The following is a 144,179-nucleotide window of genomic DNA, read 5'->3' on the forward strand; positions in this document are numbered from 1 at the left end:
GATTTCTGGTGCCAGCATGCTGCAGTTCAGCTGCCATACATGAGAATGGGAGCTGAGCTTCAGTACCCTGGCACGAGCACTAAACTGCGGATGAAACTTATGCTTCCAATTCTGTTGATTGCGTAGTTACTGGTGCCTGAAACAGCTGATCAGTGCGGGTATGGAGTGTCGGATCTCACCGTTCTGATGTTGATGACCGATCCTGATAATCTTGGACAAACCGATTAATGAGCACCTTATTATTCTGTTTAGCATAGGCAGTGGGGAGAGTTATCAAAACTGATGTAAAAGATAACTGGTTTATTTGCCGATATCGAACAATCAGATTCTACCTTTCATTTTTCACAGCTCCTTTAGAAAATGAAAGATGGAATCTAGTTGCTATGGGCAAATAAACCAGTTTCCTTTGCACCAGTTTTAAAAAATCTTCCCCATAATCTCAGAGACCATGTGACTATTAAGATGCAATGGAGGGGATTCCTGAGATGTACTGACATCCTTGAAGCTGGAGAAGAAAGTACTTATTATTAAATGAGTCTCTCCAGTGGCGGTGGCTGAGCGATATTCCACATCTCTACCCGGGATCCTTCTTTCTCCTGCCTGCTCGGACTGTATGTTCCTTGACTTGACCTCATGCCAGCTATGGCAATAAAGATACAAAGACCTGCACACACAGCAAAAAACAATGCCAGGACAGCAGAGGCCACAGCGGTAAATATTCCTGGAGGCATGAAGTCGGAGAGCTGAAAATATACAATGTTATAAATCAGTACATATCGTACACAAATAAAAGATGACGCTGGGTCATTTAGTGCAAATAATGTATGTATGTCACCAAACCAGGGAACAAGATCTTCCAAGTCTACGATAATGAATATTATGAGGTTATTTATCATGAGGGAAATATTTGCGGTCAGTTTTGCTTGAATCTGTGTTGATGTATTTTATACCACATTTATCAAATTTCTTATGTTGTTTGATAGGTTTGTCTCATTCTTAAGGGCTCATGCACACAGCCGTGTTTTGCAAATTGCAGATCTGCAAAGCATGGATCCCGTCTGAGTGCATGCCACCCTTAATTTTTCAACTTCTGTAGAAATGTCCTGCAAAACTGACAAGAATAGGACATTTATATAAAAAAAAATTGCCGGGACGCAGGACGGTCGTGCGGTTGCGAACATCACACGTCTGCACCTTTTGTGGCTCCATTGAAATCTGGAGTGAAACTCATTAGCATAGCTAATCACACCGACTTTCCAACCCATAGTTCAAAACAGGAGTGAGTGGTGTAAAAATGCAAAAAGTTGCATTTTTTAGTGCAGTAAAAGCCCCTTTTTATGACTTTTTGAAACCAGAATTCTGGAGTGAAGACGTGATAAATCAGAGGCTATGTTTTTACTATTATACTGATACGTATCTCCAGGTAGTTTTCTACGTGGTTAAATACTACTCATTCAGGCCTGATGCTTGTCAGTTGTCCTCCACTATATTTTTCATTTGGCATTACTAATGCAGCTATATGCAGGTAATATCTACAGTATATAATGAGTTCAAATTTAGTTAGAGAAATGTGTGGAATTTCTGAATTACTGTACCTCACCCTACATATCATAAATGATGACTGACTGAGTTATACTGAATCTTTTCCTATAAACGTTCAATCTGCTCAGCTCCTCCTGCTCTATAACATGCTGCGCGCAGATTGCACTGTATTTTCATGGTGACAGGTTCCCTTTAACTTTACTCCCTTTTTAAGATCTAGTTTCGGAAGTTGTCTACATAGTGTGAATACTGGATAACAGTCTACATTGTGTTGTGCAGCAGTTGTCATTTTATTTTCTACCACTGGAGGTCAGCAATGGATACATATATCTATTTTTTTACACATACGGGTGACAGATGGTACTGTGTTGGAAACAGTGGAGCCTGCAAAGCTTGACCTTGGTTTGTCAATACACTTGTTAACAAATTAGGAACCCGCACTCTATATGATTCTCACATCATGTATGGAATGTTATTTCTATAGGAGACTTGAGCAAAATTGATTCTCTGTGGCTCCCTTTAAGGGGTTTTCCGAGACTAACAAATGACCCCCCCCCCCCCCCCATATGCCGGGCTCCTCACATGAATTCAACTTACCTGGCTCCCTGCGCCACTTCTGGTCCCGCACCGCCGCAGCTGCTTCTCTGCGAGTATAAAAACATCTGATGTTGGCAGGGAGCCAGATAAGTAGATTCACTGTGAGGGGCCCGGGCATATGGGGGAGCATTTGTTAGTCTCGTATAACCTCTTTAAAGGGGTTGTCCGCTTATCCTGTATTGATGACCTATCCTCAGTATAGGCAACCGCTATTTGAAGGGAATGCAGTGCTTCTCTGTTTACCTGCTCGCCGTGGACATTACAGCGGCAATTAGGTATAATTATAGCTTCACCATTCACTTCAATGGAATGGCTGTCACCTATTGAAGTGAATGTGATGAAGGAGCTGTGATTGCACTGCTTGCCTCTCCAATATTAACAGTGAGCAGGTAAACAGAGAAGAGAACGCAGCATGTGGGTGGTCCAGTGATTGACAGCCGTATTTGTATGACCGTGCCCACAGCTTTAGCGATCAGTCACTGAGCAGGACCGCCCACTGCACTGCTAGGAGTACGGCCACACGGTCAGGTTTCTGCATGCAGTTTTATAAAACCAAAATCAGGAGTTCACCATAAAGGGAGAGAAAATGTAAAGGACAGATATGACTTCTCTTTTTTTGAATTCACTCCTGATTTTGCTTTCCAAAACGGCAACAGGAAACCTTACCTCGTGGTCATACCCTAAGCGCAGCATGACCTGAGATTTAATAAAGAGCATATGTCAGCAGGATCAACCCTATACAATCAGGCATACTGTCTGGTAAAGTGGATCTTTCCGATTAAAATGATACCTATCTTGTGAAAATTAGTTGTAGCCTTCCGGAGAATAAAGACTTTAGTTCTTTATGCAAATGAGGGTTTTCCGTGCACTGAGGGGTGAGGCTAGCCCTTCTGTGAACATCAGCTTCTCAGCTTTCCAGCGCCACGCCATTCAGTTAATTGAAGCCCTAGTTTGCATAAATAATGTCTTATTTTTTTTTCTCAGGAAGGTAACATCCAATTTTCACAAAGCAAATATTATTTTCATCAGCAGAATAAACTCTACCAGACAGTATTCCTGGCTTAATAGGGTTAATCCTGCTGACAGATGACCTTTAAGTGAATAAATCACAAGTTTTATATATCAAACTACTCAGCTCCTGCTGCTCTATAACATGCTGCCTGCAGCTCATTTTAATATTTTTTTTTATTAATCCATACTTCATCTGAGTTTGAGTCTGGGGTCTCTAAATTGCACAAATTGAGTGATAATTAGTGTTGAGCAAACTTGTGTTTTAAATTTGGTGTCTAAAGTTCGGGTTATCGAAGAATCTCGTTATGGATTCCGCTACCACGGACCATAATGGAATTTAGAATCCAAAACTCGATTCTTCGATAACCCGAACCCGAACTTTAGACGCCGAACTTAAAACACAAGTTCGCTCAAGACTAGTGATAATGCCATCCAAGCTGGAATCATTGCCCACAAAACAAGTATCCAGGCTTGAAAGCCATATGCTGTTGGGCATCCATTTTCTGACATACTTGCCAACTTTTAGAGAGGGCTTTGAGAGACTTGAGTGTGTTTTTTCAGGCATCGACATATCCCTTTTATCAGCCCACATCTTCTTATAACTCAAACCATGCCCCCAGTTGTGCAGTGTTTCGCCCCCTATCATCTCGTGACCACCCCATCAGTGCACTTGGAGTACCGGGGCTGCATCTAATTACGCAGTATCATGGTGCCACATACAATAGATATCAGAAAGTCTTCAAACCCTTTCACTTTTTTCACATTTTGTTATGTTGTGGCCTTATGTTAGAATAAAAAAAAAAAATTCAAGTTTCCCCCATCAATCTGCAGTCGATAATAATGAGAAAATGAAAAAGACCCTCAAGACTGTGCTAACTATAGATCAATCGCCTTTCTTAACGCAGACCTTAAAATTTTCACCCGTATTCTCGCTGCTTGCCTGAATGTGTGGCTCCCCAGACTAGTCCATAAGGAACAGGTGGGGTTTATCCCCTACTGACAGGGCGGTGATGACACTCGTCGGGTTGTTAATCTAATAGATGTGGCGACACTTACCTCGACCCCCACAGTTATTTTGAGTCTTGATGTAGAGAAGGCCTTTTACCGGCTCGACTGGTCTTTCCTATTCGAAACCCTCCGAACCTTTGGTATCACAGGACCCCTTCTACAAGCCATTCTCAGCCTCTACTCTGTCCCTTCGGAGCTTGTCAAGTTGCCCTTCAGCTCCTCCACCCAGTTTAATATCTCTAATGGTACGCACCAGGGCTGACCACCCGACATTCAGGGACTTAAAGTACGGGTTAAGGAATTTAAGATCTCCCTTAACGCGGACAATGTCTTCCTCATCCTGACCAAGCCCCACGTTACACTACGAAACTTACCAAAGGCCCTATCTCACTACGGCGCCCTTTCGGGATACAAGGTCAATGCTTCTAAGACAGAGGCCCTACCGGTCCTTATACCCGCCCGTGATCTAACATTGCCCTGGAGCAACTTCCCTTACCGATGGATACCACGCTGAAGTACCTGGGGGTTTATATTACCCCTAAGTATGCCTCACTGTACTTCAGTATCTTCCCTCCCCTCTTTCGTGAGCTTAAGACCCTCCTTGAAAAATGGAAACCTCTATACATATCGCTGATTGGCCACATAGCAGCGGTGAAGATGTCCCTCCTCCCAAAATTGCTTTATTACTTTGAGACCCTCTTAGTACGAATCCCTATGTCAGAACTACACCTCCTCCAACAGGCAATTCTCAACTTCATATGGCAAGGTAAACGTCACCGCATCCCCCGCAAGATCATGTTCGCGGCCATGGATAGAGGTGGCCTATCGGTCCCTAATATCATATACTATTACTGGTCTTCCCATTTGTGTGTTGTTCCTTTTTGGGCGTCCCAACAGGCATACACTATATGGGTAGAAATCGAAAAGCTCTGGATTGCACCGGTTCATTCGAACACCCTGCTATGGCAACAGACCCCCGTGGCCCCCTACACTACCCTCCTGGGGCCTATGGCCTTTACCAAACACATATGGGACACCTGCCACAGCCGATTTGCCTTAGCCTCTCAGCCCTCCTCTATAATCTCTTTTCTTTACAACCCAGCTATTCCCTCCAGCTTAACCACTCCTATGGTCCGGGTCTGGTCGTCGTTGGGTCTCTTCCACCTGGCGGACATTGTGGACGCTTCTACTCTGACGCTGAGATCCTTTGTGCAGCTTCAGGACCAATCAAAAGTAACCCGGCGATGGAGGGACTCCACTACCTCCAGGTTCGTCACTATGTGAGCACTACTTTTGGTTCGCTTAAGATGTCACTCCTTACTCCATTTGAGCGTCTGTGCCGACTAGGCACCGAGACGAGAGGCCTGATCTCTTTCATCAACCACTGTTTGGCCACATCCGCAGAGGGCGAGATCCCACATCATGCATATATGGATAAATAGGCTACCGCCCTTGGATCGCCTCTTTCTCGCAGTGCCTGGCAGACTGTATGGAATAGGGCAGCCCAGTCATCTATTTGCACCACATATAAGGAGACGCATAAAGCCGCTAATGCACTGGTACCATACCCCTGCACTCCTACATTCCATAAACCCCACTGTTCCGTCTGTCTGCTGGCGGTGCTTGAACGGTTCTTTGTACCATATATTTTGTACGTGCCCAAATATCACCCCATTTTGGGGGGAGGTGAGGGATGTGGCTCATTCCCTTTTTGGATCCACTGTACCGCTAGACCCACAGTTCTATTTACTTAACCTACCACCTCCGGGGTTGAACAAGTACTCCTCCAGACTGTTCCTCTCACTATGTACTGCAGCCAAATCCTTGAGCGGCAAATTCTGGAAACAGACTACCCCTCCCACCAAGTCCAACACTGTGGAACAATTCCCAGCGATATGGCTACCTTGGGATACATACCTGGCACCCCCTAATGGTTTCTTCCCCTCCCCTACCATCCCTGCTCTTACTTCCCCTTACCTGTCCCTTTCCCTTGGTGTTCTGTCAGTTGTCTTATCCCTTGTCCTGAGTTTTATGTGTTATATCTTTTGGCATAACTATGGGACCTGTACTGCTGTACGCAATGTTTTTTGTGCTTATTCCCATTTTGATGGTCTGCTCAATGACTCTGTTTGAGCTATGCTGTACCATTTTATGTTTTTCCTCTTTTCTTTTCTGTACTATTGAAAACCTGCACGTTCTGTGCTAATAAAAATCTACAGTTCAAAAAACGGAGAAAATTTAATGTAGATATAAGTATTTAGACCTTTTACTTTGTTTGCTCTCACAGTTGACAATGCATATCCAAGCAAAAACAAAGCCATGAGTTGGAACTGCCTGTAAAGCCCAGAGACAGGATTGTGTACAAAAAAATTCTGCTCCACTGAAAGTTCCCAAAAGCACAATGACCTCCATAATTCTTAAATAGAAGATGTTAGGAACAACCAGGACTCTTCCTAGAACTGGCCACCCCACCAAACTAACTAATCAGGGGAGAAGGGTCTTGGTAATAGAAGTGACCAAGAACCTAATGATTACTCTGGCTGAGCTCCAAAGATCATGTGTGCAGATGGAAGAATCTTCCAGAAGGTCAACCATTACTTCAGCATTCCACCAATTTTGGCTTTATGGCACAATGGCTAGAAAGAAGCTTCTCCTCAGTAAAAGACACATGAATAGTCCACCTGGAGTTTGCAGAAAATCACCTAAAGACTGTGAAAAACACGCTTTTCTGGTCTGATGAAACCAGAATGCCTCATTTTTTAAGCATCATGTCTTGAGGAAATCAGGCATTGCTCATCACTTGCCCAATACCATCCCTACAGTGAAGCATGCTGGTGGCAGAAGCATCATGCTGTAGGGTGTTTTTCAACAGCAAGGACAGGGAGTTTCACCTTCTAACAAGACAATGACCATAATCTCACAGTCAAGACAGGAAAACTCAGGAGTGGCTCACGGACAACTCTGTGAATAAGTCCTTGAGTCTGGACAGAATTTGTCACGGGTAATAAGGAGGGGATAACACACAGAAGGAATAAACCGGAGTTTAGGCCTCAAAGCTAAGGGAGAGGGATGGTGACCTCCTAGGAATCCCTAGACATCTCCCTGACTCCTGCCAGTAGTATAATTAGAACCTGAAGGTGGAAATACTCATACACCGGAACCTAAGCCCTGGAAGGCCCCAGGAGTGGTGGCAGGGAATGACACTACTGGTTCCTCCCCAGATGAAGGAACCAGCGTCTCCCTAGACAACAACACTCAAGTGAACAACAAAATGCACTTAGCTTAAAGAAGAATGGAGGAGCAGGAGATCCAAAGGAACAACACACTCAACCAACTCTAGCAGGAAATATCGACCGCATGGTAAGCAGTGTAAGTCAGAACTAAATAGAGCCTCAGTAATGACCACAAGCTGCACCTGACAAGAGGTGTGGCCATTATAAAACAACACTGCAAGGAGTAAACAGAGAGACTGTCCGATACCCTCACGTGCCGCCAGTCTCTCAGATCTTCTCACCTCTGTCATGGGAGGGTCCGTGACAGAACCCTGACTTGAACCAAATCAAAAATCATCTGAAGAGACCTGAAAATGTCTGTCCACTGACTGCCCAAATTCAATCTGACAGAGCTTTAGAAGCTTTGCAGAGAAGAATGGCAGAAAATCCAGGTGCGCAAACCTTGTGACATCATACCCAAGAAGACTGGAGGTTGTAATCACTGCCAAAGGTGCTTCAACTAAGTCTTGCGTTTAAATTTTCCGGTACTGAGATCCGGCAGAGAAAAAACGCTTCCCCTTGGTCCCCATTTATTGTCAATGGGGACAAAACGTAACTGAACGGAACAGAATGCTCGAAAATGCATTATGTTCTGTTTAGTTGTGTTCCCATACCGGAGAGCAAACCGCAGCAAGCTGCGATTTTCTGTGAGGCATTGGATGCGGAGCAAAACGGATCTGGCATGATGTTTTCTCTGACAGAATAGAAAACTGATCTGGAACCCATTGACTATAAAATGGTGTTCATGCCGGATCCATCATTGCTATTTTAAAGATAATTCAACTGGATCCGTTCATAATGGATGCAGCCGGTTGTATTATCAGAAGTGGAGGCGTTTATTGCTGATCCCTGTCGGATCAGGCAAAAACACAGGTGTGAAAGTAGCCTGAAGTCCTGAATAAAGGGTCTGAACTCTGAATACTTAAGTCAATGTAAGATTTTAGTTTTTCTGTATCACTAAATTAGCAAAGATTTTGAACATTTGGTTTTCATTCTCATTATGGGGCAATTGAGTGCAGAATGATGGAGAAAAACTAGATTTTTTTTATTTTAGCACAAGGCCGCAACATAAAAAGTGAAAGGGTCTGAAGACTTTTTAAATGCATTGCATATTCAAAGTATGTGGAGGGGCGAGAAAGCAGCCTTCTGAGCTGTGTTGTGTGGATTTACTAACTCCTCTGGGAGCCCCGAAGTTCTCTTACTTTTCCAGCAGCCTCTTGGACAATCCAAGAAAGTAGACAAGTATGTTTTCTGGCGATAACCAGCCTCATAAAAAGTGTCCAATTTTCAGTGCAATACTACCGGATTCCTTGCATCTGTGAATCTTTCTGCTCCATCTGTCTTCTTCTTCTCCAGATATTGGCACATGAAAACGCTAGGCAAATTAAACTGGCTGCTACTTGAATGTATGCAAATTTGAGTGTCTGGTGCAATATTCTGCAACCTATTATCTTGCAGTATTGATGCAAATGAAGGAATAGCAACCCCCTTGTAAGATCATAAGTCTGGAAATATGCAGTTGTCATGTCAATATATTGTCATGGACAGGATAGTGGAACAAGCATTTATACAAATGCTCATCCCCAACAGTCTGGAAGGTTGTCTTAATCCCACATAAGTCATGACAGAAAAGGCTCATTGCCAGAGTCTTACACTCATGGAATCAAAGAACATGTTTTTGGCCACAATTGTATAGTTTGGATGTACCTTGGCTTCCTACCCTGAAGTATATACTAAAAGATGGTATGTGATGCCACAAGGAACAATGTCAGTGACTGATGCAGGAAGTTGCTGCCCAGAAATGTGGAAAAAAAAATAGTGTTCATGAAAAGGAATTCCAACGCACGTCATGAATGTGAAAACAATTGAAAAAGTGCATAAACCAAGTAATAAATTATTCTGTTGCATTTAAAGAGGTTGGCTAGTGGGAGGAAAAATAGGGCAAAGGTCTCAGAGTGAGATATAAAACCAAAATAGGCGATACTACCCTGACTGATCCCCCGCTACTCCTGTTCCAGTGCTTACTGGGTGCTCACTGGTCTCCACTTCTCAGTCCCATTTCAACACAAAGGAAATGCCTGTTCAGCCGACCACTGGCTGGAGCCGGTCACCGCTCTCACCAGTTATTGAGCATCTCCTCATTTTCAGAATGGGAGCATTGGGTGATCAGGGAGGTATTGCTTTTTTATTTTTTAATCCACTTTTTAAGTCCTTTGCCTACATTTTCTCTACTCAACAACCCCTTTGAGTTAGTACAAGCATTTTGCAGGGGACATTGGTGCTGATAGTGACAGGACAACGATGATAACAGCGGATGAGGACAATGATGAGTCAGATGGAGCAGAATAGATATACACTTAGAAGCAAAAATATGAAAATACACCTTTATTATCAAAATTAATAATACAAGAAAATGTGTCAGTATGTGTTGTGTGCCTTACTAGGAATGGTTTTCAAAACAGTTTTATGTTTCTTTTCCTAATTTTCCATTAGGGAGCTCCATTTCACTTTCTACCACAGGTAATAGAAAATCTATTGGCCTTGCATTTCTCTATAAAGTCTGTGAGAGGATGACTTCCAGTAATGGCTAACCTCCAACACTCCAGCTGTGGTGAAACTACGACTCCCAGCATGCTGTATTCATTTCTATGGAGTTCTGAGAATAGCCAAGCAAGGTTAGCCATCACAAAAACCATTGTATATATTCAGCAGTTCATATTAAAGAGAGTCTGTCATCACCAAAATAGTTTTTAAAGTAAGCATACATCAAGTGGAGCTGGATCCCCCAAAAATAAACCTACCTTTCCTTTATGAACATCTGGTCCTCTGATTCATAAAAATTATTCTTTATTTGTATGCTAATGTAACACTGTGTATGGTAAAGTATATCTCACCTAGAATGCTTAGATGGTTGAGGTAAAAGCTGGCTGGTTTCAGCAAAGTGTAGTGTACTAAGGCAATTTTCAGTTTTGTGGGCCTGGAATTTTATGTGGGTAGTTTGGTAGAGGGACCTGCCATTCCCTTCCAGTACAAAACTTTCCCCTAGCCTGAGGCAAACCCAGATGAAGATGGTGGTCTCATTACTGTGGGAAGAGATACAGAGAGCGTTCAGTGTCGGAGCTTGGAGACTGCATGACTTGTGACTGTGCAAAGCCGGATCCCCTGTGTTTGATTGTGGAGTATTTAGGTGAGGTCACCTGATGTATAGTTAGCGCAAGGTGATCTATTTTGTGTATGTTTAAGGCAAGAAAAAAAGGGTCATACGGCCCAATAAATCCCATTAGGGACCCCCCTCAGTAGATGCTTAAAACTTAGCTTTTATTAATAACAGTAACATATATATCTATATAATTACTCGCAGTGTGAAATTAAAATGATCAGTCAGCCTGCAGTTTCCCACGCATTTTTGGGAGTTTATATACGGGGGTTTTTTATGTGTGAGGTATCAGACCTCACACATAAGAGAAAAAAGTTGCTACTTGAGAGACTACTTTGCAAGAATTCAGATGGCTGCACGCTGATTGTAAGCAGGCATTACACTGGTGCCTTTAAGAATAAAGTGTCACTGAAAGTGATCTTATTAGGGTACAGTAGTTCTGTACTGACAGGCCATGTTAGTAAGCATCTCAGTCGAGCATTTACAGTAGAGTGATAGCTAGTGAACGTGGTAGTCAGTCACCCCGTAAATCTACGTGGAGTTCATGCCCACATTATTATCGGTGCTGGGCGCACTCTCAGATCTGCTGGGTGCAAAAATGTAATTTACACTCAGATTAGTGGTCTAGAGATACATACTATCAGTATATTAGGTGCTGTCAGCATACCATAGCTTAGATAACCACAAAAGACTTAGTACATACCTCCCAACTAGAAAAAAAGAAGGAAGAGGGAAACAACGTTTTTTTTTTTTTTTACTGTCGGTGAATGGGCACTTTACTGGGCATATTACTGTCAGGGGGCACATATCTGGCCCTAACTACTGTGAGAGGGCACATATCTGGGCATAACTACTGTGATGGGGCACCTATCTGGGCATCGCTACTGTGAGGGGGAATCTATCTGGCCACAACTATTATGAGGGGACACATACCTGGGCATAATCTGTGAAGGGGACACAATGCTGGCATAACTACTGTGTGGTGGCATAAAGGGGGAATAATTACTATGTGGGGGCATTTAGGGGACTGGCTGGGATTAGGAGTTTAGTTTTTTTTGGTCGGAGTTAGAGGCGTGGCCTACTGCAGAAAAAATTTGGCGCGCTGCACATAGTGTCCCTCTTCCTTCTTGTCTGAAGTTGGGAGGTATGTACTAAGTCTGTTGTGGTTATCTAAGCTATGGTATGCTGACAGCACCTAATATACTGATAGTATGTATCTCTAGACCACTAATCTGAGTGCATATTACATTTTTGCACCCAGCAGATCTGAGAGTGCGCCCAGCACCGATAATAATGTAGGCATGAACTCCACGTAGCTTTACGGGTCGACCGACTACCACGTTCACCAGCTATAACTCTACTGTAACCAAACATAGGACCCAGTAGTAGATTGAGGGACAGAGTCTGTGCTTACTAACGTGGCCTATCAGTACAGAACTACTGTACCCTAATAAGATCACTTTCAGTGACACTTTTGGGGTCATTTATCAAACTAGTGTAAAGTAGAACTGTCTTAGTTGCCCATAGCAACCTATCAGATTTCACCTTTCATTTTTGACAGCTCCTTTAGAAAATGAAAGGTGAAATCTGATTGGTTGCTATGGGCAACTAAGTCAGTTCTACTTTACACCAGTTTGATAAATGATCCCATTTATTCTTAAAGGCGGCAGTGTAATGCCTGCTTACAATATTGTGTAATAGCCAATACTTGAGAGACTACTGTTGCAAAGTAGTCTTTCAAGTGGCAACTTTTTTTCTCTTGTGATACCTCACACACAAAAACCCCCTTTAGATAAACTCCCAAGAATGTGTGGGAAACTGGAGGCTGACTGATAATTTTAAAGGGGTTCTCTAAGAGTATAAAATGTCCTCTCATGTGCCGGGCACCGCCCCCACATGGAATGGTCCCCGCTTCCAGCACCGCTCCTGGTCCCCGCACGTCCACTGCTGCTTTTCCCTGGACACGGATGAAAACATCCGGTGTGGGGGGGGGGGGAGCAGCCAATAACAGACAGGGACGAGCCTCCCTAGCGTCACTGGCGATGCTAGGCAGGCTCGTCCCCATCTGCCATTGGCTGCTCCCCCCCCCCCCCCCCCCCGACACGGGATGTTTTCATTTTTCATCCATGTGCAGGAAGAAGCAGCAGCGGCAGTGCGGAGACCAGCAGCAGCGCCGGGAGCAGGGACCGGGGTAAGTATATTCCATGTGGGGTGCCCGGCACATGAGAGGACATTTTATACTCTTGGAGAACCCCTTCAACGTCACACTCTGGATAATTTTTTAAATATATATTTTACTGTAATTAATAAAAGCTGTTTTAAAGCATCTATTGAGGGGGGTCCCTAGTGGGATTTATTGGGCCTGATGACCCTTTTTTCTTGCTTTGAACTTTATGATCCCTAGGACCTCAGTCAGGGATTAATACGCTTTTATTGTATTTTATGTATGGTAAAAGCGACTAATATACTTGGATGCCACTGTCTTGTTTTGGATGGAAAATAAAATCTGTTTGGACTTTTAAACTCCAAGTCTGCCATTGCCGACTAGGGATGAGCGAACTTGTGTTTCAAGTTCGGCATACAGGTTGGGGTTATCTAAGAATTCTGTTATGGATTCCGCTACCTAGGACCATAACTTATGGTCCATTGTAGCGTAATCCATAACTAAATTCTTAGATAACCCGAACCGTTCGCTCATCCCTATTGCTGACCCTATCATAAGAACACAGACCCACGACAGAGGTTTTAGATGCACCTTGGAAGGCCCCCCCCCCCCCATTTAGTGCATCATCACTTCGGGCATACTGTCTTACTTGCCAGCATGCTCAGGCCAGGTTCACATCACTATTTCATTTTCCGTTCTTCTGATCCATCAGAAAAACAGAAAACAAAAAAATGTATCATTTATTTTGAGCATCTGTTATGCTCAGTTATGCTCATTTTGTATCTGTTTTAGCCATTTCTATCTGAGATCCTTTATTTTAGACGTACAAAAAGCCCCCCACAAAGTTTTTTTTCCGGCTAAAATAACAGATCTCAGATGGAAATGGCGGCATGGCCTGGTCAGGAATGTGAGCGGCAGCAGCGCATGTTAGCTCCTGCTGTTGTCACGAGGGTGTCAAGAACCACGCCTGACTCTGTTATACCCGGGGTGTCAGGGATCGAACCGGGAGACTCCAGCGTCCTAGGCTGTAGCCTTGCTCACTAGACCACAGAGCTTCCTGGACAGTTTCTGTTACTTTTTTGAACCACCTCCTTGACCTGAATGTTCCTGCTTTTGATTTGACCAATCAGATCTATGTACGCCCTATTTAAGGAAGACCATGTCACTTCCTCCCTTGCCAGATTATTGAGCTATCTCAGCCGTAGTCTTGCTTCAGCCTCTCAGTATTTTGTCTGCTAACCTGCTCGTGTACCGAACTCTGCCTCCATCGACTACTCTCCTGCCTCATCCTGAATCCTTGCACCTGCCATCTCGTGTACCGAACTCTGCCTCCATTGACTACTCTCCTGCCTCATCCTGAATCCTTGTACCTGCCATCCCGTGTACCAACCCAGGACTGCCTGACTACTCTCTTGCCTTCCTCGTTCTTCGGCACTCATCTACCACGTGCACCTTATCGGGTCCATTGAGCCACCGCCATTCCTGCATATCGGGATCATTCATCCATTCCGTTTCCACGCTCCTCTGTTCCTGTGTCGCTGCCATTGGACTCCTTCCCCTCTTCGAGTAACCTCTACAAGCAATTGTGCAGGTAACCTTAACAGAATAATCTGGCCTCAAAAATGGAGTCCGCAGTGACGCTCCTGAAAAAACAAGTTATAGAGCTACAAGAATTCGGAACCACTTATCAGGAAAAGTTTTCCCAGTTACAAAGTGTGGTACAAGATCAACAAGGGGAAATAATCGCCCTACAGAGACAACTCCTGGAGGGGCAGGCCCCAGCTGGAGATACTCGCATGCCGCTCCCAGCAAGGTTTAATGGAGATCGACGCCAATTCCGAGGTATTTTGAACCAATGTCGAATCTATTTTGAAATGAATCCAGCCCGGTTCACTACTGGAAAGATGAAGGTATTGTTCATCATCAATCTTTTGTCTGATGAGGCTCTCGCCTGGGCATCTCCTTACGTGGAGACCGACAGCAGCCTTCTGCGGGATCAGGAGACCTTCATCTCTGCCATAAGTCAGATGTTTGATGATCCTAATCGTTGTGCTACTGCGGAACTAAAACTACTTAATCTACGCCAAGGAAATCGTTCAGTGGCCGTTTATACAGCCGAATTCCTCCGCTGGGTGACCGACACCACCTGGAATCATGCCGCCCAAAAGAGTCAGTTCCGGCGGGGGTTGTCTGAGCAAATGAAAGATGAACTTGCTAGGACAGATATTCCAGAAGACTTTGAAGACTTCATTAAACTTTGTATCAGAGTCGATCAGAGACTTACTGAAAGGAGAAGGGAGAAAGAATGGGCGCAGGAAAACCGACCCACCTATTTTTTCAGACCATCAGCTCCCCGTAATCCTGAACCTGCACCGGAACCTATGCAAATCGATGCATTACGGAGATCCATAACTGTAGCGGAAAAGGAAAGACGCATCTCAGAAGATCTTTGTCTCTACTGCGGAAAACCGGGACATTATGCTATCGACTGCCCTAGAAGGGTCCGTAGAATAAACGCGGTCAGAGAGATAGAAGAACAATTGGAATCAGAAAATCCATACTCCATACACTCTGAAATAAACTCTATTTCCCCTATTGCTTGGAAGAAAGACCAAACTACTATCCCCGAGTCTCATTTCATGGTACCCATTCAGATCTTCACCTCTGAACTCGAAATCTCCTGCTCTGCTATGCTGGACTCTGGGGCCGGGGGCAATTTTATGGACTTAACATTTGCACAAAAAAAACATATCCCACTATTAAAGAGAACAACACCATTGGATATGGAGACTGTGGACGGCTCACCTCTTTCCTCAGGTCCAGTTACGCAAGAAACGGTAAAGCTCCAAATGCGCATCAACACGGATCACCTTGAGGACATCCATTTTTCTTTGATCTCTTCACCAAAATTTCCCATAATCTTGGGGATCCCATGGTTGGCGATTCATAATCCATCCATTGACTGGGAAAATCATGTACTACACTTCCCGTCGGAATTCTGTCAGTGTAATTGCCTGCAAGACACTCAGTCTTCAACTCCAGCGATCCCTCTGGTTCCGGAACAGTCTACAAGTGAGTTATTACCTCTGCCGTACAAGGATTTTCAGGATGTTGGCGACAAGAAAAATGCAGATAAGCTTCCTCCTCACCGTTCTTACGACTGTCCGATTGAACTATTACCGGGAGCGGAAATACAGTTTAGCTGCATTTATCCGCTTTCTGATCCTGAATTGAAGGCTTTGAAAAAATATCTAGATGAAGATCTAAAAAAGGGGTTTATCCGACCCTCCACCTCTCCAGATGGTGCTCCTTTTTTCTTTGTAGAAAAGAAAGATTCCTCTTTACGCCCCTGTATAGACTACCGGAAACTTAATAGTATCACTGTAAAAAATCGTTATCCCCTTCCTTTAATATCTGAACTTCTCGAAAGACTGCGCACTGCCAGAATATTTACGAAACTCGATCTCAGAGGAGCATATAACCTGGTCCGTATTCGTCCGGGTGACGAATGGAAGACTGCTTTCAGAACTAGGTATGGACATTTCGAATACCTTGTTATGCCTTTCGGACTGTGTAATGCGCCAGCTACATTTCAACACTTTGTTAACGATGTGTTCCGGGACATGTTGGATCAGTTCGTAATAATATACTTGGACGACATTCTAATTTTTTCTGAAAGTCTGGAGCAACATCGTATGGATGTCTGCAAGGTTCTACAGAGACTTCGAGAACACCAACTCTACATTAAACTTGAGAAATGCGAATTTGAAAAAACAACTGTTCAGTTTTTGGGATACATCATTTCTCCGAAGGGTCTAGAGATGGACCCCAGCAAGATTAGAGCTGTAACGGAGTGGCCTACTCCCAGAAATGTAAAAGACATACAAAGATTCATCGGTTTTGCCAATTTCTACAGGAGATTTATCCGGAATTTCTCCAGGGTCATCAAACCAATCACACAACTCACAAAGAAAACCGTACACTTTACCTGGACTCCCGAGGCACAAGACGCATTTAGTCAACTAAAGACTCTGTTCACAGGCACACCAATACTAATCCATCCAGATCCAGAACTACCATTCACGGTAGAAGTGGATGCATCTGATTCAGCAATGGGGGCGGTTTTGTCACAACGTACAGGAGATAAAGAGTTGCTTCACCCTTGTGCCTATTTTTCTCGCCAAATGTCCCCAGCCAAGAAAAATTACGACATCGGGAATAAGGAACTACTTGCAATCAAGGAAGTTTTCTCGGAGTGGAGACACCTTTTGGAGGGGGCCACCATTCCCGTAACCGTCTTGACTGATCACAAGAACCTTGAGTTTCTGCATAACGCCAAAAGATTATCCTCCAGACAGGCCAGATGGAGCCTGTTCTTTTCTCGTTTTAACTTTATTATTACCTACCGTCCAGGTTCTAAGAACGGCAAAGCAGACGCGCTGTCCAGAATGTTCTCTGACTCCTCCCAAGAAAATAAGAATCAGACCACGATCCTGCCTGAAAGAAACTTCTTGGGGGCCACCCATTCGGGGGATTTATGGAAACGAATTAAAGACAGATATCAGAGTGACTCTTTCCTTAGCCACCCCACTAGTGAGGTTAACCTTCACTTCCAGGATGGTTATTGGATCAAACCGGATCATCAACTATATGTTCCCGAAATAGCTCGACTTGAAGTCCTTAAACTGGCTCATGATTCCAAGTTGGCCGGTCACTTGGGCATAAAAAAAAACTCAAGAACTGTTATCTCGTTCCTTCTGGTGGCCCAATTGTAAAGGGGATGTGAAAAGGTATGTTTCTTCATGTTTGACCTGTGCGCATTACAAGACACCACGTTCTTCCCCTCTGGGATTATTACAACCACTTCCGGTTCCATCTCGCCCTTGGGGCTCAGTCTCAATGGACTTCGTGGTAGATTTACCTCCTTCTCAAGGAATGAACACTATCCTTGTTGTCATAGACCGTCTTACCAAGATGGCACACTTCATACCTTTCAAAGGAATACCATCTGCAAAACAGACAGCAGAACTCATGATCCGTGAAGTGTTCCGGCTACACGGGATTCCAGACAACGTGGTCTCTGATCGTGGGGTACAGTTCACGTCCAAATTCTGGAACAACTTCTGTTCTGCCCTTGGAATCAAAGTAAATTTTTTCATCAGCTTTTCACCCACAATCTAATGGTCAGACTGAAAGAACTAATCAAACCCTCAAACAGTATCTACACTGTTTTATTACCCATTTACAAGATGACTGGATGGAACATCTCTCCACCGCAGAATTTGCATACAATAACTCGGAACACAGTTCGACTTCTTTCAGCCCGTTCTACGCAAACACAGGCCTCCATCCAGTCTTCATTCCCCATCAGCCAATCACCACGGCCCTCCCAGCAGTAACTGAACGGTTAACTAACCTGCAGGAGGTACAGGGAAAAATCATGGAGAATTTACACAAGGCCCAAAGACGCTCCAAACAAGCTGCGGACAAACACCGTAGACCAGAACCCGTTTTTCATATTGGGGACAAAGTGTGGCTGTCTACAAAAAATATTAAGCTGAGAGTCCCCTCTCAAAAACTGGGTCAAAGATACATTGGACCGTATCAGATTTCGGCTCAAATTAATGATGTCACATTTAAACTCAAACTCCCGGATTCGCTCAAGATACATCCGGTCTTCCATTGTTCACTCTTCAAACCATTTGTCGAGAATACTTTCCCTGATCGCTTTTTGATGCCACCCCCACCAGTCAGGGTGCATGGAGAAGAGGAGTTTGTTGTAGAAAAGATCCTGGACTCTAGAATTTGTCGAAGAAAACTGCAGTATTTGATCCGTTGGAAGGGTTATGGTCCTGATGAGGACTCGTGGGAACCCAAGGAGAATGTACACGCTCCCAGACTGGTCAGTGAGTTTCATCGGCAATACCCCAGCCTATCTTGGAGATGCCCGGAGGTCATCGTGGAGGAGAGGGAGTACTGTCAGGGATCGAACCGGGAGACTCCAGCGTCCTAGGCTGTAGCCTTGCTCACTAGACCACAGAGCTTACTGGACAGTTTCTGTTACTTTTTTGAACCACCTCCTTGACCTGAATGTTCCTGCTTTTGGTTTGACCAATCAGATCTGTGTACGCCCTATTTAAGGAAGACCATGTCACTTCCTCCCTTGCCAGATTATTGAGCTATCTCAGCCGTAGTCTTGCTTCAGCCTCTCAGTATTTTGTCTGCTAACCTGCTCGTGTACCGAACTCTGCCTCCATCGACTACTCTCCTGCCTCATCCTGAATCCTTGCACCTGCCATCTCGTGTACCGAACTCTGCCTCCATTGACTACTCTCCTGCCTCATCCTGAATCCTTGTACCTGCCATCCCGTGTACCAACCCAGGACTGCCTGACTACTCTCTTGCCTTCCTCGTTCTTCGGCACTCATCTACCACGTGCACCTTATCGGGTCCATTGAGCCACCGCCATTCCTGCATATCGGGATCATTCATCCATTCCGTTTCCACGCTCCTCTGTTCCTGTGTCGCTGCCATTGGACTCCTTCCCCTCTTCGAGTAACCTCTACAAGCAATTGTGCAGGTAACCTTAACACGGGGTCAGGAAGTCGCAGCGGTTGGCTGCGCACTCTATGTAAGATAGGGCTGTTTCCTTATGGTAGCTTTCTGGGTTTGCTTTGCAACCCTTTTTGTCTCACTCAGGGATCCGTAGCTCCTTCTCCTCAGCTGTTCCTTGTCCAGCACTCCCTTCTCCTTATATTCCCCTCTCCCACTTCTCTGGTTGCCAGATATAGAGCTTCCTGCCTGGACTTCTATACTGACCCACTGGAGCTGTGTTGCTGCGTTCTCTGGTTGTTGGTCCAGAACGTATCCCTCCGGATCCCTGTTGGACCCTTGTGGTCTGCTGTGGTCGCCAACCTGGGTTTATGTGTTTGTCTGTATTGTCTGTCCTCTCCCTGGTGTTTCCCTCTTAGTGTCAGTGGTGCGGACTAGCGATCCCACCGGCCCGTTCACTATCTAGGGCTCATTTTAGGGAAAGCCAGGGTTTAGGCACGTGATCGCCGCACGGGTGAGGAACCCGTCTAGGGACGTCAGGGCAGTCAGGTGGCAGCGTCACCACCTTTCCCTCTCCCATGGGCAGGGCTTTCCCTTTTCCCTCCCTGTGCGTGACGCCGGTCATTACATTATATCTGGCCCTTATTTTGTGTAGGTAAAAAAAAAAAAAAATTTTTTTTTTTTTTTTACCTACTTAGAATCCAGTATGGATCCAATTGCTGCTCTGTCCAAACAATTTCATGGCCTGTCTTTGGAGGTGGCAGGATTGAAGGCGTCGGTCCTCCAGCAACAGCAGCAATTACAACTGACCGCAAGCCCAGCGGTTGCTACTGGTAACCAGGTTATTGCGGAACCCAAGGTCCCTCTCCCTGACAGATTTTCTGGGGGAAGGGACAAGTTTTTGATATTCCGTGAGGCCTGTAAATAATATTTTAAACTGCGCCCTTACTCCTCTGGTAATGAAGAACAGCGGGTGGGGGTTGTTATTTCCCTGCTGCAGGGGGACCCGCAGTCCTGGGCGTTCTCTTTACCCACTGATTCCCAGGCTCTTCGGTCAGTGGATGAGTTTTCCGGGGCCTTGGGTCTCACATATGACGACCCTGACCGAGTCGCACTGGCTGAATCAAGATTACGGAGACTCCTACAAGGAGAGCGGCCAGTAGAGGAGTATTGCTCTGACTTCCGTAGGTGGGCTACGGATACCCAATGGAACGACCCGGCTCTCAGGAGTCAGTTCTGCTCTGGGTTATCCGAAAGGGTTAAGGATGCGCTTGCATTATATGAGACCCCCTTTTCCCTTGATGCGGTTATGTCCCTTTCTATCCGAATAGATAGACGCCTTAGGGACAGGTTGAAAAAACCGGAGCAATTGGTAACCCCTCCCAAGCAGCAGTTAGTCTGTACGGACTTAGACGAGCCTATGCAGCTAGGAGGAACCACTCGTCAGGTCCGTCCTCCTGAGGTTCGCCGTAGTTTTTTTTGTGGGGAGAGGGGTCATTTCATTAATGTCTGTCCTTCTTTCCTCAGAAACAAAAGACCGTCGGAAAACTACTAACCCCAGGCTGTGTGGAGGATGTCAGCCGGGGGGTATATGTTTCCTCCATACGTACATCGCAATTTGTGTTGCCAGCGGTTATTGTTTTTGGTGTTAAGACCGAGACTATTTCTTTCTTTCTAGACAGTGGAGCAGGGGTAAATTTGATAGATGCCCATTTTGCCCGCACTATGGATTTGTCTCTCTGTACGCTACAGAGACCTATTCCCATATTCGCTATTGATTCTGCTCCTCTGTCTCAGAGAAACCTCACCCACATTGTTCATAATTTACACCTTCGGGTAGGGGACCACCATAACGAGATGCTTTCATGTTATGTTCTGGAGGGGCTTCCCACTCCAGTAGTGCTGGGCCTTCCCTGGTTGGTAGCGCACAATCCAGTGGTGGATTGGCAGGCCAGGGAGATATCGGAGTGGAGTGAGCATTGCAGAGAAAATTGCTTAAATAGCAATTGCTTAATCGCCTCCATAACTACCCTACCTACATTTATTTCGGATTTTGAGGACGTTTTTTCTGAAAAGGGTTGTCAGAAGTTACCACCTCACCGTCCTTATGATTGCCCGGTTAACCTTATTCCCGGCGCAAAATTACCCAAGACCAGGTTATATAATCTTTCGGGTCCAGAGAGACAAGCCATGAAAGATTATATCTCCGAGAGCTTGGCTAAGGGACACATCAGACCCTCTTCTTCACCCGTGGCTGCAGGGTTTTTCTTCGTTAAAAAGAAAGATGGGGGTCTGCGTCCTTGCCTAGATTTTCGCGAATTAAATCCGAGACCCATACCCTCTTCCTCTCATTCCTGACCTGTTTAACCAGATTGCGGGTGCTAGGTGGTTCTCCAAACTTGATCTTAGGGGGGCCTACAATCTGATTCGTATCAAGGAGGGGGATGAGTGGAAGACAGCTTTTAACAACCCTGAGGGGCATTATGAAAATCTAGTTATGCCTTTCGGTCTGACCAATACTCCTGCCGTCTTTCAACATTTCGTTAATGACATTTTAAGTCATCTAATCGGCAGGTTTGTGGTAATATACCTAGATGATATTTTAATTTATTCGTCTGATCTGAGAACACATGAGGTGCATGTCAGACAAGTACTGCAGGTCCTACGGACGAATAAATGATATGCTAAAATTGAAAAATGTGTCTTCGCCGTTCAGGAGATACAATTCCTAGGTTATTTTTTATCTGCTTCAGGTTTCCGTATGGATCCTAGGAAGGTCCAGGGCAATTTTAGATTGGGATCTTCCTGAGAACCTCAAAGCACTGCAACGGTTCTTGGGCTTCGCGAATTTCTATAGGAAATTCATTAAAAATTATTCAGTTATTGTAAAACCCCTTACTGACATGACTAGGAAGGGGACTGATTTTTCTAAATGGTCTGACGCCGCTAAAGTTGCTTTTTCCTCTCTAAAAGAGAGGTTTACCTCGGCACCTGTACTAGTCCAACCTGATGTCTCTCAGCCTTTTATTGTTGAAGTCGATGCGTCAGAGGTGGGAGTGGGGGCGGTGCTGTCTCAGGGTCCGTCTCCTGGCAAATGGCGTCCTTGTGCTTTCTTTTCTAAAAAACTATCTGCAGCAGAAAAGAACTACGATATTGGCAATAGGGAACTATAAGCTATTAAACTAGCGTTTGAAGAATGGCGTCACTTTTTAGAGGGGGCAATCCACCCCGTCACTGTGATTATGGACCACAAAAACCTTCTGTACCTCGAATCAGCTAAGCGTCTCAACCCTAGACAAGCTAGGTGGTCGCTATTTTTTACCAGGTTTAACTTTGTTATTACCTATCGTCCTGGGGCAAAAAATACCAAGGCTGATGCACTATCTCGTTGTTTCCCTGGAGGGGGTAATGTGAGTAATCCGGTACCCATTCTTCCAAGAGTAGTGGTTGTTTCTGCGGTACACTCTGCTCTGGAGGGGAAGGTGTTAGAGGCCCAGGGGGATGCCCCGGTCTCTTGCCCCTCAGAGAAATTGTTTGTACCGTTGAACCTGCGTTTCGAATTATTAAAGGAACATCATAATTCGGCACTTGCTGGGCACCCGGGTAGTAAAGCAACCTTGGAGCTATTGTCTCGTCGTTTTTGGTGGCCAAGATTGCGTCAGGATGTATTGGATTTTGTGTCTTCTTGTTCTACCTGTGCGCGCGCAAAAGTTTCGCATACACGTCCTGCAGGGTCTCTATTACCACTCGACATTCCCAATAGACCATGGACACATCTGTCAATGGATTTTATCACTGACTTACCTTTGTCTGCGGGTAAAACTGTTATTTTGGTAGTAGTGGACAGGTTTAGCAAAATGGTACACTTCATTGCGTTACCCGCACTACCTAATGCTAAGACTCTTGCTCAGGTATTCATCAGTGAAATCGTGAAGCTTCACGGGGTCCCTTCCGATGTTGTTTCGGATCGGGGTACCCAGTTTATTTCTAAATTTTGGAAAGCTTTTTGTTCCCGTTTGGGGGTACACTTGTCGTTTTCCTCAGCTTTCCATCCTCAGTCGAATGGACAGACTGAGCGTACCAACCAAAACCCTGAGACATATCTAAGATGTTTTGTGTCTGAAAACCAAGAGTTGTGGTCATCATATTTACCGTTAGCTGAGTTTGCCATAAATAATCGTCGTCAGGAATCCACTGGCAAGTCACCATTTCTTGGTGCATATGGTTTTCATCCCCAATTCTGTACTTTCAAAGAGGGGGGGTCTTCTGGGGTTCCCGAAGAGGAACGGTTTTCGTCATCTCTTTCATCGGTATGGCAGAAGGTGCAAGCTAACTTGAAAAATATGGGAGGTAAATACAAATGCATGGCTGTTAAGAGACGGTCGCCAGGTCCGGACCTAGGAGTGAATGACTATGTGTGGTTGTCTACTAGGAATATTAAATTAAAGGTTCCCTCTTGGAAACTGGGTCCTAGGTTCATTAGCCCTTACAAAATTGTAGCCATCATCAACCCCGTGGCTTTTCGTCTGGAGCTACCTCAGACTTTTAAAATCCATAACGTCTTTCATAAGTCGTTACTCTAAAAATATCCACCTCTAGAACCGTCACCGCTGCCACCCCCTCCTGTTGTTGTGGATGGTAATCTAGAGTTTCAGATATCCAAAATTGTTAATTCTCGTCGGGTCTGCCGCTCTCTTCAATATCTTCAATATTTGTTTCTGTTACTCTTTTTTTCTGGGGCTCTTCTCTACCATGTCTGTATTGATGCTCTGTATCTGTGATATCATGCCTGTCTATTGGTACGATACCGCCACTGTATCACCAGTACCTACAATGCTCCTATTACGTTATGTTATCATCTGGGTCATGTTTCTGATGTTCAAGTATGGCTAATGTATTTAATATTTTGAGCTGGAATGTGAGCGGCATGGGTGACCCGTCAAAGCGATTTGCCGTGATGGATTTTCTGCTCCTGTAATTCCCTACTATTATTTGTTTGCAAGAAAGCCATTTTACAAAGGAGGGGGCACAGGTATTTCATAGGTCATTGATGAGTCATACATTCCACTCAGCGGTCTCTAGCTATTCCCGTGGGGTTAGCGTCCTGGTCCATAAATCAATTCCCTTCCAGGTTCAGTCATCAAGTATTGGCCCTGACGGCCGCTCTATCTGCATACACTGTACCATCTTCACGGAGGAGTGCCTGCTAATATCACTATATATACCTCCACCTTATAGCAGTGTGGCGTTGAGAGGCGCTGTGACATATATTAATAGTAACCCTGATATACTAGTCATAACCATTGGAGAGGTTACGGTCCCGAGGAAAGAATGTGGGTTCCTGCGGTAAACGTGTCTGAGGTAAACGCCGACAGGCTAGTTCGGGCTTTTCATGCCTCTCATCCTGAGAGACCTGGTCCTGAGTGTCCGGAGGCCCCTCGTAGAGAAGGGGGTACTGTCACGAGGGTGTCAAGAACCACGCCTGACTCCGTTATACCCGGGGTCAGGAAGTCGCAGCGGTTGGCTGCGCGCTCTATGTAAGATAGGGCTGTTTCCTTATGGTAGCTTTCTGGGTTTGCTTTGCAACCCTTTTTGGCTCACTCAGGGATCCGTAGCTCCTTCTCCTCAGCTGTTCCTTGTCCAGCACTCCCAACCTCCTTATATTCCCCTCTCACACTTCTCTGGTTGCCAGATATAGAGCTTCCTGCCTGGACTTCTATACTGGCCCACTGGAGCTGTGTTGCTGCGTTCTCTGGTTGTTGGTCCAGAACGTTTCCCTCCGGATCCCTGTTGGACCCTTGTGGTCTGCTGTGGTCGCCCACCTGGGTTTATGTGTTTGTCTGTATTGTCTGTCCTCTCCCTGGTGTTTCCCTCTTAGTGTCAGTGGTGCGGACTAGTGATCCCACCGGCCCGTTCACTATCTAGGGCTCATTTTAGGGAAAGCCAGGGTTTAGGCACGTGATCGCCGCACGGGTGAGGAACCTGTCTAGGGACGTCAGGGCAGTCAGGTGCCAGCCACAAGGTGAGTCAGGGGTCACCACCTTTCCCTCTCCCTTGGGCAGGGCTTTCCCTTTTCCCTCCCTGTGCGTCACGCTGGTCATTACAGCTGTCTACAGCAAATAGCCTGCGCGTGTTAGCTCTTGCTGTCTACAGCAAATAGCCTGCGCGTGTTAGCTCCTGCTGTCTACAGCAAATAGCCTGCTCCGTGGGCTTACCTGAGCCTCCCAGAGACCGGCAGCACTCTCTTCCTGTTGGCTGTTAATGCCCGGTTTCCTTCTGGAAGGGTCCCATGGTCAGAGGAACTGCCATGAAAAGCAAGGAGATGGCGGGAAGTGCCGAGCGCGGTGCGCAAGATGGTGCTGGCACGCTCTCCACGGTAAAGAAGCAGGGCAGAGCGGGAAGTGTGCCGGGGGCTGTGAGGGCTGCAGCGAGCTTCAGGGCACCACTGAAGATGCCAGAGCTGCATGGATCCTACGTGGAAGAGGATCTGGAGGTGGAGGAGACAACCCAGACTACTGCAGGAGGAACCCATGAGGACACTATGGAGGTTAGCGAGGCAGCTAGGATAGAGGAGGAGAGGGCCATGTCTCCCCAGAGTGCAGAGCCGACACTAAAAGATGTCTTCAGGGCAGTTACTCGGTGTGGAGTGACCCTGACAGCATTACAGCAGCAAATAGGGTCCCTAAAGCAAGAGTTCACCTTTATTCGCCATGATCTGCAGAAAGTTAAATAATGGTGGAGGTGGAGGGTTGTGTCAGTGAGGTGGAAGATAAGCTTCCCCCTCTAACCAGGGCATCCCGCACCCATGAACAACAGATTTCAGCATTGATAGCCAAGACGGATGATCTGGAGAACCGTCTTAGACGCAACAATGTACTTCTTCTGGGGATTCCTGAAAAGTTGAGGGACAAGACCCTACGTCTTACTTTGAAACATGGCTTAAAGACGTCTTTGGCACTGGGGTGCTTTCCCCATTATATGTGGTGGAACGGGCGCACCGAGTCCCCACCAGACCTCTGCCGCCGGGAGCACCCCCACGACCTGTTCTGATTAAATTACTTCACTACAGGGACAGGTATGCCATTTTGAGGGCTGCCAGAAACCACCCTGACATCACCATCAACAGGCAAACAATTGCATTTTTTAAGGACTTTTCTTCCGAAGTCCAAAAGAAGCGGAGCCAGTTCCTGGATGTCAAGCGGCGACTTCGTTTCCTGCTAGTGTCCTATTCTATGATGTACCCGGCACGTCTGCGGGTGGCTGCTCTGGGATCTGTTCATTTCTTCAATGCACTGAAAGATACGGCCACATGGATCGACCAGCATGAACGTCGGCTGCGACAGGAGGAGAGATTATGGCCGTCCGTCTATCTCAAGTTTGTACCCTTGGTTGCTAATGAGCGACCTATTGGAAAGATATCCCTCTACTGTTCTACTACTGAACTGCCCATGGAGCGCAATTATCCTTTTATGGTAGGGGACAATCTCGCTCAGCAGAAGTAGAGAGTTTGAAACGTTACTTAGATGTCCGGTTTCATGGAGAACTTGTGCCTCGGCCTGTTAGATGATGCAATGCAGGCACGATTTTTTGGTTCTGGTTTTTGTTTCTGTTACTCTTTTTTTCTGGGGATCTTCTCTACCATGTCTGTATTGATGCTCTGTATCTGTGATATCATGTCTGTCTATTGGTACGATACCGCCACTGTATCACCAGTACCTACAATGCTCCTATTACATTATGTTATCATCTGGGTCATGTTTCTGATGTTCAAGTATGGCTAATGTATTTAATATTTTGAGCTGGAATGTGAGCGGCATGGGTGACCCGTCAAAGCGATTTGCCGTGATGGATTTTCTGCTCCTGTAATTCCCTACTATTATTTGTTTGCAAGAAAGCCATTTTACAAAGGAGGGGGCACAGGTATTTCATAGGTCATTGAGTCATACATTCCACTCAGCGGTCTCTAGCTATTCCCGTGGGGTTAGCGTCCTGGTCCATAAATCAATTCCCTTCCAGGTTCAGTCATCAAGTATTGGCCCTGACGGCCGCTCTATCTGCATACACTGTACCATCTTCACGGAGGAGTACCTGCTAATATCACTATATATACCTCCACCTTATAGTAGTGTGGTGTTGAGAGGCGCTGTGACATATATTAATAGTAACCCTGATATACTAGTCATCATGGTGGGAGATTTCAATAATACTATTCATCCCTACTGGGATAGATATGGTGGGGCACAGGCGGATGCTGATTGCCTGTATCAGCCTTTGGCAAATTGTTGGAGGAGCTGGCCCTGATAGATTTGTGGCGTATCCGACATCCCAATGTGCGTCAGTTTTTTTTGCTATACCAGATTGCGCGAGGCCTTATCACGTATTGATCTGGCACTGGGATCTGAGTTGGTGTGCAGACAGGTGGTGGAGGTGAAGTACTTGACTAGGGCTTTGTCTGACCATTCCCCTTTGTTTTTGCGTCTGTCCGCACACCCGTGGTTCCCGTCTCTCAGCCGCTGTGGACGTTTAACTCTTTTTGGTTACAGGAAATCGACTGTTCCTACATTAGTTCTACTATACAAGAGTATTTTACCCTAAATGTAGGCTCAACCACAAGCGGGGTGGTATGGGATGCCATAAAGGCTTGCTTAAAGGGAGTGCTTATTCAGGGGATTAGTAGAGCCAAACTTAAAAGACGACAAATTGGAGAATTTGAGGGACCGAGTTGGGGTGACGGAGGCAAACTTTGTGGAGAAGGGCGATCAGTTGTCTTTGACTGGAAGGAGGCTCAGGATGCATATAACTCGCATGTTGTGGAACTTGCCCGCACAAAGCAATCCTTCCAGCGACAGAAGTATTATGATGAGGAGGAGAAGGTGGGCCATCTACTAGCCCTTGTGGCTAGGGCACAGTCCACGTCGGCATATGTTACCGCTTTACAGGGGGTGGATGGGACGGAAATTGTGGATAGCCAGGCCATAGTGTCTGTATTTAGCTCCTTTTATGCTGATTTGTATGTCAGTCACGTCTAGGTTGTAATGGGGAAGATATATCATCATATCTACATGCGGTATCCTTGCCTAGGCTGTCAGATTCAGATAGAGCGTACCTAGATGGTCCGTTACAGTTGCTGGAAATTGAGGAGGCGATGTCTTCCATGGCAAATAATAAATCACTGGGTACTGATGGGCTGCCAGTAGAAATTTATAAAAAGTTTGGAGATATCTTACTGCCCCAGTTGTTGAAGGTTTTCCAGGAGTTCTCAGAAACGGGGACGCTTCCGGGATCCATGCAGGAGGCTATTATAGTTGTTCTCCCTAAGCCGGGTAAAAATCCTCTCCTCCCGGATTCATACCGACCCATATCATTGTTACCCACAGACATAAAGATACTGGCTAAGGTGCTGGCTATGCGCCTCTCGAAAGTTGTCTCTTCACTGGATCAGTCTGGATTCTTGCCAGATAGGTCCACGGCGATTAACATCAGAAGCCTATATCTAAATATGCAAATTCCGGTGGACAACCCAGGGAATAGAGTAATCTCTTCCCTAGATACCGCTAAGGCATTTGATAGTATTGAGTGGAACTATCTATGGGAGGTACTGGAGAGGTTTGGTTTGGGGAATAGTTTCATAGCATGGTTGCAGCTCTTATATGGTAGGCCTACAGCGCGGGTACGGGTGAACGGATATCTGTCAGAGGGATACCGGCTCTACAGGGGAACCAGGCAGGGATGCCCTTTGTCTCTGTTACTGTTTGCCCTCGCCATCGTGCCATTGGCGGCTATTGTTAGGAGGCATGATGGGATTGTCGGGTTTAACCGAGGCAGGTCACAGGAGAAAATTACATTATATGCAGATGATGCCTTGCTGTTCTTGTCCGAGGCTAGGGAGTCCCTACCAGAGATTATGGATGTGATCAGTGTTTTGGGGCGCTGCTCTGGTTTGGTTGTTAATTGGAGCAAATCGTCCCTCCTTCCTATAGATAATGGAGATAACTCTGTGATCTATGCTCAGTCAGGACTGCAGGTGGTGAGTGAATTTAAGTATTTGGGGGTGGTGGTGTCTAGGAAACTCACGGAATATGAGAAGCTGAATTTATCCCCCCTCATAGGCAGATTCAAACAGAAAATGCATGTATGGTCAAAGCTGCCGCTGTCAGTGGTAGGACGGATTCATCTTATTAAGATGATCTGGATGACACAGCTACTTTATCTACTACATAATTCACCCATATGGTTTCCTCTCAGGGAGCTCATATGGAAGGGGAGCTCGGCAGGGTTGCGGCTGGAGACACTGCAAAGATTTAAAAGTGAGGGGGGTTGGCTATTCTGAATCCATGGGTGTATTTCTTAGCCGGCCAACTTCAACATATGAAGGACTTGGAAAGGGAGATAACCTACTTTGGGTATCTTAAGGATTCTTGGCGGTACCAAACTTATACGAAGCGTTAGAGGCAGATAAGTTTAAAATGTCAGGTCTGGCATTCACTACGTTGCGTCTCTTGCATAAGACATGGTGGAAAGTGAGGGACCTACAGGGCATAAAGGGCATCACGCAGTATACTTCAATATGGGACACTCCATGGTTGCCGCATCTGGGCTCCCTACAGGGTATGGGGGGTTGGCATAATAAGTGCATTATCAGAGTTCACCAACTCCTTGATCATAATGTTCTCAAAACTTATGAGCAACTTCAGGCAGGAAACTGGTATTCAGACTTCAGACTCCTATAGGTATTTACAGCTGCGCCATGCCTTCCGGTTGTCACGGCCTCGGTGTTTTGCGCGTGACACGTTGCCGTGCATGCCGGTTGAACGCATTTATGTCAGCTTGTATGTGCTTTTCGCCCCTTCTCCTGGTCCCCCCGCCCCCCCATGTCTGGTGCTGGAGGGTTTAACTACCTTGCTGGGTGTGGTCACTAGGTGCATCTTATACCTGTGGCTTATGGCCAAGAGTCAGTTGTTATCCAGCCTTGGTGTGTGCTGGAGTTATGCTCCTTGTTTGGATGTTCCATCTTCTAGCCAAGATTAACTGGCTAATCAATTTGGAACGAGGGGTTTATAGGAAAAGGGGTGCTATGACCATATTTGAGAAACTATAGACTCCTTGGATTGACGCCCCAGGGCAGGCATCCAGGGAACTCCAGAGATACCGTCTGGGACTAGTGTGAGGGGTACTAATGCCTGATGTGTGTAGCTGGATCTGTGATTGGTGGTCTCTTGCAGGATTTAGGGAATGTGTCTCCACTATTTAATAAGGGGAAGTTGTGTCTTATGACAAAATGTAATTTTACCCACAGGATCAAAGATTCAACGCAGTATTGTTAAGAGTGCTGTAGGAAAGGAGCATGTATTTATCATAAAGACATGATGGTGGGGTCAGGTGGTAAGCAATGTGGAGGAGTGAAAGCATCATCAAGATGTTATGAGGGTGGAGGGTATGGGGGTGTTAGGGTTTTGTGTTTGTAAAATTTAAAATATGTTAATAAAAAATTACTTAATTTAAAATGGATGCAAAATGAGTGGAACTGAGCATAACAGATGATTGTTTTTTTGTCTGTTTTCTTGCTTACTGATCAGAAGAATGGAAAATGAAATGGAGATGTGAACCTAGCCTTAGTTTAATAACTATTTGGGAGGTGACAGGCTCCCATCAAACTGTGTATTAAACTGCACCTTCATAGAACAGGGGCTTTGCTCTTTAGTGTATCCTGAAAACCATCTGCACGGTGTGTATGTTCCCCTGAAAATGCCCATGGTCAGTAAGACCTACTGAACCTAATCAGTAGTAACATCTTGAATATTGTACATTGTAAATGCAGACACGGAATAGTACTTATCACCAGAAGTAAGGAGACGAGAGCTGTGATGCTGACTGCCATTTGGACACAGATATGCACGTTCATTTATATGTACAGTACAGACCAAAAGTTTGGACACACCTTCTCATTCAAAGAGTTTTCTTTATTTTCATGACTATGCAAATTGTAGATTCACACTGAAGGCATCAAAACTACGAATTAACACATGTGGAATTATATACATAAAAAAAAAAGTGTGAAACAACTGAAAATATGTAATATTCTAGGTTTTTCAAAGTAGCCAACTTTTGCTTTGATTACTGCTTTGCACACTCTTGGTATTCTCTTGGTGAGCTTCAAGAGGTAGTCACCTGAAATGGTTTTCACTTCACAGGTGTGCCCTGTCAGGTTTATTAAGTGGAATTTCTTGCCTTATAAATGGGGTTGGGACCATCAGTTGCGTTGTGGAGAAGTCAGGTGGATAAACAGCTGATAGTCCTACTGAATAGACTGTTAGAACTTGTATTATGGCAAGAAAAAAGCAGCTAAGTAAAGAAAAACGAGTGGCCATCATTACTTTAAGAAATGAAGGTCAGTCAGTCCGAAAAATTGGGAAAACTTTGAAAGTGTCCCCAAGTGCAGTCCCAAAAACCATCAAGCGCTACAAAGAAACTGGCTCACATGCGGACCGCCCCAGGAAAGGAAGACCAAGAGTCACCTGTGCTGCGGAGGATAAGTTCATCCAAGTCACCAGCCTCAGAAATCGCAGGTTAACAGCAGCTCATATTAGAGACCAGGTCAATGCCACACAGAGTTCTAGCAGCAGACACATCTCTAGAACAACTGTTAAGAGGAGACTGTGTGAATCAGGCCTTCATGGTAGAATATCTGCTAGGACCACTGCTAAGGACAGGCAACAAGCAGAAGAGACTTGTTTGGGCTAAAGAACACAAGGAATGGACATTAGACCAGTGGAAATCTGTGCTTTGGTCTGATGAGTCCAAATTTGAGATCTTTGGTTCCAACCACCGTGTCTTTGTGCGACGCAGAAAAGGTGAACGGATGGACTCTACATGCCTGGTTCCCACCGTGAAGCATGGAGGAGGAGGTGTGATGGTGTGGGGGTGCTTTGCTGGTGACACTGTTGGGGATTTATTCAAAATTGAAGGCATACTGAACCAGCATGGCTACCACAGCATCTTGCAGCGGCATGCTACTCCATCCGGTTTGCGTTTAGTTGGACCATCATTTATTTTTCAACAGGACAATGACCCCAAACACACCTCCAGGCTGTGTAAGGGCTATTTGACCATGAAGGAGAGTGATGGGGTGCTGCGCCAGATGACCTGGCCTCGGACAGTCACCGGACCTGAACCCAATCGAGATGGTTTGGGGTGAGCTGGACCGCAGAGTGAAGGCAAAAGGGCCAACAAGTGCTAAGCATCTCTGGGAACTCCTTCAAGACTGTTGGAAGACAATTTCAGGTGACTATCTCTTGAAGGTCATCAAGAGAATGCCAAGAGTGTGCAAAGCAGTAATCAAAGCAAAAGGTGGCTACTTTGAAGAACCTACAATATGACATATTTTCAGTTGTTTCACACTTTTTTGTTATGTATATAATTCCACATGTGTTAATTCATAGTTTTGATGCCTTCAGTGTGAATCTACAATTTTCATAGTCATGAAAATAAAGAAAACTCTTTGAATGAGAAGGTGTGTCCAAACTTTTGGTCTGCACTGTACATGTGGGATGCCATATTGTGGTTGTGCTATAAATGGAGCATTGTAAGGGCTGTATTATTATGTAAGGGCTCATGCACCTGGCGCAGTGTCCCTTTGGGCACTCCGTGTGTTGCCATATGATGCCCCAAGAGACACCATATTCTACACAAGACCAAAGTTTCTATGGTAGAACACCTCCATAATATGACATGTCATGAACCATGCCAATGGATTGGGTATGGTTTAGCAGAGCAGCAGCTATGTGGTAAGAACTGTGTGACCATTAGAAACTGGTTGCTAATTCAGTGTTCGTTGTGAAAAGCAACATGGTAACCTGAAAAATCCCAAGACCATTAACAATGAATGATCAGTTGTACTGCATTAACTTAAAAACACCACGGCTTGCATGGGGACATGGTTCTCACTGCATGGTGGCAGTACCCTCACTGTAACTGTAAATAGTCATACTCATCTGTACATCACATAACCATGGGAGATTTTTATCAACTGGAAGGAAGCAATGGAGGTCTCTGTTGAGTGACTGCTAGCAGAGACTTTGACAATTGTGGGGAACTTCAGTAATACAGAAAACACATTTGTAAAACAATACATCCTATAAAGAATGAACTTTCTTTGCAGAAGAAACAGCTGATGATCTATACAGATGATGGAGATGATGATGACGATGGCAAAGAAAAGAATGGGAAAAGATGTGAAACATTCAATGGTAACATTGAGAATAGAGTTTAATATACAGAGAATACATAACAGAAATATCACAATAACGATACAAACACGTAGTACAAAAAGCAGTGAAAACGCAGTGACGTGAAGACAATCTTTTGAGAAGAAAACACTCACGTTTCGAGCTAGTCTCAAAATCTATTGAAGTTATTTTACGTTTTAGGTCACTTACATTTGGTATGCGGCATTATGGTTAGTTTTGTATTTAACTGGTAAGAGAGCTACTAATCTTATTTTAGAAATCTGAGATGGCTTAAAGGGTCACTGAGTTTTGGTAACACTTTTGATATGTCAAAAGTTTTGGCCAGTGGGGGTCTGAGCTCAGAGACCCCCACCAATACCTAAAATGAGGGGAAAGAAGTGCACATATATTGTGCTCTCTCTCCTCACTGCAGGAGATAGAATTGAGATGGGCCCATAAACTTCTATTGATCTCATCTCCTGCAGCGAGGAGAGAGAGCGCAATGTGCACCCGCTTCTTTCTTCTCGATCTAGCAATTAGAGGAGTTCTTAAATCTTGGACCCACACTGATTAAAACTTTTGATATGTCTCTAAGATATATCAATAGTTTACAAAAACTCAGTTACCCTTTAAAGGAGTTGTCCAGGATTGTACTTTTTTTTTTTTACTAAAGGCAATGATATAAAGTAAATTCATCTCACCTGGTAAATCCCGGCAACTCCAGAGTCACTACTCCTGTGGTCCCTGCTGGCAGGAGCGGATTGGACATAAACCTTACAGGGAAACTTCCAGGGGGCCGCCTGAGCCCTCCTCACGACCAGCCATTGGAAGCTTTTGGGGATGTATTTTGTGCTCAGTTGGGGTGGTATAATATGCCACAATATGGTATTGCTGGCTCCGCCTATTTGTGTTGGTCATGCCTTCCATCAATTTGGACCTGACTACAAAACGGGGCCACTTTTGGTATTTTTTCCAGGGCCTCTTTAAGATCCCAGTCCGCCCCTGCCTACTGGTCTTGTCGGCTTGCAGAGATGATGTGCAGTACATACACAGGTATGCCTGTACAGGACTGCTGAGACCAGGCATTGGATGTAGTGATCATGTCCGCATGAATGGCACATCAGGACTACATAACAAGCCTTAAAAATCCTGGACACTGTACACTAAATTCAACAGTCTTTTAGTAACTACATCACTGTCAGATGTTCATTCTATATGTCAGCATTATCTTAACCCCTTCTTAATAAATATGCCCCTAATTGACATACCAAATAGTCACATTAAATTTGGTTATGGCCTATACACCAGTGATTATTAGCACACTGGATGTATAAGTCAAGCACTGGAAGTGTTCACATTTTCCAGGGATTCAGGTTATTTATGTTGCAGACCTTGGGCCCATTTACTGCTTATTACATATAACCCTACTGGCTAAAAGCAAAATGCCCCTGCACATTAACAGAACATATTAACATTAATTGTAGTATTATAGGGCTTTTGCCTGAAAGACACTGATGTCCTAAAGATGTCTGACCAGCCAATGTATGACTGCTGGGACGCCTAACAGAACACATGTACTGTAGATGGACATGCATGGTGACTCTCAATTAAGTGTGTATGGGCGATATGGAAACGACTGTATCAATATGCTGTAAAGTGTAGCATGACCATCAGTTCCCGCTCCTGCAGATGCTGTTGTTCGGCATATACCAGATAAGGCTACTTTCACACTTGCGTTCAGAGCGGATCCGTCTGAGATGGATCCGCTCATATAATGCAGACGGTGGCTCCGTTCAGAACAGATCCGTCTGCATTATATTGTTAAAAAAAATTCTAAGTGTGAAAGTAGCCTAAACGGATCCGTCCAGACTTTACATTGAAAGTCAATGGGGGACGGATCCGTTTGAAGATTGAGCCATAGTGTGTCATCTTCAAACGGATCCGTCCCCATTGACTTACATTGTAAGTCTGGACGGATCCGCTTGCCTCCGCACAGCCAGGCGGACATCCGAACGCTGCAAGCAGCGTTCAGGTGTCCGCCTGCTGAGCGGAGCAGAGGACAGACGGTGCCAGACTGATGCATTCTGAGCGGATCCGCATCCACTCAGAATGCATTAGGGCTGGACGGATGCGTTCGGGGCCACTTGTGAGCCCCTTCAAATGGAGCTCACAAGCAGACACCCGAACGCTAGTGTGAAAGTAGCCTAAGGCTACTCTCACACTTGCGCAGCAGGGTCCGGCAGGGAAACAGCCTGCCGAATCCGTATTAACCCTAGCCCACGTGTCACCGGAAGTCCGGCAAGCATGCCGAGAGGCAGCCTGGGAAAAAATGCAGTGTGCTGCATTATAGTGAATGGGGCTGGAACAGCCTTCCGGCGGCACGATGGGCTAGCATTAGCACGGATCCGGCAGGCTGTTCCCCCGCCGGATCCTGAATGATATGTGGATCAGAATAGACTTCTAGCTGCATTTGACTGGAAACCACCACCTGTTAGTCCTCATAGTCCTGCTCCCCCCACTCCACTGCTGGTTCATCATCCATGCGCAGGATCAGGTAGGATAATAATTGGAACAGATTTTGCCACAATAGCATAGACACATAGAATGACAGATCGCTTACATCAATCTCGCAGATATCCCCAGCATAGTTCATATCACAAATACAATGGAAGCGATTGGGCAGGTTCTGGCAGATGCCCCCATTCAGACAGGGGTTTGATTCACACTCATTAATGTCAGTCTCACACCTGAAATGCCAGAAAGCAGTATAACAGTTTATCACATAATTGCATCCCAAGGAGTTTAAAGTTCTATATTCTGCACATCATTTTTTTTTACATGGTGCCATAATACAATTCCTAATGATCCTATATCAATCAACCAAAACATTGTGTAGATCCACCTTGTGCAACAAAACAGCTTTAACCTGTCAAAGCATGGGTTCTACAAAACCACTGAAGGCATTCTGTGGTATCTGGCCCCAAAACATTAGCAGAAGATCCTTTAAAGGAGTTGTCAGCAGTATTCAATTTTTATATATAGCTCACAGTGGGTTAGAAAAGAAGCAATATTCACCCCCACCAATTCCCTGATGATGTCATTCCAACACTTACTGGGTTCCCACTGCTCTCCACTTAGACACAAAGGACCACTGGACAACCCTTCTTATAAGTTGCAAAGTGGGACCTCCATGGACTAAGCTTTTCTTTTTAGATAGAGTTCTTGGGAATTTGGAGACCAAGTGATCACCTTGAACCCTTTCTCATGTTCCTCAAACCATTCCTGAACAATTTTTTCAGTGCACCAGCATGCATTATCCTGCTGAATGAAATTGCTGCCAGTAGTAGAACTATTGCCGTGAAGTAATCTGCAGGTACAACATTCAGGTAGCTGGTGTGTGTCAGAGTAACATCTACATGAATGGCTCAAGGTTTACCTGTAAAACATTGACCAGAGCATCACACTGTCTCTAACAACTTGCCTTTTTCTCATATTTTATCTGGATGTGTTCTCCCCTCAGACAAGCAACACACCCGGCCATGCACTTGATGTAAAAGGAAGTGTTATTTTTTTAAACCAGGTCACCTTCTTCCACCTTCTTCCATTGCTCCATGGGCTAGTTCAAATGCCGTTGGAGGTACAAGTTAGTGACAGTGGTCAGCATGGGCACTCTGACCAGTTTGAGGCTATGCAGCCCCATAAGAAGATAGCTGCAATGCACAGTGTGTTCTGAAACCTTTCTATCCATAGCCAGAGATGGCTTTTTTTTCGCAATTTATGCCATATTAGCCCTTCTGTGGGATCAGACCTGATGGGCTAGCCTTTGCTCTTCATGTGCATTATTGAGCCTTCAGTGCCTATGATCTTGTTGCTGGTTCATCATCAGTTGTCGTTTCTTGGACCACATTTGGTAGGCGCTAACCATGGGATACCAGAAAACCTTACTAGACCTGCTACTTTTGAGATGTTCTGAGCCAGTAGACTAGCCATCACAGTTTGGCTATGTCAACCAGATCCTTACACTTTTCAATCTATCCTGCTTCCAACTTCAAGAACTGACTAATATGCCCTACCTCTTGACGGTATTCAACGGTATTCACAGTTTTAATGTTATGGCTGATCAACATGTAATAATACACCAATGTAATAACACTTTATTGCTGTATTCAGGGTGTTCCCCTAGACCTATTCCAGAGATCCACCACCTCGATGGTTTTAACCAGGGACATGCCTCAGGCTAGTTGTCAGGGAACGCCCTCTCACTCTCTGGGTTAATTACAATACATTATAAGGAGGTGCTAATCTTCTATATGCATATAATTCATATTGTAGGTGGCTACGATGTGACTTACCTCTCTCCCACAAATCCAGGGTGACAAGAACATCCTAGCACTCCTTTCTCCTCAGTGCAGTTGCTGTAGTTGTAACAGGTTATGTTTTTCTTTTCATTGCCACAGAAAATGGAAGGCATTACATGAAACCTGTAATAATCAGAAAAAGAGACTATCCAGAATGGAGGAATGGATACAATACAGAGTACTGAACACACACTGAACAGCTTAGGGCTACATGGTAGCTTGTCCCATACAACAGGCGCAGGACCAAGTGGCACTATGTATGGTTCACACAACTCAAGTTGGCCAACCTTATTTTCTAAAAATCAACCACATCTTTTGTTAGACATTAAATTGCAGCCACACCATCTAACTTCAAAAACAAATCTGTTTTTCAATAAGGTCTCTTCAATACAGTGTCTTACACTTGTTCTACAACTTCATGTGTGACTCTATAAAATAAAATGTGTGGCCCACTACAAATGTTCTTTTATCGGCTTGTAGACAAAGACAAATCTACAGGCACATTTAGATGTTGCGAGGAGCAACTTATTGTCGGAAAGGAAAAGTTCCTTCCCAACAATCAGCTTCTCGTTGAATGGAGGTGAAGCGCTGCATTTAGAGGCAGAGATTACCTCCGCAGTTTAAAGACGAGTGATCGCTGCTGCTATCACCTGTTCCCATACAAAATCATTGTTCCTGGGCAGCAGAGTGCTGTCTGCACAGTACAATCTGCTGCCCAGAAATGATGATTGAGGTGACTGCCTTTTGCTTAGTCATCGGGTGATCTGCAGCACAGTTGAATGGGCAGATTATCGTCAACGGCCTGAACATCCCACTGTGTAAACCGATCTTTCCTATGTAGGCAATGCAAATCTGTAAAAGTAAATTACTTGAGGTGCCCATGCAGAACAGATGAATGTTGACTGAACCCATCAATTTCAGCAGGATCTCTTGATCATCATCTGTATATGGCAGTGTCCTGATTCTACCCCAATCGCAGATATTGGGGGAAAGAAGGATTGAGCAAGTTGGTTAATCACCATGCCAGATGTGTTGTTTTCACAGGAGATCAACCACTGCCAAAGGTGCCTGACAGTGACTTATTGCTTTCTGACCATTAAGAACACATGTACAATTGAACCAGCTTGGTGTGCATATTTATGAAGAGGTCTGGAAGAATAGTGAATGACTCTATCTTAGCTGTATGGCCATCTTTACATCTGCTTCGTTGTCCATTTTTTTCTGTGAGAAGGGAAGAGAAACAGATGTGGGGATGCAGTCGATTGGCCCAGAGTGATGAGCCCAACACTGGCAACACACCAGAAAGACCCTCCCCACTTAGTCCGTATGGAGATAGGGACTATGTAGATGGTTGGAAAACAAATAAATGGCTGCAGTCTATTCAATTAATGTCTACAGCTCCATGAGGAGTAATTGTGATTTAGGTATGCTTAGGGTGCCTTCACTAGCAGCAGATTTTCTGCAGAAAATTCCACGACTGAAAAAAGTTGCATGGATCAGCCTTCTGGGAATCCGCTCACATGATGCTCTTCTTCTGAGAATCCTACTTCTACAGATTTCCAGCCCAGGCACAGGACATCACTTCTGCTATGGATGGAGCTACAACTAGTCCTTGCCCTTGTGCATGTGCAGATGAGGTCAATTCAGGAGTTTGCACATGCGACAGGGAGAGGAATATTTCTGGCCCGTCTCTAGTGACGTCAGTGGAAACCGGACAGAAATGTGACGTCAGTGGAAACTGGATTTTCAGAAGAGGAGCGTCATCTAGCTGGGTTCCTGGGAGACCAATCCACACAACTTTCTCTTACAGACATGTTATGTGTAATTAAGGTGGCTTTGTGGGACCCACTGGGTCCTGGGAACCTCTTTTATGTTCGGTATGCTTTCATACAATTGTACTACTGAACATAAAGTTCTTCCTCATAATTTATAAAAATAGTTTTAGTTTTAATCGAAGTTAATTATATTTATTTGGCTTAAGTCATGGGAAGGAAGTTAATCTATTTTATCAAGCTGATCCCCTAGACTGCTGGTTGAAAAGTCAGTAACATTTTATTCAAAAATACATGATTTTGAAATTGATCATCTAGAATATTTCTTCAGTGTTGTTACTAGAAACTACCTCTCCCAGTCAGCTGTCTGAGAAGGCACTGACTCTCACAGTAGCATCACTGCCTTCTTTCGCGGCTGTGCTTTGTGTTGAAGCTCAATCCCATTCACTTCAAAGGGGCTGAGCTGCAACTAGACCATGTGACCAATAAACATGATGTCACATGGCGTAGGCAAAGCTGTGAGAAGGCCGTGGTGCTACTGTGAGTGCCTGTGAATTTTCAAACAGCTGATCGGTGGTCCCCAGCTGTAAAACCCCACCGATCAGATACTGATGACCTATCCAGAGGATAGGTCATCATTAGAAAAGTCCTGTAAAACCTCTTTAAGAGGAGATACCTATGTCTCTTAGCTAATATAGCCAAGCTACAAATACAATAAGTAGGATTTTAAAGATGAAGCTTTGTCAAATAGCTATTTACAACTGGGGAAGGATTAGTAAAACATGGCCACCTTCTTCTAGATAACCAGCTACACCTGTCCATAGGTTGTGCCTTGTTTTGCACCTTGGCTTCATTGGAATGCTAAAATTAAAAAAGAGAACTATGGATTGCACATAGCAACACCATATACAACCTTTGGACAGGTCTTTGTTATACATTTTTCTCTGGACCCCTTTAGGTTACAGGAATAACAGACACATGTGCAGAGTGTTGCAGCACTAAAGGGTTTATGAAGCTAATGGAGCTAAGGCACATACGCACATTGTGTGGAGATGATGATACATACATTCTTACCAAACTCAGAGCAGATTTTTCAGATTCTGAGGACAAACTGTGAAGGACATAAGAATGAAGGTGCAGTTATGTTATTACACACAGATGGACGGACTCCACAACCTGCGACTATGCACAACACGTAACACAATGGACACCACATACTCTCTGAATACAAGGTCATGAGATTGGCTCAGTTCTCACCTGCAGTGCTGCCCAGTGACATTAGCTGGACAGAGGCAAAAGTACCCATCTGCTCCCGCCATGCAGGTGGCACCTCTAGCACACAGATGACGATGACAGCTAATGAAGTCACAATTAGGTCCAGTGTAACCTGTCTCACACTCACATCTGTAACCGTCAGCTTCAATAGTACAGTTGCCATGTGCACAGGGGTTAGGTAGGCACTCTGTGGTTTGATTTTCACAGATGTCTCCACTTCTTCCTTTAGGACAAGTGCAGACTGGGTGGGTGAAGACATCACGGCAACTGCCTCCAAACAAACATGGGTTAGAGGCACAGGGATCAGACACTAGGCATCTGATGTCAACAATCTCAGGAGAGGTTTTTACAAATTGCTCAACTTGTGGTTTAACCATCATGTAATCTGTATCTGCAAAGTATGGTAAGTGTATTCCTTCAATGAGAACTGTGCCAAGACATCCGGTAAAGTTTCTCTCCATTCTGTCAATGTCTACACCCAAGTAAATATCTGTACCCTCCTTGAGAAAGTTCAGGTTTCCTGTCGCAAGTGAACTTGTTGTTTTCTCTGGCTTTCCATCGATTTCCATCTGCCATGTTGAGGACTGGGATCCAGGAGCTGTCATTGATAAGGTGACAGTGTGCCACTGGCTGTCCCCCACTGATTCCCTACTGGATAGACGCACTGGATTGAGGTCATTCCCGCTTTGCAGTTGAAAATGTAGAAATTTGTTCTGGATGTTAACCCTAATGATTTCGGGTTCTCGTTGGGCATGGAGGAGCACAGATTCAGAGTCTATGGTGCGGAAGCCGATGGTTAGGTTGGTGAGGTCTCTCATTATTTTACCATTACTTCTAAAAGTGATGGTTTGACCTTTGCCACTGAAGAGTGCATTGGAAATACCTGTTATACCAAATGAAAACAGGAAAGCAAGAAGTTATTGTATTCTGAAGGACTTATTATAGACTAGCTTCAGGTCATACTGACATGTTGTCCCTTTAACTGTAAATGCCAGATTTATCCTATATTAGTTTTGTGTGAATAAAGACTGGAGGGACAAACATAGATAGTAGTCGTAACAAGCAGACCCACAAAAACTACGTTATATAACGCTAAGATTATTATTTTTTTATTTCAAAAATAGACAAATTAACATATTCCAATTGCCAGAATCACCAGCACACCAGCAATTTCCTCTCTTTTCTGTCTGAAGGAAACTGGTGCAACTTGTATAATGTAATAAAAGAAAAAAAGGGGAAGGTTATTCCAATCTTTTAGGGATACTGAAATTGTATAACTTGTATAACTCATACTCAATGCTTCTTTAATTATTTTGCAAGTTAGCTCTCTTTCCAAAAATAATATAAAACTGAGCCTCTAATGCCACAAGATGTAAGGTAGCTATCCTATTAATCAATGCTTGACCTTTTAAACAGGCCTTGAGACATAATTAAGGATTATCGCTAAGCCAGTACCTCATCTGCAGACAGCTGTTTCGGGGTGATTGCCTTTTATCAGTGCAGAAAGGAGAGAACTGGCTTAAAGGCTATGTACAACATCAGTAATTTTTTAATTTTTTTTATGATTGCATGTTACTCATTTTTGGCTGAAAATATTTTTTTTTTATTTGCCTTTATTAAAAATATTGAACTGTTCTGTCACAAAGGGTTAACTGTTTTTCTAGCTGTGTGACTGGTACTTTTACTTTCACTTTGTGCCAGTCATCTAATAAACCTTATATCTAAACTACTGAAAGGTCATAAACACTTATTAAGTCTCACTCTTATCAGTAAGATAAGAACTGAGCTATAATGAGTGTTTATAAGGTCGGAGAGCAAAGAAAATAAGTCCGTCAACTTCTGGTCTGATTGAAAAAATGTCAGCTCTGTACAGAAAAAAGGACTTTATCTTTTTAATAAAGACCAATTTAAAAAAAATATATTTTTAGCTTAAAATGAGTACAATGCAATAATAATAAAAAAAATGCTCTCAAAAGATGTACAAATGTAACGCTCCAGAATGGCATTACCAATTCTGCACCCCGCTACTGTCTTTATTGGTTAACCTCATGTCATCATGTGTATTTATGTCAAGTCCTAAACACTGTGCATTTCAAATTTTGGTAACTGTTCTTGTTCATGTAATTTACCTGTTTCATCAGAAGGTGGCAGCAAGCATGGCAGAGCTACATTAATAGAGAGTGGAACCCTTCTTTCCATTCTACCACCCCCCATCTGTGGTGTGGTGGGCATGTCCCACTTTCTGCAGGGAGGGTGGAATTCTAGTCAGTTCTAGTTTACCCCCCGCCAAGGGATGGTGTGCAGCAAGTGTACGTCACTGCTGGACGTGCCTTGCCCAAGCCAGCTAGAGCACCTTCAGCTCTTCTAGATGTGGAGGCCACAGCTTGGAGCCTCTGAAGCCAGGAGGAGTTTTCCCTGGACAAATCTAGAGTCAGACTACAGAGAGGAGTTGCAGCAGACAGCTAAAGCAAAGTTATTCAGTCAGCCTGTCAACACAGCAGAGCCAGAGAGCACCAGATGTAGCAGTTGAGTTGAGTTTGTTCGCCTGCCAGAGTTAATGCTAAAGCCTGCTGGGAACTAAGACAAAGACTTAGGCCCCATGCACACGGCCGTGTTTCACAGCCGTGTGCGGGCCGTGGAACCGCAGCCTGGATCCCTCCTGAGAGCAGGAGCGCACGGCGTCACTGGTTGCTATGACGCCGTGCGCTCCCTGCTGCCGCCGCAATACAGTAATACACTGGTATGATCTATACCAGTGTATTACTGTTCTGTGCCGGCAGCAGGGAGCGCACGGCGTCATAGCAACCAGTGACGCCGTGCGCTCCTGCTCTCAGGAGGGATCCAGGCTGCGGTTCCACGGCCCGCACACGGCTGTGAAACACGGCCGTGTGCATGGGGCCTTAAACTGTTGAAGAAACGTTTATGCAAAGTAAAGCTGCTATTGAACTTTATCACAAGGTCTGGACTCAATTTATTTCATCATCCCCTTGATAAACAACCCCCCTTTCATTGCTTCGGGGCCAACACCTGGGGTCCAGTGTATCCAGGTAGGAGCAGCGTGACACATGCATTAACATTAAGGGACATTTAGGAAACCCTACACCACTCTGGCATGCCTACACCTGGGTACCATCTACTGTATCACTAAAAGGGGTCCTGTGTCCTTGTTGCTTCATTGCAACTGGCATCACAAAACAAGTACTAGTATAGTACTCTTAAAGGGCCCTGGGGAGGTGCCCGCTGCACATAGACTTTAACTGGGTGAGAGGCCTTTGTCAGGATTTGGGGCAGTACTACTTATTATGGAGAGCACCTAGTAAACATAAGGAGTCTCATAGGCCAAGCAATCAGGGCAATCACCCTGAAACAGTTGTCTGCAGATAAGCTCAGCTATTATTCTAAATGATGTCTGAAGTTCTGTTTAAAAGGCCCAGCATTGCCTTATAGGATAGCTACCTTACATCTGGTGGCAGTAGAGACTCAGTTTCCTTTTTGGAGAAAGGGCTAATTTGTATACCTTTTTCCTAGAGGAGCATTGGCTAGCCTTCAAGTCTCCTCGCACCTATTAGGCACTCTCCATAAGGAGAAATCGTACCCCCTGAATTATTTTGAGAATTAAGTACGAGATAATTTGTGTTTAAGTACAAAAATGAAAAACATTGTACTTACATTCATATCCTCCAGGTACAGGCTGGCAGACAGACCCAGAAGGACACTGAGTGAGCTGGCACCACATAAGGCCTTCACATGCCTTTCCTGGTGTATTTGAAGAACATGAGCAATCATGGCCCACTGTACCACTGCAAATACTTCCATTCTGACAAAGTCTGGGCTAAGGCAACAAGAGATAGGTGGTTACAATAAGTATTCATGTCATGTATACACATTAGAGATTAGCACATTCATTTCTACATTGACTCTGAATAATGATAATCACTCCAATTTGTTACAAATCTTCCATGACATGTTAGCTTGGAGGTGTTTACAAGAGCTAACTACTTACAGCCTGTCATTGGGATTAAAGTTTGATCAGTGGGGTCCAAATGGTATACATTGTTCCCAGATTTAAAGAGGAACTGTCTGCTCCCCTGACATGTCTATATTAGTAAATAAAAATAAATAAATAGAAGACACCGCAGCACATCCGTTGGTGAAAAATAGTGGATCTTTATTCACCCAAGCGACGTTTCAGTCCTCTTACTGGGACCTTTCTCAAGCAATACATTTTATCAAACTGTGAGTTTTTATAGTCGTAGGTCATTAGCATGCATAAATGACAATTAAACATTCATATAAAAAATGTGCAAGAAAATCTCATAAAGATTTGTACAGAGAAAGCATCATACCTGAAAAATATATCCGATGCAAATAATCGAATATCCCAAGTATCCAAGTACAGTGATTATACCATAACATAGAAAATTACATAAGTGGCAATCAAGGATACATGATAAACACCTGTGTATATATAATTGTGGACAGACCTTGTGTGGAATCGGGCAAGCTCAATCGTTGGCTGATACACTGTTGCGGACATCACCGCATGGAGACGGCGTCCCAGAACTCAAACTGCGCATGTCCATGATGTCACAACGGGGGCGGTCACCTAGTCCCGTGTGAGAACATGGAACGAAAACTGCGCCTGTCCGTGACCTCACCGAAGGGCTAATCACATGACCCCATAGGGGGACATCACGTGACAGGTTGCAGATTGTACGTCACAGTAGAATAAGTATAGACATCTTTAACAGTACGTAAATCGAAAGCAGCAGCTAATCGAAAAGGATGTATCACCCCGGGTATAATTACGGAAGACGTGCAATCATGCGATGCACTGTCATCCGAACATATAAGTGGAAGTGGGGGAAGCCGGTAACAACCGTATTCACCCCATTTCACTCAAGTAACCCTATCAGGTGAAAAGAACATCCATAATAATCATAAAATCATCCTAATGAAGTTGTATCAAAACACTCTAACATGTATGCAGCTGTTGCGGGATAAGCCATAGAAATTCAAAAGTATCCAGCTTCATGTTGAGCAAAGCCCGTCCATCCAAGGAATCTGTAAGTGACAAGAATCAAAAATATATTATCCAAATATATTCATAAAAAGAAAATTTTTTCACTACAAAAGTCGACTAGGGCAGACTAGAAGGGAGTCATATAAATAACCATGGCTTATACTCTACGTTCAAACCACCCGGTTTCACAGTTTGTAACTTAAAGATCCGTTCGGACTCGCGTTTTTTAAGCATTTTCATGCGATTACCGCCAGTTCGCGGCTGTGGAACATGATCAAGAATCATGAATTTTAAGTCGCCCTCAGCATGGCCCAGATCCGCAAAGTGATGCGAAACAGAGAGATCCCTGCGCTTCTTACGTATGGAGAAGCGGTGCTGGTTGAAGCATGACTTAAAATCACATGTGGCTTCCCCCACATACAAGAGTTTGCAGGGGCACCATAAGACATAAATGACAAAGCTCGAATCACAGGTCAAATAAAATTTAAGGGGATAAGAAATCCTAGTCTGGGGATGTATAAATTCACGTCCCTTCACCATGTACTTGCAATTTACACAGTGAAGGCACGGAAAACTGCCACTTTTCCTAGGGGCCAAAAAACGTTGACTACTACCTTTCTGTGGTCCTATATCGTTTTTAACTAATTTATCTTTTAGATTACCACCTCTCTTGTATGACATGATCAGTCTACTCCTAAATTCTGGAATATTTTTATGTTCTGTACTTAAAATCGACCAATATTTATTAATTATTTTGCTCACATATGGACTAGCTTCACAAAAGGTGGATACAAAAGATATTTTCTGGGATTGATCCCTCTTAGTGCCCTGGAATAATTCACTTCGTTTTTTCTGATTGATGCGTTTTAATTGCACTTGCAATATGGAAGTCGGATAATGCCGTTGTTTAAAACCTATTGTCATCCTATCCAAAGTAGTATCCAGTAAGGACGTATCACTAATTATTCTATTTGCTTTGATAAATTGACTGTACGGTAGTGACCAATTATATATACACAGGTGTTTATCATGTATCCTTGATTGCCACTTATGTAATTTTCTATGTTATGGTATAATCACTGTACTTGGATACTTGGAATATTCGATTATTTGCATCGGATATATTTTTCAGGTATGATGCTTTCTCTGTACAAATCTTTATGAGATTTTCTTGCACATTTTTTATATGAATGTTTAATTGTCATTTATGTATGCTAATGACCTATGACTATAAAAACTCACAGTTTGAAAAAAATGTATTGCTTGAGAAAGGTCCCAGTAAGAGGACTGAAACATCGCTTGGGTGAATAAAGATCCACTATTTTTCACCAACGGATGTGCTGCGGTGTTTTCTATTTTTGTATTACACACCTTGGTAAGGTGTTTGTTCTGCTGGCACCCAGTTTTTTCTACTTGGAGTGCTGCCCTATCGTTTTATATTAGTAAATAGAAATATCAAAGCTAAAGTGAAAATCTAAAAAATACCTTTATTATATCACATAGGGCCCTTTCACACTTGCATTGTCCGGATCCGGCGTGTACTCCACTTGCCGGAGGTACACGCCGGATCCGGAAAAACGCAAGTGTACTGAAAGCATTTGAAGACGGATCCGTCTTCAAAATGCTTTCAGTGTTACTATGGCAGCCAGGACGCTATTAAAGTCCTGGTTGCCATAGTAGGAGCGGGGGAGCGGCATACTTACAGTCCGTGCGGCTCCCGGGGCGCTCCAGAGTGACGTCAGAGCGCCCCAGGCGCATGGATGACGTGTACATGCGATCACGTCATCCATGCGCCTGGGGCGCCCTGACGTCACTCTGGAGCGCCCTGGGAGCCGCACGGACGGTAAGTATGCTGCTCCCCCGCTCCCCGCTACACTTTACCATGGCTTCCAGGACTTTAGCGTCCCGGCAGCCATGGTAACCATTGAGAAAAAGCTAAACGGCGTATCCGGCAATGCGCCAAAACGACGTTTAGCTTAAGGCCGGATCCGGATCAATGCCTTTCAATGGGCATTAATTCCGGATCCGGACTTGCGGCAAGTGTTCAGGATTTTTGGCCGGAGCAAAAAGTACAGCATGCTGCGGTATTTTCTCCGGCCAAAAAACGTTCCGTTCCGGAACGGAAGACATCCTGATGCATCCTGAACGGATTTCTCTCCATTCAGAATGCATGGGGATAATCCTGATCAGGATTCTTCCGGCATAGAGCCCCGACGACGGAACTCTATGCCGGATCCGGACAACGCAAGTGTGAAAGGGGCCATAGATAAGTAAGGGTACAAGTGTGCCCATATAAAAACGTATTGCTTTATAGCTATAACAAATAGAAAAACTCCCACTACAGGAAAGATACTATATAGTATATAGATACATATCTAATGGGGAGGTCGGGGGATGGTGAACTATCCCTATATCGCCCTTAGCCCAGGGTTGCCCCCTGATGGTGGAGGTTCCCTGTCCCCGTACCTAAGACAGACTGATATACCCCTATTATAAGCCTACAAAAATAGGTAATATTAAAACAGTGGTATCAGAATAATAACACACAAAAATATTGGAGCAATATGAGCTCCTAGATGTATAGATAAAGCTAATCAATCCACAAAATGGTATAATGACCCCGACGCGTTTCACCTTTAAATAAAGATTCATCAGGGGCTAATACAGAAGTAAACATAAAACAAGGTAGGGATCAAGAGATAGATAAATAAACCGATGTCAAATGATAATACTTAGCTCCCGGACACATGAGTGGGACAGGATAGTCCCCACAGATCAAATGAGACAGCCTGAAAATAACAGCCTAGAAAGTAGATAAAAAGTATAATGACCATATAGCTAACACAAGATAAGTAAGATAATACAATAATCCAGTTCAGATTACTCACTATTGCTGGGGAGCCCACACAAAATACGTCCGGTGGATGCAGAGCTATGGAGCTAATGGCTCAGACGCCGATGTTCTGTGAATATCTGCTGCCCGTGAAAATCTGCTGCCCCTGAGCGACCTTATAGGCTCTAAAGAAGGCTTGGCTCCGGGCAGCTTATTTTACAGCCCCTGTGAAGATCCGATGCCCCTGAGTGTGCCCGATGTTAAAATAAACTGCCCAGCTCCTGATACAGCCCCTGTGAAGATCCGATGCCCCTGTGCGTGCCCGCTCTCCCCATTCAGCCTCTATTAAAAAAAGCTGCCCAGTGCATGTGAAAATCTGCTGCCCGCGCGTTCACATACAGCAGCTGTAAAATAAGCTGCCCGGAGCCAAGCCTTCTTTAGAGCCTATAAGGTTGCCAGCTTTGGGACACACCTACCTCAGAAGCGTGACGTCGAAACCGGAAGTGACGAGGGCAGCAGATTTTCACAGAACACTGGCGCTTCAAACCCACATGGAACTTCTGTACGCTATGGAAGTTACTTCCGGTGCGGTGGAACGCATCAGGTAACTTCCTGCACATGAGACACATCATGGAGCGCATCTATCTATCATGCAGAACCCCCTGGTAAAAGTGCCAGAAGAAAACGAGTTGTTTTAAACCATCAGTGCATGAAAAGGGGAACCATAGATGGATGTTAAGATGTAAAGAAGATAAGGAGAAAATATAGAACAGGGTACCCAATAGATTATAAGGGACCCAGATTAGCGCAAATTGGCTTGATAGAAAACCCTCTGGTGTTTTTAGATGTGGCACCTGCAAAGCTTGCAATTTTATATGCACCACTGAAGAGGGAAGACTTTTAGGGCTGTTTCACACAAGCGAGTCCATTGCAGGAATCAGGCTCCGTGTGTGAGTGTGATCCTCCGCTCTGGACTTGCAGGAGCGCACGGCATTATCATGATGTATAATGCTATGTGTCTCTGCATGGGCTTTTTTCCACAGAATCATAGTGACATTAAGCTGTCAGTATGATTCTGTAGAAATAAGGTCAAGCAGAGGCACATAGCATTATACATCATGATAATGCCGTGCGCTCCTGCAAGTCCAGAGCGGAGGATCACACTCACACACGGAGCCTGATTCCTGCAATGGACTCGCTCGTGTGAAACAGCCCTTAGGGAATTTAGTGATGTAACAATACTCCAGTAGCCAATCATATTAATGAGCGACCATAATGGCGACCTTAAAACCATTAGTTTTTCTGCTCTTGAGGTTGTGACCCCATCCCCCAGGAAAGGTGACTGGGATCGAAAGATCCTACAGAAGGAAACAGAGTGGATCTACCGCTTTCGATCCCAGTCACCTGCTGGTCTCAACGAAAGATTGACCTTTAATTTAACAGATCTCCCCCGTGTCTCTTTGTCTCAGATATTGATATGGAACCCTCAACCGACCTTATTGGTGCGAAAAGCACCTTATTTATTGGTGACAATAATTTGTTTGTCACATTATCATTGGTTTGCGCTAATCTGGGTCCCTTATAATCTATTGGGTACCCTGTTCTATATTTTCTCCTTATCTTCTTTACATCTTAACATCCATCTATGGCTCCCCTTTTCATGCACTGATAGGTTTAAAACAACTAGTTTTCTTCTGGCACTTTTTCCGGCGCTTCTGTATGATAGATAGATGCGCTCCATGATGCGTCTCACGTGCAGGAAGTCACCTGATGCGTTCCAAGGTGTGTTCCACCGCACCAGAAGTAACTTCCATAGTGTACGGAAGTTCCATGTGGGTTTTAAGCGCCGGCGTCTGAGCCATTAGCTGCATAGCTCTGCATGCACCGGCCGTATTTTGTGTGGGCTCCCCAGCAATAGTAAGTAATCTAACCTGGATCATTGTATTATCTTACTTATCTTGTGTTTGCTATATGGTCATTATATTTTTTATCTACTTTCTAGGCCATTATCTTCAGGCTGTCTCATTTGATCTGTGGGGACTATCCTCTCCCACTCATGTGTCCGGGAGCTAAGTATTATCATTTGACATTGGTTTATTTTTCTATCTCCTGATCCCTACCTTGTTTTATGTTTACTTCTGTATTACCCCCTGATAAACCTTTATGTAAAGGTGAAACGCGTTGGTATCATTATACCATTTTGTGGATTGATTAGCTTTATCTATACATCTAGGAGCTCATATTGCTCCAATATTTTTGTGTTATTATTCTGATACCACTGTTTTAATATTACCTATTTTTGTACGGTTATAATAGGGGTATAACAGTCTGTCTTAGGTATGGGGACAGGGAACATCCACCATCAGGGGGCAACCATGGGCTAAGGAATATCTAGGGCGATACAGGGATAGTTCACCATCCCCCAACTTCCACATTATATATATATGTATCTATATACTATATGGTATCTTTCCTGTAGTGGGAGTTTTTCTTTTTGTTATAGCCATACAGCAATACGTTTTTATATGGGCACACTTGAACCCTTACTTATTTATCTATGTGATATAATAAAGATATTTTTTAGATTTTCACGTTAGCCTTGATATTTCTTACTTAATTTTCTACGTGATTCACCATCTATCTGGATATATCCAAATTTTTGATTTTCTTTATATTTTAGTAAATACTTTTCATGAAATAACAATTTTGGTGCATATTTTCTTAGGACTTTATACTGTTGCGTTATTCTTCTTTGAAAATAATAAATAAATTCACAACTGGGTGTTGCCAGTTAGGGATGTGTTCCCACACAGTCTGACAATGTACATTCACTGCCCTAGAGCTCTATAATAAAGTTTAGAATGATTATGATCCATGTGCTTCCCGACCTTGGACCCATTGACCCATCCGCAAATGGATGCCGCACAGACCTCATCTGTACTTTGCAGACCCGTATTGTGTTGATCACAAAATACATATGGTGGTCTGTATGTAGCCTTATAAGAAAAGATGCCCCAGAATTGCTATTTCATGGCAGTGCACATATTTACTAAATTAAACGTCAGGAGAGGTGTCAGGTCCTCTTCATCATCAGTTGCACCCATTTTCAAATCAAAATCATGCAATCTATCTTTGGAGTGTTCTTCATTTTTCCCCTCACCTTGCAGCCTATATCATTTAAGCAGCCTCTTGTTACATTGACCAAAGTTGAATTTCCTGAAATGTGTAAGTCCGAACTGGGGAAGAACTCCAGAGCTGTGCCATCAATCCTCAGATCTTGAATACAGCCTTTAAAATACCCTCCTCTCTTAATGGTCTCTAAATGATCAACCAGTCCTCCAACATAGAGAAAACCTGCGTACTGTCCTCTTTTGATATCCAAAGATATAAAATCCAGTGGCAGCGATGAGGTAAACAGGTACAGCTTGTTTTGTGTTAATTTCATGGTAAGCAGATGAACCTGACCATCACTGATACTATGTTCCCCCTTAGACATGACACCATTTCCAGTTCTTGCCGTTAATTTACCAGATTCCAGGGACACTATAATGTCAAAGTGAGTAAAGTTTCCGATGGCAAACATAAACCCTGTATCATGCTTTGTTCTGACAAATGCAGATATGATCATGTCTTCACTCTGTTGAGTCGTTTGGAAAATGGCATATGATGATACATTTCCATATCCAAATCCAGCAGCTTCATACTCTTCAGGGAGAGAAAAATCATTGATTAATGGAAATCTCGGCAGTAATATGTAGTACACATCCTCATCCATGGAAGACACAGGTTTGTAATACAAATGTTTTATGAAATATGCAGATGGACTAGCAGATCACATGTTCATGAATTTATATGAGGGGGTGTTCGTCACTTTGATGTAGATTTTATTAATGTTCATAAGGCACAGGCTGAACAATTTATTTTTCCTCCTTCTATGTATGGACAGCTACTCCAATGTTCTGCAGAAGGTGCATAACCATCTAAAAAAAATCTTTTTTCTCCCTTTTTTTCATCTGGACAGATCCAGATGCAGCTCAGTGTATTTATCTGAACTTCAGAAGTAGCTCAATAGTAACAACTGGAAAATCTCGCTAAAAAAGTCCATATCTCAGAATGTCTGCACCTAAAATCTGTCTAAAAACTGGAGCAAATTGATACAATATTGGTGTGACTTAAAGCAACTAGGGTTTCTAAACTTTCTTCTGACTTACGCTAAAAGAGGGTGGGGCTTATCAGGAAAGGGTGGAGCCTCAAAAGAAAGGGGCAAGGCCTAAGATGCACCATTTTGCTCCAAAATTCTCTCATAAAATTCTGTCTCAAAATAAGTCAACCATTAGTTGGTATAGAGTTAGACAATAGTTTCTATCCTAGCACCAAATTCATCATCTAGCCAGACACACTATGATACATTTAGCCTGTCTAATCTTACATCATCTATGCTATGGGATTAGTAAACCCGGCCCTTGACCTTTCTGTGTGAATGCATGGAAATGTATACATTGGGATCCTGTTATTTAATAAAACAAAATAGTATGGCAGACAACGTCCAGTTCAAATCAGTATTCTAAAAGAAATGATTGCCTTAAGAACTGTCTTCTGGTATAATCTTTGTGCATGGAGGATCAGGAGGTAAGGCTTCAAACATACATGAACCAGAACTCCAGGAGAGATATCACATCAACAGCTTTCACTCCATGAGTAGTTTGCAACAACTACCAGGGCCAGAGACGATACAATAGAAGCAAAAGCCTAAAGAACCATCCACTGTGTAGTAACCATGCAATGTTACTGCAGCTCAGCTCCCATTAGTGCAACTTAAAGGGGTATTCCGGTCTGGGACATTGATGGCATATCACTAGGATATCGATGTCAGATACTGTAGGTGCGAGTCCTGCATCTGGGGCCCACTTATCACCAGGACAGGGCCTCTGAAGTGAAGGGAGTGCAGCTGCTCATGAGTGACCCTACATTCACAGCTATTGGAGTTCTGAAAATAGCTGAGCTAGGGCTCAGCTATTTCCGGTAATCCAATAGAGGTGAATGGAAAGCAAGCCACACATCCTATTGAAATCATCAATGTTCTAGATTGAAATACCCCTTTAAGCTCACTGCCAGAGAGATTAGGCAGACGAATATCAGGTGACCCTGAAGAGAAGACAGAAGCAGTGAAAACTGCTCAATGAGTGTCACTGCCTCTATTGCTCCTGGTGGTCATGTGGTATGTGTATGCGTATACGGTATATGTATAGTTATGTATCAGGCAGATATGTAAATGATTACAGGTGTGGTCTGATTAGACACTGAGGTATAAAATTGCTTCCCCTGCTCCCCTATAAAGAGGCTCTCAGGGGCTACTTTTGGGTAGTGTACCTCTTGGTGAGAGATTGTTGACTGCTAGACATCCCTCTATAAAGCACTCAAACGTGTGTTGTACAGTTAACAGACTTTGAGAGGGGGCACACCATTGGACTGAGAGAAGGAGAAAGGATGTTTCAACAAATTGCCCACCATCTAGGCCTGCTGACCTAGCTGTTAGGAGCTTTGGGAGCTGTGGTTATGCAAGGGCACACACACATGCCAAAAAGGCTCCGGATGGCCAAGAAAGACCACCAGTAAAGATCCACGGACAAGCATAAGCATCTCCCACAGTTTTATTGTCCACCATCAAGACACACACCTGTCTCCCTGGACTATTTCTAGGCACTTAGCAGAAAGAAATTTGGTGTCATGGCACCCATTTTGTGTCCTGCCATTGACAGCCAGCCACTATCAACTTAATTTGCAGTGGTGTCGTGAATGAGAAACCTAGACTGCTACGAACTGAAACAATATAATCTGTAACAATAAATCCAGGTCTTGTGGTGAGCGCTTCAATCCTGGCCCCAACTGCTGGTGTGATGATCTGAGGAGCCATCACATATGACAGTTGGTCACCCCTAGTAGTGATATGAGGGACACTAACTACTCAGTGATATGTGCAGGACATCCTGTGGCCACATGTGTTGCCTCTCATGGCAGGGCTTCCAACTGGTATTTTCCAACAGGATAACGCTTGTCCACACACAACAAGGGTTTCCCAGGAATGTCTCCGCCAGCTTGTAACACTTTCTTGGCCGCCCAGTCTCCAGATTAATCAAGCATTTTTGGGACCAGCTGGGATGCCAGCTTCAGCAACCTGTGAAAGTGAAGGATCTACAGGCCCAGCTGCAACATCCGTGGCAAATGTGCTGCAGCATACCATAGAGAACCTGTTTGCATCCAAGTTCAGCTGTACTCATCTTGTATCCGGGCTAGAGGGAGCCCAACAGGGTCCTAGAGCCTCCTGTCAGTGTACAATTTTCACCAATAATCTTATCCTTTTAGATAGTAGGAAAAGTGGCTATACCCCCCCCCCCCCCCGCTATCATAAAAAAAGGTGCTCAAGGCCGTATGACTCACCCAGTCAAAAAAAAGGATTAATAGTATATGTAATGTGAAAGGACAGGCACTTTACATTCGGAAATCCAAAAATGGAATAAACGCCTGATAGTATATATCAATAGATGTAAATTTATTATAGAACTAAAAAGCAAAAAAATAAAAATAAAGCATAAAACATCAAGCAAATCCTGCAATAAGGTGTAACAGATAGGTAAAATAAAAAGACCGCAAAAATCTATTACTCATAAAATAGGGTTATAAACCATATAATTGGGGTATGGCAATGTTTGGTTAAATATATATCACAAGAATGGCTGAAACTGATGAAGTGGATCGATATTAAGATAGACTACCCTAATATCGATCCACTTTATCAGTTTCAGCCATTCTTGTGATATATATTTACCAAACATTACCATACTCCAATTATATGGTTTATAACCCTATTTTATGAGCAATACATTGTTGCGGTCTTTTTTTCTTTTTATTTTACCTTATCGCATGATTTGCTTGATGTTTTATGCTTTATTCTTTTTCTTTTTTTTTTTTTGCTTGCCTTTTTAGTTCTATAAGAAATTTACATCTATTGATATATACTATCAGGCGTTTATTCCAGTTTTGGATTTCCGAATGTAGAGTGCCTGTCCTTTTACATTACATATACTATTAAACTTATCCTTTTGCTGTAATATTATAATCACTTACAGATATCATCATTACATGCACATATAGAAAGTTTAATTTGATTCCAGTTATATATACGACAATCTCACCCAATGGATAATGTCACCCCAGGAACAGAGTATAAAAAGAAGAAAAAAAGACAAAATTTAATAAAATAGTATACAGGAAATACGCTTAAAAAATGCTTCCCTCCTGCCCCTATTACACTAACATAGATATGTAATAAATGAAATTTCTTAGTATACAGTACAATTAGAAACACAAATAAAACACTTCCACTAGGGTAAGCCTACAAATTCTAATAATGAGCAAAATTATGTGAATACAAATTATAAAGAAACCTGCATTGGTCATGAAAAACAAACTACAGAAATAACCTTGATATCCAAAGAAATAAAAACAATTATAGCTGTTAACCTAAAGTATAGTAAAAAAAAAAGGCTCAAATGTGTTTGGTCCTGAATAACTTATTTTTGTGGAATAACATGTATTTATATACAATTATTTCATCCGATTTATAGTTTTATAAATGATCAGAAGCTGTGGTTACCTGTGGAGCAGTCGTTTCCTCTGTAAGGCCGATGGCAATCACAGTAGTAGTTCAGCCATAAGTTAACACATTTGCCTCTGCTTCCACATGGGTGACTCTCACAATGATCATGTCTCTTGCAACCAAATTCAATGTTAGTTAATTTCCCATCTTCTTCTGTAATTACAATGGAGCCCACTGTAATGTCCCGTATGCAGCCGACAAACTGCGGCTTAATTTCAACTATACCAGTAATATTGGCTCCATGTTTCTTCAGTGCTGATGGTTCACCTCCAAATAATATTTCCTGGAACTCAATATTTGGCGCCTCTCCTAGGCGAGACTGGTTCACACATGTAATTCCACCGGAGGTTTTAAGCAATTTCACATGAATATTGTCTTGGAAGATAATTTCAACTGTATGCCAAAGATCATCACTGACATTGTGAGGCAAATGTAAAAGAGTGCGTAACTGGCTATTGCTTTGTACAGATAAGAACAAGAAGCCATTTTGAAGATACAGTCTCAAGGCTGTTGCTTGGTCTCGAAGGTGTAAAATAGCAGCAGAAGTCTGCACAGAGCGGAATGTGAAAGACACATTGAAGGGTCCCTCTCGTTGAGGCTGTAATTTAAGAGGAAGGGTAGTTCCACCATTAAATGAGAATGTGGTCTGTGTCTCACAATAAGGGCCTGTAAATCCTGGCACACACAAGCAGGTATGGGAGTGTTTACTGTCTATTACATAAGGTATGCAGGAGCCACCATTTTGGCATCTGTTCTCATCACATCCAGTTAGCTCCTGCATACAGTCTGGGCCTCCATAGTAATGTCCATCCAAGATGTATTTAGGACAGTGACAAACATAGCTACCATGAAGATTCTCACAAGTGCCTCCATTCTGACAGGGATTTGACTCACACTCATTGATGTCTTGCTCACAGTGGACACCTAAGAGACAAAAAAAAAAAGAGTCACCTATCTTCTACATTGTTCTCGCTCAATGACTAATCTATTCCTATATTAATTAATAGCAAATGAGATGAGAATAAGATATAATTGTTGTAGATGTGTCATTATCTGGCTAGACAAGTCTAACTTGAACATCAGTTGCTAAAATGAATAGATAATAGCCCGACCCTCCAGATGAAGGAGACCTTACCCAAATGTATGAGGATAGATGAGACAGACATCCATATTACTGAATTGAGCATTCTCAGAACTGTCCCTTGTACTGATCATTAGCAGCGTTTATGTGCATCTTGATGACTGGATTCAGTCACTGGATTACCCTTTAGTACAGACTGTCTTTTCAATCACTTAAAACCAGCTTAGTCTAATTCTTCTTATTAGCGTTTATGCAATGAGTAGAGTGAGAAAGCTCTCTGGGGGTCTAGTGCTCACCTCAGAAGCCAATATTACCCCAATAAAGAATATCAAGAGTTTCTAAGCCTAAGTATAGAGCTATATGAGAACATGAAGAGGATATTCATTACCAGAGGATAAGTTGTTTTTCAGTAGAAAGTCCTTGTACACACCAGCCTGTGTACACATACCACAGGAGGAAAGTATAAGAGGTCCACCACCAATGAATAACATTTTCATTGCTATATTTCTATCGAAAATTCAAGAAAAACCAGTCCTTTTTCATAGCTATCAAGGTCTGAATGCTCAAAACACATAAGATGTACTTGCTGATTGCATCCTGTTTGAGGTGGGTCAAGTGACCACCACAGCCAGTGACTGGCTGCAGCAGTGACATGTCATGTTGCATAATGTTATAAAACTGGTGTAAAGTAGAACTGTCTTAGGCTACTTTCACACTTGCGGCAGGACGGATCCGTCAGGCTAGTCTCCCTGTCGGATCTGTCCTTCCGCTGTTTCGCCGGACCGCCGCTCCGCCGCTCTGTCCCCATTGACTATAAAATGACTATTTTTTAGTCCGGCGGTCTCTGACCGTGAACTGCCGTACTGCGCCGGAGCGCCGCCCCCGTCCCCATTATAGTCAATGGGAACGGAGCGGCGGTCCGGCAATACGGCGAAACAGCGGAAGGACGGATCCGACAGGGTGACCGGCCTGCCGGATCCGTCCTGCCGCAAGTGTGAAAGTACCCTAAGGCTACTTTCACACTAGCGTTTTTTGTGGCTCCATCATGGATCTGCAAAAACGCTTCCGCTACCATAATACAACCGCATGCATCTGTCATGAACAGATCGGGTTGTATTATGTCTTCTATAGCCCTGACGGATCCGTCATGAACACCTTTGAAAGTCAATGGGGGACAGATCAGTTTTCTATTGTGTCAGAGAAAATAGATCTGTCCCCATTGACTTACATTGTGTGCCAGGATGCAGTGGCGGCGTTGGGGGGGGGGGGGGGGTAGGGCAAACTGGGCAATTGCCCAGGGCCCCCATTGTTTAAGGGGCCTCCTGCTTCAGTGCTGCTGTTCAGCTGAAAGTCTGAGGAAGCAAACGGGTGGACAGCTGAACAGCTGCACTTTACAATGCAGTGTACGATCTCCTCCCTCACATATAAGATAAATCATTACCACAGTGCTGAGAGGACCTGCCATAATGTCAGATGCAGGAGGCGGAGCTCAGCAGAGAAGAGGGGATGAAGGACCTGCGATGTGACTAGAACAGGAGGCGGAGCTCAGCAGTGCAGTAATGTAATGAAGAAGAGGACCGGCCATGCATGTGAAGAAGTATGGATTCAATGTAAGTGCAAGGGAAATGCTGGGAGCTGTAGTCCTCTCCTCTTATACCTCCTGTTATATAATATCAGAGTACATTACAAGAGGGGGTATAAGAGGAGAGGACTACAACTCTCAGCATTTACAGGCCATTATTATATAATATCAGGGTACATTACAACACCCTGGATATGCTGGGAGTTGTATACCTCCTCTTATATTGTACTCTGATATTACATAATAACTGCTTGGACATGCTTGGAGTTGTAGTCTTCTCTCATACCTCCTCTTGTAATGTACTCTGATATTACATAATAACGGCTTGGACATGCTGGGAGTTATAGTCCCATCCTCTTATACGTCCCCCTGTAATGTGCTCTGATATTAAATATTAATGGCTTCGACATGTTGGGGGTTATAGTCCTCTCCTGTTATACCTCCTGCAGTAATGTGCTCTGAATTAGGGTGGGGACGATGGATAGGGGAGGGTAGTCATCCGCCTATGGCGCCACTTCGCCCCATAAAGGGGTGCGCATTCATGGTGGTCCAACTTCACAAGCCTCAGGCCGCTAGGCCTTAAGCCTGTGAGGCATTAGAACAGAGCAAGAAGCCGCAATGACATCCCTGCAACCTCCTGCTCTGGGTCTCGCATGATGACGTCATCACGTGAGACCCGGAGCAACACAAGCTACAGATAAAACTGTGGTATCGCAGACAGCGGCGGGGGGACGAGAGGGAGGCAGTTTTTTTTTTTTACTAAATGTCCACACTGCTGGGGGCAACAGGGAAGGGGGAAAAGGAGATCATTATATATACTTGGCAATAGTGGGGAGGAATGGAGGATCATTATATACATACGGGCACTACGGTGGAACATTATATATACATATATTGGCACTATGGGGGGAAGCATTATATATTTGAACTAGTGGGGGGCAGTACAGGGGGACATTAGAGCCACTGGGAGCATTATAGTTATATTATTACTACTAGGGTACTGTAGGGGCGTTATTATTATTTGACGCAATATGGAGGGCATTGCTACTAATGGGAGCTATCTTGGGAAGTATTATCACTATTGGGGGCACCATTACTAATGAGGGCAGTCTGGCTGTATAGTACGGGTGGGCAATATAAATGATATACGATATGAACGATATAGCGATAGATGACCACAGAGCATTAGTGAATTGAAGAAGCTTCTCATTAACCGCTCTGTGGCCTCCCGACTCGGCACCGCGCTGCACTGGCCAGGGCCTTGCGTGCACACATCATCAGCGCGCTGGCTGATACTGTGTGTGACATCAGGTCCCTCCCAGTGCATGCTGGAAAGAAGACGCAGTCCGTCTCCTGCGGACTCCATCAGCCAGCCGCGCACCCTGCAGAAAAGGTAAGTATATTAGCAGGGGCCCGAATCTACCAGGGGGTGAGGGCGGGGGGGGGGGGTGCGGTGGATGGCTATGGCATGGGGCGGATAGCGCTGGCTTGGGGACATGGATGATTGCAAATAGCAATGGCAGCATGGGGCTGATGGCGCTGGCTGGGGGATATAATGATGGTGGCAATGGCATGGGGCTGATGGCGCTGGCTGGGGGACATGGATGATTGCAAATGGCAATGGCATGGGGCTGATGGCGCTGGCTGGGGGACATGGATGATTGCAAATGGCAATGGCATGGGGCTGATGGCGCTGGCTGGGGGAAATGGATAATGGCAATGGCCTGGGGCTGATGGCGCTGGCTGGGGGAAATGGATGATGGCAATGGCATGGGGCTGATGGCGCTGGCTGGGGGAAATGGATGATTGCAAATGGCATGGGGCTGATGGCGCTGGCTGGGGGAAATGGATGATTGCAAATGGCAATGGCATGGGGCTGATGGCGCTGGCTGGGGGAAATGGATGATGGCAATGGCATGGGGCTGATGGCGCTGGCTGGGGGACATGTAATTTGTATACATACAGAAGAAAATAATATATCGCCCAGCCCTATATAAGTATTTGTGGACATGGGGGGAGCACAACAGGCACAGTATTGGGGGTAGTTTGAAGAGGTTCTCTGTTTTTTTTCATAATGATGACCTATCCCTAGGATAGGTCATTAATATTAGATCAGCGGGTGTCTGACCCGGCACTCCCGGCGATCAGCTGTTTGAGGAGACAGCGTGCAGCAGCAGTGAACAGCACCATCTCCTCATACAGCTGATCGGTGGGGGTGTCGGACTGTGTTTTTAGCACATTATTACAAGATGTGGGCCCCCCTTTTTATTTTGTCCACGGACAGATTTGGTCTAAAACCGGCCCTGCCAGGACGGATCCATCTTGCTCCACACCACATCGCGGACAGAAAAATGCTGCTTGCAGCGTTATTCTGTCTACGATGGTAGCGCAACCAAACGTAACGGAATGCTTTTTCGTGAATTCTGTTTCGTTCAGTTCAGTTTTGTCCCCATTGACAATGAATGGGTACAAAACAGAAGCATTTTCTTCCGCTATTGAGATCCTATGATGGATCTCAAAAGCGAAATTGAAAACGCTAATATGAAAGAAGCTTTAGTTGCCCATAGAAACCAATCAGATTCTGCCTTTCATTTTCCAAAGGAGCTGTGAAAAATGAAAGGTGAAATCTCATTGGTTGCTATGGGCAACTAAGCCAGTTCTAATTTACACCAGTTTGATGCGGGCCTTTCCATAACTTCGGCGCATCCAGCCATCTTCCTTAATGTCTTACATTTAGACCATTTTCTACTCCTAAAACAGGTGTAGATGGTGAATGAGACGGCCTGCCCCTTCCCCACTGACGCCATACCCACAATTATAACTAACCATTGCGACGCCAACTGCGCCTGAAATATGCCTAATTTAGGCGTATTTCAGTATAGTAAATGACCCCCTAAGATTTAGCTTTCACAGACAGACTTTCCCTGTGTGCTGGCAGGCAGTGTGATGTCTGCAAGTCTGCCATTAAAACGAAATCATTTGTATCCTCTGGCGGCGACTTAAAGGGCAGTATTAAGACATTCATTGATTGTGACACCCAGTATGTGATCTACTGTTCTAGTTGTAACCTCACCTCTAGGAAAATTAAAACTTGCACAGCAGAGCATATAGGCTACACTGAAAAGAGTATGGTTAACTCCTTGGGTGCCACCACCCATCGCAGAGGCATGCAGGTAGTCCTAATTGTTTTATTTTCTTTGGCATTGATCAAGTACTATAAAACTATACAGGTATACATGCCAAATTGGAGGAATGTGATTTGTACATACAGTTGAAACCAGATACATTCACTATATAAAAAGACACATATGCATGTTTTTCTCAATATCTGACATGAAATCAGAATAAACCTTTCCTGTTTTTGGTCAATTAGGATTACCATAATTATTATTATTTGTCAAATGCCAGACTAATGAGAGAGAGAGAGAGAGAGAGAGAGAGAGAATGAGAATGAGAATGTTTTAAAGCATTTTTATAACTTTTTGCAAAGTCAAAAGTTTACACACATTTCATTAACAGTTGGTACCATTGCCCCTAAACTGTATGACTTGGGTCAAACATTTTGGATATCCTTCCACAAGCTTCTCACAATAGTTGGTCAGAATTTCTTCTGACAAAACTGGTGTAACTGAGCCATGTTTGTTGGTCGCCTTTCTCGCACCTGCCTTTTTAGCGTTGCCCATTCATTTTCTATAGGATTGAGATTAGGGCTTTGTGATGGCCACTTCAAAACATTGACTTTGTTATCCTTAAGGCACTTTGTAACCAGTTTGGCAGTATGCTTCGGGTCATTGTCCATTTGGAAGACCCATTTCTGCCCTAGCTTTAACTTCCTGGCTGATGTCTTGAGATGTTGCTTCAGTATTTCCACATAATCTTCTTTCCTCATGATGCCATCTATTTAGTGAAGTGCACCAGTCCCTCCTGCAGCAAAACAACCCCACAACATGATGCTGCCACCCCCGTGTTTTACAGTTGGCATGGTGTTCTTAGGCCTCCAAGCTTCTCCCTTTTTCCTCCAAACGTAACGATGGTCATTATTGCCAAAAAGTTTTGTTTAGTCAGACCACAGGACATGTCTTTGTCCCTGTGTGCATTTGCAAACATTAATCTGACTTTTTTATGTTTCTTTTGGAGTAATGGCTTCTTGCTGGCAGGGTGGCCTTTCAGCCCATGTTGATACAGTACTCGTCTCACTGTTGATATTGACACAATCTTACCAGCTTCCGCCATCATCTTCACAAGGTCTGTCGCTTTTGTTCTTGGGTTGATATGCACATGTCGGACCAAAGCACGTTTATCTCTGGGACACAGAACCCGTCCCCTTCCTGAGCGGTATGATGGCTGGACATTCCCATCTTGTTTGTACTTGCGTATAATTGTTTGTACAGATGAACAAGGCACCTTCAAGTATTTTGAAATTGCACCCAAGGTTGAGCCAGACTTGTGCAAGTCGACAATTCTCTTCCTAATATCTTGGCTGATTTCTTTAGACTTTCCCATGGTGCTACACAAAGAAGCAGTGTGTTTTAGGTGTGCATTTAAATACATCCACAGGTGTGTCTCTAATTAACGCAGATGTTGCCAAAAAAAACTAACAGAAGCTTCTAAACACATGACATCATCATATAGGCAGTCTAGAATTGTTTAAAGGCATAGAAATCTTAGTGTATGTAAACTTTTGACATTGCATAAACGAATAAAACGCCTTAAAACATTCTCTCTCTCATTATTCTGGCATTTGACAAAAAATAATAATTATGGCAATCCTAATTGACCAAAAACAGGAAAGGTTTATTCTGATTTCATGTGTCACATCTGTGACGGGTCTCAGAAGGTCTGAAAGATTATCTACGCATTAGTGATCTGACAGCCTCTTTCGGTTTCACTTTGTCTATGTGTTGCTGGTATGTCCACACCTCCTGTTCAGGTGTGGATCATGTGACCTTTACCTCGCCCTATTTTATCTGACTTTTTCCATCACTCCTTGCTTGATTTGGTCTTGGAAGAGCTGGAGTGTGGTTCATGTTGAAGTCCTGTTCATCCATTATCCTCTGAAGTTAAGTGTTCCGCTTGTTGTGTTTTGTATCCCCCCCCCCCCCCGTTTGTTTACTAGGCCTCAGTGAGATGCTAGTTCCTTCACCAGGGAAGGAACGGGTGGTCTCTGCCCTGTCATTATCTTTAGGGCATCTGAGGGTCACCAGGGTTTTCTAGGTTCCTGTGTATGGGTATCTCTACCATCGAGAGGTGCCCATACGGATAGGAGTTAGGGCCAGGAGCAGGGTTTTATAGGTGGTGACCCTTTTCCTTCCCTAGCGGTGAGGCCTCGTGTCTTTCCCCTTCCTTCTTGTTGTCTTTTGGTGTTCTCCCCTACTACATCCGTGACATCATGTCAGATATTGAGAAAAATATCTTTTTATATAGTGTATGTAAACCACTAATCAGCTGTTGCTCTAATACCCAGTGTCAGCCTGTGCTCCTATACATCTGAGTTGTTTTTTGTATGTTAAGCCACATTAAGCTCCCCAAAAAACAAGCTTAATGTCACACATTTGTCTTGTGGGTAACCAAAATCCATGAAACTGGGAAGCTGAGATCTTAGTTTGTGCAAAGTTTCAAGGCAATTGATAGTGGTTTAGGCACATTATGGTACATTAAGCTCTTTTTACATTAAGCTAAATGTTTTCAAAAAGGAATAAAATAGTTTAATGTGAATAACTTTTGGTATGTTTTATCAAATGACCCAAAATCTTCAGAATATGTTGGTATATAGAGAATCTAGAAGGATGGGAAGTTTGGGGGAAATTGGTTAACATCTGAGTTGTTTTTTGTACGTTAAGCCACATTAAGCTCCCCAAAAAACAAGCTTAATGTCACTCATTTGCCTTGTGGGTAGCCAAAATCCATGAAACTTCCAGGATAGGTTTGGGAAGCTGAGATCTTATGTTGTGCAAAGTTTCAAGGCCATTTAATTGAAGTGTAGGCACATTATGGTACATTAGGCTACATTAAGCCATTTTCAAATTAAATGTTTTAGGATGTCCCATAAGTTTGAAACCCATAGGAGACATGTGGACATAGTTAGAGATGAGCAAATTGGATCCCACGAATTTCAGGATAAATTTGATTTGCCTAGAAGCTAAATTTCCTCGTGCTTCGTGTCAGCAAATCGATTTAACCTGAAATAGTATAAAAAAACTAAAAAATCGAACTTACCTCCTCCATTTGTTCGCGACGGGCCAGCCTGCGTGATGACATAATCTCTCACCGCACAGAACTTCGGCCAAGATCTTCAAGCAAGATGGCGGCTGGCCCGTCGCAATTAAATGTAGGCGGTAAGTTTGATTTCATTTTTTTTTATTGTTAATTTTACACTGTTTTTAATCTCAGATGCCGCGATCATGTATGAATGCGGCATCTGAGGGGTACAATGACGGGGGCAGCGCTATCGCAGCTCCCTGTCATTGCACCTGCTACTTACACAAAAAAATGCGATTCATGACAAATTGTGAAATTCGGCGAATCAGCCGAATCGAACTTTTAAGAAATTCGCTCACCTCTAGACATAGTGATTAGGGGGGAGCAAATTTCATATTTTAAAGTTCATGCGCGGGTTAGTGTTGTGGCATTTACTGAATTGCGTTATGGATTCCATTAATTCCGTTATGCATTCCGTCGTGGAATTGCGTTATGGTCCGTGGTAACGGAATCCATAATGCAATTCAGTAAATTCCACAACACGAACTTCAAAATATGAAATTTGCTCATCCCTAATAGTGATGTTATGAGTTGCTGCCTATGTTTTACAGGGTGACCCACCAAAAAGTAGCCCGCCTCCAGCGATAGTATGACAAAATAAACAAGCAAGTGGATTGTTTATTTTTTTATTACCCACAAGTCACAGTAGATGCTGAAAGCGGTCCCCATTCCCATCTCTGCATCTTTGGGCACATAGGATTATGTTGGCTGATACTGCTTGTGATGATGCGGATGGTGTGTTTGATGTTCTCCTTGAGTTCATCTAGGGTATGAGGTTTATTAGTGTACACCTTCTGTTTTAAATTTCCCCACAGATAATCATATGTGGATAAGTCTGGGGAATGTGGTGGCCATAGCCCCTTGCTCACAGTTCGCTCCTCCATAGGTTTATGAACCCGTGCCAGTGAGTTCTGTGAGGCATTTCCCGTTCCCCTATCTTGTTGGAAAAAGTAGGACAATTTTTTTTCTGGTGTTAGTTGGTGGTAAAACTGTTCAAAGATTTCCAGGTAAATTGCAATATTCACAGTTGATTTGAAGAAAATTGGGTCCACAATGCACACCAAATGCCAATTTTCTGGTTCTGATGGTGTTTAGTGAGTCAGATTGGGATTTTAAGTGGAATAGTACCTCATACTCTTGGAATTTACATGACCTGATAAATAAAACCAAGCTTCATCCGTCATGAAGTACAGCAATGGGTCCAGATGTCTGTCAGCAATCATAGTCATCAACCAATACATTAATTTACGCGTTTAGCTTTGTCAGACTCTTTCAGTTCCTGCACACAAGTTATTCGGTACGGTTTCAGGTTCAGAGATTTCAGCACTCGCTGACACGTTGTTCCGGATACACCAACTTACTGAGACAGTCTTCGAGTTGATTTTGGGGGCTACTTGCAATCCGCTGCTGAATTTCATGCACAATTTCAGCCGTCCTGATCAATGGAGTTCTCGGTTTCTTCAGGTTTGTGACAGAGACAATTTTATGCCATTTCCAAACCAGACTCTGAATACAACGTTTAGCTGGTGGCTTTGTTCCTGGGTACTTGTCAGCAAAGGGTTGCATTTCTTTAATCAAACTCCTTGGCACATAGCCTTCCACAATCACTATTCACTGTTCCCGGGAGAACACCATCTTTCTGACACAATAGGCAATTTTTATTAAATTGAACAATAAATCAATATTAGTTGACCATAGCAACCAGTAAGAGCCCAGCTTTCAGTTCCTACAGGGCTCTGAAAAAATACTGATTGGTTGCTATGGACAACTAAGACAGATTTACTATTGGGCAGTTTGATTTGGAGATATTGAGGGACGGGCTACTTTTTCACAGACCACCCTGTATATGGAATTACAATATAGACTTGTATTTTATGGATTTATGCCTTATCATCTTTCTTCATATTTTGTTGCTGCCCCTGCTGAAGATCAGCATAGGATCCTGGTACTCCACTCTACATAGCATGATCTGAGACACATGTGACGTGGATCAGTTGATCTTACATATGATAGGTACAGGATTATCATATACGGTAGGTAGTCTGTATTATTTTAAGGTCATGGAAAAGTTTATTAAGTTTAATATTGCTCATATATGTAGCATAGTGGCTAGTAAAGTACTGGAGGGTGGTATAGATCTGACCCAGAATGCTCAGATTGGTGTGGTAAAAGAATACAGGAAAGCTGGGTGGTTTCAGCAAAGTGTAGTTTGCGGAGGCACTTTGCTTTAAAGTGTTTTATGGGCCTGGATTTTTATGGAATGGAGGAAGGTTGGTAGAGGGACCTGCCATTCCCTCCCCACTCTAGTGCAATTATTTACCCTAGTCTGAAGCAAATTGAGGTGTAGCTACTGGAATCATTACTGGGGGAATAAATACAGTGACAAGAGCCTTATTTAGTGTCAGACCCTGGAAACTGCAACACATACTTGTACAAAGCCTGATTCTGTGTTTATGCTGAGAAATAGGTGAGGAAACATTTTCCTTTAAAGTGTTTTATGGGCTTGGATTTTTATGGAATGGTAGGAAGGTTGTTGAGGAACCTGACATTCCCTACCTACTCCAGTACAACTATTTATCCTAGCCCGAGGCAAACCAAGGTGTAGCCACTGAAATCATTACTGGGGGAATAGTAATGGCCAAGAGCTTTATTTAGTGTCAGACCCTGGAAACTGCAACAGATACTTGCTCTACAAAACCAGATTTTGTGTCTATGCTGAGAGATAGGTGAGAAAACCTGGTGTTTAGTTAGATGGGCAAGTGCTTTAATTTTGCTGTTGGTGTTTATTTTGCTGTGGAACTAGACAAGTGACTGTTGAACTTGGATGCCACTGTGTTTTGGATGAAAAAATAAACAGTTTTTGACTTTTTTTACTACTGGAGCCTGTGAAATCTGCCAACCCCATCCACACGCACAGATCGATAAAAAATACATGTATACTATCAGGCAAACAAGCCCATGTACTCAAAAGGATTTTTTGCATTATTGATTTGATACCAGTTTCATAACTTTTGTGACCACTGAGTATTTATTATAAACTGTCAAACAGTACACCTACAGTGGAGTGGTCAGAACCACAGTCGAGGTGGCTATCAAACAAGTCCAGTTCAGTAGACATGATGAGGTCAACCTCACATGATAAAAAATCAGGACAGCGTCTAACAGGATAAAAGAAACCCTTTACTGCAGGTAGGATTCCAACTATGTTTTCTGCCATCATATCAGTGCATTGAAGTAAAGTATTAAAAGAAAAATGTCATATCTTTTATGTACCTTTGTTCAGAAACATAGAAACTTCTATAAAACAGAGTTTTCTAGCATTGCTCAGGTAGGTCTTGGATAGATTGGTTTACATAGATGTTATTTTAGGTTTAACCATACATTGGTTTTAAAAAAATGAGGACACTTGGGACAGGAAGCATTTATTATTAGTAATATTGCCCGCCTGACCGCACAACCCCCCCCCCCCCCCCCTTGAGAATCCCGGCTATTTTTGGTAACATAAATTCTGGCCAAAATCTTTTTTAGTTCCCAATAAGAGGACATACTGTATAGTCACCCTACAGCCTTATTTTTATACTTTTATTCGATATTAGTGCCATTTAGAGCATACCAGTGAAGCCATTTCCACATTTGCAGATGTAGCCTTTGGGTTCATCTTGCACGGTGACGTCTCCTTGAGACATATTGAACCGTGTCAGCTCCATGCATTCCGCACCATACGTACAAGGCTGGCTTGTGCACATAGAGAGTCGGATCTCACACAGGGAACCTGTGTAGCCAGTAATAATAGAAACATTTTTTTAGAACTTCTTTAAGGATATGCAGGGGGTCTTAGCGCTTATACATGGCCCCTGTAAGGTAGCACATGGAGCAGATACATACAATTTATCTCAGATTTATTGTATTTAGTTTCTTGATTATATATAAAGCAAAGGAGCAGGCAGAAACGATTTTCTAGAGGAAATGTATAATTTTCTTAAAGGGGTTATCCTAAAAAAGATAATTTTGATTTATAACATCAGTGGGGGTCCAAGTACCGGCATCCCCACTGATCAGCTGTTTCAGGGAGTCACTGCGCTCACCGGAGCTCGGGTGAGCGATGCAGGCTCCTGGGAGCTGTCCAAGCACAGCGCCGTACATCCAGCTCCATTGACTTGAATAGGACTGAGCTGCAACTAGGCCGTGTGACCGATGTACAGTGATGTCGCTGGCCTAGGAAGAGGCTGCAGCACTGAAGGCCTCTTCTCACAGCAGGGGTAATAATCGAATTTGCGATATTTCGTGAATATTTGGTAGAATATTCGTCATATATTCGCGAATTTGAGATTATTTTCTTGATTGCGAAAAATCGGCAATGTAATGTGCACAAAATACAGGCGTGGGTCTCTATAGCTCTTTCAAGCTGCTGGAAGTTTCCTGAGACTGGAGAAAATGGTTGGCACGGCAGAACCTTACAATAGCTTTATATGCAGATAGAGTGCTCCAATATATTCGCGATTGCGAAATTGGCTTTAATGATGTGAATATTTTGGCGCAATACATGCAACTTCACATTTTAACAGGTCTGACTAGTGATTGGTGCACTAAGTATTGCTGTGAACTTGTGACATCACAGCACTATGTCTGTAGCATGTATGTACGGACAGCAGAACCTATCAGCTACACTATATCACAATCTAACCTACACTGACTATCCCCCACTAACTATCTGTATTATATATATGAGCTAACTAACTAACTAACTGACTATCTAATGTAATGAGTGGAAAGCAGAGCGCACAACAATAACACTGCTCTCTCTCAGATCTGCAAAATACTGCATACAAGGGCTGCTGGGGAGGTTCTTATATAGTAAGGTGGAGGCAACTTTCCTATTGGTTGCTAGGGATGTTGCTAAGCTCAGACAAAGACATTGCAGCCTTCTCATTGGCCCACAAGCAAGAAGGGAGGTTACTTTGGAGGCAAGCACCCTCAATCAAATGAATGGAACTAATTTTCTGCATATTCTGCCGCATTGGAAGGCACCCTAAATCTACATTGTAATATTTTATTTTTTGCTATTTAGTACTGATTGGGCAGTGGCTATGTTATAAGTCAATGGAGTCCATATGGTGCCATTGGTGTCCATTACGTGACAGATCTTGTATTTCGTCATTTCCGGTTTGTTCCTATGACAGAACAGAAAGCTGCAAATGACAACACAGATGTGAACTCAACCAGGCAAATCTAATCTATCCTGCTGTTGTCTACTTGGCTTGGCTCGTGCCCATGAATCGGTGCCTGTGCAATGAACCTCTGAAGCCAAGTACACCACCGTGGTGCTCACTGCGCAGGTGCCGAAATTGAGATTGTACAGGCGTGAGATCTCCTGGGGAATTGGACATGAAGAATAAAAAACAAAGCAGTCAATCAAATGCGAATGGGCAGGAAGGGGGCGCAGCAAGGTTGACTTCAAGTGTCAAGGCCACTTCCCTCTTGACTTCAAGCTTCTTATTTGCATACCGTAATTGTCAGAAAAGTTAGTTTCTTGTGATCTTGCCCATCAGACGAATTAGCAAATCAGATGAGTTCAGCTGTGAGGTACTGCTGAAGGTTTAGAGGGCATTTTGACAGTGACAGGTTCCCTTTAACCTATAGCTGCCTTAAAATAAAAAGGTACCTGGCCAGCACAGACACTGGAAGCCCTCAGAATCTTCCAAGCAGGTGGCATTGTTCTGACACGGCTGCGACAAACACAGAAGCGCAGGAGCCTCGCAGTTCAGACCTGTGAATCCCACCATACTGCAATCACACAGATACCTGCAAAACATCATCCCAAAGAAACAAACCATCAACCTCGGGCGGCATCAAAGTAGAACGAAAGATCATAAACTTGGAACCATTACTCACCCGTCAATCTTATCCACACACTGTCCACCGTTAAGGCATGGAGAACTGGCACACTCATTTAGGTTTATATCACAAAGCTCCCCATAGAATCCGGCAGCACATTCACAGGAGAAAGATCCCAAAGTGTTGAGGCAGGTGGCACCGTTCAGACAAGGTTCTGATGTGCACCCATTATACTCCATCTCACAGTTTCTACCTAGAAGATTTGCATAGTATTTTTAGGAAAAATGATATAAATTATGGTTATTACCTTCTTTAACCCCTTAAGGACACAGCCTTTTTACACCTTAGGACCAGGCCATTTTTTGCAAATCTGACCAGAGTCACTTTAAGTGCTGATAACTTTAAAACGCTTTGACTTATCCAGGCCGTTCTGAGATTGTTTTTTTGTCACATATTGTACTTCATGACACTGGTAAAATGAAGTAAAAAAAAAATATTTTTTTTGCACCAAAAAATACCTAATTTAACAAAAATTTGGAAAAATTTGTAAATTTCAAAGTTTCAGTTTCTCTACTTCTGTAATACATAGTAATACCCCTAAAAATTGTGATGCCTTTACATTCCCCATATGTCTACTTCATGTTTGAATTATTTTGGGAATGATATTTTATTTTTTGGGGATGTTACAAGGCTTAGAAGTTTAGAAGCAAATCTTGAAATTTTTCAGAAATTTACAAAAACCAAATTTTTAGGGACCACTACAGCTCTGAAGTCACTTTGCGAGGCTTACATAATAGAAACCACCCAAAAATGACCCCATTCTATAAACTACACCCCTCAAGGTATTCAAAACTGATTTTACAAACTTCGTTAACCCTTTAGGTGTTGCACAAGAGTTATTGGCAAATGGGGATGAAATTTGAGAATTTCATTTTTTTGGCTAATTTTCCATTTTAACCCATTTTTTCCACTAACAAAGCAAGGGTTAACAGCCAAACAAGACTGTATCTTTATTGCCCTGACTCTGCCGTTTACAGAAACACCCTATATGTGGCCGTAAACTACTGTACGGCCACACAGCGGGGCGTAGAGTGAAAGGTGCGCCATATGGTTTTTGGAAGGCAGGTTTTGCTGGACTGTTTTTTTGACACCATGTCCCATTTGAAGCCCCCTGATGCACCCCTAGAGTAGAAACTCCATAAAAGTAACCCCATCTAAGAAACTACACCCCTCAAGGTATTCAAAACTGATTTTACAAACTTCATTAACCCTTTAGGTGTTGCACAAGAGTTATTGGCAAATGGGGATGAAATTTGAGAATTTCATTTTTTTGCCTAATTTTCCATTTTAACCAATTTTTTTCCACTAAAAAAGCAAGGGTTAACAGCCAAACAAGACTGTATCTTTATTGCCCTGACTCTGCAGTTTACAGAAACACCCCATATGTGGCCGTAAACTACTGTACGGCCACACAGCGGGGCGTAGAGTGAAAGGTGCGCCATATGGTTTTTGGAAGGCAGGTTTTGCTGGACAGTTTTTTTGACACCATGTCCCATTTGAAGCCCCCCTGATGCAACCCTAGAGTAGAAACTCCATAAAAGTGACCCCATCTAAGAAACTACACCCCTCAAGGTATTCAAAACTGATTTTACAAAGTTTGTTAACCCTTTAGGTGTTGCACAAGATTTAATGGAAAATAGAGATACAATTTAAAAATTTAACTTTTTTGGCAGATTTTCCATTTTAATATTTTTTTTCCAGTTACAAAGCAAGGGTTAACAGCAAAACAAAACTCATTATTTATGGCCCTGATTCTGTAGTTTACAGAAACCCCCAATATGTGGTCGTAAACTGCTGTACGGGCACACGGCAGGGCGCAGAAGGAAAGGAATGCCATACGTCTTTTGGAAGGCAGATTTTGCTGGACTGTTTTTTTTACACCATGTCCCATTTGAAGCCCCCTGATGCAACCCTAGAGTAGAAACTCCATAAAAGTGACCCCATCTAAGAAACTACACCCCTCAAGGTATTCAAAACTGAAGTTACAAAGTTTGTTAACCCTTTAGGTGTTGCACAAGATTTAATGGAAAATAGAGATACAATTTCAAAATTTCACTTTTTTGGCAGATTTTCCATTTTAATATTTTTTTTCCAGTTACAAAGCAAGGGTTAACAGCAAAACAAAACTCATTATTTATGGCCCTGATTCTGTAGTTTACAGAAACACCCCATATGTGGTCGTAAACTGCTGTACGGGCACACGGCAGGGCGCAGAAGGAAAGGAATGCCATACGTTTTTTGGAAGGCAGATTTTGCTGGACTGGTTTTATTGACACCATGTCCCATTTGAAGCCCCCCTGATGCACCCCTAGAGTAGAAACTCCAAAAAAGTGACCCCATTTTAGAAACTACGGGATAAGGTGGCAGTTTTGTTGGTACTAGTTTAGGGTACATATGATTTTTGGTTGCTCTATATTACACTTTTTGTGCGGCAAGGTAACAAGAAATAGCTTTTTTGGCACCGTTTTTTTTTTTTGTTATTTACAACATTCATCTGACAGGTTAGATCATGTGGTAATTTTATAGAGCAGGTTGTCACGGACGCGGCGATACCTAATATGTATACAATTTTTTTTATTTATGTAAGTTTTACACAATGAATTAATTTTTAATACAAAAAAAAGTTTTAGTGTCTCCATAGTCTAAGAGCCATAGTTTTTTCAGTTTTTGGGCGATTATCTCAAGTAGGGTCTCATTTTTTGCGGGATGAGATTACGGTTTTATTGGCACTATTTTGGGGTGCATATGACTTTTTGATCGCTTGCTGTTACACTTTTTGTGAAGTAAGATGACAAAAAATAGCTTTTTTTACACCGTTTTTTTTTTTTTTTTTTACGGTGGTCACCTGAGGGGTTAGGTCATGTGATATTTTTATAGAGCCGGTCGATACGGACGCGGCGATACCTAATATGTATACTTTTTTTATTTATGTAAGTTTTACACAATGATTTCATTTTTGAAACAAAAAAAATCATGTTTTAGTGTTTCCATAGTCTAAGAGCCATAGTTTTTTCAGTTTTGGGGCGATTATCTTGGGTAGGGTATGATTTTTGCGGGATGAGATGATGGTTTGATTGTTACAATTTTGGAGTACATACAACTTTTTTGATCACTTTTATTAACTTTTTTGGGAAGTAAGGTGGGCAAAATTTCAATTTCATCATAGTTTTTAATTTTTTATTTTTTATGGCGTTCACCGTTTGGGTAAAGTAACATGACCGTTTTATAGATCAGGTCGTTACGGACGCGGCGATACCAAACATGTGTAGGGAATTTAATTTTTTTTATTTTTAATCAGTGATAAATGTGTTTTTTGATTTTTACTTTATTTTCACTTTTTTTCACTTTCTTTTTGACCCAGACCCACTTGGTTCTTGAAGATCCAGTGGGTCTGATGTCTGTATAATACAGTACAGTACAATATATAGTACTTTACTGTATTTTACACTTTGTCTGAACAGATCTATGCCTTTCAGCACAGATCTGTTCAGCACCATGGACAGCAGGATGCCTGAGAAGGCGTCCTGTTGCCATGGGAACCTTCCCCGTCTGCTCAGTTATGGTCAGAACTGCGCAGACGGGGAAGGGTAAGGACGGGGCTCTGGGGGGGCTGCCTGGGAGCTCTCTCCCTCTCCATTCGGGGGGCTGCAAAGGCACAGCAGCCCCCCGATGGGAGAGGGAGGGAGCTCCCTGCGCTGTTAACCTTTTCCATACAGCGGTCCGTACGGACCGCGGTATGGAAAGGGTTAAACGGCTGACATCGCATCACCGATGTCAGCCGTTTATACCAGGGTGCCAGCAATGTGCTGGCACCCTGGTATACCCACTAGAAACCAACGATTATTCAAGGGGAGGCAGGCGGGGGATCGCGATCCCGCCTACCGCACCGCCCGCCTCCCGCACCGCCCGCACCGCCCGCAACCCTCCCCCTGCACCTCCCACCGTGCTCAAATAACTCAGGGGTGCAGGGGGGAGGGATGCAGCAACATTTTTGGAATCCTAAAGTTTCTGATCCCCGCGGTCAGGGACCGCGGGGATCAGAAACTGCAGAAATCGCAGCAAACCGCAGGTCTGAATTGACCTGCGGTTTGCCGCGATCGCCGACATGTGGGGGTCACGGGACCCCCCCGCGCATTTAGCCTAGGTGCCTGCTCAATGATTTGAGCAGGCACCGCGTTCCGATCACTGCCAGCCGCACGGCAGTGATCAGAAATACACAGGGCGTACATGTACGCCCTGTGTCCTTAAGTACCAGGGCACAAGGGCGTACCTGTACGCCCTATGTCCTTAAGAGGTTAATATGGCATGTCAATGCAAGTATACATACAGTTCAAAGTCTCTTATACACATCATGTATTCATAGTGCCTACAAGAGAAGTGTTTTATTTTATCAGACACAGGGTCACTCTTGTCCATGGGCTTTGTGGACTATTCACTTGAGTGGCTCTGTTTGTAGAAAAAGGCAGACAATTTTTTAGTCTCCTAGGTCCAATTTGTCTTCTTTATGCACATATCTACTATAAAGGTGTCAATTGGCACTTGTTGTGTATGCTTTACACCTCCTTTTCTGTGCCTGAATGATTTCTTCATTGCCATATGATCAGGCCTCTCGTTCTAACATATTACCACAACGTTTTTTACATTTCCTTTTGGAACAAAGGATGTGACAGTTGATATTTCTGATATTATGCTGAGTAATAGGGTGTATGCGCCCTATTATGCATTTAGCGTTTATCATTTAGAGGGGGATCGGAGCACAGTACCATGTACAATATACCAGGACATTCTAAATCTTTCTATTTCTCACATTGATTGTCCCCCTGTGTTTGTGAATTAAATTTAGTAGACTGTGTTCACAGGTGAAAATAGAAAAATGAAGATTGCCTGGGGTATCAAATTACCGAAAACACACCGACATAGGAGCTTTGCAAACAGCAGAGTACAATTTGCAGAACGGGTCACATTCATGTCAGTGGTTAATTGCTTTGGTTACTACCTTAAAAGGGGTTTTCTGAGACTTTTCTACTTATGACTTATCCTCTGCATAGGTCATCAGTATCTGATCGTTGGCGCTCTGACACCTGGGACCCCCGCCGATCAGCTGTTTGAAAAGGCCTCAGTGGCACCACGGGCTTCTCCCTGCTCAACAAGCACAGCGCCGTCCAGTTGATAGTGGCCGTGTTTGGTATCGCAGCTCAGCCCCATTCACTTCACACGGGCTGAACTGCGCCTAGGCCATGTGACCGATGATCGTGAAGTCACATGGCCTCGGCAAAGCTGCAAGATGGCCGTGGAATACGTGAGTGCCAATGCCTTCTCAAACAACTGATCAGTGGGGTTCCCGGGTGTCGGACCACCACCGATCAGACTGATGACCCATCCAGGATAAGTCATTAGTAGAAAGGTTTCGTAAAACACCTTTAAATCGGAAAAAAAAATACAAGTGGGAAACTTTGATATCATGTATAGATTTACAGGAGATGTTGAAAATCAGATGATGAAGTCTATTGGAAAGTTTTTTTTTTTACAAGTTAATATTATAGACCTGTTAGCTGAGTGCAATGTCTTCTAAGAAACCCTGTAAATTTGGATGCAGCACCACCAAGGCTACGATCATACACTGATCGGCACAATGCAAGTACCTGCTGAGAACTTGGCACATGCCCTCTGTATTCACAAGTTACACTATCGACTATGCCAGGAAAAACAATTAAATGTTCATCGCTGGCAATGGATAACAGCTTGTGAAGAATAGTTGTGTAGGAAAAACATTATCCAATTTAGCCAGCATTCTGCACAAATTATAGATCATCTGTCAAGAGGATGAACACTATTAAAGGGGTTTTCCGAGACTTTTTAACTAACAACCTATCCTCTGGACACCCGGGACCCCCATCGATCAGCTGTTTGAGTAACTGATGCTCCTGTAAGCGCTGCAGCCTTCTCGCAGCTTTCCCTAGGCCAGTGACGACATGTTCATCAGATCCCAAGCACAGCCGCAGTACAATGTACAGCACTGTGATTGGTAAGCTGCAAAACCGCAGCACTTACTGAAGCCCAGTGCCTTCTCAAACAGCTGATCAGTGGGGGGTCCCTGGTGTCGGACCTCCACAGATCAGATACTGATGACCTATACAGAGGATAGGTCCTCACTTAAAAAGTCTTAGAAAACCTCCTTTGGGGCCCATTCACAAAACCGTATATTTGAGTCCTCATCTGTTTCAATTTTGTGAAACAGATGAGTACCCATTAATTTCAATGGGTTTGCAAAAGATGCGGACAGCACACTGTGTGTTGTCCGCATCCGTACGTCCATTCCGTGGCCCCAAAAAAAAGATAGAACATTTCCTATAGATAGGCATTTCTATCATAGGGCTGGCTGTTCTGTTCCTCAAAATGCTGAACACAGAGGTCCGGTATCCGTGTTTTAAAGATCCACAATTTGCGGGCTGCAAAAGTGGGAACAGTCATCTGAATGAGCCCTAAACCAGACATAATGCCTGATAGGGATGACCCGGATGATTAAAATCATGCATTTCTTACTTCAATCCATTACTTTGCAATAATTAGCAGGATCAGCCCTTCCAGGCATTAGGCCTGGTTTAAAAGGGATGATCCTGCTGACAAATGCCCTTGAACTGTATTAATTTATTAGTTTATATCTAATAGCTGCCATTTAATTTGATATTGTAATGACCAGAATCAAATCAAAATTTTAGAATACTAGAACCAGAGATACTACCTGTATACTGCGGTGGACAAACACAGCTGTAGCTCCCAATCTGGTTCAGACAAGTGCCTCCATGTTGGCAAGGCTGCGAGATACATTCATTGACCTCAATGTCGCATAAAGCACCCTGAAACCCAGGAACACAATAACATGCTTGCCCATTCCCCCTTTCCCTACATACAGCTCCATTTTGGCATGGATTCCAAAGGCACTCATCTTCTGGGGTCTCACAAAATGTCCCCTTGTAGCCTACACTGCAAAAGCATGTAGACCCTCTGTCAGTAACATAACACTGTCCTCCATGTCTACACAGATTTCTAAAGCATCTTTTCATTGGTATTTCACAGTTTCTTCCCTTGAATCCTGCGGGACAGCGGCATTCGTAGGTCTCTGTATCAAGAGTAACCTGGCAAGTTGCATTTGGCGGGCAAGGATTTGACAGACATAAATCAGATAAGCCCCCACAGCCTTTTGACGATGAGCATGGTAAGTCTTCCTCGCATGGAGAAGTGGAACAGTGTGTTGTGTTCCTGGAGCAAATAGTACCTGGAAAACATAAGACATGTTGAATATGATACAGCACAAACTTACATACTGAAATACTTAAAGGCTATGGGCAACTTTGGGGGCAATTTTTTGTTTGTTATTGCATTAGTATTAAATTGATTTTGAGCCCCTTACTCTGTACAACCTTGAGATTCTCTAGTAGCAGGCTCTGTGTTTTTACTGTGTTTTGTCAGACAGCTCAGCTGACGGCTTCTTATCTTTGATCTCTTACCTTATAAACACTCATTATAGCTCAATTCTTATCTTACTGATAAGAATATGGCTTAAATTAGTGTATGTGAACCATAAGTAATTAACGTTAAGGTTTATTAGATTACCGACACCAAGCGAAAGTGCCATTCACAGAACTAGGCAGAAGTTAACCCTTTATGACAAAGCTGCTGAATATTTTTTTTTAAATCATTTTAAGCCCAAAATTTGTAAAAGGCAATCATAAAAAAATGCCCCATAAGGTGTACAAAGCCTTCAAACCGGGAATATAATTCCATGAATATATTATTCCCTAGATACTGCATCAAGAAAATGTAGAGCATCATTATTTATTGTATGCATGCATTATCGGCCGGCTGTGTACTGATTTTGTTCACAGATTTTATTAAAAACATTTTTTTAATCCTTTTATTTTTTTTTATAATTATTTCACATTGCTTCATGGTTAACCCAGCCGGCCGGTGATGATGTCATCATGTCACTGCACAAGATGTCACCTGGTGTCTTCAATCAAGATGGTTGTGGCAGTATTTTTTTTTCTAGCGCCTTTCTTACACTTAAATTCAGCAGTACGGTCTTAATTACATTAGGCCTGTGAATTGTCAGCTAAATTTTAATGGAATGTCACCTCGCACCATCGAGCTGACAATTCACTTCTATGAGATGCCGAAACTAACGGCACTGAGTGCTGGCGAAAGGAGAGTGGGGAAAAAAACATGTCCAGAACCAGTGAAGAGGTGGCTGTAAAAGTATTTTTTTTCCAATTCAGTGAGGACATAACAGGCCCTACTTAAAGGGAACCTGTCACCGGGATTTTGGGTATAGAGCTGAGGAGCTGGGTTACTAGATGGCCACTAGCACATCCGCAATACCCAGTCCCCATAGCTCTTTGTGCTTTCATTGTGTAAAAAAAACAACGATGTGATACATATGCAAATTAACCTGAGATGAGTCAGAGCTTGAAAATATGACTCTTCTCTGGTCACACAAGTAAGATATGACTCTTTTATGTTAATTTGCATATGTATCAAATTGGTTTTTTTACACAATAAAAGCACACAGAGCTATGGGGACTGGGTATTGCGGATGTGCTAGTGGCCATCTAGCAACCCATGTCCTCAGCTCTATACCCAAAATCCCGGTGACAGGTTCCCTTTAAAGGGGTTTTCCAGGCTCCTGATATTAATGATCTGTCCTCAGAATAGGTCATTAATATCCAATCAGTGAGGGTCTTACACCCCACACCCAACCGATTAGCTGTTCCCTGCTGCCTTTGGTGCTGAAACTAACATTGAGAATGGAGCAGGATGCACAAGTCCATTCCAAGTTTAGTGCTTGTGCTGGGTTACAGCAGATCATCTCCCTAGAAGTGAATGAGAGATGAGCTGCAGTTATCCAGCACAGACACTACACTAAAATGAATCTGTGCTTCCTATTCCATTCAAAGTGCAAGTTCTACGGCTGGGTGCTGCAGGGAACAGCTGATCGGTGGGGTTGAAGGGTGTTGGATATTAATGACCTATCCAGGGGATAAAGAAACAAATGTGCAGGAGCAGCACTCAACGATCCGTCCTTGTTGTAGGGAGTTGCAACAGCCCCGCACCAGCCGGGGATCCAATCAGCCAGAGAATACGTGAAAATCAAACAGCGGTGGCAGCATCTCCCATCATTCCATCTTTATTGGAACTTCACAGCATACAAAAAAATCACCAATGATTCGGCTGTGCAACAGCCTTTGTCAAGCATAAAAAACATATGGCAGAATTGCATATAAATACCCACACCCAGGACCACCCACAGTTGTCAGGGCCAAGGTAACTATACACCAATCCAGGGGATAAGTCATCAATATCAGGAGCCTGGAAACCCAGAAGCAATAAGTTTAGAAACATTGGCAGTATGACAAATGATATGAAATATAACTTGTAATGGTTGATGCTTTGTGTAACACATCTACTAAACCAGAAACATTGATCATATCCATTCTACTGTATATTATAATACTATGCAATCCCTTGTCTTGTCGTCAGTCACATGTAAACCTAATAGGCACAAAAATAGAAAATGTCAGGTTCTCTGTGCTTCCCAAAATTAGACAAGAGTTACACAAACCCTTTACGCTCCTAAATTTACTATAACAAAAAAAAAATGCTTTTCCGGCGACAGTCCTTCAACATTGTTAGTGACTTCAGCATTCAATTAGTTTCCATGGGAACCTGTTGATACCCATCAAATACATCACCATGGTAACTGAAGACACAAAGGAAGGAGATCAGTCTGGTTTATCTTTGGGTACCAATCCCTTGTCTCTTTCACCTAAGAGAACAAAGCTTCTGTGCTTCTATATCAAAGGGATTGATGACCTGTACAAGAGATACAAGGAGGACAACAACAGAGCAGTCGCCCAAATGCTTTACCCTGAAGGGTAGCATGCAGTGGCGTAACTAGAGTGTTATGGGCCCCAGTGCAAACTTTGGATCGGGGCCCCCCCCCCCCCATTTATACAAAGAAGCGGCAGAATTTCTTACTAAGGGCTGTTTCCCGTGCGGCTAGTCCGCTGCGTGAATGAGAGCCAAGCCCCATTCCGGACAGCAGAGACAGCTCCGTGCCTCTCTGTGACCTTTTTACTACAAAATCACAATGAGATAAAGTTGTCACCGTGATTTTGTAGCAAAACGATCACAGAGAGGCAAAGAGCATTATCAATCATGTTACTACTCAGTGTCTCTGCTGTCCGGAGCGGGGCTTGGCTTTCTTTCACACAGCAGTTTAGCCACACGGGATCCGCTCGTGTTAAAGAGCCCTAAGCCCAATGCATGGCTACACTCACCCAGTCCTAATAAAATCTGGTCCTACCTCATCCAGGGTGTCTCTGGCGTCGGCGTGATGTCCGCTGGATCGAGAACAAGGTTCCTGTGGTGATAGAGAAAAAAAGAATAATCACATAAGGAAGGGATGGTGACTGCCCCTATGAAACTACCAGCAGGGGGCGCTGTGCTGGCCTGGTAGACTGAGCTATGCCAATGTATAGCAGGGTAATTTAGGACATTTCCCCTAAGTGCAACCACACAGTACTAATGTCTACATTGTGGCCCCTCACAGTACTAATGCCCACCTTGTGGCCTTTCACAGTAATTAAGCCCACCTTGTGGTCCCTTCACAAAAGTTATGTCCTTCTTGTGGCCCCTCACAGCAGTTATGCCTACCTTTGTTCCTGTCACAGTAGTTATGCCCAGATATGTGTCCCTCACAGTAGTTATGCCAAATATGTGCCCCCTAACAGTAGTTATGCCAAATATGTGCCCCCTCACGGTATTTATGCCAGATATGTGCCCCCTCAAAGTAGTTATGCCCAGATAAGTTCCCCCTCACAGTGGATATGCCCAGATATGTGCCCGCTCACAGGGGTTTGCCCAGATATGTGCCCGCTCACAGTGGTTATGCCCAGATATGTGCCCCTCACAGTGGATATGGCCAGATATGTTACCCCTCACAGTAGTTATGCCAGATTATGTGCCCCTCACAGTAGTTATGACCAGATATGTGCCCCCCTACAGTGGTTATGCCAGATTATGTGCCCCTCACATTAAATATGCCCACATATGTGCCCCTCACAGTGGTTATGCTAGATTATGTGCCCCCCTCACAGTAGTTGATATATGTGCCCCCTCATAGTTATGCCTTTATATGTGCCCCCCTCACAGTAGTTATGACATATTAGGTGCCCCCTCAGTAGAGATGCCCACTTTTGTGCCCCCTCACTCTAGTTGTGCCCATCAACCCCCTTCCCCTTTGCCCCCAGTCTGCAGTGTTAGGAAAAGAAAATAAAAAAACACATACTTACCCTCTTCCCTGGTGTTGCGCTGCCACACTCACATGGCACTGCTGGCTGTGCTGAAGGCAGTTTCCCGGGCCTTCAGAGCTCCTCCCACAGCCAGCAGCGCGATGTGCGGCCAGCAGAGGGAGCTCTAGAGCTCCTGCTTCACTGATGATCTGGATACAGCCTGGCAGTGACAAGAAATGCCGGGCGGACTGTATGTGAGTGAGTGAGTGCGCGCGTCCCCCCTCTTCCTCCTCCCCCCCTCTGCGCAAACCTCCCCCACCTTGCTTCATATTAAACATGTAATGGAGCGCCCTGATGGGGGCCCGGCATTGTCACTGTACTTCATGCTGGGCCCCGTCACAGCGCTTCATTACATGTTAGTACAGCGGGCCCCTCCCCCCGCCGGGCCCGGTCGCAGTCGCACTCCCTGCGACCGCGATCGTTACGCCCCTGGTAGCATGGCAAGACAAGGCGCAGCTCATAAAATGGTCAATATTGGACATAATTACACCCAAGCATTACAGCATAACACCCTGACAATATTTTGTCTGTAACATTGTAAAATCTGCACACGTCTTATTGCTAAGACGTGGAAAGTGACCATAGGGATTCATTTTTGGCATCTTGTGAACCCGCTCTGCTCAGCAGGTGCTGACAACATTTAAAGACAAGAAATCCGAATTTGAACTGACACGGCAGAAAATCTACTTGCTCAAGCAGAAGATAAGAAGCAGGATAAATTAGAAGGAATTATCGTAAATATGGTCATTAATTTCAAGCATTAGGCATAAATGTACCAAATATTCAGCTTCTGTACTGTGAAATCACAGTGACCATTATTTCTGTACTGTCACATCACAGCGACCCTTATTCCTCTACTAAGAAAAAAAGACGATGCAGCAGCACTCTGCAAACAGAAATAATGTCATAATTATAGAAAACATTCTGGTTCTTATGCTACGCTTATTTAGCAAATTTTAAATTCTTGCCAAATACATTTTGTACAAAATTATTTGGGCCCGTCTGCCAAACGTCAAGGCGATCTCTATAAGACGGGAACCTAACACTAAATGCTACCTGTTATGTGCCATAACGGCCACCATAAAATTCAGGGAGTGCAGGTTCCACATGCATGCTGCGCCCACTCTGCTTTTTACCATTTTTGGTGCCATAACGGCCTCCATTACATCCAGGGCTACAGGTAACAACATGCATGCCGAGCCCACTCTATACCTCTGCTGGTGCCAAATGCAGGGCTCCAGATGGCGACCATAATGGTCGCAAATGCGACGTAGAATTGCTAAATGGCGACAAGACTTTGTAGTCTTGTCGCCATTTGCGCCTAGACCCGCCGCTGCTCTGCAGCTTTCACAAACTGACATGGCACGCGCTGCTCTCAGGGCGTGCCATGTTCTCAACAACACAGGGAAGAAGGAGGCAGTTCTCCCCCCTGTACAGCTGCCGCTGCCACCAATCGGCTGATAGCAGGGAGGAGTGAGGGAGGGGCTGTGGCCACTGCGCCGCCAATGAATATCGTTTATGCTTAATACAAACGCAGGCTGCGGGTGCCGGACATATCCCATACCCGGCACTCAGCCCCTATGTCTGCGCGCTGCGATCCGCCGCTATTAACCCCTCAGGTTATAAATCAGAATCATTGGTGGCGCAGTGTGCCGAACCCCCCCCAACCCAGTATTATAAATCAGAATCATTGGTGGCGCAGTGTGCTCCCAACCCCCTCCAAGTATTATCATTGGTGGTGCAGTGGCAGTTCCGATCGGAGCCCAGCAGTTTAAGCCTGGGGCTCCGATCGGTTACCATGGCAGCCAGGACGCTACTGAAGCCCTGGCTGCCATAGTTGGCTCCCTGCTACTGTGTGCACAAAGCACAGGGCAGCAGGGACAGCGCGAGGTCCTATTCACCCTGAATAGGACAAGGGATGAAGGATCCCAGGTTCTAGCCCCTAAGGGGGTAAATAGATATTACATAAAAAGTAAAGAAAAAAGAAAAAGATAAAAAAAAAAAAAACTCCAAAATATTAAGTTTAAATCACTCCCTTGCCCAATTTTACATATAAAATATATAAACAATAAAAAAAATACATATCGCCACGTCCGAAAAAGTGCGAACTATTAAAATATTTAAAAATATCTCCTATGCGGTGAATGCCGTAACAGAAAAAAAAAGTGCAATTTGCCATTTTTTTTGTCATCTTGTACCGACAAAAATTAGGCTAGGACTGTTCTATTGGTCCAGACGTTCCATAAAATGTGGAATGCACATGGCTTTTTTGGTGTTTGATTTTTTTCACGTAGTATCGAGTATCGCAATACTTTTTTATGGTATCGAAATCAAGTCCAAATTTTGGTATCGTGACAACCCTAGGTAAGACACGTGTGTGTTTTTTTTGGCAACTAAATTTTTCAGGTTACGAGCCAATGGCTCCTTGATATTTTTTTTAGCCTGCAGCCCTGAAATGGCTTCTAATAAATACAATAAGAGCAGCCCACAGCTTTATACTCACTCGAATTAAAATCAGTCTGTGGGGCAGACAGGCTGGTCAGGGGTGCAAGACCAACAGGAGTCAGCCACACCTCCAGTACAACCGCAAAAAAAGGGGGTCAGTCAGCACATCCCAATGTGCAGGTGCCAGCTGCCATGGCGTGCCATGGCAAAATGTATTTGCCAAGAATCTCAAATTTGCAAAATAAGCATAGCATTCGCACCAGAATGTTTTCTATAATTATGGCATTATTGTACTTTATTTGTGTTTGCAGAGTGCTGTTGCATTGTCTTTTTTTCTTTGTGTTTCTAGCCATGGCAGCGTGCACCTGCGCATTGGGATGTGCTGATTAGCCCCTTATTCCTGTACTGTCACATCACAGTGACCATTATTTGTATACTATTGTAAGAGGCAGCCCTGATCATCCAGCAACATTTCCAACACATATATATATAGCAGACTGTCATGTTTCCCTCCAGCCACCAGAGGCCACTGTGGCTGAGTAGGACAGTGTGAGGAGTTGTTTCCAGAGGACAAGGAGTTAAGTGTTTTTCCCGGGCTGAGCAGAGAGCCTGGGGTGCAGGTGTCTGAGTACACAGGAAGAAGGACGCTGTGCACTGAGAGGGAGATCCACAGGGAAGATTAGAGTGATTCCTCCCTGCCTGCTGTGACACAGTATCTGAGACATTGGAGTGTGTTTGCTCCCTGACTGAGCTGATGTTTCCTGGTGCAGAAGAGAGACTGCTGTAGTGTGAGGCACTTACCAGAGGAACTGTGAGTGAATTCCAGGCCCTGCCTGATTACACGTCCAGAGCTGCTGATTATCTCTAACCAGAGTTACAGAGACTACAAAGAGAGGCCAGAGCTGAGCCACGCTGAAGCAAGCAAGCAACCAGATCGGGACCCAGACTGTACCTGCCTGCATGTGCCGGACACCGAACTGTGAGTGCACTGATGCTAACCGGAGCTAGGACATAGTGGAATAGGATTTAGTTTAGTGCACCGTAGAGGTGCACCCCGGGTAGCGGGGACAGATAGGACTACCTAGAAGAGAGTAGCCTGCTATTGTCTGTACTTGTGTTTGTGATTCATTTGTTTTCTTTATGCAAATTTCCATTATCTTTGTTGTGAATTCTCAAGCTGTTCATATTGTAAATCTGCTTCTCCGGCAGTTAGAGTTCTCCTTTAATAAAGCCGGTTTCTACTTCAGCCTCCTTGTCTGCTGCACTGTACTTGAGTCCTGCTCTACGGTCTCTTCCTCTGCTGACCGTTACACTATTATATCATAGTGACCATTAGTTCTGTGACATTATAGTGGCCAGAAGTGCCATGGGCAGCAGTTGCTGCGCTAGAACTGAAATACTCTGATCAGGTGAGACTTTTTTGAAATTATTATTTTTACACCATGCCAGACCACAAGTACATTTTTTCTCAGTCTTAAACAACTTTTTGGGGGACATTTATTATGACCAGCGTTGTAGACGCTGCTCTTAATTAACTTCTAAGCTGGTGGTAGATCCTCCTGAGTTATGATGAGGCACCGGCTTCTTCATAACTTCGGCGCATCCAGCGCCAGTTTTAAATGTAAGACAGCTTCCTAGCCACTCCGTCCCCATTGACTATAATGGGGACGGGGGCTTGGCTCCGGCGCAGCACGGCAGTGCACGGCGAAAGCCGCCGGACTAAAAAGTCCTGCATGTCCGAATTTTTAGTCCGGAGGCCTTCGCCGTGCTGCGCCGGAGCTCAGCCCCCGTCACCATTATAGTCAATGGGGACGGAGTGGCGGTCCGGCGATACGGCGAAACAGCGGAAGGACGGATCCGACAGGGAGACCAGCCTGCCGGATCCGTCCTGCTGCAAGTGTGAAGGAGCCCTTAGATTATTTTCTACGCCTAAAACAGGTGTATAAAATGTCAAATGAGACGGGCCTGCTGGCCCATCCCCTTCCCTGCCCACAAATTTAGAGCTGGCGTGAGCGTAGAGAAGACGCAGATTGCAGCGCAACTAGCCGTTGCGCCGCAATCTGTGCCTGCAATGCTCCTAATATAGGAGTATTTCAGCTTCTTAAATACTTTAAATTTAATGCTGCCCCCCCCCCCCCCAAAAAAAAAAACTTTAGCTCTGATTGTCTGTGAAGGTTCTCATTTATCCAGGTCATGGTATATCTGTAAATAATAAATCAAGGCAACTGGACGTACTGTAGATTTCTTGAAAACGTTTCACTCGTTCTTCCAACGAGCTTTCTCAATTCTGAGTGATTGTACAAATATTCTGGGAATAAATATGTAACTGAATCCACATCTGGTAATTAGACCCAGCATTGGGTCAAAGGTGTTGATTCCATTATCCTAATTGGAGTCAGTAGGTGATAAAGACTTCCCAGAAAAAGGTGTCAAGACAGCATTGTATGTGGCAGACAATAGATGTCTAACCCCCCCACCTCTATTCAAGCTTGGCTTCTCCATTTTTTACGTAGATGGCCTCCTTCACACCTCGTTTGTACCAATCGGCCTCCTTATCCAAAACACGTACTTGACTGTCTTCAAAGGTGTGACCTGTTCCTTTTAGATGTAAGTACACGGCTGAATCTTGACCAGAGGTTTTGGCTCTTCTATGCTGAGCCATACGCTGATGTAGTTGTTGTTTTGTTTCGCCGATATACAGTTCTGAGCAATCCTCATTGCACTGGACTGCGTACACAATGTTGTCCATCTTGTGTTTAGGCGTTGGGTCTTTGGGGTGAACCAGTTGAATGCTGGGTATAATTACCAGATGTGGATTCAGTTACATATTTATTCCCAGAATTTTTGTACAATCACTCAGAATTGAGAAAGCTCGTTGGAAGAACGAGTGAAACGTTTTCAAGAAATCTACAGTACGTCCAGTTGCCTTGATTTATTCTTTACAGATATATTTAGCTCTGATTCTTCCATTCATGCAAAATACAGGTCCCGACCGTGTGACATTTTTTGCAGACCCATTGACTTCAATGGGTTGATTGTCCACATTTGTGGCCAGGAATAGGACATGTTCTATTTCTTGTGGAACAGGCATATAGATGTGTAAAGCACACAGATGTCTTCTGTGTGCTCTCTGCATCCGTACATACAGCAGGGAATTAAGCTCTGTCATAGAGAGAAAGACAGACGGACACATATACCAAATGTGCAACCTGTCTGGGCAACACGGCCCTCATCCACTATAATGAGCTATGAATGAGTTCCCCTATAGATAGCACCTTGTGCAGCATATGGAAGCTTGTAAGATACTTGTCTTCTACAATAATCATGTACAAGGTGAATAATAAACTGTGGCATTGGACTCAGAACCTCTTCTCGGATACAGCCATAATGAGGAGCACAACCAGGCAAATCCCTGTGAAATGGAATGGCAGTAAAAGGGGATTTCCATCTGAAAACCCTGAGGGATTATACTGCATACCCTGCCACCGCTCCTTCTACACCTTCCACATCCCCCTCCATGCAGTAAATACAGAGAACTGCTTCAGTGTATTTCATTTCAACAAAGTAACATCTTTCTAATGTAAATGAATGTATATTGTAAAAATACCTGGTAAATATATGTATATGTGCATAAATACGGGTCTTTACATTTATAAAATGTACCGTACACTGTTTGTAGCTTAAGTAACAGTGACAGACGGCGACCTAGATTATATGAACCCTTTTAGAGTTCCTTTGTTAACTCTTTGATTGTCTGGGTATAATTCAATAAGGTTCCTGTCTCTTTCCATACAATCAGAAAGCACACAAACTGGCATTTAAAGGGGAAAATTCTTCATTTCCTGTAAGTGTATTTTTGGCGTAACCAGTTTTGTGACTTTTTTTTATTTGCAGCTGGCATTTAACGCTACACTGACCAGGCTTGCAAAAAGGTGGTATGGTGAGGCAAGGGTGTGGGTGTGGACATTGCCTCCTGTTCATTCATCATTATTTACGTAAGAAACTGGCGTAAATAATGGCTGAAATCTATGGCAGTTTGGAGCTGCCGTAGCTTTCAGTTTGGCACACGGAATCATGTTATTTATGGCGAGTCTTGCGCCCCCTCATAAATTGCTGGCCTTCTCTGGCAGTGGAGGCCTTTATCAAGATTCATTGATAATTCAGGTCCAAAGTATGTGGGATGCTTTGTTTTCCTTCATTTACCACTAAGGCTGGGTTCACAGCATATTCGATAAGCGTTGTTTACAGGTGTTTTTATCGGGCGTTTTTGAGGCGTATTTTTGGGGGTTTTTGCATTTTGGAAATGCGCGTCGTACGCAAGTTCTTGCTATTGACCACAGAGGTGTACAGGGAAAAACAGAGGTGTTACGTGCGACAATACTCCCCAAAGAAGCTCCTGTACTTCTTGTGGCGTAGGGCGTTTTACAGCCCGTTCGTACGCACTGTAAAACGCTCAGGTGAGAACCATGCCCATAGGGAAACATTGGTCTTTGCCTGTTGAGCGTTTTACAGCGTGTAGGAACGCGCTGTAAAACGCTCAGGTGTGAACCTAGCACACACAATGGGTTGTGTGTGCTATTATTGGAAAAAGCATTGCAGGAACCATGCAGCTCTCTTCAAGTGAGTGTGTCTGAAAGAAAAACAGACAGGACACGGACATCATCTGTGAGTGGTCCGTATAAAAATGTGGCCATGTTTACAAGTCGGAACACATATCAGATGTGAGGGGGCCAACACCCGGGACCCCCACCAATCAGCTGTTAGAAGACACTGGGCTATCAGACACTCCGCTTACACCTCCCTACAAAGGACTTTGCATGGCCATGCAATAAAGATAAATATTTACCTAAGAACTGCTACCTGATGATCAGCTGAACAGCTCTAACCACCTGAGTGAGTACTGAGACCGGGCGCAAGTCCCACTCGTACAATCGCGAGATCGGGCTGGACTGTTAGTTCCTGCAAGCCGTGAAGACGCAGCGGTGAGTCTAGCAGTTTTCCTTCAGCGTTCAAAGCAAGTAACCTCTTTTCCGGAGGTAAGATTGTTCATATCTTAGGAAAGATTATCCTCTGGACAGAGGTAAGACTTCAGCGGATAAGATAAAATAGACTGTGTTAAAAGTTTGAACAGCCGACCATTGCCAACGGATCATAGTGTCTGTTGCGGTCTAGAGCATATTGAGTGACTCGGACGTTTTTGGTTGCTACAGGAAGCAACACAAGCATAAGAGCGTGTATTAACACCCAGCGCTCCATCAGGTGCCCTCTTCACCTACTTACCTCACACTTTATCACCATTATGGACATTATTTAAAGTCTTTCACCTAAAATGACCATTATACACCACAAACATCATGATATCCATTACATTCCCCATATTATAATCTTACCTTTCATATTGCTGTCCGTCGCCTATTCTCTCTTAAAAACGCTTTTAATCCATATGCTAATTAGGTTCTGAAGGTGCCCAGGGGCGGCGTTTATGCGGCCGGTGCCCAGTCTCCACGGCACTGTTCAAACCTACCCCTCCTCTTTCACCCCTCTGGCCCGCCCTCGGTTCTTGAGATACCATCCTCCAGTCAATGACAGATCCGGCGCCTGCGCCTGCGCACTCCATTACCCACTAGGGCAGAGGCAGCAGAGCGTTTAATCTGCATGCGCCGGCCCGATCTAGCCGGCGGAAGTAAACTGCCAAAATATCGGGATGTACGGGCCGGCGTATGCGCATTAAACGCTCTGCTGCCTCTGCCCTAGTGGGTAATGGAGTGCGCAGGCGCAGGCGCCGGATCTGTCATTGACTGGAGGATGGTATCTGAAGAACCGAGGGCGGGCCAGAGGGGTGAAAGGGGAGGGGTTTGATTTGAACAGCGCCGTGGAGCCTGGGCACCGGCCGCATAAACGCCGCCCCTGGGCACCTTCAGAACCTGATTAGCATATGGATTAAAAGCGTTTTTAAGCGAGAATAGGCGACGGACAGCAATATGAAAGGTAAGATTATAATATGGGGAATGTAATGGATATCATCATGTTTGTGGTGTATAATGGTCATTTTAGGTGAAAGACTCCCTTTAAACACTATTCTAATAAGAATAATTTATCACCCCTCTTTTTTTCTTACTTTGTTCCTATCACTGATGTATTTGGACACCACTGGAGAATGATTATGCACCAGCAAGTTTCCTACATGCTTGAATAAGCCCCCTATGCAACAATTGTGAATTTTACCAGTGTTATATTATGGTCGACCTATCATATAGTGTTTTATTTAGCATTTTAAATATTGTGTTTTATCATTGTATTATTTCTGAAGTGCAATCAATTGGCATTTTTAACTAATAAATCTGAGTATTGCCATAGAGCGAGTGCTCGCTTCAATATTTCTATATATTGATTTTGTATTGTCTTGTTTCCTGTACACCTTCCGTGACATTATAAACCGCCAAAACCGTCTCAAGCATGGATCCGGTTTCACTTTTGACTGAACGCTTGCAGGGTCTTTCATTGGAGATAGCAGATCTCCGTAAGACTATTTCTCAGTTTCAAGTGACCGGTTCAGCTTGCATTCATGGAGTTTGTTCTGAGCCTAAGATCTCGCTCCCGGATACGTTCTCCGGGGGTAGTGAGAATTTTGTGCGTTTTAGAGAGGCTTGCAAACTCCATTTTCGCCTTCTTCCCCATTCCTCTGGTGATGAGGAATGGAGGGTGGGGATCATTATATCGCTGCTCAGGGATAACGCTCAGTCCTGGGCCTCTTCGCTGCCGGTGGGGGCACGGCCCCTCCGTTCAGTGGATTAATTCTTTTTAGCCCTGGGTCAGATATATGATGATCCGGATCGTATTGCTTTGGCTGAGTCTAGACTACGTCTGTTATGCCAGGGTAAACAATCCGCAGAGATATACTGCTCAGAATTTCGGAGATGGGCAGCTGATACTGGTTGGAATGATGCTGCACTCCGAAGTCAATTTTGCCATGGTCTTTCAGAGGGATTGAAAGATGCATTTGCCTTTCATGAGAGGCCTATCTCCTTGGACTCTGCTATGTCTCAGGCCGTTCGTATTGACAGGCATCTTAGAGAGAGAGGAGAGATCACTCCTTCCTGTCATACTCAATCCCAGGACAGTGCAGCGGTTTCATTCTGTGCGCAGGGGTCTCAGTCGCTGTCAGCCACTTCTGAGCAGGAGCCCATGCAGCTGGGGTTGATTGCCTCTGACAATAGAAGATTCAGTCCGCATGGGAAGGTTTGTTTTTGTTGTGAAGGTATAAATCATTTGGCAAATGTTTGTCCCTCTAGGAGATTCAGGCAGTTTTCTGGGAGTAATAAAGAAACAAAAAAGGAAAAAATCTTTTAAAAATGTTCCATCTGTTACTATTGGCATGGTTGAGGTGGAAATTGAAGGTTTTCCGTTTGCTTGTAGTTCCCGTTTTGTCCTGCCTGCCAGGGTGGCGCTAGAGAGCAAGAACATTTTTTGTGAGATTTTTGTGGATAGTGGAGCAGCTCATTGATAATCAATTTGCGATAACTCATGGTTTCCAGGTATGTACTTTGGGAAAGGATATTCCTGTTTTTGCTATTGATTCCTCTCCACTTTCTCAGAAATCATTAAAGGGCATAGTTCACAATATCCGTTTAATTGTGAGTGATGCTCATGTTGAGGATGTGTCATGTTTCGTCCTTAGCGGATTGCCTACTCCTCTTGTGTTGGGGCTACCCTGGCTCACTAAACATAACCCCACCATTGATTGGCAAGCGAGGCAAATAAATGGTTGGAGTGACTTTTGCAGAGAAAATTGCCTCACGACATCTGTTTCTGAGGTTTCTACTAAGACTGTACCATCTTTTCTCTCTGAATTTTCGGATGTCTTCTCTGAGAGTGGAGTTCAGGATTTGCCCCCGCACAGGGAGTACGATTGCCCTATTAATCTCATCCCAGGCGCCAAGCTGCCTAAATCTCATTTATACAATCTCTCCCAACCTAAAAGGGTCGCTATGCGTGCTTATATCTCGGAGAGTCTGAGAAAAGGACACATACGACCCTCAAAGTCACCTGTTGCCGCTGTTTTTTTTCTTTGTTAAGAAAAAAGATGGTTCTTTAAGACCTTGTCTGGATTTCAGGGAGCTGAACAGTATCACTATTCGTGACCCTTATCCACTTCCTCTGATCCCGGACCTGTTTAACCAGATTGTTGGGGCTAAAGTCTTTTCCAAATTAGATCTAAGAGGGGCATACAACCTGGTCAGGGTCAGAGAAGGAGACGAATGGAAGACGGCCTTCAATACCCCTGAGGGCCATTTTGAGAATTTGGTTATGCCTTTTGGTTTGATGAATGCCCCAGCCGTTTTTCAGCATTTCATGAACAGCATTTTTTACCATTTAATGGGAAAATTTGTATTAGTGTATTTGGATGACATTTAGATTTTTTCTCCTGATTTCAAAACTCATAAGGAACACTTACGTCAGGTCTTGCTCATCCTGCGGGAGAATAAATTATATGCAAAACTGGAAAAATGTGTGTTTGCGGTTCCAGAAATTCAATTTCTGGGGTTTCTTCTCTCCGCTTCTGGTTTTCGCATGGATCCCGAGAAGGTCTGCGCTGTGCTTGAGTGGGAGCTTCCTGAGAATCAGAAGGCGCTGATGCGTTTTTTGGTCTTTGCCAATTATTACAAGAAGTTTATTTTGAATTATTCCTCTGTTGTTAAACCACTCACTGATATGACCAGAAAGGGGGTAGATTTTTCTTCCCGGTCGGTAGAGGCGGGTAAGGCCTTTTCTAATATCAAGGAGAGTTTTGCTTCCGCTCCCATCTTGGTACAACCTGATATTTCTCTACCCTTCATAGTTGAGGTTGATGCTTCTGAGGTGGGTGTGGGTGCGGTCTTGTCTCATGGTTCCTCTCCTGCCAAATGGCGACCGTGTGCCTTTTTCTCGAAGAAACTCTCCTCCGCAGAGAGAAATTACGATGTGGGAGATAGGGAGTTGTTGGCCATCAAGTTGGCTTTTGAGGAATGGCGCCATTGGCTAGAGGGAGCCAGACACCCTATTACCGTGTTTACTGACCATAAAAATCTGGCCTACTTGGAGTCAGCCAAGCGTCTGAACCCGAGACAGGGCAGATGGTCTTTGTTCTTTTCAAGGTTTAATTTTGTTGTCACGTTCCGCCCTGGGGTTAAGAATGTGAAGGCAGATGCCCTGTCACATTGTTTTCCGGGAGGTGGGAATTTTGAAGACCCAGGTCCCATTTTGGCTGAAGGCGTGGTGGTCTCTGCTCTTTATCCTGAATTGGAGGCAGAGGTGCAGGTAGCCGAGTCAGAGGCTCCTGATCTTTGTCCTCCTGGGAGGTTGTTTGTGCCTCTCGCTTTAAGACACAAGATTTTTAAGGAACACCACGATACTGTCCTTGCTGGGCACCCGGGGGCAAGCGCCACAGTGGATCTCATCGCTCGGAGATTCTGGTGGCCTGCTCTTCGTAAGTCGGTTGAGGGTTTTGTGGCAGCCTGCGAGACTTGCGCTCGTGCCAAAGTCCCTCATTTATGGCCATCAGGTCCTCTCCTTCCCTTACCCATTCCTTCCCGTCCTTGGACACATCTGTCCATGGACTTCATAACGGACCTGCCTCGTTCCTCGGGGAAGACTGTGATTCTGGTGGTGGTGGACCGTTTTAGCAAAATGGTGCATTTCATCCCTTTTCCTGGCTTGCCCAATGCTAAGACGCTGGTGCAGGCATTTATTGATCACATTGTCAAATTGCATGGTATTCCTTCAGACATAGTCTCTGATAGGGGCACGCAGTTTGTTTCCAGATTCTGGAAGGCTTTCTGTTCTCGCTTGGGGGTTTGGTTGTCATTCTCTTCTGCTTTCCACCCGCAGTCGAATGGCCAGACAGAGCGCGTCAATCAGAATCTGGAGACATATCTGCGCTGTTTTGTGGCGGAGAATCAGGAGGATTAGTGTTCTTTTTTGTCCCTTGCTGAGTTTGCTTTAAATAACCGTCGTCAGGAGTCCTCTGATAAGTCACCATTTTTGGGTGCATATGGGTTTCATCCGCAGTTTGGGACATTCTCGGGAGAGGGGTCTTCTGGTTTACCTGATGAGGACAGATTCTCCTTGTCTTTGTCATCTATTTGGCAAAAGATTCAGGATAATCTAAAGAGCATGAGTGAGAGATATTAGCGTGTGGCAGATAAGAGACGTGTGCCTGGTCCGGACCTGAATGTTGGTGATCTGGTGTGGTTGTCTACCAAGAATATCAAATTGAAGGTTCCCTCCTGGAAGTTGGGTCCTAAGTTTATTGGGCCTTGCAAAATCCTGTCTGTCATCAATCCTGTTGCCTACCGTCTTGATCTTCCTCAGACTTGGAAGATCCATAATGTTTTTCATAAATCCTTATTAAAACCTTATGGTCAACCTATTGTACCCTCGCCTTTGCCTCCTCCTCCGATTATGGTTGATGGTAATCTTGTATTTCAGGTCTCTAGGATTATGGATTCTCGTGTTGTCCGCGGTTCTCTCAAGTACCTCGTTCATTGGGAGGGTTATGGTCCTGAGGAGAGGATGTGGGTCCCAGTGATGGACATTAAGGCCACTCGTCTCATCAGGGCTTTCCATAGGTCCCATCCTGAGAAGGTGGGCTCTGAGTGTCCGAAGTCCACTCGTAGAGGGAGGGGTACTGTCACCACCAGACATCTGAGAAGCTCTGACAGATGCCTTTCAGAACCTCCTCCTTGAGCTTCCTTTGTTTTGGTTTTCAGTTCCTCATCTCGTTAGCCTCTCTCAGCTGTCATGTAGTTGGACTGATTGCATTCCTTTAAATTCCTCCCCATAATGCATTAGTGTGCGGTTTATACAACTTCCTGGAGTGTGTGCATGCTGATCCTATTTCCCAGTCTTCTACAAGATAAGTGTTGTACATTCATTTGTGATTTTCTGTTTGCTGGATCCCAGGTGACCCTGACTCCCTCCGTGTCTAGTGTAGGGAGCCGGTTATCGTGTCCCCTCACTATTATAGGGTGTTCAGGTGTTATACAGTCGAGGTACGAGGATATGCGATCATCTACCATTGGGATGTTCGCATAGGCTGAGCAGTCAGGGAGAGTACCAGGTCTTATGCAGGGGTCTCCCTTTTTGTTCCTTCGTTTTGGATCCAGTGAGTTATATATTCATTTTGTATTGTCTTGTTTCCTGTACACCTTCCGTGACAATATTTATACGTTGAAGAAAGTAAAACGAGCGGCACTCACCACTGTGGACTTCTTACTTCCTGCTTTATTGAAGAATCATGTAAAACAATACATTCGGCTAGGTGCGGTCAGCCTAAATCACGCACATAGCAGCGGCCGCTTAGGCTGACCGCCCCTAGCCGAATGTATTGTTTTACATGATTCTTCAATAAAGCATGAAGTAAGAAGTCCACAGTGGTGAGGGCCGCTCGTTTTACTTTCTTCAACGTAGAATTGTTTGTTGCTACTATACAGAGCTGTGCACCACCGATCCTGTGTTGTAATCGAGGAGGTACGGTGGATGGTTTCGGCGGGTGTTCAAGTTACAGGAAGTTGTGGCTGTGCCGCTCATACCTCTCCCCTGTGAAGATGTGCCCTTATATGCTGTGTTGTAAATATGGCCCTGGTGCTGACCTTAGGTTACATGGCACCCTGTTCAGTCTTTTTGGTGTTGCCCCAATACACGCACATGATCATTATAGGATTTGAAATACACTAAATTTAAAATGTAACAATTTTATGCAGAAAGGACTGCACCTCAAATGCTTAAAGTTGTTGTATTCCGGACCCCCTCTGTGCAGAAAAACAACAACCTAAAAGGTGCCATCTACACAATCAGCACATACAGACCTGCACAGGTCTACCAGCACCTCCGAGCAAACTCACTCCTCTCATCTCTCTGTGACACCTAACTGTACCTTCAACCACCTCAGGCAGTTGGAAGCAGTTGGAAGGGAAGGCTTTGCCTTAATGTTTCAGTAAGGAACTCTGTAAATCATACCTGGCATTCTACCTTCTAGTTTGATATTTAAAGGGCCAGCGACCCGGGGGTGCATGTGCGCGGCTTATAGGAAGGTCATGTTTCTGTGAGCTCTGCACCACCCACCGGATTAATCACACTTTAGCGCCGATTTAAAGGCTCCACCAGCATTTTATATCCATGCTAAGGTCCCAGAGAATGACCCGCACCAAGGGCAAGACAAAAGTTGCCGGTACACAGAACCCGTCGCAAGCGCTGCAGGAGTTATTCAGACTCACCTCGCATTCTATCATGGTGGACCCGGTGGTGTCCCCCGCCAGCCCTGCCTCGTCCACAGGCAGTGGTCCACCAGCTCAAGATCAAGGCCAGGGGGACCTCTACAAGAATATCGCATCACTGTTCCGCTCCGAGCTCTCACAGGCGGTAGCAGAATTTTCCCGCCAGGTACAGGACATTGGAAACAGAGTGTTGGACCTTGAAACTTGAGCGGATGAGATATCTGATGCCCTAGGCGCAGACAGGGAAGACATAAACTCCCACGCAGTCCAACTAGCCGCACTTGAGCTAAAAATCGAGGACCTAGAAAACAGGTGACGGAGGGGAAATCTGAGAGTACGGGGCCTGCCGGAATCTTTTTCTGACTTACCAACAACCCTGCTCACTTTATTCAAGGCCTTGTTGCCTCAGGTTGCAGCAGATCAGTTGCGAATGGACAGGGTCCATAAGGCGCTAGGTAAACCTCGCTCTCCAGACATGCCGAGGGACGTGGGCCTCAAATTTCATTATCCGGAGGTGAGAGACCAGATCTTAACAGCGGCCCGGAATACTTCCAATTTACTGGGACTCCCGTCATCTGTCCACCTATACGCAGACCTGGCTCCCTCGACACTCTGTAAATGCAGAGAAATGCGGCCAGTAACACATGCCTTACAGAAGGCCCGGGTCCGCTACAGATGGGGGTTCCCGTTTGCCCTAACATTTCAGCTGAACACTCGTACCCATACAGTGAACTCACCTACATAAGGATGTGATGTTCTTTAACGTGCAGGGATCCCGCTGGACCATCCACCACCACCTACTGCGCCGCCTAGGCCTCAACGCCCAGCCAGGTTCTGGACCAAAGTACCAGCTAACACCTCATCATCTCCTCGCTCCCCAGCTTCCTGAGAAATCCACCATTCCATAGGTCCACGGAGTAGCGGAGTAGTCTGTAGCTATGATTCTTGACGCAAGTTTGCCCTTTTCCCTATTACCTCTGGGGGCCTAGCCTCTCTTTGTTTATATATACCTCTAACCATTCTTCCCACAGGGATTCGGCAGGTTGGACTATCATGTTGCCCTTGCACTTGAGACCCTCTGGAGGAGTGCGGACGGCTATATTGGGCCGTGGCCTCCATCCATTTGGCTCACCTTTCTGTGCCGACCAAAAATGGCAGGACTGTTTACCCCGTTTTTTACTGGTTTTGTATTTTATGTTTTCAATCTGCTCTCTCTTTCAAATAATTGCAGGTCATGGGCAGTTGGGGGATGCAGGTGGGCTCCTGCTGGTGGAGTAGTCAAGCTCCTCATTGAACATCAGCTTCCTTACCTACCATTTTGTTATGTGTAAAATCCTAACTCCCACACATGGAGTACTGTGTACAGTTCTGGGCTCCTGTGAACAAGGCAAAGAGCTGGAGAGGGTTCAGAGGAGGGCAACTAAAGTAATTACGGGAATGAGAAAATTACAGTACCCTGAAAGATTATCAAAATTAGGGTTATTCACTTTAGAAAAAAGATGGGGCGATGTAATAACTATGTATAAATATATCAGAGGTCAGTACAGAGATCTATCCCATCATCTATTTATCCCCAGGACTGTGACGAGGGGACATCCTCTGCGTCTGGAGGAAAGAAGGTTTGTACACAAACATAGAAGAGGATTCTTTACGATAAGAGCAGTGAAGGGCGTTTTATTATTTTTTTACTTTATTAATTTTATTACTTTATAAATTTTCTTAAAAACTTTTTTTACTTTTTTTTCTTTACTTTATTTCCGATGTTCACTTTTGGGGGTCTGATCCCCTCTGCAATGCATTACAATACATCTGTATTGTAATGCATTGCCTGTTAGTGTATGACACTAAGTCATACACTAACACGCTGCCTAGGAGACCAAGCCTGAAGCTGGATCTCCACGGCACCCGTAGAAGGCAGGTTCCGATGCCGTGCAAGGCATTGGGCAGCCTCTGCACGGCATCGGGCTGCCTTGTCTTGCCACAGCAGGGTGGGGACTCGATGCGCTCACTCACCCGACACAAACCCCTTCTATGTCGTGGTCAGCGCGGACCGCTGTTTATAACAGGTTAATCCACCGGCATCGGCTTTTACAGAGATGCTGGTGGATACAGCAGGGGCCAGGCTACCAGGGACTGCTGGCCCCCTGCAGTCATCGCGCGCGCACCGCTCCGGTGCCCGCGCGATCACCATGACGTACTATTGCGTCGAATTGCGGGAATGCAGTGGTTCCCATGACGTAGTAGTATGTCATGTGTCGGGAAGGGGTTAAAAGTAGGAACAAAACAACCAGTTATCAATACAAACACTAAAAGAAAAACTGTGAGGAAGGATTTTTTTTTAAGCAAAACCCTCAAGAAAAAAACACAGAGAGGAAGGAGATGAAAAGGACTAACAAAGAAAATTAACAGGAAAACAGCAAAGGGGCAAGGTATTTTAAGGCTACATGCACACGACCGTATTGTGTTTTGACATTTTGACATCCGTATGCCATTGTTTTTTTTTTTTTTTTGCAGATCCATTGTAACAATGCCCAAAATTTGTTTTGCGGGGCTACGGAACGGACATACTGATGCGGACAGCACAAGGTGTGCTGTCCGCATTTTTGCAGACCCATTGGAATGAATGGGTCCGCATCCTATCCACAAAAAAAACCGGAACGGACACGGAAACAAACAATGTTCGTGTGCATGTAGCCTTAATGTGAGTAAATATGCACTAAAGGAAGACGAACTAGAATTACTAGAAAAAGATTTGAAATTCGCCCCACGTCTAGATTCTGTTACTTTGATGCCTTTATAGGTATAAAAAAAAAATCTATGGAATCTAGCCCTTAAAAAATATTTTATGAAGAAGGAAACAACAAAAAAAAGGACAGCTGAGACCAAGAAAGAAAACCTAAGTAAAGAAACAAATATAATAAAAAAAAGAGGTGTGCATTTTTACCCACACTGAACTTAAACCCAAATCCTATTTTAGCCCCCTAGGAGAATATTCAGACGCCTTTAAAACTTGTTAAACCCTAGTAATACGGGATTAATGTAAAGTAAACCCTAACAAAAAAAAGGTCCACAGAATTTATCAAATGGAGAGAAAAAAGCAATTAAAACTTTGCAGATTAATAATGATATTGTCATTAGACTGACAGACAAAAGGGGGGGGGGGGGGGGAGTCATTTTGGATCAGGAAACATACCATAAATAAGTGATGAGATTACTTACCGATAAAAAAAAATAAAAAAAACTTTGCACTAATACCACAGACCTGTATAAAAAGAAACTAAACCTAGTAGTAAAAAAGGGAAAATTGAAGGGAATCCTATCCACTAATGAAGCAACATACAGTACAGACCAAAAGTTTGGACACACCTTCTCATTCAAAGAGTTTTCTTTATTTTCATGACTATGAAAATTGTAGATTCACACTGAAGGCATCAAAACTATGAATTAACACACGTGGAATTATATACATGACAAAAAAGTGTGAAACAACTGAAAATATGTCATATTCTAGGTTCTTCACAGTAGCCACCTTTTGCTTTGATTACTGCTTTGCGCACTCTTGGCATTCTCTTGATGAGCTTCAAGAGATAGTCACCTGAAATGGTCTTCCAACAGTCTTGAAGGAGTTCCCAGAGATGCTTAGCACTTGTTGGCCCTTTTGCCTTCACTCTGCGGTCCAGCTCACCCCAAACCATCTCGATTGGGTTCAGGTTCGGTGACTGTGGAGGCCAGGTCATCTGGCGCAGCACCCCATCACTCTCCTTCATGGTCAAATAGCCCTTACACAGCCTGGAGGTGTGTTTGGGGTCATTGTCCTGTTGAAAAATAAATGATGGTCCAACTAAACGCAAACCGGATGGAATAGCATGCCGCTGCCAGATGCTGTGGTAGCCATGCTGGTTCAGTATGCCTTCAATTTGGAATAAATCCCCAACAGTGTCACCAGCAAAGCACCCCCACACCATCACACCTCCTCCTAAATGCTTCACGGTGGGAACTAGGCATGTAGAGTCCATCCGTTCACATTTTCTGCGTCGCACAAAGACACGGTGGTTGGAACCAAATATCTCAAATTTGGACTCATCAGACCAAAGCACAGATTTCCACTGGTCTAATGTCCATTCCTTGTGTTCTTTAGCCCAAACAAGTCTCTTCTGCTTGTTGCCTGTCCTTAGCAGTGGTTTCCTAGCAGATATTCTACCATGAAGGCCTGATTCACACAGTCTCCTCTTAACAGTTGTTCTAGAGATGTGTCTGCTGCTAGAACTCTGTGTGGCATTGACCTGGTCTCTAATCTGAGCTGCTGTTAACCTGCGATTTCTTTATGCATGTTGTCTTACTCCAAGCTGTATAGGCTCGAAAGCCTACTACCAATTAAGCATATTAGGTGATGTGCATCTCTGTAATGAGAAGGCGTGTGGTCTAATGACATCAACACCCTATATCAGGTGTGCATAATTATTAGGCAACTTCCTTTCCTTTGGCAAAATGGGTCAAAAGAAGGACTTGACAGGCTCAGCAAAGTCAAAAATAGTGAGATATCCTGCAGAGGGATGCAGCACTCTTAAAATTGCAAAGCTTCTGAAGCGTGATCATCGAACAATTAAGCGTTTCATTCAAAATAGTCAACAGGGTTGCAAGAAGCGTGTGGAAAAACCAAGGCGCAAAATAACTGCCCATGAACTGAGAAAAGTCAAGCGTGCAGCTGCCAAGATGCCACTTGCCACCAGTTTGGCCATATTTCAGAGCTGCAACATCACTGGAGTGCCCAAAAGCACAAGGTGTGCAATACTCAGAGACATGGCCAAGGTAAGAAGGCTGAAAGACGACCACCACTGAACAAGACACACAAGCTGAAACGTCAAGACTGGGCCAAGAAATATCTCAAGACTGATTTTTCAAAGGTTTTATGGACTGATGAAATAAGAGTGAGTCTTGATGGGCCAGATGGCTGGATTGGTAAAGGGCAGAGAGCTCCAGTCCGACTCAGACGCCAGCAAGGTGGAGGTGGAGTACTGGTTTGGGCTGGTATCATCAAAGATGAGCTTGTGGGGCCTTTTTGGGTTGAGGATGGAGTCAAGCTCAACTCCCAGTCCTACTGCCAGTTTCTGGAAGACACCTTCTTCAAGCAGTGGTACAGGAAGAAGTCTGCAAGGTAAGAAAAACATGATTTTCATGCAGGACAATGCTCCATCACACGCGTCCAAGTACTCCACAACGTGGCTGGCAAGAAAGTGTATAAAAGAAGAAAATCTAATGACATGGCCTCCTTGTTCACCTGATCTGAACCCCATTGAGAACCTGTGGTCCATCATCAAATGTGAGATTTACAAGGAGGGAAAACAGTACACCTCTCTCAACAGTGTCTGGGAGGCTGTGGTTGCTGCTGCACGCAATGTTGATGGTGAACAGATCAAAACACTGACAGAATCCATGGATGGCAGGCTTTTGAGTGTCCTTGCAAAGAAAGGTGGCTATATTGGTCACTGATTAGTTTTTGTTTTGTTTTTGAATGTCAGAAATGTATATTTGTGAATGTTGAGATGTTATATTGGTTTCACTGGTAAAAATAAATAATTGAAATGGGTATATATTTGTTTTTTGTTAAGTTGCCTAATAATTATGTACAGTAATAGTCACCTGCACACACAGATATCCCCCTAAAATAGCTAAAACTAAAAACAAACTAAAAACTACTTCCAAAAATATTCAGCTTTGATATTAATGAGTTTTTTGGGTTCATTGAGAACATGGTTGTTGTTCAATAATACAATTTATCCTCAAAAATACAACTTGCCTAATAATTCTGCACTCCCTGTATATCCTAGGATACCAATGTTATATTATTTTCCTAAAATTCATAAATGCCAAATTAACCCTCCGGGTAGACATATATTCTCAGGGATTGATGGCTTAACTTCAAATTTATCCTAATATGTTGATGTCCTATTACAAAAATATGTACAGAAACTTCCAGCCTATCTAAAAGATACGAAACACATTTTACAATTATTGAAAGAGACAGAATGGCACGGTGGCTATATTTTAGGTACATTAGACGTCACCTCTTTATATACTATAATTGAAAATACAAAAGAAAGAGAAGCAACAGAATACTTTTTAAAGAAAGATGGGTACATGCCTGGGGAACAGATAGATTTCCTAGGGGAATGCATTACTTTTATTCTTACTCATAATTATTTCAAATATGAGCACGAGTTTTTTTTTACAGACGTGGGGGACCGCGATAGGGACCAGATTCGCACCGAGTTTCGCTAATCTGTACATGGGTAGATGGGAGGATATCACAATTTACCCACAGGGAGTCCATGGTGCAAATCTGGTCCTCTGGAATAGATTCATAGATGATATAGTTTTTATCTGGAAAGGAGGAGAACCATTGCTGAACCAATTTTTTAATAATATTACTAAAAATGACTTACTTGCACTTTAGTCGGCAACACATTAATTTCCTGGATTTAACCAATTTGTATTGAAAATGGTCAAATACAGACCAAGACATACCATAAGCCTACTGACAGCTGTCATTTATCAACTTGGCTGACAAATATCCCTTGCAGCCAGTATATCAGGGTCCGGAGGAATTGCAGAGCATTGTGCATTTTGAAAAACAGACTGATGAACTAAATAGAAAGTTTACTGAAAAAGGGTATAAAATAAATATTCTAGAACCTATTTTAAAACAATTGAAAGACCTGGACCGTAATGAATTATTACGGGATAAACCAATAAAAGAAATACCAATATGAACAAATGGTGAGGAAATTAAAAAGGAATACTGTATAAAGGTCCCCATAATAACAAAATATAGAAGGAGAGGGAGCTTTTAAAAGGATTATCATACAACACTGGGACATTTTAAGACAAGATAAAGTGATAAAAGATAAAATCCCCATATGTCCAATATTTACATTGAGGAGAGAACAAAATCTAGCTAACTTAGTAGCCCCTTCAATAAAATCCATCCAGAAAAAAGAGCCCACTAGTATAAATAAAATTAAACAGGTCTTTTTCTCAGAAAAATGTGTAGGAACTGCAGGCTTACTAAACAACAGACAAAAAACCCTATTCTTGAAATAAGGGATGACTTGCATGTGTATAAGATTGATCATTATGTTACTTGTAATACAAAAGGAGTAATACAGTGAGGAACAGAAGTATTTGAACACCCTTTGCAAGTTCTCCCACTTAGAAATCATGGAGGGGTCTGAAATTCACATTATAGGTGCATTCCCACTCTGAGAGACAGATTAAAAATAAATAAATAAATCAGGAAGTCACATTAAAGAAGATTTTTAAAGAGTGTATTTGTCTTGCACTGCTGAACATAAGTATTTGAACACCTGAGAAACAGCAAGAATTCTGGCTCTCAAAGACCTGTTACTGTGCCTTTAAAAAGTCCACCTCTACACCACTCATTAATCTAACTTAGTAGCACTTGTCTGAGCTCTTTAAAGACACTTGTCCACCCCACAGTCAGTCAGACGCCAACTACTACCATGGGGAAGACCAAAGAGCTGTCAAAAGACACCAGAGACAAAATTGTGGACCTCCACAAGGCTGGAAACAGCTACGGGGCAATTGCCAAGCAGCTTGGTGAAAATTGATCAACTGTTGGAGCAATTGTTAGAAAATGGAAGAGGCTAAAGACGACTGTCAGTCTCCCTCGGACTGGGGTTCCATCTCACCTCGTGGGGTATCACTGATGATAAGAAAGGTGAGGAATCAGCCCAGAACTACAAAGGAGGAGCTGGTCAATGACATGAAGAACTGGGACCACAGTTTCAAAGGTCACTGCCGGTAGAACCCTACGCCGTCATGGTTTCAAATCATGCATTGCACAGAAGGTTCCCCTGCTCAAGTCATCACATGTCAAGGCCCGTCTGAAGTTTTCCAATGACCATCTGGATGATCCAGAGGAGGCATGGGAGAAATTCATGTGGTCAGATGAGAAACTTTTTGGTCTAAACTTCACTCGTCGTGTTTGGAGGGAAAAGAAGGATGAGTTGCATCCCAAGAACATCATCCCTACTGTGAAGCATGGGGGTGGTAACATCATGCTTTGGGGGTGCTTTTCTGTGAAGGGGACAGGACGACTGTACTGTATTAAGGAGAGGATGAATGGGGCCATTTATTTTGAGATTTTAAGCAACAACCTCCTTCCCTCAGTCAGAGCACTGAAGATGGGTCATGGCTGGGTCTTCCAACATGACAACGACCCAAAGCACACAGCTAGGATAACCAAGGAGTGGCTGTGTAAGAAGCATATCAAGGTTCTGGAGTGGCCTAGCCAGTATCCAGACCTGAATCTAATAGAACATCTTTGGGGGGAGCTGAAACTCCGTGTTAAGAACTACATGAAACGTTTGACCTCTGTAATTGCAAACAAAGGCTTCTGTACCAAATATTAACACTGATTTTCTCAGGTGTTCAAATACTTATGTTCAGCAGTGCAAGACAAATAAATTCTTTAAAAATCATACAATGTGATTTCCTGATTTTTGTTTTTTAATTCTGTCTCTCAGACTGGGAATGTACCTACAATGTGAATTTCAGATCCCTCCATGATTTCTAAGTGGGAGAACTTAAAAATTGCAGAGTGTTCAAATACTCCTGTTCCTCACTGTATAGTATATTAAATGCTCCTGTCATAAAATATATGTAGGTAGGACCAAACGGGTAATGAAAATTAGAATTGGGGAACATATAAAAAATATACACAAGAAATTTGATGGACATCCGCTATCACGCCATTATGCAGAACACCATGCGGGCAACTTCACTGGATCATCATTTGGTGGTATTGAAAAGGTTAAAATGAACATAAGGGGTGGGGATTTTATTAAACAAATGTCACGCTGTGAGAGCAAGTGGATATTTAGGCCTAACCTGGTGGTTTCAAAACGCGTTGGACGAACTTTGTCCCTTGGAAGCATCCGTAGGACTGTTGTGACATCACACGAACACGCTCCCAAACCTTTTACCTGCCGGCTCCTTCACGCGCGTGCGCAAAGTAAGTAGAGCCAGAACCGCTTGGGAAGGTATTTCACTGCTCCAGTGGAGAAGATTTGAAGAATAACACCATCCACTCTCCATCTCTGGTGCAGGTAGTAATATTAGCAACTTGAATCTATGTGTAGCCAGCATATTCTATCTCTCTAAAGCTTGTCAGGAAAACATGAACTGCTCTAAAATTTCCTGGTAGATGGCTGTGCTGACTTTGGACTTGATATAACACAGTGGACCAACATCAGCAGATGACATGGCTCCCCAAACCATCACTGCCAAGGAAAAATCTCACTAGACCTCAAGCAAGTGGGATTGGGTGCCTCTCCACTCTTCCTTTAGAGTCCAGACTCTGGAATCTTGATTTCCAAATGAAATGCAAAATTTACTTTCATTTGAAAACAGGACTTTGGACCACTGAGCAACAGTCCAGTCTTTTATCTCCTTAGCCCAGGTAAGACGCTACTGACATTGTCTCTGGGTCATGAGTGAAAGGACACAAGGAATGCGATAGTTGTAGCCCATGTGCTGGATCTGTGTGTGGTGGCACTTGAAGCCCTAACGCATACCTTGTGAGTCTCCTCAAATTCTTTTCTTGACAATCCTTTCAAGGCCGCAGTTATCCCTGTTTGCTTGTGCACCTTTTTCTACCACATTTTTCCATCCACTCAACTTTCCATTAATATGCTTGGATACAGCACTCTGTGAACAGCCAGCTTCTTCTTCTGGACAACTGTCAAGTCAGCAGTCTTTTCCATGATTGTGTAGCCTACTGAACCAGACTGAGGGACCATTTAAAGGCTTAGGAAACCTTTGCAGGTGTTGTGTGTCGATTAGCTGGTTAGAGTGTGACACCATAAGTCTACAATATTAAACTTTTTCACAATATTATAATTTTATGAGATACTAACTTTTAGGTTTTTATTAGCTCTGGACGGTTATACAGTTGAGTTCTTTAGAGCACCTGCGGCCATTGGCCAGTTGCATAAGTGCCTGATGCTCCCATGCTGAGAAGATCAGATCATTATGTACCCGGCCGATGGCCGGGAGGAAGGCACAGATGGCCCCCTGGGCATCAGCCCACCAGGTAATTTCCCTCTAGAGTCTATGGTCCGTCCACCCCTGATTCTGTTCATTTAAATTCCTACTCATTCTGGGATTTGACGTCAAGGAGATGGAGCTATCAGTGATTGACAGTTATCTGTGTATGATAGGACCACCTCCTTGATGCCTAAGTCCAGAATGAGAAGGAATTTTAATTAATAAAATACAAGTTGTACTGAATCTTTTCCCATAAAAATATATATAAATCTGCTCAGCTCCTCCGTCTCTATAACATGCTGCCCGCAGATTACACTGCATTGTCATGATGACAGGTTCCCTTTTTAATTATATATTAAGAACAACCATATATTTCTCTAATTATGTCATATTTCTCTCATCTTTTCCTATATGGAAGCATGATGTTAACTGCTTACTCAGCCTTATTGGATAATAATGATAATTAAACTATTAAGAAGTTGTTTGGCTGAGTCCCTTTACTAGTGGAAATGATCAGCTTTGTACTACATAGGAAGCAGCCATTCATCTGAAACCTAGAAATAGAAGTCCTTCATATAGTATATCAGATCAGTACTGCCTTTTGTCTGACTACTAGGTCAGCATATTTCATCCTTCTCCTGTCAGGTTAATAAAATATTGAGCTAAAATAATTTTACTACATTTTAATCAAACAAAATATAAATGTCAAATCTCTACTGCCATCATGCACCATGCATGACTGTAGTAGGTGCTCTCCAGCCCCCCTGCAAACTCTGATGCGGCCATCATTAGTACCAAGGCAAAACGTGCTTTCATCATTGAACACTACTGTTTGCCCTTGATGGCTGCATCAGAGTTCGCGGGAGTGATGGTGAGCGCCTACACCTGTTATGGTGCGGACCGCCATTAGCTACTATAGCCGTTTCCATCTGGTATTCATAGAGGGAATATTGACCAGCCTTCAGTATGTTATTACAAGGCTACTATGACAAACAAGTGTCCCGGTTAGGACTGTATTTTACATGATCTCACACTTACTCAGTATGACCAAGACATCATGGAACCAGTCCTACTGACTTTATTGACTCGCTAGATGTGGTGTTCCAACAAGATAACTCTTGCCCACACACTGCTCATGCTACTTAATGTGCTCTTCAGGTTATTCAGCATCTCCCCTGGCCAGCTCAATTGCCATATCTCTCCCCCATCAAAGATGTCTGGGATTGGATGGGGTGTTGGATCCCCCGTGCACAGCAGCCAACAACCACCTTGGCTGAAATACAGATCCAAGTTGAAAGGCAAACCCTTTGAGGATATCCAGCATCTGTATGACCATTACCATGCCACAGTGCCAGCCTGTAATGCAGCAAGGGGAGATGCCACACAGTATTAATGTGACCCTCTCTCAACATGTACCATGTACCCTGCTACAGAACCCAAAATAAAGAGTGCACTACCTTGGATGTGTGATCATTGACCGAGCAACACTGGCAGTTTATACTTTGTCAATCTCAGCTCAGTATTCACATCTCGGACATTTATGGCATATTCTCAGGGACCCACTCCGCTCTCAAGAATGAGGCCCTGATGTGAACAGAGAGCACACTGCCCATGTGCGCCGTCCTCTCCATTCATTGCTGTGAGACTTCCAAAAATATCTGAGTGAGCGTGGAGCCCCATTCTTGAGATACGCAGGTTTGGTCATGTTCAGCATGGAGAGGCTGCTAGCTTTTTTGGAATATCCTATGAATATGCCATATATGTCCCATGTGGGAATACTCTTTTATGGTATCTGGAGGAGGCTCTCTCCACACTTTACAAGGTGTGTGCAAACTGGACATATGATGTTCCAACAAACAACAAATCTTTAGATATACAAAAAAGTCAAACATAATTCATTAACTGTGATACTTTTAGTATGAGGTCCAGTAGACTTAGCCAGGGTACTGGCTCTCCTTAAAGAGACCAGCTGTGTATGGAGACCTAGTAGCAATGTTCCATGGGAAAATAATATGCAAAGAGCTATCTCCCAGGAGAAGAGAACCATCTCACCAGTGCTACCTTTAGGAAGTGGCTCCATGTGGGTATCTGACTTGGCTGTTTTCCCATGTCATGTCCCAAAGCTTGTTAAAAAGTCAGACTTTGACTCATAGAGATCCACTTCCATAAAGTGGTGCTAGTGAGATGGTTCTCTTTCCCTGGGAGATGCCTCTTTGCAGGTGCAGCTTAGCCATTTCAGCTATAAAATAAATTCTTAATTGAAATATCTTATGAAAATATTAAAAAACTACAGCCACCGAATTCTATCATTTTATGACATGAAACAACTGGAGGTGTCAAAGTAAATGCCAGATTATAGGTGGCGTCTAGTTAGATACTGGATGTTATCTATTGATAGTATAAAATATTTGGTCCTAATATATCAGTCAGAGATGAATATATTGTAAATGTTTCTAGAAAATGATTCCTGCAGAGTACAAGTTGTCTGGAGAAAGCCTTTCATATCTAATGATGCATACAAATGGAGTCTGTAGTTATTGTTATACACAGCTACAAAATAATGAAGAAGAAAAGCCGTGGGGTGGAGAAAAGTATAAAGAACTTCTGGCTGTCAACATAAAATATCTAGAAATAGGCTGCACATATGTTCATCAGAGTTAATATATAAAGCAATTCTAGAAACATCAATGGTTGAAGCTTAACAAGAAGTCAATCACTCACAAGTGAATTGTAGGAACATCAGGGCAGCTAAACAGAGACAGTGAGCCCACGACGCCCGTGGCTGTTCCATCATTCAGTCCTGCTTTACGGCTCAGTCCACATCACTCCATGTAGAACCATACCTCGTCCACATGCACAAAGCATCGGTTCTCCATCATGCACACAAGAGCACAGACAGAAGTCTGCTCTCAGTGACAGAACAGCTAGGATGCTGAACAAGTGGCATGGGTGATGGGGAAAACCTGGTGCAGATGACTGGATGGAGCGGAGGAGGGGGAGGGAATGGTTCAGCCTGCAGAGACTCTGCTTAACTGACACATTGCTAGATTATCTGCTTTGGAGACTTTGCTGTATCTGAACTTCAGTCTGTAGTCGAACATTGTAAAAATGACTTTTATACCACCGTCAGAAGAAACCAAATGTAGAGACAGAAGTCAACCCCACATTTCCTGAGCTGCCTGTGGCATCTTAGGCTACTTTCACACATGCGTCCGGTGTGGATCTGTCTTGTATCTGCATAGATGGATCCGCGCCGATAATGCAAACGCTTGTATGCGTTCAGAACGGATCCGTTTGCATTATTCTTTCAAAATAAATTCTAAGTCAAAGCGGATCCATCCTGATTTACATTGGAAGTCAATGGGGGACGTTTTTAATTGCACCATATTGTGTCAGTGAAAACGGATCCATCCCCATTGACTTACATTGTAAATCAGGACGGATCCGTTTGGCTCTGCATCGTCAGGCGGACACCAAAACACTGCAAGCTGCGTTTTGGTGTCCGATTCAAAAGCAGAACGGAGACCAAACACAGCCAAACTGATACATTCTGAACGGATCCTTATCCATTCAGAATGCATTGGGGCTGAACTGATCCGTTTTGGGCCACTTGTAAGAGCCCTGAAACGGATCTCACAAGCGGACCCAGAAACGGCAGTGTAAAAGTAGCCTAAGCTTTATACCAAGCAAAAACTGTGAAATTGCATATGATCGAACCCATTTTGCACATAGGCAGGGTCTTGCTCTTCTTTGACAATCTATGTGCACTCAAACACAACATTATCTTGGAGAAGACCACCAAATTTGGGATGGTTGTCTCAAAGAGGTTTCAGTGCATTCCATAATACCTGATTACCAAGATGGTTGTCTCAAAGAGGTTTCAATGCATTCCATAATACCTGATTACCAAGATGGTTGTCTCAAAGAGGTTTCAATGCATTCCATAATACCTGATTACCAAGATGGTTGTCTCAAAGAGGTTTCAATGCATTCCATAATACCTGATTACCAAGATGTTGCGATAGGCTGTACAAGTGTAGAAGCGATATATATACAGCATATAAGAATGAATTATTTTATAATTAATTTTGTGGGCTTTTTCCCACTATTTTAACATCTCTGCTTGCTGTCATCAAATAAATTCTTGTTTGCATTCAGCGGTTGAAAAACGCCCCAAAGCTAAGACTTTGAGTATTACTCCACTTATTTACTGTCTTAGACAATCCCCTTTAAGCCAAACACATCAGAAGCAGTGTTATAATGTATCGAAACAGTGATAGGCCTCATGCACACGACCGTTGTTTTATTCCGTGATTTTCTGCGGACCCATTGATTTTCAATGGGTCAGTTGAAAAAACTCGGCTAATGCACCGTTTGCCATCTGCGTCCGTGATCCGTGGTTCCAGTCCGTCAAGTCAAAAAAATATAACCTGTCCTATTATATTCGTGGAAAATGGTTTGCGGACCCATTCGAGTCAATGGGACCGCTAAAAAACGCGGAGGCACACAAGATTGTCCGCGTCCGTTTTTTTCCTATCATTTGCATGGCAAACCTGTCTTAGACTTTTTTTTACATTCCTTTATGTCTGGTGGTCCTCCAAAAATAAAGGAAGACACACGGAAACAAAAACGGAAACGGATCAGGGAACAACTGAACCCCATTTAGCGGAACGGAACACAACAACGGTTGTGGGCATGAGGCCTTATAATGTATCAGTAAGGCCTCATGCACACGACCGTTGTTGTGTTCCGCCTGACGATGTGGAGCCAAACAGATCCGTCCTGACACACAATGTAAGTCAATGAGGACGGATCCGTTTTCACTGACACAATATGGTGCAATTGAAAACGGATCCGGCCCCCATTGACTTTCAATGTAAGTCAGGAAGGATCCGTTTCACTCCAGCTGTGGTGAAACTACGACTCCCATTCATTTCTATAGAGTTCTGAGAACAGCCAAGTAAGTGTACATCTTGGGAGTAGTATTTTTGACACAGCTGGAGTGTCGGAGGTTAGCCATCACAGAACTAGGCTAAATATAGAATATAGTATATCCAGTCTCTTGTGTCTTAGGCTGCGGTCACACAACAGTGAAAAACGTCATCACACGGCTGATTTCAGAACCAATGAAAGTCCATGGGGCTATTCACATGGCCTTTATTAAATGGACCTGTTTTAGTCCGTTTTCATGGACAAACAGACCCCACTGAAGTCAATGGGCCTGTTTTTAGCAGATGTTTACACAGGAGTGCACCTGTCAATAAAAACAGGTACGGCACACTATATAAAAAAAGTTTTTTTTTCATGGAAAAAAAATAATACCCACCTCATCCACTTGCACGAAAGGAAACACTTGCTCCGCACTGGAGTCATATGATGTGACGTCACAACGCTGGGAGCGTCAGGTCCTGGAGCGTTCAGTTCGGAGCAAGTGTTCCCTGCCATGCATGTGGAGGAGGTAAGTATTTTTATACTGGAGCACTATGTGGGGACACTTATACTGGGGCATTAGATGTCCAGGCAGGGGCACTATGGGTGGCATTATGTATACTGAGGGCACTGCATGAATTGGGTTTTAGAAAATAAAGCATATCCTGAGGATAGGTCATCAATAGCTGGGGTTGGATGCCCGGGACCCCTGCCGATCAGCCTTTTGAAGAGGAGGTGGCGCTCGTACGAGATTATACTGCTCGTTGTCTCGCTTGCAGCGGGTTCAAGTGAATAGAACAAGCCCTTGTAATTACACTGCGCTGCCGAGACATCCGAGATGATGGACAGCCCGCCAATCATTGATGACCTATCTTGAGGACTGGCTGCACAACCCCTTTAGTAATATTTTCTCTGTCAAAGTCCCGCTAACAGGGAGTACCTGATAATATTGTCTATCCACACATTTGACATTTGGAACAGATGGATCCAAGCTATACGTTCACTTGGTTTTACAGTCATGGCTACTGCGGTGAAATGAAATAACCTTGATGTAATTCTGTAAAATGTATTTTTCAATATACTAAATTCATTGTAGTAATTGATTTACTTTACTAATATAGCTGGATATTACTCATGCAGACATAACACATACCCAGTTTATGGTCAGCAAATTATTCCCAAACGGCCTAATTGTTCATGCAGGGTATGCTGTAACACAGACGTCCAACAAACAGTTCAATCATCCCACTGTGGTTTTGGCAGTAGGATCATCTGAATCCCGTCCCTGCCTGTGCAAAATTTCCGACCAAATTTTAAAGGCACGAAAACTAGGGAGCATATTTACTGAATTATCTGACCCAATTTTAGTGTTTTTCTTTTTCTTTTCATCCTCAGCACCATCATACGGAGTTAAAAAAAATAATAATTAAACAAGCCTGGGTATTGTGGGTGCAGACAACAGAAGTGGGACACACCAGATTAACATGTCAAGACCATTAAATATATTCTCCTGCTTTGTCTAGCAATGAATGGATTAATATATCACTCGGCCGGCAGTGTAACCATAGAGATGGCCCTCTTTCTGTGATAGTGCTTCTGCCACTTGAATTTTGAATTATCTCAAGGTCTTATCACAAATGGTCTTCAGATTCTTTGTTTTTCACTGATGTGCTACAACCGTCCCTGCAAGACCAAATCCTATTTTCTATTAGAAAGATGAGACAATGGAAAATGAAAATGAAATATCCGAATCTTGTCAAATCTTATGCTGTTCCCACATCTCATGTGATACAAAATGCTACATTTTGGGTATCAGTATTTAATCCCTACATTTTATGTCAATATATTATGTATTGCCTTATAGGTAATCTTGAAATAGAAATAGATATTACTTGCCTCAAAAAAGTATTTACCCTTAAAGCCTATGTACACCTTTGGCGGCATTTTTTTTATTATTGCATTGTAATTATTTTGAGCTAAAAACATTTTTAAAATTGGTCTTCATAAAAAATATGGAGCCAATTTTTGTGTACAGAGCCGAGATGCTGTAGTAGCAGCCTGTGGATGTTTTGTCTTTTCCGTCATTTTGGGAGATGACAGGCCTTATCTCTCCGACATTGTAAACTTTCATTAAAGCTCAATCCTTATCTTGCTGATAAGAATGTGGCTTGAATAATTATTTTATTTTTTTACCTCTCAGTAGCCAGGTGCAGTTGTAAACTGTACAGTTCTAGTCTGTACTCTGTAGTGCAGCTTGAAGTGTAGATCAAGAGATGATAATTAAGCAAAGAGTAGAAACAGTCTGGGTAAGATGGTTTTAGGGGCAGGAGACTGGAACAAGTCAAAATACTCGAGCAATGGTTGAATTGCCTCATGGGTATAAGTAGGCGCAAACCGGAAACAAGATGGCTTCCAATCAGCACACATCAGCCATCTTTGTTAAGGGCAAATCCTAGGACAAACACAGCAGCCTCCAGTAGTGAAGGGTGGAAGTGCAACACAATAGTTCAGAGTGAGTGAAACAGCGGCCACTAGTGGTAAATTTAGAAAAAAACATCAAGTTTCTGACAGTCACATAGTTAGAAAAACAGTTAACCCTTTGTGACAGAATAGCTCAATATTTTTAATCTCAGGTGTAATAATGATCCCTTTCACTTAGTAAGCTTTATTCTGGAGAAAATGTATTTTTACTCCACATGTAGCTGGACTCTAAAGTCCATGAACATATATAACATGTAATAATAGTTTTTACATATGTACAGTAAGTGGCTACCCTAAATAAAATGCTTGTTAGCGATTATCTTGGAGTCTAATACTGCCTCTAAATGCCTGATGAACAAGCAAACGCTCATTCACCGGGCAGTCCAGATCTTTCATCATGCTGAAAGATCTGGATTTGCTGGCTGCAGATCGCTCTCGCTAATAGAGATCTGCCGCCGACTGTCACGGACGGTGTACAGGAAACAAGACAAAGCAACATGCATATATGACTGAGTGGATCCAAAGCTAAGGAACCAAAAGGGAGACCCCTGCACAAGACCTGAGACTTTCCCTGGCTGCTCAGCCTATGCAAAGATCCGAAAGGTGGAAGGTTGCATATCCACGTACCTCGACTATATAACCCCTGAACACCCTACAATAGTGAGGGGACACGACCACCGGCTCCCTACACCAGACACGGAGGGAGTCAGGGTCACCTGGGATCCAGCAAACAGAAAATAACAGATAAATGTTCAGCACTTAACTTTGTAGCAGACTGGAAAACAAGATCAGCATGCACACACACTCCAGGAAGAAGTATAAGCCGCCCAGTAATGCACCATGGGGAGGAATTTAAAGGGAAGCAATCAGTCCAACTCCATGACAGCTGAGAGAGGCTAACGAGATGAGGAACTGAACAGCACAACAAAGAGAACTCAAGGAGGAGGTTCTGAAAGGCCTCTGTCAGAGCTTCTCAGCTGTCTGGTTGTGACAGTACCCCTCCCTCTACGAGTGGACTCCGGACACTCAGAGCCCACCTTCTCAGGATGGGACCTATGGAAAGCCCTGATGAGACGAGAGGCCTTAATGTCCGTCACTGGGACCGACATCCTCTCCTCAGGACCATAACCCTCCCAATGAACAAGGTACTGAAGAGAACCGCGGACAAGACGAGAATCCACAATCCTAGAGACCTGAAATTCAAGATTCCCATCAACCATAATCGGAGGAGGAGGCAAAGGCGAGGGTACAATGGGTTGAACATAAGGTTTCAATAAGGACTTATGAAAAACATCATGGATCTTCCAAGTCTGAGGAAGATCAAGACGGTAGGCAACAGGATTGATGACAGACAGGATTTTGTAAGGCCCAATAAACCTAGGACCCAACTTCCAGGAGGGAACCTTCAATTTGATATTCTTGGTAGACAACCACACCAGATCCCCAACATTCAGGTCCGGACCAAGCACACGTCTCTTATCTGCCACACGCTTATATCTCTCACTCATGCTCTTTAGATTATCCTGAATCTTTTGCCAAATAGATGACAAAGACGAGGAGAATCTGTCCTCATCAGGTAAACCAGAAGACCCCTCTCCCGAGAAAGTCCCAAACTGCGGATGAAACCCATATGCACCAAAAAATGGTGACTTATCAGAGGACTCCTGATGACGGTTATTTAAAGCAAACTCAGCAAGGGACAAAAAGAACACCAATCCTCTTGATTTTCCGCCACAAAACAGCGCAGATATGTCTCCAGATTCTGATTGACGCGCTCTGTCTGGCCATTCGACTGCGGGTGGAAAGCAGAAGAGAATGACAACCGAACCCCCAAGCGAGAACAGAAAGCCTTCCAGAATCTGGAAACAAACTGCGTGCCCCTATCAGAGACTATGTCTGAAGGAATACCGTGCAATTTGACAATGTGATCAATAAATGCCTGCGCCAGCGTCTTAGCATTGGGCAAACCCGGAAAAGGGATGAAATGCACCATTTTGCTAAAACGGTCCACCACCACCAGAATCACAGTCTTCCCCGAGGAACGAGGCAGGTCCGTTATAAAGTCCATGGACAGATGTGTCCAAGGACGGGAAGGAATGGGTAAGGGAAGGAGAGGACCTGATGGCCGTGAATGAGGGACTTTAGCACGAGCACAAGTCTCGCAGGCTGCCACAAAACCCTCAACCGACTTACGAAGCGCAGGCCACCAGAATCTCCGAGCGATGAGATCCAGTGTGGCCCCCGGGTGCCCAGCAAGGACCGTATCGTGGTGTTCCTTAAAAATCTTGTGTCTTAAAGCGAGAGGCACAAACAACCTCCCAGGAGGACAAAGATCAGGAGCCTCTGACTGGGCTGCCTGCACCTCTGCCTCCAATTCAGAAAAAAGAGCAGAGACCACCACACCTTCAGCCAAAATGGGACCCGGGTCTTCAAAATTCCCGCCTCCCGGAAAACAACGTGACAGGGCATCTGCCTTCACATTCTTAACTCCAGGGCGGAACGTGACCACAAAATTAAACCTAGAAAAGAACAAAGACCATCTGGCCTGTCTCGGGTTCAGACGCTTGGCTGACTCCAAGTAGGCCAGATTTTTATGGTCAGTAAATACGGTAATAGGGTGTCTGGCTCCCTCTAGCCAATGGCGCCATTCCTCAAAAGCCAACTTGATGGCCAACAATTCCCTATCTCCCACATCGTAATTTCTCTCTGCGGAGGAGAGTTTTTTCGAGAAAAAGGCACACGGTCGCCATTTGGCAGGAGAGGAACCCTGAGACAAGACCGCCCCCACACCCACCTCAGAAGCATCAACCTCAACTATGAAGGGTAAAGAAATATCAGGTTGCACCAAGATGGGAGCGGAAGCAAAACTCTCCTTGATATTAGAAAAAGCCTTACGTGCCTCTACTGACCAAGAAGAAAAATCTACCCCCTTTCTGGTCATATCAGTGAGTGGTTTAACAATAGAGGAATAATTCAAAATAAACTTCCTGTAATAATTGGCAAAGCCCAAAAACCGCATCAGCGCCTTCTGATTCTCAGGAAGCTCCCACTCGAGCACAGCGCGGACCTTCTCGGGGTCCATGCGAAAACCAGAAGCGGAGAGAAGAAACCCCAGAAATTGAATTTCTGGAACCGCAAACACACATTTTTCCAGTTTCGCATATAATTTATTCTCCAGCAGGATGAGCAAGACCTGACGTAAATGTTCCTTATGAGTTTTGAAATCAGGAGAAAAAATCAAAATGTCACCCAAATACACTAATACAAATTTTCCCATCAAATGATAAAAAATGCTGTTCACGAAATGCTGAAAAACGGCTGGGGCATTCATCAAACCAAAAGGCATAACCAAATTCTCAAAATGGCCCTCAGGGGTATTAAAGGCCGTCTTCCATTCGTCTCCTTCTCTGACCCTGACCAGGTTGTATGCCCCTCTTAGATCTAATTTGGAAAAGACTTTAGCCCCAACAACCTGGTTAAACAGGTCCGGGATCAGAGGAAGCGGATAAGGGTCACGAATAGTGATACTGTTCAGCTCCCTGAAATCCAGACAAGGTCTTAAAGAACCATCTTTTTTCTTAACAAAGAAAAAACCAGCGGCAACAGGTGACTTCGAGGGTCGTATGTGTCCTTTTCTCAGACTCTCAAAGATATAAGCACGCATAGCGATCCTCTCAGGTTGGGAAAGATTGTGTAAACGAGATTTAGGCAGTTTGGGGCCTGGGATGAGATTAGTAGGGCAATCGTACTCCCTGTGCGGGGGCAAATCCTGAACTCCATTCTCAGAGAAGACATCCGAAAATTCAGAGAGAAAAGATGGTACAGTCTTAGTAGCAACCTCAGAAACAGATGTCGTGAGGCAATTCTCTCTGCAAAAGTCACTCCAACTATTTATTTGCCTCGCTTGCCAATCAATGGTGGGGTTATGTTTAGTGAGCCAGGGTAGCCCCAACACTAGAGGAGTAGGCAAACCGCTAAGGACGAAACATGACACATCCTCAACATGAGCATCACTCACAATTAAACGGATATTGTGAACTATGCCCTTTAATGATTTCTGAGAAAGTGGAGCGGAATCAATAGCAAAAACAGGAATATCCTTTCCCAAAGTGCGCACCTGGAAACCATGAGTTATCGCAAATTGATCATCAATGAGATTGACCACTGCTCCACTATCCACAAAAATCTCATAAAAAATGTTCTTGCTCTCTAGCGCCACCCTAGCCGGCAGGACAAAACGGGAACTACAAGCAAACGGAAAACCTTCAATTTCCGCCTCAACCCTGCCAATAGTAACAGAGGGAACATTTTTAAAAGGTTTTTTCCTTATTGTTTCTTTATTACTCCCAGAAAACTGCCTGAATCTCCTAGAGGGACAAATATTTGCCAAATGATTTATACCTCCACAACAAAAACAAACCCTCCCATGCGAGCTGAATCTTCTATTGTCAGAAGCAATCAACCCCAGCTGCATGGGCTCCTGCTCAGAAGGGGCTGACGGCGACTGAGACCCCTGCGCATAGAATGAGACCGCTGCACTGTCCTGGGACTGAGTATGACAGGAAGGGGACATCTCTCCTCTCTCTCTAAGACGCCTGTCAATACAAACGGCCTGAGACATAGCAGAGTCCAAAGAAATATGCCTCTCATGAAAGACCATGGCAAAATTGACTTCGGAGTGCAGCATCATTCCAACCAGTATCAACTGCCCATCTCCGAAATTCTGAGCAGTATATTTCTGCGGATTGTTTACCCTGGCATAACAGACGTAGTCTAGACTCAGCCAGAGCAATACGATCCGGATCATCATATATCTGACCCAGGGCTAAAAAGAATTCATCCACTGAACTGAGAGGCCGTGCCCCCTCCGGCAGCGAAAAGGCCCAGGACTGAGCGTTACCCCTGAGCAGTGATATAATGATCCCCACCCTCCGTTCCTCATCACCAGAGGAATGGGGAAGAAGGCGAAAATGGAGTTTGCAAGCCTCTCTAAAACGCACAAAATTCTCACTACCCCCGGAGAACGTATCCGGGAGCGAGATCTTAGGCTCAGAACAAACTCCATGAACGCAAGCTGAACCGGTCACTTGAAGCTGAGAAAAAGTCTTACGGAGATCAGCTACCTCCAATGAAAGACCCTGGAAGCGTTCAGCCAAAAGTGAAACCGGATCCATGCTTGAGACGGTTTTGGCGGCTTATAATGTCACGGACGGTGTAAAGGAAACAAGACAAAGCAACATGCATATATGACTGAGTGGATCCAAAGCTAAGGAACCAAAAGGGAGACCCCTGCACAAGACCTGAGACTTTCCCTGGCTGCTCAGCCTATGCAAAGATCCGAAAGGTGGAAGGTTGCATATAACCCCTGAACACCCTACAATAGTGAGGGGACACGACCACCGGCTCCCTAAACCAGACACGGAGGGAGTCAGGGTCACCTGGGATCCAGCAAACAGAAAATAACAGATAAATGTTCAGCACTTAACTTAGTAGCAGACTGGAAAACAAGATCAGCATGCACACACACTCCAGGAAGAAGTATAAGCCGCCCAGTAATGCACCATGGGGAGGAATTTAAAGGGAAGCAATCAGTCCAACTCCATGACAGCTGAGAGAGGCTAACGAGATGAGGAACTGAACAGCACAACAAAGAGAACTCAAGGAGGAGGTTCTGAAAGGCTTCTGTCAGAGCTTCTCAGCTGTCTGGTTGTGACACCGACACACTGTTGTCCTACATGGGGATGAGCGATGGCATAACGATCACTCCTTCCCATGCTGTGGAGGACATGGCTGCATGTGTCCTCTGCTAGCCATCTGCCATCTGTCATGACCTCTGATATTCAGTTTTCAACCTTCTTCTAGTTTCAGACTTTTCTCATGTGGTTGCATCCCTCTCTCAGTGCGTACTTACCTTCCTATCCACAGCCTGTGTGAGTGACCCTCCCTGGATTCCCTCTCTTCTCACACATCTACTATGTACAACCTCTGGCCGAATGCACACGGCCGTGAGCGGTCTGTGGAACCACGAGCTGGATTCCTGCTGAGAGCAGGAGCGCACGGCGTCATTGGTTGCTATGACACCGTGCGCTCCCTGCTGCCGCTGCAATACAGTAATACACTGGTATGATCTATACCAGTGTATTACTGTACTGTTGCGGCAGCAGGGAGCGCACGGCGTCATAGCAACCAATGACGCCGTGCGCTCATACTGTCAGGAGGAATCCCAGCCGGGTTTCCGCGGTCCGCTCTCGGCCGCGGAACACGGCCGTGTACATGAGGCCTTAATGTGAATGTAACTTTTTTTTTTTTCATGAAGAAATCAAATAAAAAAGGAGACACTGTGCCGTGACTCTATTCTTAGAAATGTATTACCAATTGACAATGTGTCACCTTTCCCATTGTCAGTGGGGCCAGACAGTGCTGACAGGGTGTAGGGCACAATTAAGTAACATGTAATTGTGAAATGTGCAAAACTAAAAAAGTAACCAATAATTAATTACTTGTCAAACCCCCCACCACTCCAGTCATTGACTGCTTTGCTGCAGCAATGACTTGCCCATACAGTGCTGGGGCTGCGGGGGTTTCACAGTTGAATAATGGTTATTTATTATTTTGTTTCATTTTCTCAAAATTCTGCATAACCCTATACCAGTTCTGTTCAGGGACTGGATAAGAACTGTCATTCATTTCTGTCTATGGCGTATTTATTAACTGTTACAGAGATCCTGATAAAAGTCTCAGTTGCAGAAACTTTTAATATATTTCGCTGATGGTGCCCTTCCCTTTTATGAATCATGCACAAACTCTATGGCAGCTTTTTCTTGACTGCACTCGTGTTCTGGCTTTTTCACAGAATACAGGTCCTTCTCAAATAATTAGCATATTGTGATAAAGTTCATTATTTTCTGTAATGTACTGATAAACATTAGACTTTCATATATTTTAGATTCATTACACACCAACTGAAGTAGTTCAAGCCTTTTATTGTTTTAATATTGATGATTTTGGCATACAGCTCATGAAAACCCAAATTTCCTATCTCAAAAAATTAGCATATTTCATCTGACCAATAAAAGAAAAGTGTTTTTAATACAAAAAAAGTCAACCTTCAAATAATTATGTTCAGTTATGCACTCAATACTTGGTCGGGAATCCTTTTGCAGAAATGACTGCTTCAATGCCGCGTGGCATGGAGGCAATCAGCCTGTGGCACTGCTGAGGTGTTATGGAGGCCCAGGATGCTTCGATAGCGGCCTTAAGCTCATCCAGAGTGTTGGGTCTTGCGTCTCTCAACTTTCTCTTCCCAATATCCCACAGATTCTCTATGGGGTTCAGGTCAGGAGAGTTGGCAGGCCAATAGAGCACAGTGATACCATGGTCAGTAAATCATTTACCAGTGGTTTTGGCACTGTGAGCAGGTGCCGGGTCGTGCTGAAAAATGAAATCTTCATCTCCATAAAGCTTTTCAGCAGATGGAAGCATGGAGTGCTCCAAAATCTCCTGATAGCTAGCTGCATTGACCCTGCCCTTGATAAAACACAGTGGACCAACACCAGCAGCTGACATGGCACCCCAGACCATCGTCTGTGGGTACTTGACACTGGACTTCAGGCATTTTGGCATTTCCCTCTCCCCAGTCTTCCTCCAGACTCTGGCACCTTGATTTCCGAATGACATGCAAAATTAGCTTTCATCCGAAAAAAGTACTTTGGACCACTGAGCAACAGTCCAGTGCTGCTTCTCTGTAGCCCAGGTCAGGCGCTTCTGCCGCTGTTTCTGGTTCAAAAGTGGCTTGACCTGGGGAATGCGGCACCTGTAGCCCATTTCCTGCACACGCATGTGGATGTTTCTACTCCAGACTCAGTCCACTGCTTCCGCAGGTCCCCCAAGGTCTGGAATCGGTCCTTCTCCACAATCTTCCTCAGGGTCCGGTCACCTCTTCTCGTTGTGCAGCGTTTTCTGCCACACTTTTTCCTTCCCTCAGATTTCCCACTGAGGTGCCTTGATACAGCACTCTGGGAACAGCCTATTCGTTCAGAAATTTCTTTCTGTGTCTTACCCTCTTGCTTGAGGGTGTCAATGATGGCCTTCTGGACAGCAGTCAGGTCGGCAGTCTTACCCATGATTGCGGTTTTGAGTAATGAACCAGGCTGGGAGTTTTTAAAAGCCTCAGGAATCTTTTGCAGGTGTTTAGAGTTAATTAGTTGATTCAGATGATTAGGTTAATAGCTCGTTTAGAGAACCTTTTCATGATATGCTAATTTTTTTAGATAGGAATTTTGGGTTTTCATGAGCTGTATGCCAAAATCATCAATATTAAAACAATAAAAGGCTTGAACTACTTCAGTGGGTGTGTAATGAATCTAAAATATATGAAAGTCTAATGTTTATCAGTACATTACAGAAAATAATGAACTTTATCACAATATGCTAATTTTTTGAGAAGGACCTGTATATAGATTTACATTCCTGCACAAGTCGCGGGTAACTAATGGTTAACACATGCTGTGCTGGACTGTCCTGTTTTAGCATATAATGAAGCCACAGCATGTGTGCCTCTAATAACTACATGCTGGGTTCATTCTAAGCATCAAAATGACACATCACATGTTCTTGGCGAGAAGCAAAACACATGATTCCCCTAGTTATAGCAAATGGATTCAGAAGGAACACACTGTTACTTAGCAGTACTCAGGATAGGTCATCAATATCTGATTGTCGCGGGTCCGAAACCACTGCCGATCAGATGTCTAAAGGCTGTATTACACTGACTGATAATCGCTAATGAGCGATCGTTAGCGCTCATCTTACAGTGTAATACTGCTGCCAATTGCCCGATGAACAAGCCATTTCCTGCGGCAGATCGTGCTTTCTAATAGTGATCTGCTGCAGGCAAACCACTAGACAGCATGGGGACGAGCGATGGCACAGCGATCGCTCCTTCCCATGCTGGGGAGGAAATCGCTTCATGTAATAGCAGCGGTCTCGTCCACTAGGTAGCAGGCGATTGCCGGGAAGGAACGCTCCCCTCCCGACAACCGCTTTCTGATCTGCCTGTCTAATACAGGCTTTAGGGGAGGTCTGGTGCCAGAAGTCAGAGCAGTAACTGCACAGCTAAGTCCATTGTGTAGGGGCTGGAGCTGGTTAGTGCGGCTCTGCTCACATTACCTTCAATGGAAGCAGCACTGCACTGACCAGATGCATCCGTTACAGAAAGGCCAAAACTGTGTAGTTCCGGTGCCGGCGGTTGATCATCAGGGGTGCGGGATGTCTGGCCCCTGCCGATCAGATATTGATGGCCTGTCCTTAGGATAGGCCATCAAGAGTTATGTCATGGACAACCCCTTTAACACTTCCTGAATCTTTCCTTACATTTATCTCTGAACACTGATTCTATCAACAAACACCACTGACTCTCATTGTCCCTAAAAATATCCCCATTGAAAACTAATCTGCAATACTGACCCTAACACAACAACAAGAGGGCACTGTGACCCAGAGACAAGAATCCTAAACTGAGCAGGACTGAACTAAAAGCATGGCAAGACAGACTGAAACAGGGAGGAAAAAAACTGTCAACTAGGCATGGAATAAGATACTAGAATATGCAAGGATTACTGGATATGGATGCACAGAGCTTATGCTATAACCAGTAACCCACTGCAGAAGCCAGAAATATTTAAAGAGAGACTAACCAATCAGGAATTCCTTTCCAGATGAGCCTGGCTGCAGCAGAAAGGTCAGGTGACCCACACTAATGGATCAGCCCCAACAAAGCTAACACACAGGAGAAGAGGCAATAGCAGGAGTACAGTAGTTTCTGCTGATCGTAACAAAGATCCCTTAAAGTACCCTGTGGTTTCTGGGACCAAGATACTAACAGCAGATCTTTTAAATGGGTTCTGCAGTTCTTTTTAACTGATGATCCCTCCTCTGGATAGATCATTAGCATCTAATCGTCGGGAGCTTAGCTGCGCCCAGGCCAGTGATACTAGTCGTGACGTCACTGGGCCCACAGTAAACAGCAAGAAGGCCTTCTCAAACAGCTAATCAGGGGGTGTCCTCTGGTCTTTATCAAGTAGTGAAATCACAATAAAGAGTGCCTTTAAATAGTGCATATGTGGGTGTGTCCCTCACCTCCTCATAGAATGGGGGTGTGATCCCAACATTCAAATACATCACATTAACAGATCATTTAATACACATATTTTTTCAAGCAACATCAGTTGTGTCACTGATAGATGCATATCAATGTTTATAGTGCATATAACCTGTTCTCAACATAACCTTAAGTTACATGTTTATACTGTAAACATTTCCCCTAAATAGACTTTAATAACTTACATGCGGTAGTCTCCATGTGAGGACCGGCGCTGCACTCGAGTAAGTACGCGCCTATGCCCGGCGTACTCATATTCCGACTGCGCATGTGCCGTTCTCAGCGCACGATAGGAGCGCTTGTGGACAATAGAATAAAGAATAATTAGTGACATCCATTGTCCCCTCAGCTTGTCACTGTTTAATTATTTGTTGATTATGCGAGCAGGAGTATGGAGGTCCTCACTATCCCTGTGCTGTGGGTGGGGAGCGATTCTGTCTTTTAGAGGATCGCTCCCTATCCTTAGCAACAATGGATGTCACTAATTATTCTTTTTTCTATTAGCAACAAGCGCTCCTATCGTGCGCTGAATCTGGCACATGCGCAGTCGGAATATGAGTACGCCAGGCATAGGCGCGTACTTACTCGAGTGCAGCGCCGGTCCTCACATGGAGACTACCGCATGTAAGTTATTAAAGTCTATTTAGGGCATATATCCAACGCAGTGAAATAGAGCGGCATACCCCATTAAGGTTGGACTGTTTTATTTAAAGCTGCATGGACTGCATATTCTATTTAAACTGCATGACTGCACTACCGCACTAAAAAATTTAAGTTGGTACCAACTATAATACTGAACAGCATATCTGGGAACTACTTTGCTATATCCAACTTAAAGGATTGGTCATATCCAATCAAAAGGAGGAGATATATACAACGGACATTTTCCTCTTTTTCTTTTTTCTTCACAGTGGCAGATTTTATTATTATTTTATGAATAATTGATGTATTTTATCAGCAGCTGATCCATTCTGCAACAGGTTGATTTATTTTATTTTGGGATTGTATTTTTAGGGAATATTAATTGTTATTAAATGTAAATTTCCCCTATTGGGCATATTCATTCTGTGTGTGATCCCATATGTAGAGACTGCCCCTCATATCTCTATATAATCATATTTAGGGGAAATGTTTACAGTATAAAAATGTCACTTAGGGTCCATTCACACGTCCGTAGTGTATTGCGGATCCGCAAATCGCCGGGGCCCAAGGTCTCACAAATGCATTGCAAGAACGGATCCGTCTGTCCATTTGTCATACGGACAAACGGATCAGTTTCTAATTTTTTTCCACATTTAGGTCTGCGCATGCACAGACCGGAAGAACGGGTCCGCCATTGCGGTATTTTTAATGCTGGATCCGGCACTAATACATTCCTATGTTAAAAAATGCAAGTGTTCCGTTTTTTTGGCCGGAGGTAAAACCGCAGCATGCTGTGGTATTATCTTCGTCCGGATCAGTCAAAAAGACTGAACTGAAGACATCCTGTACAGAATGCTCTCTATTCAGAATGCATGGGGATAAAACTGATCAGTTCTTTTCCAGTATAGAGCCCCTAGGATGGAACTCTATGCAGGAAAAGAAAAACGCTAGTGTGACAGTACCCTGAGCTGGCTGAAAGAAGAGATTAAATTCTGATCCTGCTACTAGAGCATCTCAGCCCTGTGCAGGGAGACTTTGCATAATAACTTTATAAATCAATTTATACTGTAAAAAAACATTTCCAGAACTGGGGTTCGGTTCTAAGTGGTACCTTGGAACTGAACCTGAGTTCCGGAAGTGTTTTTTTACAGTAGAAATTATTTATGAAGTTATGAGAAGTCTCGCGAGACTTCGCAAAGTAATAACTTTGGCTCGTAGGAGCCATTACATTCTAATACTGTACGGAGCACTCGCTCTGTACAGTTTTCAAACAAAGTATTACGCGAATCGACTTCGGATGTTTCATCCGAAGTCGATTTGCTCATCCCTAGTGTGACGAATACCACACCTCGTGCCCGCTTGATGTCACGTCGAGCCCACGAGATGCGGTATGGTCACTCGTTACCACAGCGTGACGTTACGCCATCCAGAGGAGCAGGTAAGGTCAGCTTGGTACAGTTTACACACACACCTCCTGTCCACGTGGGCACAGAGAAGCAACAAGCTGAGAGAGCCTTTTCACCGCCGCAGAGAAAACAGCGCTTGTCTCACCCCGGGTATCTGCCACCAGCTTCTCGTTTGATATAAGCCTGGTCCGCTAACGGGATTATATAGGGTGAGAAACCAGCCCGCGGTAGCTTATAACTAGGCCAAAACACGGATGTGGGGATTCGTAATCGAGATACAAGCTAGCACAAGATTAAATTATATATTTAATCACCGTAAGGGCACACTAGATATAACACAATATACACAGAGAATATATACAGTTGTGGCCAAAAGTTTTGAGAATTACATATATATTGGAAATTGGAAAAGTTGCTGCTTAAGTTTTTATAATAGCAATTTGCATATACTCCAGAATGTTATGAAGAGTGATCATATGAATTGCATAGTACTTCTTTGCCATGAAAATTAACTTAATCCCCAAAATAACTTTCCACTGCATTTCATTGCTGTCATTAAAGGACCTGCTGAGAACATTTCAGTAATCGTCTTGTTAACTCAGGTGAGAATGTTGACGAGCACAAGGCTGGAGATCATTATTTCAGGCTGATTGGGTTAAAATGGCAGACTTGACCTGTTAAAAGGAGGGTGATGCTTGAAATCATTGTTCTTCCATTGTTAACCATGGTGACCTGCAAAGAAACGCGTGCAGCCATCATTGCGTTGCATAAAAATGGCTTCACAGGCAAGGATATTGTGGCTACTAAGATTGCAGCTCAATCAACAATTTATAGTATCATCAAGAACTTCAAGGAAAGAGGTTCAATTATTGTTAAGAAGGCGGGTGCAGAGGTCCTGAAAAAGAAGGACCAAAACTCCAAATACTGACTCTTTGCATAAATGTCATGTAATTGTCGATAAAAGCCTTTGAAACGTATGAAGTGCGTGTAATTATATTTCACTACATCACAGAAACAACTGAAACAAAGATCTAAAAGCAGTTTAGCAGCAAACTTTGTGAAAACTAATATTTGTGTCATTCTCAAAACTTTTGGCCACGACTGTACAGTGATCTGAGGGTACACATACAGGTTATATGGGTACAACAGGGTTAAGCAGAGCAAAAGTCAGTTGCCGGGTAAGATGAAAGTTCCTTTCGGTTGTGGTGTGTTCTTTGCCGTAGTCACATGAAGGGCAATGATCTCAGCTAGTTCCTGGGTCCCCCTAAACACATTACACGATGTGACCCTTATTCAGAGAAAGACCCGCTGGCACAAGCCTTTTAATCTGTAGCTGGCCCCTCCCCTCCCGGCCTTTGGAAGGGGTCCACCCCCCCTTTTTCTGGACTGGCTGCAAATGACCCACAAAACCCTTTAGGGTGCATAGCTCCAGTCCAGAAGGTCACAGGGAGATGGTTCTGGAACCAACGGATCTGCCTGGGTTCCGGCTACAAGTAGAGTCCAAATATGGTACTGTTAGTTGGTTTCTGTGGGGAGATATGTATACAGTTGCAAGAAAAAGTATGTGAACCCTTTGGAATGATATCGACTTTTGCACAAATTGGTCATAAAATGTGATCTAATCTTCATCTAAGTCATAACAATAGACAATCACAGTCTGCTTAAACTAATAATGCACAAAGAATTAAATGTTACCATGCTTTTATTGAACACACCATGTAAACATTGACAGTGCAGGTGGAAAAAGTATGTGAACCCCTAGACTAATGACATCTCCAAGAGCTAATTGGAGTGAGGTGTCAGCCAACTGGAGCCCAATCAATGAGATGTGATTGGAGGTGTTGGTTACAGCTGCCCTATAAAAAACACACCAGTTCTGGGTTTGTTTTTCACAAGAAGCTTTGCCTGATGTGAATGATGCCTCGCACAAAAGAGCTCTCAGAAGACCTACGATTAAGAATTTTTGACTTGCATAAAGCTAGAAAGGGTTATAAAAGTATCTCCAAAAGCCTTGCTGTTCATCAGTCCACGGTAAGACAAATTGTCTATAAATGGAGAAAGTTCAGCACTGCTGCTACTCTCCCTAGGAGTGGCCGTCCTGTAAAGATGACCGCAAGAGCATAGCACAGACTGCTCAATGAGGTGAAGAAGAATCCTAGAGTGTCAGCTAAAGACTTACAAAAGTCTCTGGCATATGCTAACATCCCTGTTAGCGAATCTACGATACGTAAAACACTAAACAAGAATGGCTTTAATGGGAGGATACCACAGAGGAAGCCACTGCTGTCCAAAAAAAACATTGCTGCACGTTTACAAATTACACAAGAGCACCTGGATGTTCCACAGCAGTACTGGCAGCATATTCTGTGAACAGATGAAACCAAAGTTGAGTTGTTTGGAAGAAGCACACAACACTATGTGTGGAGAAAAAGAGGCACAGCACACCAACATCAAAACCTCATCCCAACTGTGAAGTATGGTGGTGGGGGCATCATGGTTTGGGGCTGCTTTTGTGCGTCAGGGCCTGGAGGGATTGCTATCATCGAAGAAAAAATGAATTCCCAAGTTTGTCAAGACATTTTGCAGGAGAACTTAAGGCCATCTGTCCACCAGCTGAAGCTCAACAGAAGATGGGTGTTGCAACAGGACAATGGCCCAAAGCATAGAAGTAAATCAACAACAGAATTGCTTAAACAGAAGAAAATACGCCTTCTGGAGTGGACCAGTCAGAGTCCTGAGACTCCTGACCTCAATCCGATTGAGATGCTGTGGCATGACCTCAAGAAAGCGATTCACAGCAGGCATCCCAAGAATATTGCTAAACTGAAACCGTTCTGTAAAGAGGAATGGTCAAGAATTACTCCTGACCGTTGTGCACGTCTGATCTGCAACTACAGGAAACGTTTGGTTGAAGATATTGCTGCCAATTGAGATTCAACCAGTTATTAAATCCAAGGGTTCACATACTTTTTACACCTACACTGTGAATGTTTACATGGTGTGTTCAATAAAAACATGGTAACATTTATTTATTTGTGTGTTATTAGTTTAAGCAGACTGTGATTGTCTATTGATGTGACTTAGATTAAGATCAGATCACATTTTATGACCAATTTGTGCAGAAATCCATATCATTCTAAAGGGTTCACATACTTTTTCTTGCAACTGTATCTCCCTTCCCTGGCATCCCACTATCAAACCAAGAACATGGGCACGCTCCTCACGGCCACCAGGACACAAATATCCCTGCGATGGCCGGGCGATTCATAATTCCTTATGAAATGTAGGTGCCAACATGTCTGGGAGGTAGCCTTGATCCTGGGCAAGAGCTGAGATCCCCTGCTGGGTTTTTTCCTGCAGATTTGGTTGCCTCTAAACTGGCTGGTTGAGGTGTGACATTATCCACCTGGGGCCTCCTTGAATCCTGGACCCCTGGGGCTTTCTCCCTTGCTAGCTGACAATCAGATGGCTGGGGGGTGGGAACATATTTTGCATGTACACTGACTGTGTACAATCCAAAAGGTGAATCAACTGACAATCAGGGCTGCCAGAAAATAATAATCCATATTCCTGACACCTAATCATAAGTAATACATGCCTATAGCTTAATAGCTTTCCCCATTAATAAAACGTATCCACGATCCTGTGGATGTTTGATCGCTAAGGGTCCAACCGATCTAGTGATCGAGAGAATGGAGCAGGGGCGTAACAAGTAATCATGGGACATTGTAGTAAAACATTGAATGGGGCCCTACTCCACCATTACCACATTTATCAGCAATTTCAGAATATAGAAAGTTTAATGATTATTTTGGTCTCTCTAACCCACAGAGATAGTGCACACAGTGATGTCATAGGTGGGGAATAATTCTCACAGTGCTCTCACTTTACAGGGATAAGGCACACAGGGATGCCACAGTATGCAGATAATGCTCACAGTGATGTCACATTACAGGAATAATGCTTGTCACAACTGTGTAATAATGTGCATGTCCCAATACTGGGATTTATTTTACAGTGATGTCACAGTACAGAGATAATGTACCTAATGATGTCACAGTATGGGAATAATGCTCAGAATGATGTCACAATAGTGTAATAATGCTGCCAGTGATGTCGCACTACAGGTATAATGCACACAATAGGGAGGTAATGTGCTCAGTGATAATCTACTCAGGGATGTTACAGCACAAGAATTATAGAAACACACAAGAAGAGCGCACAACGTGATACAAACACAAAAAGGTCACCATGTACCTATGACCTCACAGCAAGGAAAAAACCTATGTTCATGTCACAAGCTGGTATAATGTACACATGATATTGCAGAATATGAATAATGCTGATACAGAACGGGATAATACTCCATTTTACACACCTCTTCCATAGTCATTACTAACTGCATCTTATATCCGAATAGAAATGACCCCCCCCCTTAGTTGTTGGGCCCCATAGCAATAATATACTAATAATCTTTATATAGCACCAACATATTAAGCAGCGATTTATAATCAACTGCTCTGTCTGCTATCATGGTGGTTACGCCGGGTCTATGGAGTGGCGGTGCGCATGTACGACCACCTCTCTGGTCACTTCTATGTGACTGATAAGTACAGCGCTGTACTCATCGTGATATCCTACAGAAGTGAATGGAGATCATACATCTGCTCTGCAACTCCATTATCATGGAGAACCCGTGGACCATCGTTCTCATGATCGCTGGCGATCCAAGTGGTTGCACCCCCAGCATTCAGACAATTATCGCCTATCCTGTGGATAGGGGATATGTATTGTTATAGGAGAACCCCATTAATGCACTCATAGGAGCTGTAAAGCAATGATAGTTACAAATCACAATGATCCGCTCAAGTATCATTAGTCTCAAAAAAATCACGGATGCATCAAATTTATCCGTTTCTTTTTCAGGGGGAATAGAATAGACCCTTTAGCTTTATAGACTGTCCAGACATTTACAGACAGTTGGCAACCCTGGTGGAGACACTGGAGCTGGGAATGTCTCTCCCACTTCTCTCTGACCATACTGCTGTGGGTATTGTTGTCTGCCATCTGCAGGCAAGAAGTGAACATCTCCTATGTAATACCTACTTTTCACCAGCAGATGGCAGTGTTATATACAGCCTGCAAGTAAGTACAAAAGCCAGAGGGGGTGAACCATGAGGATGTAAGGCTACCCTAACCCACCAGTAGTAAGGCTACCCTAACCCACCAGTAGTAAGGCTACCCTAACCCACCAGTAGTAAGGCTACCCTAACCCCAATTTATATAGTCGTAAGGGTGTAGGAGTCAAATTCTGTAAAACTGGGCAGGGTGAAATTTGTTGCCCCTCTTTTACAAACTTAGTAGCCTGTGGCACTCTAGCAAGCGGCCATTATTGTGAAGCATCAAATCCCTTATGAAGCCAAAGGAGAGCAGCACAGCCCTTAGGGATCAGGAGGGGTCTCTGCGATAACATCTCCTGAGATATCACAATGAGCTTGTGATAATTTGAAAGGAGCTTGCACCCTGTACAGAGAGAATTTCATCAGTCGTCTGCCCTAAGGAAAACAAGCGGAGTGCCTCCTTTATGGTGCTTAGGTTTTCATGGATGGTTGTCAATCATTTGGCAGGATATCAATTTGCCTAGAATGGGGCTATATAACCTCTGCAGGACCCGGATCCCACCATGGGTCCACTGAATCAAACTTCAATCACAATAAAGTTTGGTTCCGTAGAACCACAGAGGGTCCATGTCTTAGGCTCCATTCACACGTGCGGAACGGGTGCGGACCTATTAATTTTCAATGGGGCCGGAAGGTGCTGTCCGCATACGAATTTGCGGATCCGCATTTACGCATCCGTACTTCTGTTTCCGCAAAAAAATAGAACATGTCCCATTCTTGTCCGCAATTGCGGACAAGAATAGGCATTTTCTCTTAAGCGCTGGCGATGTGCGGTCCGCAAAACACACAAGGACGTGTGAATGGACGTGTGAATGGACGTGTGAATGGACCCTTTTATGAGAGTCTGAAACTGGACTGCCAAATTAGGAGCCTTGTGACTTTTTGGGTGCATTTCCGTGAAAATTTAGCAAATTATCTAATTTTTACACCGCTCACTCAAGTTTTGAGAATTTGATAGGAAAAGTTGGTGTGGTTAGTTATGTTAATGAGTTTCACTCCAGATTTATCACTGTGACATGAACTTTCTAGCGAAATCATTTAATATTGCATAGGATGTAGTGGGAAGGGGGAAAACATTTAAAATGGGGTGGAATAAAAAAAAAAAAAGACGTAATTCTGTCACAGTTTTACATAGTTTTTTTTCATAATGGCGTTCACTATGCGGTAAAACTGACTTGTGTTCTTCATTCCTCAGGTCGGTACAAATCCGACGATACCACATATGTATAGTTTTTCTTGCATTTTAATACTGAATGAATTTAAAACTTTTGAAAAAAATTTTTTTATTCTTTTCAAAGCCATATTCTGGTCCCGATACCTTTTTTATAGTTATGTCTACAGAGATGTGTGAGGGCTCATTTTTTGCGGAATGATCTGTAGTTTTTGATAATACCATTTTTGGGTGTGTATGACTTTTTGATTACTTTTTATTCAATTTTATTGGGAGATTAAGTGATTATTTTCCCATTAGAGTATTGAAGTATTTTTTCCTATGGCATTCACTGTATGGGATAACTTTTTTATATTTTAATAGTATGGGTGTCACGGCTGTAAGTGAGCAACACACAGTAAATAGCAACTGACTGGACCCAAACTAGGGAGGATAAAGGGTGACCCCTGTCAGACCCTAAAAGCTCTCCCTAAGCTGCTATGCACATGTCCAGATCCATATGGTGGATCGAGACATGCCCGCGTACCTCAGGCTGATGACCACTGAAACCCCTACAATAGTGGAAGGGGCACGGCCACCGGTGCCCTGCTCAGTATATGGACGGAACCGGGGTCGCCTCGGATCCAGTCAGCAAAGAAACAGAAACACACAATGTCTGAACACTTATCTGAAGGAGCTGTGGCTGCAGTGAAAACAGATCCAAAGTCAGCAGACAATATCCGAAGTACTTGCTTCAGCAGAACACAGATCCAGTAAAAAGATATCACGTAGGTGAAGCTACTCAAGCGAGAGATACAGCTCAAATGAAAAGTATAATCTGCACCTCTACAAAGGAGGGGTGATTTAAAGGCAGCAAAATCAAACACAGGAGAGACAGCTGGGAGGAAGGAAGCAGAAAGTAAAGACCTCATCACAGGGGCGGAGAAACAGGGCAGAGGGAACTCCTCCAAGCTCTAGTAGTGACATCATCACAGGGGTGGAGAAACAGAGCTGTGAGAACGTCTCAAAGCTCTGGTAGTGACAATGGGATTTTTCGCAAGCAGCGATGTTGATTATGTTTTTTTTTTAATAGTTTATTTTTCTTTTGGTGATTTGAATTTTTAGATATTTTTTATATTTGTCAATACTTTTTTTTGTTCCTGTTTTTCTTGTTAAATTTTTGCTAAGTCCCCAAGTGGGCCATCAGATTGCAACTCTCACAGAATAATGGAAAATGGTCCATTATATTATACTGAAATCCCTATACCCCAAAGAACTGCTGCCACCTGCTGGCCTGAGCTGAGATATACTAATAATGGACCTGGAAGCCTAGTACAGACGTCGGCTCATTTTTACAACAGAGCACTTTCCCTGATCTCCGCTGGAGAAAGTGTGCCTGACCCGGAAGGGCACGATTCCAGGTTTTAGCCTTCTCAAACACCGTGGTCACATTTGACCACAGCATCTGAGGGGTTAAATATCTGCGATCAGTATTACCACCGATTGTGGACATTAGCTGCGGGTGCTTGCTGTATGAAACAGCAGACACCCCGTGTCTATGGCAATTGCTCCGCTTCGGGCGCCATCTTTAAACATACGACATCCGCCGTACAAGCATTGCAGCCGGGAGGAGAAGCGGGCAGCTGACACCAGGAACCAGGTAAGTCATGTTCCCTTTGCAGGTCCGGCAGAATGGGAGTGTTTTGACATTGCCGCAGCCAATTTTGTCATGACATAAGGGGAGCTGGTCTCCGCTGTGGCCAGTGATTGGCTGTGGCGGTCAGTCGGGATGCTGACATCACTGGAGGCCAGCGGAGCATGGCAGTCCTGCAGGAGAAGGAGTGGGGAGTCGGCGTTGGGAAGCAGGTAAGTCATCTTCCCTTGGCAGGTCCGGCAGAATGGGGGGTGTGGGGTTTGCCAAACCCGCCCCATTCTTGCAGAACCCCTTTAAATGTGCCTCTTTTTGATTTGAGGTATAGATTTGCATTATTACATTTACAATTTTGATCCACAAAGTGTTTGGTTACTATCTGGATATCAGAACATAAATACGCTGATTATAGATACTGCAAGGTCCAAATTGCACTAAATATTGAAGTTCTGGTCTAATATACAGGTAGAAACCATACAGATACCTTAGTAAGGAGCATCTAAGGCTACTCTCACACTAGCGTTAATATTTTCCGGTATTAAGATCCGTCATAGGGTCTCAATACAGGGGAAAAAAACGCTTCCGTTTGACCCCCATTCATTGTCAATAGGGATAGAACGTAACTGAACAGAATGCTCCAAAATGCATTCCGTTCTCATACCGGAGAGCATGCTGCGGTTTGCTTTCAGTCCTGGGATGCGGAGCAAGACGGATCCTTCATCATGTCCCACAATGCAAGTCAATGGGGACGGATCCGTTTTCTCTGACACAATAGAAAACTGATCCGTCCCCCATTTAATATCAGTGGAGTTCATGACGGATCTGTCTTGGCTGTTAAAAATAATACAACCGGATCTGTTCATAATGGATGCAGATGGTTGTATTATCAGTAACGGAAGCGTTTTTGCTGAACCTTGCCATAGCGGCAGGAGACTCCGGCAGGCTGTGACGACGGGTAAACAGCCTGTCGGATTTGTCCTGCCGCTCCGTCCCCTTTTAGTCCAGCCGCCTCTTGGCGTGCTGCCGCCGGAACTCTGCCCCCGCCCCATTATAGTCAATAGGGACGGAGCGGCAGTCCGGGGGCACACGTGAACTAGCGGCAGGACGGATCCGACAGGCTGTTCACCCGCCGTCACGGCCTGCCGGAGTCCCCTGCCGCTAGTGTGAACCTAGCCTTAGTAAATGTATTAATCTACATTTAGGCATTAATTCCCCACGTCAAAGAGAGGGACACTTGGGAGGCATGGTATTATTTCATGCCATTTGGATTTCACAAATTTCTACATTTAGATAATTTTTGTGCTACTATGTAAAAGAAAACTATTGTGTGCAGATATGGCAGTCCAAACAGCGGGGAGGTATAGCTTTTTTCTGTTAGTCCCTAGATGACCCTAATGGCATGGAGGCACCAACATGCTGCCCCCTACAGTCAGAGAAGAGCCCTACAGTGCCGGCCAGACACGCACAGAGATTAGATTACAATACTCTCTACACAATCGCTATTTTATCTCGTAGCCATTTTAGCGGAGACACGAGGATCCCGGTCTCCAGTAATATGGCGGACGCTGAGGGGAAGTGACGTTCCCGGATGCGTTTCCCCTGTTATCAGCGGGTCCGTGAGGCCGGGACGAGTCGGCTGCAGTTAGGAGGTGTGGGGGGTCGGCAACATGGGGGGAGGCGTTCATCTAATATGACGTGCAGGGATTGTATCCAGGCGGGGGCGCCATGTACCCGGGATATGTGGTGTCAGGGGGCGCCTGTGATTGGCTCTATCTGGCTGCAGACAGGTTACATCCCTGATGCCTCCTGTGCAATATTATAGGAGGATATGAAGCCTTTTATAAGATTTTAGATGCACTTTTTAACCCTTTACTGGAAGTGTAAATTTTAGGTATTTTTAAAAATGAAGAAAAAGAGAAAATTAGGTCTGAAAAACCTTCATGAGAAGGAGACGGTTGATGATGTTGCTTGTGCCCAGGGGGATCCCAATCATTGTGCCGCTGATCTCGAGGCTCCTGATCAGAGGAAAGCCCTGAGCTCTCTGAACTACAACAAAAACCTCCTCAGGTATTTGAATGCTGACCGCCATCGGCCGGGCTCGTTCTGCGATCTGGTCGTTGTAGTGGAAGGGAAGGAGTTTCAGGTGCACAAGGTGGTGGTGGCGGTGGGGAGCAGTTATTTCCACGCCAGTCTGAGTAAGAACCCCAGCACCCAGGTGGTGACCCTCGATCATGTCAGTAGTGCCGTTTTCCAACACTTGCTGAACTTTTTGTATACGTCTGAGTTTTTGGTTTTGGAGAATGAGATTAGCGTAGTCTTAGAAGCCGCAAAGTTTCTTGACATCATCGATGCAGTCAAGTTGTTGGCTCCCGAGGACGAACGTTTATCTCTGGTAGAACATGAGTCTCATCCAAAAGTAACGCAGGAGCCGAGTAATAAACTGGAAAACAAGTGTCCGCTGTGCGAGCGGAATTTCTGTTATAAGAAGACACTGGAGAATCACATGGACAGAGCCCATCAGTTTGGGAAAACAGACCTTCTTAAGGATCCAGACTCTTCCACCAGGAAATCAACCCGCCAGAGGAAGTGTCCGGCAAAGTTTGAAGATCAGGAGGACGGAGAAAGTGACAGATCCTCAAGTAGCGAGTCTTACAAAAGCAGTCAGGATGTATCCGAATCTGAATATTGCAGCAGTGACATAATTGACGAGGGCAATGAAGTGGAGGAAGGAGACCAGCCAGAGCAGAGAGAGAACGGGGAGGAGGTGGAGGTATCTGACATTAATCATGGACCAAGTGAGGACCTGGACAATCCTGAAGAAAGGAACGACACTCCGGCTTCTCTTGGGAACTTCCCTGATGGACTCGCCCCTATAGTGCTAGAGAAAAGCAGCAGAAAGAATTTAAAGTGCCCCAAGTGTGATAAAGTCTTTGATCGAGTAGGTACGTGTTCTGCTCCTCATATTATGGTGCTCCTTGTACACATGTGGAAGGTACAGATTGTAGCAGGCCATGGTGGTCTTCTGACATGCTGTTTATATCCTAGGTAAATATGAAAGTCATACACGTGTCCACACCGGAGAAAAGCCTTTTGAGTGTGACATCTGCAACATGAGATACTCTACCAAATCCAACCTGACAGTACACCGGAAGAGGCACAACAGTGAGACCGAGATGCCCAGGAAGGACCACAAGTGTCCATTTTGTAGCAAACTCCATGCAAGCAGGAAGACCCTTGTTAAACATGTCAAAAGGTGAGTCGCATGGATATTGTAATGGTGGCCATGTTTGTGAGGTCTGTTTCATAATCTCATACGTTTCTGTTAAATGTTAGAGCAAAAGGCTTAGTTTGAGAGTTCTACTTTAATGGCCAGTGGTTTAAAGTCTATGGACATCTTTTGAGGGCAGTTTTTATTATTGCATCTTACTCCATTTTAGCCGAAACATTCTTTCAATTTGTCTTTATCTTGATCCCCTGTCTCTGCAGCCTTGAGATTCTCTAGTAACATGCTCTAAATTTTCACTCTTCCGTCAGGCAGCTCAGCAGAGGGGCTCCTCATCTCTGACCGCTTAGGCTACTTTGACACTTGCATTGTTGTTTGAGATCTTCTGCCGGATCTCAATACCGGAATTTTTCTTTTTTCCATTTAGTCCCCATGCATTCTGAATGGAAAGAGATCCCTTCAAGATGCATCAGGATGAGTGTTGAACGAACTTGTGCTTTCAAGTTCGGCATACTGGTTTGGGTTATCTAAGAATCCCATTATTGATTCCGCTACCATGGACCATAACGGAAATCCACCCCCCCCCCCCCAACCGGTAACAGCCATCTGGACCGTCATTGCAAACTGCTAGTAATCGGGTATCGAATTACTGCGCAGCCTAGTATCACAGAACATGGCACGCGCTGCTCTCATATCAAGCCTGATATGACAAGGAAATTAATATTCTAATCAGAGATTTTCTCTGATATCAATATTAGATCTTTTATTCAGTAATATGCATCTTTACTGAATAGTGATAATATTGATGTAGTACATCTAACTTTGCACATCCGCAATAAAGCGGGAAGTTTCTAAATATCAGGCCAATTCAATTGATACTACACATAATAAAGTTATACGTTACCCGAGAGTGCAGTTGGTATGCAGTGTCTAAGGGAAGTCAGCTCTGAAGTACGTTCTGATCATTGGGATTTTTCTCCTCGGATCTCTCTTTTTTTTTTTTTTTTTTTTTTTTTTTTTTTTTTTTCCTCTGTGTTTCCTGTGTCTTCTGTTGCTCCCTGTTGTTTTCCCCCCGTGTGTGTGTGGTTTATGATCACAAACTTATCAAATAGACACACCTTCCTAACTTGGCGTTTTCCAATCATTGTCGTTTAGGCGTGTACATATGATAATAACTGTGATGTCACTGTATCACCCAGAATGCAATTCAGCTGTTGGTTCAATGTTACCTATTTATACCTAGGTGGCACTATTGCATAAGCTACTAGCCTCATCACTATTAAGGGTTAACTGTCCAGGTCTGATTTCTCTTACATTCTATACACATAAAATATGAAATCGTAAATCAGAGCTAAGGGATTATTTTTGACACATAAACCACTTAAAACACAGACGTTTGGGTACCATTTGAGACATTTCCCAAGCCACTAAATGTATGGTGCCGATAAGAATATTATGGACCTTGTACTATCACAGACATCTATGTCTCCTCGGTTACTCCAACGGTTGGTTGATTGTTAGTTAAAATAACACTATCTTGCTAACAAAGTTTACACTTAAAATTCTTCTCATCATGCTTTAGGAGTGTATGCGTTACTAGTGGGAAAAATATAAGGTAATAGATGCATTGACGTCCTTCATAATATTTAACAACATAGTACAATACATGTGTTCTATTGATTATGTTATACTAAAACTTAATGTTCATTATACATACATCACAGATTTTCTGCTTCATTAATAGACATTAAACTGTAGGGATAATTAGCACCAGATGCGTCTAGAAAATATCCTTCTCAGTCATAACTCTATGAGGAGACAAGAATGACTCTTCTCAGACTGGTACATCTACAAAGAAGAAATTATATGAATTGTGTCCTCCGTTAACATCTTTCGGTCCATTTTAAAATACATACACAATGGTGAATATAACACAATATGGCCTATTATATATCAAATCCACTATAATTAGGATATTTTGATATATAAATTTTATACACCTATGAAAAGGCACAACAGCGCATGGGCAGTCGTCCTCCATTGATTTTCTATGGGGCTGGCGAAAATAGCCAAGCGCTGGCTCTGCTGTTTCCGTCAGCCCCATAGAAATTAATGGGAGAGGGGGCCACGCATGCGCGGTCCGCTCCCATTCACTTCTATGGGGAGCTGGCTTGGTGATGGCGGCTGGACTGGAGTCCTCCAGCCACCACCTTGCGGGGCTCCGTTCTCTATATAGGTGTGGGTCCCAGTGGTGGTACCCGCACCTATAAGACAATGGGGGCATATCCTCCTCCTGTACAGCTATCTCTGTATACACACTTACATGGTTATAATAAATAAAAGCATTCTTTAATGCAGAATGCAATAATTATTTTAACCCTTTAAGGGACATTTGACTTAGCATTCTGTTTTAAAGAATGCTATTATTTATTATAACGATGTTATAATGGAAAATAATTAAATCTACTGAACACCGAACCTAAACCTAAAGTGCAGTGAAGAAGTCTGGGTACCACATTCAGTTTTTTATCACGCGCGTGCAAAACGCATTAAAACACTTTGCACTCATGCGGAAAAAACTGAACAACGCAATCGCAGACAAAACTGACCTGAAATTGCGTGCACACTCACGCAGGTTTTCCGCAATGCACTCGCAACGCATCCGGACAAAATCCGTGATGCCTGTGTGCAAGGGGCCTTACATAGAGAGCACTATCAATAAATGATGACGTCTCCTCTGTACAGCTATCAGTGACTGACGGCTATCTCTGTATACACACTTACACAGGGAATGCTATCAATCACTGATAACACCTCCCCTGTACTGCTATCAGTGACTGACGGCTATCTCTGTATACACACTTACACAGGGAATGCTATCAATCACTGATAACAGCTCCCCTGTACTGCTATCAGTGACTGACGGCTATCTCTGTATACACACTTACACAGGGAATGCTATCAATCACTGATAACACCCCCCCTGTACAGCTGATCTCAGAGCAGATTGCACTGCATTTCCTGGTGACAGGTTCTCATTAAAGTGAATGTACACTTCATGGTATACATTTGAATGCTGTTTTCAGGTATTCAGACATATACCTCGGACGGAAAGCTCCACGATGCAAACCCAGCCGTAGAATGGTGGACCTCATTTACCTTGGCTCTCTTTAGAGGGGTTTTCCGAGACATTATAACTAGTGACCTATCCTCAGGGTAGGTCATCAGTATTAACATCTCGGAAAACCACTTTTAATATTTAGATGATAACAATGGAAAATATGAATTAACTTCTTGTCCATGTCATCCAGTTGGCACAGCTTTCACTTCAGTACAACGCAGGTTCTTATGGGTGACGAGTCTGCTTAGTCTCTAAGACAGGTTTATTGTCTTATTTTGTAGGTTCCATGCTGAAAATGCTCAAGAATTTCTCACTATCAAAAGAATAAAGAGTGATGGATGGAAATGTGATGTAAGTGTATTGATTTATTAGATCCTATGTGAAGAATGTGATTAGTCTGAAATACATTATAAATTCAGTTCATGAGTTGAGATACAAACATGTAGGGCAGGTTTTGTTACAGACGATCGTTGGGAAGGAAGCGTTCCATCCCGATAGGTGGCTGCTCGTTCAGTGAAGGAGAACTCTGTATTTGCATGCAGCAATCTCCTCCACAGTATAGTGATCCCTCGTCCCCATACAGAATCATTGTTTCTGGGCATCAGATCGCTGTTTGGGCAGCAGAACTTGCTGTCTAATCACCATAATGGTGTGCCTGCACGAACGACCGGATCACCCGATGAACGAGCGTTTCAATCATTCATCAGGTGATCAACAGCACATTTAGATGGGCGCAAATCGGTCAATCCACCTTAACATTAGACAGTGTAAAGAAGCACTAAATTCAGTACAAACTGGATGATACATTTGGAGCATCTTCAGACACTTGTTTAAATCTACGCCACCTATTGATTTGCTTAACTTTTAGTGCAATTTTGGTACATGTTGTTTTGGTACACGTTGTACGTGCGTTTTAGTCCATGCCCCTTTGCTGCTAAATCACTCCACCATGTGAAGCAAGACTCAATGGGGCAGATTTACGAATAGTGTCACTCTTAGCATCTAAAAACACAAATCACAGTCTCTGTATTGGACAAATTTACTTGGACCTTCATAAATTTGGAGTATCGTAAATCCTGCACCAGATTTGCTTTAGAATTCGGTCTGTACGCCAAAATGTTTGCTATAACATTCCCCAGAAAGTAGCCGGTAGCTGGTAGACTTCAGTATCTGGCCCACGGCAGGGCAGAGGTGCACCCAATATAGAGATGAAGAGAGTCTGAGAGATGAAGACTGGCATGTGGGTTCACCAGTCTTGATAGATCTTCCCCAATGTGTCTAAATGTGGTTCAAAGCATATATGGCAGTTTTTGGGCACATTTTCCCCCACTGTGGTAGTGACATGAGCACAAGTAAGAGGATGAGTTCTGTGACATGTGCTGGGGTCCTAGGTCCCACACTGCAAACATATACTGATGGGGAAATTAGATTGTCAGCTCTATCGGGGACAGAGAATGATAACGCGGAATAGGTCAGCGCTATATAAGTGAGTACAATACAAATAAATGAAATCTGCAGGAACTGATTGCTGACAGTATGTTTCAAAGGAACAGCTATGAATGTGCACATATGATGTCTTGTACAAATAGTCTTATCACTGTGATGAAACCGTTTTCCGTTGCACATCTCTACTGTTTTGGCGTTACTTACCTGCGGATGTTTTTTATGTTGCCGTCTTTCTGTCTTTAGATCTGCAATAAATCTTTCAAGCGGCGGCCCCATTTACAGGAGCACATGATTCTCCATTCACAGGACAAGCCGTTTAAATGCACTTATTGTGAGGAACAGTTTAAATCGCGCTTTAAAAGGTTGAAGCATCAAGAGAAATATCACCTGGGTATGAAGGTTTTATGTTTTACACTGACCGTAGGTTCTGAGGCCACCGTCTCCGTGCACATGGGGCCATGAAAGGGCCCTTCATGGGAGTAGAACAGCCCGTTGCTCTGATGTGTCTTCTCCCAAGAGGTGACGCATCCTTACATCTGAAACAGTGACACTTTTCTGTCTTGAGGTGATTCACACTCCACTTACAGCATGCTATGCCAGTGTATGCCAGTGAATAGCCATACAGTGTCATACTTTGCCCATTGCCTCCAAGTGTAGCACAGGGTATACTGTTTTTGCAGGATGCCTCCGTATAGACTAGCGAAACAAACTGTGCTATTCCATACAGATGAAACAGGTATACCTACATATACCAGCCAAATAGGCTTCCACTGGGTGAATGGGGACTAAATGTAATAACACCTTTCACTTAGCAAATAGTTGCTTCATTTTGGAGAAAGGTTCTTTTAATCTATATGCAAATTAGTATTTAAAGGGATTTTCAGGTTTCACACTATTGATGGTCTATCCCTCACCACCATGGTTTGACTGTGTTTGAAGGGGCTGTAGCGCTCATGTGAGCTCTGCATCCTCTTCAGTGTTTACCTGCAGACTGTCTGCATCGTAGCGGCGGTTCAGTGTAATTACAGCTCCATCTTCCGTTCAGAGTCTTAGCAGACTCCTCTCCTGCTCGCCATCCCTTCACTAACTCTCAATTCACTGCTCTCATCTGTGACCTATCAGCACGGGCTGCCTGTTCACTGAAGAATAAGATAACTTAGATGTCTGTGGCGAGGAAAGAGAGGGGCTGCTGGTTTTGTAAGTGATTTACTGCCTTATTTAACTTCTGGATTCCCATCTAAACTGCTTTGTTCTGGATAATGACCTGGATTACTGCTGCTGCTTCGGAGGTTGTGCTACAGAGTTATAGAGCAGAATCCCTAGTTTCTCTGTGTGTATTGTATCCAGTGACTAGCTAAGCAGACATACCAAGACAGGAAGTGGGGAGCAGCACCGGGGGATCGGAGTGGTG

General features: G+C 43.8%; 2 protein-coding genes across 2 annotated transcripts in view; one reads left to right on the top strand and one right to left on the bottom strand.

Moving 5' to 3' along the window:
• Window positions 1-527: 527 nt before the first annotated feature.
• Window positions 528-81,014, bottom strand: CRB1 (crumbs cell polarity complex component 1). The gene is made up of 13 exons (XM_044302422.1): window positions 80,996-81,014; window positions 78,005-78,538; window positions 71,260-71,455; window positions 71,033-71,169; window positions 68,981-69,151; window positions 56,444-57,370; window positions 51,950-52,494; window positions 44,603-44,765; window positions 40,916-41,816; window positions 40,725-40,769; window positions 37,881-38,009; window positions 36,149-36,275; window positions 528-743 (listed from the first exon to the last, which is right to left on the bottom strand). Exons 1-13 carry the CDS (start codon window positions 81,012-81,014, stop codon window positions 528-530), a joined length of 4,110 nt encoding a protein of 1,369 aa, XP_044158357.1.
• A 55,576-nt stretch (window positions 81,015-136,590) lies between these two features.
• Window positions 136,591-144,179, top strand: part of ZBTB41 (zinc finger and BTB domain containing 41) — a 21,599-nt gene continuing 14,010 nt past the window's right edge. Inside the window, exons 1-4 of the mRNA XM_044301895.1 lie at window positions 136,591-137,920; window positions 138,024-138,231; window positions 141,604-141,673; window positions 143,012-143,159. Of these exons, the coding sequence (XP_044157830.1) occupies window positions 136,882-137,920; window positions 138,024-138,231; window positions 141,604-141,673; window positions 143,012-143,159 (1,465 nt within the window). The 5' untranslated portion in view covers window positions 136,591-136,881. The remainder of the gene's footprint in view (window positions 137,921-138,023; window positions 138,232-141,603; window positions 141,674-143,011; window positions 143,160-144,179) is intronic.

This window comes from Bufo gargarizans, chromosome 7 (genome assembly GCF_014858855.1).
Source record: "Bufo gargarizans isolate SCDJY-AF-19 chromosome 7, ASM1485885v1, whole genome shotgun sequence".
Classification (NCBI taxonomy): Eukaryota; Metazoa; Chordata; class Amphibia; order Anura; family Bufonidae; genus Bufo; species Bufo gargarizans.

Coding starts and splice junctions, on each gene's coding strand:
- CRB1 (XM_044302422.1), bottom strand. Junction 44,766..51,949: donor TAAATGATATAGGCTGCAAG/GTGAGGGGAAAA, acceptor TTGTTGCCTTAG/CCCAGACTTTGTCAGAATGG. Junction 41,817..44,602: donor TGTACCTGGAGGATATGAAT/GTAAGTACAATG, acceptor TTGGTATAACAG/GTATTTCCAATGCACTCTTC.